We start from the raw sequence: 144,179 nt of genomic DNA on the forward strand, positions 1-144,179 counted from the left end.
AACACGCTGGAGAGATTACATCTCCCAGCTGGCCTGAGAACGCCTCGGGATCCCCCAGAATGAGCTGGAACATGTTGCCGGTGAGAGGGAGGTCTGGGTCAGCCTGCTTGGCCTGCTGCCACCGCGACCCGACCCCGGATAAGCAGAGGAAAATGGATGGATGGACTTGGGAATGTATGGCGAATATGAACAAAACCTATAAAAAGACATATTTAGTTGATTTCAAAACTCAATAACTATGTGTTAGAGCAGCGGTCCCCAACCACCGGACCGGTACCGAGCCGTGGATCATTTGTTACCGGGCCGCACAGAAAGAATAAATATTATATTATTTCCATTTTGTTGATTATCAGTTTTATTTTGAAAAATGACTGGATTCTCTCGCAATTTCATCCGCCTGTTCCTCTTGACACATGTCAAGACGCTTGTCTCGGTCACGTGATACGTTACCTCAAAAATTAAGGCCGCAAGTTAGCGAAAATGAGTAAATAACTTTTGGAGAGCTTCTTTGCAAAGGGGGAAGGGCCCACTAAGGAGACAAAAGAGCCTACAACTTCCAAGAAAATTAAAGCTTCATTTAACAGACCATATCAGGAGTCTAATTAAATATCAGGAGTAATTCTGACTCGCCAAAGCCCACTCTGCAGAATATGTGGCGACAGAGGAAGATCAGCTGCTGGCGGTGGCCTTAAATGTATGTTTAAGACAACAACTCTGCTGGTGTTTTGGATTAAAATCAAGGCTAAATATCACCACAAAAGCACTGAAAACCCTGCTTCCATTTCCAACATCCTCTTTGTGAAGTGGGATTTTCTGCAGTGACAGCAATCAAAACAAAATTACAAAGTAGACACACTTCGGGTGTCATTGTCTCCCATTACCCCCAGATGGGACCGTCTCGTTGCAGAGAAACAAGCTCAGGTCTCCACTGATTCAGCATTATTGTGAGTTGTATTTATTTATGCATTTTATATTTGTTTTCATGCCGATCATATCATTTTGTCGTGTTTTTCCACCACACCTTGAAGGCCAGTCCGTGAAAATATTGTCTTACATGAAAGAACAAACCATTTTTATTGTCATATACATTTTTACACATACATGAAATTTGACTACTGCATTTGACCCATCCCTGTATATAGGGAGCAGTGGGCTGCCATTGATCAGCACCCGGGGAGCACGACACGTGACACGTCCCAGTCGGGGATTGAACCGTTGACCTTCCGGTTCCCAGACGACCCTCTTAACCCAGTGAGCCACGGTCACCTCAAATCGGTCCGTGGTGCAAAAGAGGTTGGGGACCCCTGCTCTACACAACATCTCTGGGTTCTGGTATTCACTCGCATGACTTCTCTTGCCATTGTTATGGCGATGACACCCAGCTGGTCTTGTCATTTCCCCCCTGTGACACTCGAGTGGAGGCACGCATCGCTGCATGCATGGCTGACATCTCGCAGTGGATGGCGAGACACCACCTGAAGCTCAACCTGGACAAAACCGAGCTACTGTTCCTCCCGGGGAAGGGTTGCCCGCACCGAGACCTGTCAATCACCATTGATGATATCGTGGTGACGCCAACGCGGACTGTGAGGAACCTGGGTGTCGTTCTCAGCAAACATTGCATCGGTTACACGCTCCTGCAGATTCCTGCTCTACAACATCAGGAGGATTCGCCCCTTCCTCACTGATGAGACGGCGCAGGTGCAAATCCAGGCTCGTCTCTCTCTCGTTGACGACTGCAACTCACTACTTGCCGGAGCCCCGGCGTCGGCCATCAGACCTTTGGAGCTTGTCCAGAAAGCTGCAGCTCGTCTGGTGTTCAATCGCCACAAGTTCTCCCACACAACTTCCCTTCTCCGTTCTCTACACTGGCTACCTGTAAGAGCTCGCATCCAGTTTAAGACTCTGGTGCTAGCCTACAGGGCAGTGAAGGGAACAGCTCCTTCCTATTTCCAGACCATGGTCAAGCCCTACACCCCCGCCCGACCACTTCGCTCTGCTGCCTCGGGGCGATTGGTTGCCCCATTGGTCAGAGGAAACTCACCTCTTGTTGCAAGTATTGTATTCATATTAGATAAACAAGCATCTCAGATGCTTGTTTATGCACTTATCACTTCTGATGACGAGTCGTTCTCTTGAATACCTATCTTGAGTACACTTATTGTAAGTCGCTTTGGATAAAAGCGTCTAAATGACTAATGTAATATTTTCTTACCGTATTTTGCCGGTTTGCTCGGAATGTATTATCTGAAGGGACAGCGCCCACGAAATGCAACTAGACATTCATACACAATCAGCTGGGGGCCTGGATTGTAAAGTCCCACACATCCCGTATTGCTGCAAGTTTGTCACGCTCTCGTCGGCCCTGCCTTGTTTCTCTGCCATCAAAGCGTATGACACAGAAGAAAACATGGAATGTGTTTAGAGACATGGTGGCTGGAAATATTGCTCTTCCAGTGTCAGCAGCCCAAAGGCTTGCTGTTGCTTCGCCTTTTGATTTGTACACTCATGCCAAAATGAGCAACCCAATGTAGGCCTGCAAGTGGGTCACATCTACCGTACTTTCCGGACTATAAGTCGCACCGGTATATAGGCCCCACCCTCTAATTTTGAGAAGAAAACAGAATATTTACTTATATAAGCCACATCGGACTATAAGCCGAAATGCTACCCGCGGTTAGCATTAGCGATTAGCATTAGAGTATATAATGTCTTTGTATCCACCTTTGTACCGTATATCTTTTCATGCTTCATACAGGCATACCTACCAGTTCATGATGTGGTGTGTTCAAGGACCCAAATGCAGACTCAGGACAGCAGAGTTAAATTGCAAACCAAGATGATTTATTTCTCTCACTCAAAAACACGCACACAAAAACACCCACACAAAAAAAACTCTTGAACAAGTTTTGTAGAACTGTAGAACAAGTTTTGTAGAACTGTGAAAAACTGGACAAAAACGGTAATAAGTCAACTAGGAGGCGTCTCCACGCGCTCCGCACAGGTCCAAGCCGGGAAGTGGCTTACGGTACCGGTAATCCCTCTGATCCGAGCCGGAAAGTGGCTGGATCGACACAGGATCGCTATTGATCGCTGTCACCATCGTCCTCCTGTGCACTAAAACCATTGAAGTCCTCTTCTTCAGTGTCGGAATTAAACAGCCTCAGAATTGCTTCGTTGCACTCAGTCCGTCTTTCGTCTGCACCCTCAGTGTCACTTTGCTCCCGAGGCAAATCCACCCCTGAGCTTGCGCTGTCCTCCTCATTGCGCTGTCCCCCTCATCTCGCAGCAGTCCAGCCTTTCGGAACCCGTTGGTGGTGGTGGATTCTTTCACACTGCTCCACGCTGTTAGGATCCACTGGCAGACTTGAGAAAAAGTTGCTCTTCTCATGCAGCGTGTCTACGTTGCTCGTAGCTCTGAATCGCATTTACGGCTAACTAGCTTGGCCAGTTGCTGCTAGCACAACAGCTATTCAGAGCTATGAGCAACAACAGTTATTGCCTCATTGCTTTTCGTTTGGTAGCCTTGAGAGACCTTAGTCTGTAATGTAAGTATGTCTGCATGAAAAGATGTACGAAGATATATTATATATTCGCCAATGCTAATCGCGGTTAGCATTTCCCCATTGGCGGTAATGTTAAACTGAGCTTAGAAGCTAGCGAGTCGGACATGTACTGTTAAAAGCATCTTTCCGTTCAAACTTTTTTGTTAACAGTCCTAGTGAGAGGTAGGTCAAAGGTACTTCATCCATATTGTAGCGACCCTGTCAGTAACAGCTGGTGCAGAGGGGTTGCTGGTAGTTGCTGGTAGCAACTGTTCTGTGTCGGGAGCTAGTAAATGTTGTGTTAGACCGGAACCGGAAGTTGTGGTTGTTATTGTGGAAAACACACTTTACGGATAATGTTCGAGGGAGTTGCTCGGCAATAAGAGCGACGGTTTCTGTGAATAAACCCCTGTCTCCGACTCGTAAGTGGAACATTACAATATTCATGTTAAATGTGTTGGCGGAGGACGGAAAAATCTGTATATAAATCGCACCCGACTATAAGCCGACGCCTCAAAGCGTGGGGTAAAAAGTATCGGCTTATATTCCGAAAAGTACGGTAAGTCTTTCCAACTGTCCGCATACACGTGCCTGCCCTCTAAATGTGTCATATCCTTTTCGATTGATGGTGTAATAAAGAGCTCAAATGCTGATTGTATGTCTTGCACATGGCTGACATCATATCTGGTGGGGCCTGGAACCATTTTGATGACATTAGCAGCACTAAGTCTACCCTGTTGTTCAAGTGGGGAGACGGACCATGATAACTTTCCATTTTTGGAAGGTAGTGTGTTTGCTGGTGGTTGAGCGACAACAGGAGGATCAACACTGAGGGTCTCATTCTCATCAGAGGAGGATGCCTCATAATCAGGGTCCTCCTCAACATCATGCTCTGTCTCAGACACATATTCCCCGATGTCACTTTCATGGTCAAAGAGATGAGACAACACCTCATTGACAGAAAACCTTTCCTTAGAAGTCATTTCCAGTTGAGAGAGAGCAGAAAGAGAGAGCACACAGAGCACCAAGAGAAATGGTTTAGAAGGCTGCTGTGCAAGTGTTTATATGTTTGCTCCACCCCCATGTTGTGTGAACTATCAATATCTTCACGGGAACCATATTTTCCTGTATTTCCCATATTTCCCCTGAATTTACATTTGAAATATAACTAAATATTTCTAGAGCAGCAGCCTTGTTTACAACAAGGTCACAAGATAAAAATAATGTCTCTTTGGAAACAGATCTAAAATGTGAATAACTTAAGAAACATTCCTGCTTGAAGTTTATAAAGAATTTAGGTAGACGTCTCCTCCTGTCCTCTGAAGTGATTGGCTGGCAGAGGGAGAAGGAGCTGCTTAGTCTCAGCCAGCGGAGAAGTTATTAAACTCAGATAAACAGCGAGACAGTGAGACGACAGACAGACGGCTTCTGTTTCAGCTGGTTTGTAACAATGTGATGTTAGCAGAGCTAGCGTGCTGTGCTCGTGTAAACATAGCGGCGGTGGATGACATACTGCAAACAGAGCAGATTGAGTTATTGATTTTTCATCATGTTCACATGTTTATGCTTGTTGAACAGATGTATTGATACAGTTTTGGATTTTTACTGCGTTTACAGTAACAACAAGCGTTGCTGTGGAAGTTATCTTCACTTCACTGTCTCCACCACGACCACTCTGATCTGATGTTCGCTGAATTGGCTCACTGTGTGTGTGTGTGTGTGTGTGTGTGTGTGTAGTTGGAGAAGCTCAGCCTCGACACAGAGAGCAGAGGAGATGCTCGCTGCAGCGTGATACAAATGATACTTCAGTATTTAATCATTTTGCACTCGTTCCAATTTGAACACTAGGTTTCTGTACAGATACCTAGGTAAGAGGACTTTTTTGGTTCGGTAACAACACATCTGTAATCCAAAACATGGTGTTGAACAACGGAGGTGGAAGTAAATAAAACAAATAATCCGACAATTAAATGAAACCAAACCAAACAGAAAGAGAAAACAAACCAATGAAAAGAGAGGAAACATGCATGAGGACATGATGGTCTCCTGTAGGGGGCACTAGGGACATTTCAGAGCGTGGAAACACACGATGTGCATTTTAGGGTTCTGCACCCCCCCCCCCCCCCCCAACCCGTTTGTGTGGAAACCCATTGGTAACATTCCAACCCACTTGGAAACATTTGTGAAGCAGATATTTTTTAGTATTTTAAATCTAGCATCCTTTATGGCCATGTTTACTACCTCGCTGTCTTCTTCTTCCCTGCCTTTGCTGGCGCCTTGCAGCGTAACGCGGGACGTTCCGGCCACCTGTTGATCAATGGAGTAGTGTGACACTGAGTAGAACTGTGTATCACGTCATCCATGTGCATGCATGTGTGTCCTCGTCCACCTGAGGTAAAGACAGCGTAGACTCAACCACAGCTCCGCGGCGCGACTGAAGGTTTAAAACTCCACACTGAACAGAGCAAGGCAGCTGCAATTAACTGGAGACACAATGCACACGCAATGGCAATGCCTTCATGTGGATTTGTACATATTTCATGTACAGTAAATGGCTTCTCAACGAGATGTTTACATGCATGTGTGTGATTTAACCTCTGTGGAAGCTTGATTGCTCACATTAGTATACGAGTTTGTGTGTGCGTGTGTGTAAACCCTCCTCCAGAGCAGGGATTAACTAAACAGCATCTGGATCCTCACTAATTGGCTCTCCTCTCCACACAACCATGAACAAATAGCACACCTCACCTCCTTGTGTTTATGTGTGAGACACACACACAAAGTGCAGCTTGTGCCAGTAATTGGGGATTACCATGGTAATAAGGTAAGCCATGTTCACTGGGAAAAAATCCACAATTATGGCAGGTAAATAGCGCACAATTGTTAGAGTTGTCTGAATGGTCACTCCTGGCTCTTGCTGCATTTATTGTCATTTCTTCTGTATTTATTTTTACTGCTGATTAACATGGCTGTGCTGCTGCTATTCTCTTCTGGTGAGTAGCATCGCCACTTAACAAAATAATGGGCCCGGTGCCAGTATTATTACACACTAGTTGCTGCAATTAAAAGGCTGTTATCGAGGATGACTCTGTCTGTCCAAACTAAAGCCCAGGATGAAAATCAGTACAGATGGAGATGCATCACATTATAATATCGGCAGTGAAGGACACAGAGCCAGAGATGTGGAGAGCACTGCATGATTTATGTATAGTCTATACAAAAACACTTTTCAATGCAGCCATCTTCACAGCATGCTGCAAATGTGTGCGGGGGAAGAGGGGAACCGCGTAATGCAAGGCTAAATGTAATGTGTGAATAATATTTCCATTATTCACAGGGTCAAGCACATTTAAACATTTGATCTCATTAAAATCCAAAATATGTCTTTTCCACAGCTGCAATGAATTTACATTCCTGAGTTTTGAAGTGACATAATTCAACATCACATTTGTTTAATTGCCCTCGTTTATTAAATGGCAGCATGTTGATGCACTTAAAATAAATCACAGTAAATGGTGGCTGCATGCTTCTGAAACCCTGCAGGCATCATTCAATTGATGTGGACTTGTCTTTAGCAAGCTTCTGATCAAGAAAATAATCTGGTTTTTGAAGGATTTTGTGAAAATGTGGGTAGTATTGACACATATCACCACTTTAATTTGAACAAAGTCCATAGATTTAAATGCATTTATGATTATATGACATCAAAATGTTCATCCTAAAATGGATTTTATAAACATGAAACTGTCTGATACAGCACAATTAAAACCCATAAGGAGCCACAGTGACACAGTTGTCACATACACTTTAAATATCCTGGGATCCTTGATTTTAACTCTTGAAGTCCCTAAATGAGGTCATGTGACAGTGAGTTAATTTGTGTACCAATGACATCACTTCCAAAATGGCTGCCTGGCTGGTCAGCACATTTGTTTTTCGTTGCTAAAGGTAAGTTTCAACACATTTAACAATTCTAATGCTCTGATAACTTGGCCTACATTACATCGAAACTGTTCTAACCATGTTTATCAAACAAATTCATGTCTAAAAAGTTATGAAAATATCATTGTGACAGATATGTCACATCAGGCTTTAAACTTATAATTGTCTCAGAAAAATCAATGTGACATATTTGTCACAATCAGAAAAACAGCAATGAGCTGCTCAATTGATTTAGCTGATTCAGCTGATTTAAAAAAAAAAAAAAAGTTCTTTTGTTGAATTTAAAAGACATTTAAACAAAAAATCATGTCAAATTGATTAAATTACTTGTCAAATGAATTTTGAAAGACAAATGTACATCAGTAAATACAACACACAAACAAACTAGATTTAACCATCCTATGTTGGTCATATTTCAAAGTAATTTCATTTTTTGTTTTGCAGTAGAATGAACGATGCAGTGTTCAGGATGCACTGAAGATCATCCAGGAGAAGATATTTATTTCTTGTAAAACAAATCTGAAAAAGATTTTTGGGTTAAATCTAACCAGAAAAGTTATGATTGTGATGTGTTATGTAAATGCGAATAAAAAGGCAAATCTTTGTTACCAAGCACAAAATAGGCCAGATTTCAAATGAGGAAAACATTTATGTAAACGCCCATTGTGACATATATGTAATATTTCAGATCTTTGGCACTAGGGGGTAGTACTTCGAAAATATTTTCAGAAATGTGTTCCATGTGGTCCATTTAGTCTGTTTTAAATCCCCTACAATTCTGAAGGAAAAATGGGTTTGGGTTATTATGGTTTAAAACGCACATCAACCTGTAGATCAGTCGTCTGGTGGCAACAACCAAGCCACATTCACAGTCCCTTCAACCACCTTTCTCTCCCATTCTGATGCTCGCTTTGAACTTCAGCAGATCTACATGCCTGAATGCTACCACATGATTGGCTGATTAGAAATTTGCGAAATTTGAGAAATGATACAGTTTTTCTAATAGTCTAAACATCTTTAGAATGAAGGAAGAAATACGGCAGGTCCAATACTCACTGGGACGATTGTTGAAATTAATCCAATAGAGAGAGCGTGTTGTTTGATCTTGAAAAAGGTTAAGACTTATAGTATGACTATGTTCCTGTCCAAAACTTCACTATGATGAAAGCCATAAACTAAAAAAACAAACAAACAAACATTCACATAGATATTAGGTATGTAAAAGACATTCGGGGTGATTGGAGCTCACTGATTGTATGGCTGTGTGTAATCAGAGGAGATTGTGATGTTATGGAGTCAGCTTTAGCTACATCAAGTCCTGTCACCAAACAACCCGTCTGTGGCCCATAAAGCTTTTAAAGCTCCCCTATGAACTGATCACCAGCACCCATATCTCATTCCCACTGAGTCCTCCTGACCCAAATAAGTACAGCAATCTATTTGGGTTTGTGTTGCATGTATTCCCCCTTATTGTTCTCTCTGTCTATTTCTTTATTAATCTGTCATCCATGCATGATCCTTTTAGGAAGAGCCTCCTCTGACTCGATTAGATGGGCTTTCATTATGGTAATGGTGGATTAGGCAACGAGGGAGATCAGAGGGGATGTTTCTACCTGATGCTGCTGCCCTCCGCTACAGACAACACAAAAGATGCAAACATTCCATGTATGCATGTGTGTGTTCTGGTTGGCTGAGAGCCTTGTGTGTGTGTGTGTAAATGTCATCACTCGCTAATCTTTGTCGCACATGCTGGGTTTGTGGCACACTTTAAGATGTGCCGAGGTGAGCATGCATGTATTGTTCACGTCCGTTCTGCATGGAAACAAGCTCTTTCATTTAGCTTTGCATTCCGTCAGCTAAGCGCCAGTGAGCTACAGTGAGCTACAGATAGCGACAGTGAGCTACAGATAGCGACAGTGAGCTACATATAGCTACAGTTAGCTACAGTGAGCTACAGTTAGCTACAGTGAGCTACAGATAGCTACAGTGAGCTACAGATAGCTACAGTTAGCTACAGTTAGCTACAGTGAGCTACAGATTGCTACAGTTAGCTACAGTTAGCTACAATCGAGCAAAAAAACAACAACAATACTGTGTGCTGTTATTATTTGTACAGATGGACATGATGCTGTGTCCATACTACCAATACTAAATCAAAAGAAAACATCTAATTAACTACACAGCATTTAATAATAATGTTGACATTTGTATTCATGTTTAACGGATGTCTAAAACAGGCAAGACCCAAAGCATATCCACAAACATCCAGCACTGACGGTTCGCTCGTGTGTGTGTGTGTGTGTGTGTGTGTACGTGAGTGAGTGTGCACCTCTGTGTCTGTCCACCAATGTCTCGTTCTGCTGCAGCAAACTACATAATCCACAATGTCATCTAGCAGTGAGGTTTGCAGATTGTAACCAGTTGAAACAGCTTCTGTGTGCCAAGCGTGTAGAAGAACTATGAAGGCCGATGCAAAAAAACCTAAAAAACACGCATGGCCCCAGAGCTAGTTGCTGTAAGAGCAGCAGTGGTCAAAAACACAATGATTCTTATTTTCAGATGATGATACACAAAAGAAAATGCTTATTCACATTATATTCTATTTCGGGTAATAGATCCGTCTAAATGTAACACATTGTTCCTTTAAGGAGTCTCTCGTGATGTAAAATGACTGCATTGGGTGACCTTCTGTTTGCAGTTGAGCTACATCAGTTGCAGTTATTACACATCCTTTGTACTCATTCAGATCTATAGATCATGGTTACAAATATCAGGTGTAATCGGAGTCCCCACTCGCAGTCTGCCAGCCCACATTGACACTGCTACCACTTGCAGAGCACTGACCAGAGCACATCAGCCCATGCTTCACCCTCTCCCCTCAGATCTGCACAAAACACACTTCAGGAGGACTTTAGTGCCATCCGCCATAACTGCTTTAACTAGCCTGAGCACACTGTAATAAACTTGTGATCTTTTTTTTTTTTAAACGGTCTGGTTGAAAAATAAATCAGCCACACAAAGCACAAAATGGACCATAACAACAACCACCAACAACCATGTATCTTTGTTGTGTATAGTCCACACTCAGTGAACCGTGAGAAAGGCGTGGAACACCACTTCAGAGGGATTTCTGTTGATGTGCAGTATAATCAGCAGCACCCTGGCATGCTGTGTTTATTTGACTTGTCAGTTTGTGTTAGTGAAAGCACATTGTAGGATGTTGAGTCCAGCAGAGGACCAGAGTTGAGAGAGGTGAACATTGGGCTCTGGAAACGGCAGCAATCTGTTTCCGTTAATGCTTACGTGAAAATCTGTTTCCACTTCAAGAAATTGGATGTTATTTTGGTGAAATTATGGAGAGAAAAACAATAATGAGCCTTGAACACAAATCAGGACTCCTAAAAAATACAAATAAAACATAAGCATTATGATTTCGCCCCACAAACTCATTTTGTAATTGAAAACACCACTTGTACTTATTTTGCAGGGTAAAGCATTGCTCCCTGCCACGTCAACAGCACATATGCTTCTGTGTTTGTTAATCTTTTATTTTCCGACCTCTAAGTGGAGTTCATTAATATTCCTAATGGCAGGTCCATTGTCTTGATTGCCTGACCTGGAGCATAAGGGCAGGCCGCTGAAGCGCAGGGAGAGCACGGCCTTTACCGTACAAGTCACAATGCCAGTGAGTACACACTCCGCTGCAATTATCAAAGTGCCCCTCAACCTCCGAATTGAGGAATACATCTTAATTCAGTCCAATGGCAATTCAGTGACAGAGGCTCTAGCTGTGCCAGATTATGGATTAAAGTAATCCCAGAGGACCTGGGAGGGAGGGAGGGAGGGGGACAAGAGGAGGAGATTCAAACATTCATTCAAGCGAGTGTGTCTGGGGGCTGAACTAAACAATCACAAAACAGGCGTTGTACTGATGCTGCTCCTTTCCTGTCAGACACACTAGATTCTTTTTTTTTTTGCTCATTGCCCCCCCCCCCCCCTCAGTTAACGCATGCAAAAGCCACTATATTCATTAGTTTTATTTTATTTTACATATAAAATGTTAATTATAAGATTATAATCCTCCTTTATGTTCCAAACAATACTGCACACGACACCTTCAATGCTGTGACTTGTTACCTGGAAACACGTGTGCTAGTTTGTGTGTAATAACCATGAATCAGGGCTGTAATGTGCCTCTATTTCATTTCATGGTAATATTAGATTAAAGCAAACATCAAGAGGCAGAGTGATTGTCTGGAAACACTTATGCTAGTTTCTGTGTCGTGGCAACAGAATCCTGCTTGTGACCATACGTAATGTTTCCACAGTAAATATGGGACACAGACAACTTGCCTTCACATATGTGTCAAGCCCACTAACAGAAGCAGGGAGTTTTTAAATCGTATCATTGTCCTTCAGTCTGGTTGTCTGTCTAGCTGTCTCTCTGTGGACAGGATTCAGACACATGTCACATTACATCATTGTCCCCTCCTCTCTGTCCAATTTACAATAACATCCCTCCACCTCCTCTCTCCATTCATATCTGTCCATCCAGATTCCTTCACTGTCGGCTCTGTCTCTCTGCCTGTCTTTCCCTTCACTTCAATGCCAGGAGATTCCATATTGACATATATTGAGTTCAATTAGTGGAACTCTTGTGAGGATAAAGACATATTTTAAACCTCCAGTTCTGAATAGTGAAGCCAATGTGGAAGTGCTCTAAACCTGAATTATCTCTAGTGTCCATCAGGGGGCGACTCCTCTGGTTGTATAGAAGTCTATGAGAAAACGACTCTACTTCTCTCTTGATTTATTACCTCAGTAAACATTGTAAACATGAGTTTATGGTCTCAATCTCTAGTTTATTCTTCAATACAGCATGATGTTCATTTAGTAAATTATGGTCCATTTAGAGTCAAACAGACCATAAAGCAGGGGATGCTTTAGGTCGGGGCTACCTTGGTATTGTCTCTACCACAGCATTGCTAGCACGGCATTGTTCAGCGTTTACTTGAACTAAAAGACACTTGACGAGTGCTAGCATTATCTGGAGTGCTAGCATTAGCTGGTATCTTAGCGTTTGCTATGCTAACTGTTTCTGGCCCCACTGGACTCGCTCTTCCCCAGCTTCCCCACCCTCTCGTCTAAAAAACCAAGATGGAGATGGACAAAATGCCAAACTTAAGGCTTGACGACCGGCAGCCACAAACCGAGGGGTGACGTCACAGTGACTATGTCCACTTCCTTTATCTAGACTTTGTCTTTTTCTGAAGGGCACGTAATATTGTTAGAAATTTCCGTTTTTCAGCGTTCCTCAATTGTCTCTCTTGGTTCCAGCAGTCATTCCATCTCCGGCCTCTGAAATGACTTAGAGCCTCATCATCAACATTTAGTCTCTCACACTCTCCCCAGATGTGAGATGTGGCTGCTTGCCAGTCTGTCAAACTGCCTGATGGTAGATGAGACTCACCAAGTCAGAGGTAAGGTTCTTTTGACCAGCGGTGTCACAGAGAGACAGAAAGACTCCAAATATGGAAAACACTGTGAATGGTAGATGTAGCTGGGTCTTTATATCGTGATACAATTCTGTCAGAGTCAGGTTGTTCTTTGCAGGGCACAGCACTTCTGCCTGTTTGATTGGGGGTAAGAAAAAGGTGGTTAAAACAGCAAGATCGCACAGATGAGTGCTGAGGAGCGTAACCTTTCCCATCTGTCCCATCTCTCTCTCTCTCTCACATCTGTGCTCACTCGCCCAGCTGACCAGTGGAAGAGACGTACATGTTTCCATGTTGGTCGCAACCTTTCTTTACCTTCATCTTAGCTCCTGTCATCCTTCATCACCCAACATCAGGCTGCAGCAACATCATCTGAATGTGAGCATTGGGTGACTTTCAGAACATCATTGTTTAAGTTACTACATGGAACTTGTAGCTGATTGTGAACCAGTCTCAGTGTAGTCCTGATCCTCTATATCAGCGGTTCCCAAACTTTTTAGGCCACGCACCCCCTTCTACATCCAGACCGGGTTCACGCACCCCCAATCCCCCCCCCCCCACACACACACACCTTGAAAAAAAAAAAGCAACAAAGCCGCATAAAAATCGGACTAATGAGAGAACAGTTTGCTCGCGTGTGGCGTTTGTTTACAAGATAAAAAACACAAAAAAGTCTTCCTGCACCGTGCCTTCGAAAAGGTAACGGACGTACACCAGACGATTGGCCAGATCTGTAGGCTCGTCTACTTGCAGAGAGTAAAACTCACTCTTCTTCACGCGACCGATTAATGTAGCCAGGATGTCTTCGGACAAAGCATCGATGCGCGCGACAGTGTTGTTGGACGCGGGATCACGTCCAACTTCTTCGCTTCTCTCTCTCCAATCATACATTCCTTTAACATTTTGTTCCCTCTCCACCACCGCCTCTCCTTCTCCCTATTACGCGGTCAGAATACAACCACAACACGCCGCCTGTCTCCGGCAGAAATGCGCTCATACACACACGCACCTCCCCAGCAACGAGGCACATCACCCGGTCACAATACCTCCAGAATGTCCCCCGGGTGAAATCCGGGACTTGGTTTTATGGTTCCGAGTGGCCGGCGCTCACCCGTTGGCGCTGGGACGCGAGGTCTCCAGCCGCCCCCGCCGCGAGGCACCCGATCGTCAGTTCTTCAGCCCTCGGAACAGGCCGCGGGTCAACAACTTGTGGGTGGCGGGGTAGAGGCGAGGCAGATCACAGAAAAATAATAAAGACTAGAGTACAGCAAAGATATGTTGATGAGAAACGTATTTGTACGTCAAACACAAACGTAATCAGGGAGAAAATACGTTCGTGGTAAAACGTAATTGAGAATGCATTTTAGTTTTGGGGGAACGTAATTTTTAGGAGACAGGACTGCACCGCCATTACATTTTTCCTCTCGCGCACCCCCTAGAGGCAGCTTGCGCACCCCCAGGGGTGCGCGCACCCCACTTTGGGAATCCCTGCTCTATATGACCTCCATCAGTAAACGTGACCATAGATGGTCTGTTTCTATATAGTTATTCTCAATGCTCGTCATCGGTGCCACCGGGTCGGATTCTGGTGAAATCAGATGAAATCATGCGGGTTCACCAGAAACTCCTTCAGCTCAGACTCCAGCAGCGATCAGCCCCTTGTGGACAGACCCAGATCTGGCTTAGCTGCCGTCTTCAACCTGCAGTTGGAAGAGAGCTCAGCTCCCGGCAGCAGCGTCGTCTCCTCCGTCTCCTCCTCCTCCTCCTCCTCCTCCAAGAGCAGAGCTTCTCCTCGCTGCTCCTCCAGTCCCCTCTGGGAGACAACACCAACACCACGCTGCTGGAGACCCAGGACGTATTGCTGGACCCGCTGGAGGAAAGGGAGGCACGGGAGAATCAGGACTGAGGAGGACAGACTGTCAGTAAAGGGAGTCTGGCGCTCAGAAAAACTCCCACTTTCGTCCACACGGACCGCCAAAATCAACACAAAATGAAAGTTCGTCCTAGTAGCCTTAATAAACAACATTGTGCTGTTTTTTATGTTTTAATTAATGGTGAAGAGAGTTGTGCCAATTTAGTTCTGTTATATTATTCTGAGGGCTGCACCGTCACATCAAGTCAAGATGTGCCGGGGTTCGGTTCGCAGGCTGGATGGCCCTTCTGTGTGGAGTTTGCATGTTCTCCTCTTGTCAGCGTGGCTTCTGTCCGGGTTCTCCGGCTTCCTCCAAAAGTCCAAAGACATGACGCTTAGGTTAATTGATGACTCCGTGTGAAGGGTGTGAATGGTGGTCTGTTTCTATATGTCAGCCCTGTGATAGTGTGGCGACCGGTTCAGAGTGTACCCTGCCTTTGCCCAATGTCAGCTGGTATCGGCTCCAGCATACACTGATGACAGGGGCTACCATGCAAGGTACCAGCTGCCCATCAGAACTATCTAACATGCATACAACATTCACACTGTAGGCACAGCTATGGGAGCAATTTGGGGTTAACAAACCCATCCTCTGATTGAAGGACGACCCGCTCTTCCACTGAGCCACAGTCGCCCAACTTATCAATTAATAATAAATTATAATTATTACATAATAATGAATCAATCAATAACTCTGGGGAGTTAACTCTGGGCCCAGCTATTCAAAAAAATGTAAATGTAAAAAAAAAGGGGGATACAAAAGATTCAATGCGCCTATCATAACCCTTGTCCACTCTTGTACCGTCTCTGCCTTTTGGGCCTCCTCACCGCTCTCTTTCCTCTCCCTTCATCTCACACTCTCCTGGCAGCTTGACCTGCTGACAGAGCCTCAGGGTTGCTGGTGCAATCTTCCACATGGACAGGCGGGGAAATATTTTGCGAGATCTAATGTTTTGACGGCCATGAATAAATGCATAGAGAATGAATTTGCTTGGGCGATGTGTAAGTGTGTGGAAGTATACCTTATGATGTAGAATACATCAAACTATTCTGTGGAAGTATACCTTATGATGAAGAATACATCAAACTATTCTGGATTTGTGCAATGTAGGCAGCACAACATGTTTTTCTATAACAACACCCTCCTCTCTGCCTGCATTTATTCCATTAACCTCACACACATTTTTAGAATCACAGGAGAACAATTAGCAGTGATGGAGCCACCACCTGACATCATCAATCACTAACTTCATCTGTGACAGTAAGCAGCTGAGTACCAGAGCTCAAAGAGTGTGTGCAGACAAGCATAACACACAGTGCCTCCTCATAACCTCATTTCTCTCCACACAACAGCAGAGCTCTCTGGCAGCAAGTGTTGAATTCAAATGGAGCCCAATGGCAACAATCTTAAAGGGCAAACGAGTGGCAAGCAAGAGAAAACATGAGCAGCAGTTGAAAGGCGTTTAGAAGCTTTGAAGGCTTGGCTGAATTAAAAGGGGATCAGCTCAGTATTGTTCTGTCTGTGAGAGAGAGAGTGTGTGTGTGTGTGTGTGTGTGGGGGGGGGGGGTATGTTGGTCAAGCCGATCCCGGGTCAGCAGGATGGAAGAATAGTCTGTCGGATCAGGATGGAGGGGCTTGACTCGGAGCAGCCTGCACACGAGGTGTCCTGTGAGACCGTAGCGATGCATCCTGTTCTTAGCTGTGGGGGAGTTTAGAATGAAAAGTTGGAGTGAAGCTCCACAGCAGCATAAAAGCCATCAGAGGCAGTCGGAGGAGGTGCACACTGCAGCACAGGGAAGACACGCAGAAAGACAACAGCACCAGGCCTGAAGTAATATTTCAGAATATATCTAATATATGTATGTATTTTCTAGAATTACAAGCAGTGCTGGATTCAGCCATTTGGAAAGGGGGCGCTAGTTAGCCTGGCTTGCTAATGTTAGCAGCTTTTCCCACCATACGATACTGAGCTCCCGGAATCATGTCGTCAATGTAACCAGCTGAGCCAGGCTAGCTGTTTCAAGAATGAATGCTAAAATAAGCTAAGCTAACTAGGGTGCTGCTCAGACCCCAGCAGGGCCTCCACAGACAGAGATCCATATCCGGAGCTCCAGTGGGAAGTAGATTGCTCTGCACCCGGCAGCGTCTCTTCCCCCGGCCAGGAGCTGAGCCTCACTGGGAGCCAACACTAACACCACGACCCTGATATATAGTCCAACATGTATGGCCATATGTCATTTTCTCAAGGGGTTGTATAAGTTAAGTGGGTTACTTATTGTTTTAAAACAATGGAAACTATATGAACCAGTCGATAGATAATGCTTGCAGTAATACATGTTGCAATAGTTGCACACTGACGGTGCCAGCTGGGAGAGAATTGTTATTGTAATGCAAACAAAACAAATGACATAATTCCTTTTACAGTTATATGGACAGAACAAATGCACCTTGAAAATACACGTTATATTACATTGATGAGTCAATACAAATCAAAGCATTGTTTTCTTCAAATTGGCTTTTTAATTGCCTGTTAATGATGAAAAAGTTCATGTAGTTTACTATTGTGGCACATCAGCACTGTGAAGAAAACACTCTATTAAAGCCAGTGTAGATGTGAATGTTTCCGCTGCAGCTTTAACAGTTGATGGAGAACCTTCTCCGTGCTCCTGGTTTCTGTTGAATTAGTAGCTGCTGCAAAGCTGAAAGGTTCCAACGTGAAACGCTGCTCTACAATGCAGAAGTGAGAAGCAGTCCAGCCCTGCGGGCCTCAGTCACGACGCTGAATGAGTTGAATACAACCTTGAGTGAATAATGCCTTCCTCAATGGCACCATGTTCTACTGTACACTGAGGGTCAAGAGGAGAAGGGAACAGCATGGAGAAGAAGTTTTATAACTTTTGTTGTAGTGTAGAGTAAGACAGATTTGAGTGCTGGTGTAGGAACGCGCTTTTATAGTCTTTGAAAAGAAAGAAGACTGAATCTTCATCCATCGCCGTGCAAAATCACACAACTGATCTGTGACTGCTTTCTCGAGGATCTTAGACAGGAAGGACAGGTTAGAGATCGGTCTATAGTCAGCCAACACCTCTGGATTGAGAGTGGGCTTCTTAAGAATAGGTTAATTACAGCTATTTGAAGGACTGCGATACATCCCTGTTAGTAAAGTCACTGAGGTCTACAGGAACACACGGCTCAACAGAGCTGTGACTCTGTCAGCCTGACTACAGTGCTGAAGAGAAACCTGGTTGTTGTTCTTATTACATGACCATTATAAAAGAAAAGGGTTGACCCCCCCCCACTCCCAATCAAGACTTTGTTAAGCAGTCCCCTACTCAGCAGGCCATTAGGATGTTATCTCACCATTCACCATGTTGAACTGAGATAACTGATTGTGTTAAGAGTTGCAGGGCCTCATTGTGCATTATTACAACGGTCCAACTTGTCAACAGCTGATGGTTAGGACGGGGGTGGTTAGACAGAGTAGAGGGTTTTAACCAATTGTAAAATGAAACCACTTGATAATGACCTGGCATTTAATAGTGTCCGTGTTATCTGGATTCGTCTGGCATCTTTAATCTGAGACACTTTACTCAAGAGACAACTTACTTTGACCTAAACACTGTGTTGAATAAGATCAAGAGTGATTGAAATTCTAGTTATTGGTAGCTCAGTCCGCGGGGACTTACTTGGTGACCGTAGGATCAACGTTTCAAGTCCCCCACATGGACCAAGTATGGAGTGTGGACTGGTAGCTGGAGAGGTGCCAGTCCACCACCTTGGTACTGGCATATATATACTTTAGCTTCAATTCATTACTGATGTAAACAATCTGTTAACACAGTTTACTGTCTAGTAATTTCTGAATAATTTTAATTCAGATTATGAGCAAAACAGGAATGTCTTAAAAAGAAATGCCTTGTTTGAACCCAAGCTAGTCTCCATTCACCCAATATTATGAATAGAGATTTCACATTTTGCATATACCTTCTGTGCACTGGCTTTCACTGACAGAATCATCAAGAATTCATTATTTTGCAACTGCACCAAGTAAACACGTATTATCCCATGAATTAGTCCCAAACTAAAGAGTTCTGCAGCTATTAACAGGGTTCATACACATTTTGACCAATGGATTTCCATGACTTTTCCCTGACTTTTCCAGGACTTTAAACCAAATTTCCATGACCAAACATTATGTGAAATCTCGGTGTACACATGAAAAAGTGAGAAAATGTAGTATTTAAACTAACAATGAGAATTCCAAAGCATACAGTCTACCTTAAATGACACAAACGAATGAGAGACAGTGGTTTGATTAAAAGAATAAACATTTATAAATATACTCTGGTTGACAGGCATTCATAACACTGACACATCAATAAGAGCTTTAGTAGGTGGTAGCATCCAGCTCGTGCACATGTTGCTTTCCCTTTTGTAGTGCAAAGTTTTCATTGAACCCTGTTACTGTACGGCTTCATATTAACTTCCACTGTTACTGCAAAGCTGTTGGAATTGTGGCCTATCTTCTATTTGCAATTAACATGCATTCAATCCAGTTCAATTATTTTAATGAAAATGATAATCTACTCTGGCTAAGGTAGTTTATCAAGAGTAAAATAACAGCTGTGATCTATACACACCTCTGCATTAGCAACCGTTAGCAGCAGAAAGTTATTCTGACCACGAAATCATCCTCATTCTACTTTGAGTTAAAACAAACAACCTGCAACCAGATGCGCCGGTGTTCGGGTTTAACGTTAACGACTGACCGCGTGAACTGAACTGGAACACGGGGTGATGTTTCATCACGTTACGTTTTTTCCTTCTAAATCGCAATAATGACGAACGTTAACAGTCGACATAACGTAACTTAAACTTTAGCGGAGGGAAATGAAGACGCTGTACACATCTGAACGCTGATTGGCCAAGACTCGACACATCAAAGATGTTCTATTGCGAAGATCACCACATCACATTGTCTCCTCGTCTCACTCCAATCTGAGAAACGCTGGCTGGCAACTCAGCGCAAATGAACGACATGAAAATATGAATACAACAAATTTCCATGACTTTTCCAGGTTTTCCATGACCGTACAAACCCTGTATTAAATGATTCTGTAAAAATGAAGTCTTACCTGCTGTAAATGTCCCCGCTGCGGGACTAATATAAGATTATCTTATCTTGTAGATTGACTTTACTTGATGTATTGCTATGGGTCTGTCTGCAGTTTGAATGTTGGTCTAGTATGTCTTGGTGGTGAACAACAGTGCATACTTACTGCCTCAGAAATGCCCTCAACATGGAAAGGAGGACAAAAACAGAATAGAGCAGGAAGATGACCTGAGTGAGGTGAAGACAGCTGAGAGACAGAATCATAGTCAGAAATAAATAGATCATGCATGTAGACCAAGAATAGCCGTACAGAATCCACTTCTAGGGCAAACCTGAGTCATCCCAATCTCTGGCTCACATACTGGTGCAGACTCTAGGAACCACAAATAACCCTGCATTCTGGGAACGCAGTGCTCTAAATATAGACAGTAGAGGAAGTGGGGCTACACTTATTTTATTCCTCACAATCATCTCATAATAGTGTGTATGTAAATATATGAAAAATAACCCAATATAAACACACAATTCTGATATTGTGTATGTTTCTGTGTTATGTTTACGTGTGTGTTTGTGTGTGATGTTCGCGCTCACAAAAGTCAAAGTGTGAATTTGCCTGTAAACAATGGACTATTTTAGTCAGGGCTGGGACTCACCACGATTGTCATGGTTTAGGCTTTGCCCCCTGTGTTCCTGTGTCTCTGTGTGTGTGTGTGTGTGTGTGTGTGTGTTTCCCCTGATTACACTCATCCTACGCACCTGCCCAGTCCACCCAGCTGCCTTCTATCTCCTCGTCAACCCACACATACATACTCCCCTGCTTTCCCTGTTCTGGTTGTCAGATGGTCTTTGTTCGTCCCCTGTCTGTTCCAGTGTTGTGTCTCCGTCGTGTCTGCTCGGTGCTCCAGCGTTTGGTACTCGTATTTGCTCCTGGTTTGTACCTTTGCTTTTCTGTGACCTTGCCTTCTTGTATTCTGTTTGGATTTTTGCCCGCTCCCTGTTGGAGTCGCTTTCAGTTTTTTGTTTGACTTTTTAAGTAAAGAACCTTATTTTTCAACGTCACCTCGTCTCCAGTGTCTGTCTGTGCTTGAGTCTCAGATCTGCCCCTCGGACGTGACAACGATAACACAGTACTTAAGTCGCAATTCCATATTATTGCCATCTTCAATATTTTGCAACATGCTGAGTATTGCGATATCAAACATTGCGATGTATAACCTTTTTTCAACTGCAAATTATGCATCTGTATCTTTCAAAATAAAGTTTTCACTCGGTTCATCTCACTTCAGTCTATTTCTAATAGGCCTATGTATCAACTCAAATATTCATGACCATCAATTTCTTTTTACTTTGTTCAAGTCATCCATAGTGGTGATTTGCATAAAAAAACAATTCAAATGAGTTGGAATTAAAAGATTGTATTTTTATTGATAAAACAATCTTAATATTATTAATTAAACTGTTGTATTCTAAGCTGCTTAGAGCTAGTGTTAGGAAGTTAAACAGGTCATCTTTCCCTCTCTAATATCTATTCATGTTGTGAAAACATCTCCTTCAAACTAGTTATTCTAGTTTCTCACCAAAACTACATTTTACAAGATTACATTTGAACACATGATAACGTCATTCAGTTTTGTTCAATTGACATTGTTACTGAATGGATCTTAAACGCACCACAATGGAACCAAATGGAACCTCCAATTCAACTTGTTTTCACACTATGATGTTTAAACTGTAATTAGTCAGCGGTTCACATGACTCCCTGGTCATATTCTATGTACAAAACGCTCCCTTGCTGCTGCAGGTATGAGGCTGGAGTGTTGGTTCCCTCTGAATTATTTACAGCAATACTTCAGAGCCAAGACTGTCTGAAACAAACCGGCACACCAGCGTGTGAGATTCCAACGCACACACAATGTGTCTCAATGCAGGAATCACAACACAATGGATGGTAGTTTTTAACAATCCGTATGGTTATGCTACTGTGATTTATATAACCGCAGTTGATCGGTTAATCCCAGCATTCCTAATTTCAATATTAACAGCGTATATGTTAAAAGGTCGGTACCTTGAGTTTGCCAGGCAGAATATCGCCATACTTTGCTGTATTGATTTTCTCCCGACCCCTAGTTTTAATGTGGTCCGTGTCGCTGATGTGATGCAACACTTGCATTCTCACCTAATTCATTAGTCTCACTGAAAGCATTAGGTAAGCAACCAGGGGCAAAAATGAATAAATAAATGTTAAAAGTTCCAATTACAATGTGGCTAAGGACATATAAACATATTTCCATGCTGTGCTTCATCACGCACTCACTGTCAAACACATACACAGACCCATTCCAACCGCAGCGATCGAGAGGAGCAGACAAAAGGAGGAAATCCGTCCCCTTGGCATCTAATTCTCCTCTTGCACAGATTAGTACCGGTATACTATATATGATATGAATGAAGGCCTGTCTTTCAGCTACAGCTTCACTTCACTAAACCGTAGAAGCAAGCGTCCTTGCCCCTGGTATCGTATGCCACCAAAACTTCTGAACCTGCTTCTGCTGGAGTTTTGTGTAGAAAACAGTGAGATGATAATGACTGACGAGACACTGTTAAACTGTAAAAAAACAACTATATTTTCCAGGAAAGTCAAAGCGCATGGTTCGATTTTTAAGCTGTAAAATTGGGATCAAAAGAAGAAGTGCACATTCTAGAAGGAGTGGACAGACGGTTGTCAAAGGCGGTGCGGCGCAGACCATTCCTTCTGTTCCAACACTTTCACACAAAAAAGTCCGATACACTGCGTAACTGTTCACCAGAGGGAACTCTGATTCACTGAAAGGAAACTCAATCCTGCAGCTGCAGTAGCTTGGTCTGTACAGCAGTGAGCTCAGACTGTCTCGGCGGGCTGGTCTGGGTCAACAGCTTCCTGGTAGTTGGTCCTCTGCCTGCGACAATCAATTTGAACCTTTGAATGAAAAACTGTTGCAACATGTTTATCCGACAGGGCACATATACAATACTGATATAGTGGGGTCAATGAGTTATTATTGTTAATAACTTACAAAAATATTGCGCCTCTTTTTCGAACACAGACAACAGGCGATGCGGCATCAGTCCTTGTCTCTGTAATGGTCTCAGTCTTCAGTCCAAAAGTAAAAAGAATATTGACAAAAAGATAAATGTAATGTTTGTATCTGACGAAATATTATGCTTCAAACCATTAATGCTGATATTTAATTTTTCAAAAACAACTTTGTTCCATATGCTACGGTGTTCTTGCTTCGCCGTGGACTATTACTGCTCCAGGTGGTCGCGTAAAAATAGTTTTTCTAAAAATAGTGCCCTCATAAATATTAAGCCTGGACCCCCAATGTAAATAAATGTTGCTAGTATTCTGTTTGGATATTGTATGTTTGTCTATTCTGTTGCGTTTATGTTCACATGCAGCTTCTTCATCTGAATGCACTTGTGTGCCAACGTGTTCTCCTGTAGTTCCAAGATGTCATGCAATGTGTTCAATCAAGTATTTATTCATGCCAGCTGTTTTTCATTCGTATTGTAACTGTTGAGCATGCACGTGGGTATGGGCGTGCACGTGGATATGGGTGTGCACATGGCCATGTATAGGTGTGCGCACATAAGCAAGTGCTCAAAAGTAACCTAAATGCACAAGTTGAATTGATGAACGTGCACAGAGTATGTGAGTGCATGTGAGTATGAGTGTGCATGTGAGTGTGGGCGTGCACGTGTATGTGAGTGCCTTGTTCCATGAATTGATGTGTGAAAGTGACAAGTGAGTAAACGTGTCTCGATAGATTTGTTTCAAAGCTCATGATTAATTTTAATAAATACCTTAATACATCTATAAATGTGTTTCAGGGTCATGTGACTGAAAATGATGAAATGTATCCCAGTTGATTCTTTAAATTAAGAGGCATTGTCTAATGCTAACTTTTGGTGAATTTAGGAGAATTCTACAAAGTAGTGAAATAAACACCCAAAGGGTAATGTTAAAAGTGTTCTTTCCACTAGTTGTAAGGAAGACATTTTATGAAAGCAAAACCTCCAAGAAATCATTGTCCCATTGTAATTGTAGGTTTGAAGCAGAGTCCTGATGTCAGTCCATTGACAGAACCTCAACAGACACAAGTGATAACAATTCCTTTCACATGTTGCTACAAATTACCTGACAGCATTCCCAACATGGCTGACCCAGGGAAACACAGGGATTTGTGACACCTACAAGATGTCACTGTGCACCCGACGAGAGTCCGGATTGTTTTGGTTGCCTGACCAACACTCTTGAGTTTATCAGAAGGTAAAGCTGTGCTGTGCTGCTTCTCTATCCTGCAGCTTTTTCTCTCTTCCTTCTTCCCTCTGCATACTTGTCCTTTCAACACATATGCACACACATGCACACACACACACACACACACACACACACACACACACACACATAGAAATGAGATGCAAAAAATGGAAGTCCAGGTCATAAATGTTGCATTCCATTGTCTCTTCTGAGATTTGACGCAATGTTTTGTTTGAGTGCTTTTCTGTCGTCTTTTGTTTTCGAGTGGGTGCCTGAGTGCCTCGGGGTTGTCCCTGAGTGTGTGCATGTGTGTGCGTGTACGTGTGTTTCAGAAAGATCTTTGGGTAAAAGGTTGAGTGCAGAATGCCTACTTTACAGAGAAGTAAAACTCTGGCGATGTGCAGTCTTTGGACTCCCTTCCACCTTCATCAGAAGAGCACAAACCCTGCCTCGTATCCGTCTATCTCTCCACATCTCACTGGTTTCCCATCTTTTCTTTGCTTCCCTGTTCTTTATCTTCCTTTCCTTCCCCGCCCTGCGATCCGTGTAGACGGCGAGTACATTACAAAGACCTGTTTGATCTTCTGTGCAGAGCTCTGCCTCGTTCGTGGCTTTGTTTGACGTGCACTGGTCTCTGGATGGGACAGATGGCGTCAGCTCCGGCTTTGGATGAAGGCTCAGAAGCCGGCAGGCGTAGGCATATCTGCAGCCTTCACAAATCCACATTCCATACTTTATTTAAAACCCTGTTTACCTGGAATTAAAGTTGACCACCTACTAACACCTCTAAAGCTCACAGATTTTGATCCAGACTCGCTCAAAAATGAAAAACAAATCTTTTTGTTTTTTGGTTTGGTGCGGGAACTGCAATTGGAACATGTATTCACCACAATAATGCTGTGCAGCCCAGCTTGTAACTGAAAGCCTCAAACAACAAATCGTCATTTTTACGTTACCATATTGAAAGTAGAATACTTGAAGATTGACCTGAAAGTCGTGGTAAAGGTCACAGGTCACAGAAATCATTGAACAATATCATTTTAACACCATGAGCCACATACACAAAATACCGTGAGGCCAAAAGAAGCTCCTAAATAGCTGACAACGGAAAAATGTCGTTTCAGCACTGACAGAATTGACTCAGTTGTCTATTAGAATTATTCAAACCAAAGATGCTCTTTAGACCCTACTTTGTTCAATAGTTCACTGTTTCCCCTTTTCCGCCTACATGGAATGGGTTCTATTCTGGTTTGCACAACTCATTTTGAACCATTTGGAGCGTTTAGACCAAAAACCAATTGGTTCAAACCTCAAAAAGCTGAAGTGTGAACCCGGTTGACATCAGTGGGCGTGTCATATTCATAGTCTTACATGTAATAGTTGTCTACGACTTCATATCATTAATCGTTGGCCGATGCTTGTTTTTGGGATGAAAACAGGTGAAATGAAAGTGATCGGCCATTCGTGATTACAATGGTTCCGCTCAAAACTGGTGGAAACGTGCGCTGGTTCAGTAGTGCTTCTGTGACATTTTAACGGTGATGGTTCAGATAGCTGAAGGACTCCTCCAAACACCAACCTGCCATTCACCTGCGAGGATAGGCGGGATAGGAGATATATGTAACAGCAAACAACTAAATGTAAAGCGTGCTCTATCACCAGCTTGTCCTTTCAACGTGTGTTATGTGTAATACTTGTCAACCTGTTCGCTCTTTGTTTTCGGCGTGCTGGCCGGGCATTCTACTGCACACCAAAAACCTGAAAAGGTCACACTTCTGTTTGATTGGCAGCCTGCATGCAGTTGCTAATGTGCAAGTTGTGTTCGAATTGGTGAATGTTTAGTTTGGGAAGTGATTGTATGCGTATCTGTGATTAGATGCTACATCTGACAAAGTCAGAATGGCTCCATGTCGACCTCTGCCAGCCATCCCCAAACAGACCTCTTTTCAGTACATGACACATTGCATCCTCGATTAATGTGTTAAATGGAACATGTATCAACGGGAATAAATAGACACAACCACATGCAGTTGGAGGAAGTGCTGCAGCTGACGTCGTAATGTGCAGAGCAAGAAGAGTTGGTCTCTAGGTATGTAGATATGCACATTCTCCTGAATTGTAATCACTTTGTTGATTTCATCGAGCGCTATGTCAAAATGTTATTTCATTTATTTGGTTTATGACTGAATACCTCCAAAATAATGGCATTCATCAGTCTCAGCTGTACTTTGTGTTTAATGCTAATTAGCACATTTTCACAAGATAAACTGAGATGACGAGCAAGGCATATATCACCAGCCTAATATTCGTATAAGAAATAGTGATGAAATAATCTCATATTCTGTCAAATGTCAAGCCTGAGGCGGAGCATCATTCCACCAACAGGACACTGTATATTGTTTGGGCTCCAGAGAAAATATAATTACATGCATTCTCACTTGAATCTAATAAAAGACTTAAACCAGAGTACACACAGAGAGTTCAAGCTCGGGGAGAGGGCTGGGGTGAGGGGGGGCAGTCGATATTTCCCCTGGGCCCCTCCCCAGCAGGTGCATCCAGGCCTGGATCCAGACACACACTTGTTTGAAGCATCCATTCAAAGAATTGTTGGTATGTGGTGGTCAATGAAGACGAAGGGGAATGGTGAAATATTAATACAGGCTATTGTATTTGAGCTTGCTGGCAGCAACTGATTGTCTCCTTTTGTGTGTGTGTGCAAGTGGGGTGTATTTATATATCTTACAGCACACACATACAATGGCTTGTTTTTTTGTCATCCAGCAAGGTGCAGCTGGGCTTCCGAGAAGTGCATGGCGCCGCGATATATTTGGTTCAATACGATAGAGTAAACTGATCAGCTTTGAAAGGACGACGGCAGTGTGTGTGTGTGTGTGTGTGTGTGTGTGTGTGTGTGTGTGTGTGAGTGTGTGTGTGTGTGTGCAATCATCAGACATACAAATCTGCCCTGGAGACAGTGTGTAAAGATGTCTATGATAATTCATCCACTATAAATGAATCTCCATTTATAGATTTTAATGAAATCCTAATTGCCAGTTTAATACACTCCCCCTTCTTTTATGGAGACATAAGTAATCTGCAAGGGGACATGGAATTATTTTATTCTGATATTTATTACACCCATTTGAGTCCTTTGCAATAAAGTTCAAAATTAGATCCAGGCTGAAAATGATCTAACAAATGACATAATTTGAATCACCTCATTAGATGGGACAATCTGACAGAGGAGGTATAAACTTCATAATAAGAATGGGAACTGGTCCAGGTATCATTAGATCGTCCGTAATTCATTTCAAAAAGGAAATGCGACCAAAATGAAGACCAAAATAAAAAAACAGTCCAATTCAGTTTTTTTGTAAATTACTTTTCTTTGGTCATTTTTCCTTTTGAATTGAAGAATAAAGTGCACCAGGAGTCCTAAAAGCCCAGAATGTTTTTTAGCACCTCTTCTAAAAGTCAATGGGGTTTTTGAAGAGGTTTTTGGTTCGATGCTAGAAAGCACTCTCTTGGTTTACACAAGCTTAAGAGATTTTAACGTTTTGTTCTACAATACAGAATTGGTCAGTAGATACCCCTCTCATGAATTCTGAAGCTTTTGTGGCTAAAGACTAAATGAAACGTCGACTAGTCCGCCTTTACCTTACCGCCTAGTTGTGTATGCTCATGTACTCGTTTATTTATGGAGATTAAGTTACTGAACAAAATGTGTAAGTATCATAAACTTGTGTTTGCCACAGAGCTTATTTTCTGAAATAGACCAGAGGATAGAATGTCCTTGCATTTTTCATTGTCCTTGGCTCTCAGCTCCAAGATTATCGGTTCCTACTGAAGACATGCATCTTTAAAAAACCCGAACAAATGTGTAGTTTCATTGAAGAAAAGGCTCAGTCCTTTCCTCAAACAGCTGTGCACTGAACCTTTAACAGACATTAGGAAATAAGACATTTGTTGGAACTATTTTCAACTCTGGATTAATCCATTTTTAATGCTCTAATTACTAATTAGGGAACATATTGATGTGATTTTGGACAACAATAGAGCTCTATGACCCAGAGGAAGAAGATATATCAGTTTTTGATACACAACATAGGACATTGACCTGTTTGTCATTATACAAGGTCAAAAGAAAATTGGGATTTATCTTAGTTGTTATGGTGAAAACACACGGGCTGTGAAGTGTGTTGCTCTGGCACTAAGCCTGCAGTGGAGGTAGTCACACAAAGACACAAAATGAATGTCTGTTAAGACCAATGCATACTCTTTTTGTAACTTAGAATTACAAAAGAATAACAAGAATAATGGCCAAACTACTTTCTGCATTTGCAGAATGGACCAGTAAGAATGTACAATAATTCCAGCGAGGACATTGCTGGCATCTTTCTTTCATTCATGTCACACAGCTGCATTCATAGACTTCATTTCCAGCATAGGAGCATAATGATTGTAAAATATACAAGTGTATGTATAAATTAAAGTGGTTTGTATTTCGCTGGTCGTTTCCTGATCTTTTTATGAAACATTTTAAAAAGGGAGAACAATGGTCCTATGACTCATTTACACATCAGTTAATCATCAGTATTCCTTATGAGTTCAGCAGAATTATTACAAAACAAAAAGCAACAATCAGCAGAAAGGTTGGCGGCCTCTGTGGAGGCCGAGGATAGAATTACTCACTGTGTTTATGCTCTTAAAGACAAAACCACGAGAGAGCAAGAGAGCAATGGGGTTTATGGTAAATGTTGTCTCGTTAAGTGTAGATTAGTTTGTATATGGACATCACAGTAGCAAAATAATTGTAACATACATTTATGCACAGAGACCAAATGCACTGTGTTTAGTGTTTGTGGCAAAACACACATTTTTGAAAAATGTGTTTACAGGGTACCAGGCGTGAGAACGATGATGGTTCTCTTTAAGCCATGATTTAATACCTCTAATAAACATGTCCAAACGAAGTTGTGTGTAATGCAATGTACGTAATGCAACATATTGTTAGTTTCTTTGAGGCCTGTGTGTTGACTGTTGATTTTTCCAAAATTTGACAATAGTTTTCATATTTTGCAGTGATATGAGGGATGGAATGCTGATTGTGAGGGTTGTGACCAGGTATGATAGGAGTGAGAATATCATGGCACCCATGTAAAGGTGGGCCGTTCTGAATGGCAGATACTTTCTGTTGAATCTGAGGCAGTTGAGATTTGATTTAACTTGACGATATATGAGCAGCGTTGAGAGGGTTACTGTAAAACATGTATTCTGAGGTAATTTACTTCTATACCAAATATACAAATAAACAAAAAAATATATATATTATTTGGTATGTAAAGCAGAGAAGGGAAACAGTACAGTACAGTTGAAGTTCTGAAAATGCTTCAATCATCGCAGCACTCATTCATCAGTAGCAGTACATGAACATCAACTATATCGAATCAACCCAGTCTGAACTGCATTGAGTTTGCTGGACCAGAAATTTGAAGCAGTTTGCTCATTCCCTATGAAATGTCTTTTCATGCTGGGATGCCTTTTGCTTTTTTGCTAAATAATGGTGACTGTTCCATCCAGTGAGAGCATCTATTTCACTAACATAGGAGGTCATTGTGCAAGACTTGTGTTGTAAAGGGTTGCATGTACGTTGTATGTATGTTCATGGGAGTATATAGTTATTTTGTTCAAAATGTATTTTAAACTTGTCTCATTAATCTGATTACAGATTTTTTTCTTTCTGTAACTGTAACAGAACACAGTTCCCTTTTTTGTATCCTAAGTACATAACACTGTTCCATGTCTTCTGTTAGTCTGCAAGCTTGTAGATGAGGTTATAAATGCAAACTGAACAAGGCGTCCTGGAGAACATCGATTACTTTGAGGACATGTCCAGGCACAAAATGAAAAGGTGATCATGGAAATATTGCAACTAACTTTTAAAAACGAACTGATTTGAGAAGAAACGACTCTTTAATTAAATGTGGTAAACACCAAATTTAGAGCATGTCTATTACCTCCACATAGTTTTCAACATGGCGACAGTTGAGCCGGCAGCTAGGAGCCAAAGGTGCTAACAGTGCTAACAGTGCAAACTACAGCGAAAGGGCTGACACAGCGGCAGCCAGCCAACCAGTGGAGCACGCTAACATGCTCTAACATGCACTAAAATGTCCTAAATGGTACGCAGCCGGCCCAACTATGTGAACAACGCCAGGAAAAGCTGTGATAACAACACACACAGAGGGAGAGATACTTCACTCTCTGCTCAGGTAGACAGTTATATCTTACATAGGCAATAGTGGTTTGATGATGTATTAATGCTGCGATTGTTGTAAAGACACCCATTGAGAGAGATGGTGGTCGACTTCAGGAGGAAGACGACGGCTCCACAACCGCTGAGAGTTCTGGGAGAGGATGTGGACATGGTGGAGGAGTACAAGTACCTGGGTGTCTCCATCGACAGCAGACTGAACTGGAAGACCAACATCAACGCTGTGTACAAGAAGGGGATGAGTCGACTCTTTTTCTTGAGGAAACTTCGATCCTTCAACGTGTGCAGCAAGATGTTGGAGATGTTCTACAGTCTGTTGTGGTCAGTGCACTGTACTCCTGTAGTCTGCTGGGGGAGCAGCATTGGAGCCGGAGACACCAACAGACTTAACAAACTAGTTCAGAAGGCCGGCTCCATCATTGGCTGCAAACAAGACAATCTGGAAGAGGTGGTGGAGAGGAGGACACTGAAGAAACTATTATCCATATTGGATAACCAGGACCACCCTCTGCACCACCTCCTGCAGGGACAGAGGAGCACTTTCTCCAACAGACTGATGCAGCTCCGCTGTCACAAGGACAGATTCAGGAGAACAATCCTGCCCTCTGCTATAAGAGTTTATAATAAATCACCTCTGGCCAGATCATCCTTCACTTAACTACCCACTGCTACGCTGTTGTCATTTGCTGTTGGTTGATCTTTGCACTACTCTTAAGTTTAATACTATTCTATTTTATTGTAGATATTGTGCATTTTTCATCCTTCATTTTTTTATTTTGACACTTCGTTTGCTGCTGTAACAAACACATTTCCCCCTGGGGATGAATAAAGCATCTATCTATCTATATTAAACTCTTTTATCCACCCTCTCCCTCTCTCGCGTCTACTCAATCAGCTGACTGTAAGCGTTCAGTCTTTCAAGTCAGATTTTTGACACCGTCGCTGTAAGCCAATCATATCATTGCTGTCAAAATGTAAAACTCTTCCCTTCTCGGCCTGTGTCAGTGGTCATTGATGCGACCCTCCGCCACCACGTTCACCTCCAGTTCTCATCACATCCAGTGCCGAGGGTTTCTTTCACTGAGCTCGTCAGACGCTTATGCTCCACAAAGCGCTCTAAAGGTGTGTATGATCACAAAGAGAGGACGGAAAGTGTAAGACCGACATGGTGGAGGAGAAACAACGGCTGATCGGGGCAAGGTGAGGAGAATATATTGAGCCGTGAAAGAAAGAAAAGTAGAACAGATAAAGGCTTCTTTCCACTGCTGATCCTGTACAAGACCTTACGTCTTCAGTGTGAGGGTAAATCAATGTGAGGCCTGTTGGGTTCATGGTCTTTACAACTGTATGTACAGGTGAGTACCAGGCCTGTGATCATCTATTCACAACCCAGCAATGTGAAATATATATATCTGACATTTGTCCAAGTACTCCTTTTTTATGGGCTTTAGCTCCGTTGCCTCTCTACAGCCTACTACAGCCCAACAGATGCATGTGTTGCACTATTCTCTCATGTAATACGGAACACATACGTGGATACAACTCAGAATTAGATTGGTGAGAATGACATGACTCTTCTGTTCTGGTTGAATTAGTGCAACACAATCTCACTCCTAATTTGTCAAATACAGCATCTTGGTGCTTGTTCCTATGCTTCAAACTACGGCACTCTACGTACACTTCGAAGTGTCAGTTTCTGCTTGTTACATGCGTACACTTCTTTTTAAAAAACAATAAACGTGTTGGTTAGCTTTAGGAAACAATCGTGGTTTGGGTTAAAATAAAAGTCAGTTTGTTACATTACAACAGCAGTCTTCCAGGAGTAAGCTTTGTGTTTGTTTAACCTATCCAACCACCCGGAACTCCTCCCTACACAGACTCCTTCGACATAGACTCTTTATACGACGTCCCCTGATTTCCTGCTTTACTCCTGCCATACATAAAGTGTCATAGTTTGAAATGTAGGACTACTGACCAAGTTCCTGACAACTTGGGAGTGAGAACCTGCTGATGTGGTGAAATACTACATTGATCAAGACTAGTACAACTGATTGACATGAGTGTTGCGTGTCCATTAACAGCAAACAGCATCATCTGCAGATGAAAACTGAAGCGGCTCAGAAAACAGGGTGGCTTCTTCTTCCCACAGTTGAGTGCTGCAGCGATGACGTATGTTTGTCGGTCAATCAGAAAGTTAGCATTGCCCTGGTTCCCGAGAAAAAAGCCAACGGGATCTTTCTACTGGATTTTGGATTATTGCAAAAAATATACTCTGTGGCAAACAAACCATTATGATACTGACATGTTTTGTTCATCAAGATAATCTTTACAAATGAACACCAATTTTATGATTTTTGAAGCGTGAATGAAATCACCAGAAGTAAAAACGCTTGGATATAGGAAGCTGTGAAGGCGGACTAGTTGTCGTGATGACGTTTAGCGTTCTTCTTTTTTAGACGCTTGTTAGGAACCGCCTTTTTTAAGGCACCAAAAAGCTTCAAAATCCACCAGAGGGGTATTTACCTATTTTATACCGAAGAACAAAACATTAAACTCTCTTCAGCTTGTGTTAACCAGAGACCTTATTTCAGACACCTAACCAAAACACATTTAAAAAAATGGTCAATTATTGATTTTCTTTTGCCCACCCCAGGCTGTTGTAGTCAGCTCCTCTTGCACTCGGTTGTTGATTTCTTTGCCTTGTCAACCCACTATGAGCATGCAAGTCCTGTAGTGTTTAATGCCACCCAGGCTGCTTATTAACCAATACATATTAATGTTTATGTATTAATAAAGATGTATTTGTTAAATATAATGTGTTAGCTAACTTAAAATTGTATTTAATTAAATCCAAGATTTATGTATTTATTTATTTTCCACCTCGTAACTGCAAGAAAGATTTTCTTTGGGTATGATAACCATGTGATAATGGTTGCTCCTCTTCTGCTGCTGTTATTGGTGGTGTACCCCCAGGTTCCATTCAAGGCCCTCTTCTATTTCCACTAGATATGCCTTTACTGTTTCTGTAGAAAAAGAACATGTTCTCTAACTTAGAACACTACATGATTACTTTATTTTTCACCATTACACCGATGGACATATTTAGTTTTATGTTATCTCTGATTTTTCAATCAAATCTGACTTTCTTAGTCTTGCTGAAATCATCTAGCCAGTGAAAAGTTACATTCCTTTTAAACTGTTTATTTTTTTAAATAAGCATTGCGAGGCAACACAACTAGCTCTATTAATAAGTGATAGGTGCCTTTAGTTAAAAGGTTTACATGTATTTATTTTTGTGAAGAGACAGTGCAGCATCCTGTTTTTGTATGTGTGGTATGTGTTCAGTCTACCATGCACACAGCAGGACATATATTTCAGTGTGTTTTCAGTTTTATGTCCAGTCCCTTGTCACCCAGCATGCACCCCCAGGTGCTCTAACCCCAGGCAGCGGACGGACCGCTGGGCGGCGTCTCGTGTTTGCAGCCATTCCCCCACATTGCTGCTCCCTGAACCAGAGACAACACGCTGACCCAGATTCCTGTCTCCTCCGTCTGAGCGGGTCCCACCTGTTTGGATACACACACACACACCCACGCACACACAAACACACAAACATGCATTCACTCAAACACTGTTCCAACAAGAGCAGAATAGCTAAATTATATTTAATGATTCAAGCTCCTGAAAATATTAGGGTTTGCTGCTTCAGCATCTGATACTGACGCACGGAGGCAGCCCTTAGCGTCTGTATACGACACATCACGCTTTCAACTAACAAAGCCTGGGCCACAACATTGCCGCGTCATCGCCCGTGTGACTGTGCCATTGACCTCCTCTCGGGGGACATCTCCTCCCACAGGTATATTTTTTCCCTATCTGCTCCAGAGACCCAAACCATCAAGAAATATTTTAAGACTCCTTGGCTGCATCTTCATCTCCTGCATCTTTTTCTTTTTCAATAAAAAGGACAAATCCCTGCACCCTTGCATTGACTACAGAGGACTGAATGACATCACTGTCAAGAACAGGTACCCTCTTCCCCTTATCGCCTCTGCTTTTGAGCTGCTACAATGTGATACCATGTTCTCCTAAGTCGATCTCTGCAATGCCTACCATTTGGTGAGAATCCGGGAGGGGGACGAGTGGAAGTCTGCCTTCAATACTCCTAGTGGACATTTTTATTTATATTGTATTATTAGTCATGCCATTTGGTCTCACCAATGCCCCTCCAGTCTTCCAGGGGTTAGTCAATGATGTTCTCCGGGATCTGCTCAATGTTTGTGTTTTTGTGTATTTGGATGACATTCTCATCTTCTCCAAGTCTCAACAGGAACATGTGGTACATGTACGCCAAGTCCTCCAAAAGGCTTTTTGAGAAACACCTCTTCGTATAGGCGGACAAGTGCAAGGTCCACACCTCAGAGGTATCTTTCCTGGGCTTCGTCATCAATGCTGGTAATATCCAGATGGACTCTTCCATGACACAAGCAGTTTCCGACTGGCCTGCTCCTTCAACGCTTTCTAGGTTTCGCAAACTTCTATCGGTGGTTCATCCGTAACTACAGTTCCGAGGCTGCGCCCCTTACCTCCCAGCATGTGACCATCCAGTGGTCCTCTGCGGCAGCAGGGGCCTTTGGTGAGTTAAAATCACATTTCACCTCTGCTCCCATTCTCCCATTCCCAGATCCTGCACGCCAGTTTATTGTGGAGGGGGACACCTCGGACACTGGTGTAGGGACGGTCCTTTCTTAGCGGTTGCCGAAAGACCGAAAGGTCCACTCGTGTGCCTTCTTCTCCCAGAAGCTGTGACATTGGGAACCAGGAGCTGTTGGCGGTCAAACTTGCACTGGAGGAGTGGAGACACTGGTTGGAGGGAGCGGAGTTTGTGGTCTAGACCAGTGGTTCTCAACTGGTCTGGCTGCGGGACCCACCATCACCCCGTAATGACAAGCCGCGACCCAAATCGAGGAAAATGTCCAACTTCTCAAAATGATTTAATGAAAAGATGGTGCCGTTTGAACCTGAGCTGAAAGAGTCCTCTGCAGTCGTAGTGTAGGGAGCTCTCTTGTGCAGAGAAATCGTTCCTGTAAGTCCCCGTCCCACACATGTTTCACGTAAACCAGTAAAACTGCTTTGTTTGTGATGTCTGTAGATTCGTGCATTTGTAATACAAAATCACCACTTGCCTAAATCCGAGCTGTAGTCTGTAGTTTGATGTCATCCGACATGTCTTCAATTCACCGACTTATCGTGTCATTTGACAGTTTTCAGTTTATCCGCTGCTGATATTAGCATTAACGGCAACTATTGTTAAGGTGTGTGAATAGAAGGCACTCCGCTGCATAAAAATCCCTTTCAAATCGGAGGCAGGACCGCTCCACTCGGCCTCTGTGTCGTGCTTTTGGCTTCACGTACTTGTAATCCTTACACTTTCTTACATATGAAATTCGGAAAATTATACCACCAAAAGGTTTTCCTCACGCATTTCACAGATAGAAAAATTAAGTAAACAAGGAACTTTGAAAGATTATCCAGCAAAACATTTTTCTTTTTTAAGACTCAACACAGGAGAGAAAAACTATTTAGATATATTTTTTCCTTCACTTTCCTCTCAGGGTTTCTGATAAAAGAAAAACAGAAAAGCACAGATGTGACGCATTGTGCCTAAAACACTGTTTATCCGGTATGCCCATGGAGTAGTTCGACACAGAGTGAAACCGCGCTCCCAGATATATCTAAATATACCCACGGAAAAACAAAAATATTCTATATTCATCAGTGAAAGAGGTAGATGAGTGGGGAAATAATTACCAGAAGCCATAAAAGAGAAGAAAAAATGCCGAAAACTCAAGATAAAGGCTCGGCGGCGAAAGCTATCAACATCGAAGCAGATCAAGCTGGCAATCAAAGTGAAGCAGCTGAAGGCCGGAGGAACCCCAGAACGAGCATAGATCCCCGGTGACATAATTAGTGCGATTAAGGAGCAAAAAACTGATCTCAAGGGGGACAATGACTGCCTGAGACAGGAAATGAATCACATGGGACAAGAAATTAACGGCAAACTTGACAATCTGATGACGGAAATGCAGAGTCTGTCCGACCGAGTTGGAGAAGCGGAGACCCGTGTGGAACAGGTGGAGGGTTGGGCGGTGGAGGCGACCGGAGCGATCTGCACCTGCCTGGAACAGCAAAGAATCCTGCAGCAAAAACTAACGGACTTAGAGTCCCGGTCCAGGAGAAACAACATGCGCCTCTTTGGAGTGGCAGAGGGAGAGGAGGGAAACTCGGGACCACAGTTCATTGTTAAACTCCTCAGAAGCGAGCTGCCATTACCACAAGAATTGGTTTTGAAAATACAGCAGGCTCATCGGTCCGGGGCGCAGAAACCCCGTCCCGAAGCCCCACCGAGACCTATTATTATCAACTTCCAGGAGTTCACAACCAAGGACACGGTACTGAGAGAAACAGAACAGAACTCTATATTTCGACCACGACTATGCGACTGAGATCGTCAAGAAACGCAGGGAATTCAATGGGATAAAGAAAGCGTTAAAGGAAAAGGGGATTCGTTTCCAAACACCATACACGAATATACGGATTCACTGGTATACGGAGACCCGAACATACACTAGAAGCGCAGCTGGAGCTGAAGAGACGCGGTTTTCCCATGGAAGAGCGGGAGACTACCGAAGGAGAGAGCAACCTGGAAACACGGCTTCGTGATCTATTGGGATGGCAGCAGGCATCGGCTCGTCGGGAGAGAGGACCAGCTGCGGCCCAGAGAGCAAGGGATCAACTCCAGGAGTTCCAGAGGGGACGCATCGAGCAAACATGAACAGAGACGCAAGCTGCACGAGCCGGTATGACTGTTACAATTCTGAGACTCTTAACAGGATTATGATAGACTTGCATTTTGGCTTTATATTGAGCACTATGTGTCTGGGAATGACGGGTTCATTTTTTCATGGGTTACGTTGGACTTATAGGATGGTAGAGTTACTGCTTTTTGACTCACTAGCCATCCCTAATGCAGGGCCCTCTCTTAATGAGAGGCATCACCTTCGACCCACCAACGGGGTCACAGTTGAGGAGGAGCAAGAGCCTCCTTTTCGTTTGGAGGTCTGTTTACTTTTGTGTTTCATAGTTGATGTTTTCTTTCGTATTTTGTTTTGGGGGGCAACAATCTCATTTATTATTTGGTATATGTATGATAGGGTCACATAACTTAAGAATTATCTCCTTAAATGTGAATGGTCTGAGTAATCCAGTCAAGAGGAGTAGAGTGCGAGCAAAAATTTAAAAGGATAATATACAAGTCATATTTCTACAAGACACATGTCGAAACAAGAACATAATAAACTGAAAAGGTTTGGGTACTGAAACTCTTATTTCAGCTCTTGTAAAAATAGTCGAAGAAGAGGAGTAGCTACTCTGATTTCGAACTCTCTTAACTTTGAACTGATTCAGGAAAAGGGAGACAAAGAGGGCAGATCTATAATTGTCAAAGGAAGGATCGATAACGTTCTGGTCACATTTGTTAATATATATGCCCCTCCAGAAAGTGATAAATTCTTTAAATTACTATTTGATACAATAGTTTCTGAAAGTGAAGGAATTTTAGTCTGTGCTGGAGATTGGAACACAATTCTAAACTACTCTATAAAAAGTTATTTTATTTTTATTTTTTCTGAGTTTACTTTTCTTTTTTTCACTTTTATGTCTATTTGTTTGTATGTTTTTTTTTGTTGTCATTAACGATGTTTTGTCTCCTTTTGTGTTCAGTGTAACATAAACTGAAAAAAACCCCACTGTTTATCAAACAGACCAACAGGCTGAAATTGCAGTTTGCTTATTTCATATGCATTTGAGGGAGGATCATGTAATTAATGAGAGGAGATATGTTAAGAAAGGTTGATTATGTATTCTTGATTTATCTGCCTCTGAAGACGATGTGTAAACACAATGCAGATGGGAAGTAAAACAGCCACAAGGTTGGAAAAAAAGAAATGTCACTGAAATTATAACTAATCATTCTAAACAAAAATGTATGCTTTGGTTTGTGAACCTCAAACTTGAATTTGGACTTGAGCATATACGATATAACCACCGTACTTCTTTTGCATGTGAAGTTGAACTGTGTAAGTGTTGCAATCATTACATTATTAGTTCTCCTTCACTCGCAGTACCAGGATCAGTGCAGGAGCTGACCTGCTGTCGATCATACGCTGACTTCAACTGAAACAATCTGCAACGTACATTTGTGCAACGTAATTTTTTGGGTAATTTTCTGGCCCTGGATATACTTTGTATTTGCTAAAACCATTGTATCAGCTGGTCAGACCGGACCTTCTCAGCAGACTTCACCCTCCTGACTAAAAGTGCCTTTTGATCACCTCAGAAGACACTGCAAAGGTCAGACCACGCCTTGTCCTTTCCAGTGCTGATAAACTGTTATGCAGGCCTCTGTCTCACGCAGACTGGATTACTGCAATGCACTTTCTCTCGCCTAATCAACAGCAGACTGCAGCTCATTCAAATGCAGAAGCTAACATCCGCAGTCGAACAGGAAAAGTGAACACGTCCCTCCAATACCCTCATTTTAGGTTCTAATTTTGAAATGTTATCGATTGTTCAAGTGTTGCATGGGTCTGGCTCCTGGCTACATCCTGGACCTTTTTAGCCTACATGAGTTGGCACACACACACACACACACTTACACTACGGCTGTTTAAAATCTAGCCTCAGGAAGGGGAGGCTTTGAGCTACAAAAAAAGTCACTGAGCAGTGACTAAATAACACATTTCTGAGCCTTTGCTTTGCCTGATATCCATGAAAAAAACCCAGAAAAAAACATTTTAAAATTGCATGAATGAATGTTCAGATATGCATTAGCCTTGCATTCCCGGCAAAAAACAAAGGTGAATTAAATCATTTAACATCCTCCACGAGCATATTTAATAATGCCAAGCATGTACAATTTAATTGGAAAATGTATCTTGTGAGAGTACAGACTCCAAATGGAATAGGAAAAAAATAAATATGTTTGTTTCTTTAAGTGTTTGATCAAAGCAAGGGGGTTAATTCATGTTTTTCAGTGAGAAGTCCTTGATCTCTGAAGTCATGATGGAAACAACACGCACGTATAAAGAGAGAAAGAAACAGTGTTTGGTACTTTGGGTGGTTTCAGTTAACGAATCGTCATCCAGTGGTTTGTATGGTATCTTACAAAATGTATTTGTCATTTTTCTAGCATTCTGTTACGAACGTCCAGCAACACGAGTGATTAGTGTGCCTGCAGTGCGGAACCTGTTTGGGCAACAAACCCACGTGGTTAGGTTTGGGGAAAAATAGTGGTTTGGGTTAAAAGAAGTATGTTTGTTTAGCAACTCACGTAGTCAAGTACGTAACAAAAGTAAGGTACAATAGGACAAAGGTTGACTTTTGGTTTCGTGGACAGCGGTCTCCTGTTTTAGTTTGAACCCTTCTTCCACCCTGACCTCCTCCTTACGCTGACTTTGTCAAACTTTATACGAGGTCACCTGACTTACTTAGATGCCCTGCATGTCCTGCTCATGCAAACATGGGTTACATACAATTTACATTGCATTACTTTTCATATGAGTACGAACCGTGAATGAGAACAGCCTGTTTCAGCTATTACTAATAGTTGGCAGTGGTATACCGGCTTCAATGTTGTGTCTTCCTCACCAAACAGACCCCTGACCGCCCACTCCGCACGTTGCCCGTTCCAGGAACCCCTCGTGCTGAACTGAATAATTGATCAGTGAGTCTCCCTGCTGTCTCTCCATGCTCTCTCTCTGCTGGCCTCTATGTCTGTCTGCCACTTTGTTTGCTCAGCCTTACTGGACATCTCCCCGACTGCCTCACTTTGTCACCACTCTGAGTCTGACTGTGGAAGGGGAAAGTCCTGTTTATAGTTGTATTGTTTTGCTGTGTTTGTTAAAGTTGACTACAGCAGTTGCAGACCTTTATCAATTTACATATTTTAGAAATATAAATGGAATCAGTGTCTCAGCTTCTAGCCTTTGATTGGGGATTTCCCATAGCGGAGGTTGAGTGGATCTATAAAGACATTTTGATTTGTCATGGTAGAAAAAAACAACACGTGTAGATTAACAATGGCACCAATCGATGCAAATGTCCACGTATATAAACCATAAAACTTTACAAATGTTATTGGATCGATAAAACATATATATTTGATAGTGTTGGTAGGATTTTGTTTCAGTTATACATCCTCTGCTGTGAAGTAAGAAGAATCTGGTTTGTTGTCCCAGAAATGTTAAGTTGCAGATTAAGTGGAAACATTCTTTGTTGTCAAGTGGTGTGTTTGTTAGGTAGCAGAGCAGAGGGATGAATTTAATCTGCAGTCAACACATGACTGATAGCTTTAGCTTGCCTTACAGTTGACCAAATAATACCATTGAAGTGGACAATCGGACAATGATTAACACATTATCCCTCCCAGCACATCACATATGGACACTTTCAGGACCCTTTAGTACCGTTTTTTAATATGCAGGGTAGATCGCTAAACTGCAACACCTAGTTAATGTTACATTACTACATTGTAAGGTTTACGAAAAGTTCACGGTCTTGGGTTGTAAGTTAAGTACGACTCTTATGTGACATCAAAAACACTTTAAAAACTCAAAAAAAAATTGTTTTATTTATTTATTTTTTGCTTTTTTTGGTATTTTGGTCAGACACATATGCAACGCTGATTACCATAATATGTGTGGTATATGTTATAAATGTGCATTACTCTTTCCCACTAGATGTTTCTTTCTGTTCATGTTATTACAACATGTGTCAAGCCATCAGCAGCTCCAGCACACAAAGGCCTCCCACAATAGCAAGTACCGAGGCTCGGGCCATCAGATTTTCAGCCCTATAAGGACTAAGGTGCGAGTGTGTTACATGGACACTTTGACTAATAGCTGTTTGCGTAGGCTCGTGGGATGTCTGAGCACGTCTGTATAAAGTTTGAAGTGTTTGGGACTCTGCATGAGCAGGAGGCACATAGTAGAATAAATATTTAGGTGTAGGTGCAGTTGGTGCCGTGGCATCGTGGAGGCACAGACTGCTGTTGATTATATCAACCCCTACACATTCAAGTTAAAGTGATTGCCCGTCAATGACCACACACACACACACACCCATACACACACTTACTCATAGGCTTGAATTGTGATTAATCAAACTTGGATTCGGCCTTCTTTGCCATGACCCTCAGGACTGGAATTACTGAACACTTTGTTTTTTTCTTTTTTTGCATATGAAGAGCTACAGAGTGATTTGTTAAACTAAAAGAGTGTGAGGAATCACCTGTGTCATCCATTTAATCCAACCGCTGTGTGTCTCCACGGGGCCCCCTACTGACACGCTTTTCGGTGTGTTTTGGAGCTGAGTGCTGTGATTACGGCATGAGCCACAGCCAAAGTGTTTGGCTGCCGAAATGGAATTAGTGACTTGATCGGCCTCATTTCAACAAGCGTACAGTATTAGGCAAAGATTTTGAATTACGACGGCACACACAGTTATTATAGAGGTTAAGTAAATACCAACATGCATTTGTATAAGCCAAATACACTCGTGGCTGATTGTGCTGCACTGAGTGAATCAATTTAAACTTTGCTTACCAGTGTTCATGCAGCGTGCCTGAGGGCAGCTGTATTGTAAGGACATGTCCTTGGAATTGAGGGTTTACACAATGGCACTTTGACTGTAGAAAGCTCAGTTTTTCATTCATTACCTCTGCCGAAGAGGTCATGCTTTCAGTTTGGTTTATTTGTTTGTCCGTTTCTCAGCATGATTACAGAAAAAAGAGCTTGCCAGATTGTCATGAAACTTTGTGGAGCATTGTATCGTGCATGAGCCACTGAAGAACCCATTCAATCTTGGGCTTTCTGTATTACCTTTTAAAACTGGTGTTGGTTGATTTTGTGATCTCTAGCTTTGCAGCAGACTTGGTTATGTTCACAAAGAGTTACGTGATGTAGGCAGGGCCCTAGCTGTCGAAATAGTCCTATTGCTACCCCATCGCAGTACTACATGTTTAACTAACCTCTGATCAAATTGCAAATACGTGCAGCAAAGACATGCAGCAAAGACATGCAGCAAAGACATGCAGCAAAGACATGCAGTAAAGGCATGCAGTAAATACATGCAGTAAAGACATGCAGTAAAGACATGCAGTAAAGATATGCAGTAAAGACCTGCAGTAAAGACCTGCAGTAAAGACATGCAGTAAAGACATGCAGTAAAGACATGCAGCAAAGACATGCAGTAAAGACATGCAGTAAAGACCTGCAGTAAAGACATGCAGTAAAGACATGCAGTAAAGACATGCAGCAAAGACATGCAGTAAAGACATGCAGTAAAGACATGCAGCAAAGACATGCAGTAAAGACATGCAGTAAAGACCTGGGTGTAAATGTGAGAGTGGATGGTTGTCTGTCTCTACAGCCCTGAGATATTCTGCTAGTTTTGTAGTGATCACATCTGTGATGGGTTGATCAATTCACACATTATTGGCTATTTGTATAGATATTGCGTGTATTAAGGGTTTAACAGAAATACAGGTAATTATGTTATTCTTATAAAGGGCAAAAACTTTGTCATGAAGTCTGAAAAAAAATGACACTTCCTGGGAAACTTTCCTCTCAGCTCGCGCTTACATTGATGGATGGTGTTCAGTCAGTCACTGTGTAGCAGCCATGATCTACTGCTAAACAAATCTGTACAGATTGAGAGATGAGGGAGACTAGACACATATGAATGGAGAGAGGGTATTGATATATCATTAATCCCATCTGTGTTTCAACAACTGATGGTGCCTCTCTGGACACCAGCCAATATTTCAACAGAGACTTATTACATTAGGCTACATTATTACTCCTCCTGCAACGCTTCTCCACTCGCCACAGTTTGGACAAACATCATGAGTCAGATCTGGATTGATTTACACTGTAAAAATAATAACAATTGATATTCTCTCTTAACCCTCATCCTGCTAACTGTGGTCCCTGCAGACCCCAGAGGTCTACGCCTTGTCAGATCCGTGTGAAGGACACGGACACAGATGCAGCAGACACACATGTCCTCATGTGCTCTATTTTCCTTTTACACAATAAAGAAATGAATTGCAACTTTTTTTTAAATAATAATAATCCAATCGAGCTAATTATGTTCTGAATATAATGAAGTTAACATTTCTTACAGTAGTTTATTCAGTTGGTATGTTTGATATGTTGGTAAGAGGGTTAAACTGACACAAAAACAGCCATTCAAGATGCTTTCTTTACTTCATATTTACAATCATATTTCAGGTTTATGTGAGATTATTTTATTGCTGTTAGTGTTAGTGGGTCCCATATTATCCAGTTTATGTCAAATGATGGGGAGGGCTGGCTATCATGAATTCCACATGTAACCCATTCAGATGAAACTATACTAAACTAATGTCCCCACTTAACAGCTTAGATCATATTGTAGATTCTCAAATAGCAGATGGGGTCTTTAGGTTGCAGAAATACTCAGGCCTTTATGTAAACATGGTTACATTAGAGACGTGCCTTTTAATCCGTCTGTCTTTCCCTCTTTGTAGGCTCACGACTTTTTTCATATTTTTGTGAGATTCCTTCTTGTTTTCTGATCTGCTCATGTTTTAATTTGAGTTACACACAGATTCCTCCATGTCTACCTGTTAGACACACAAATTCATCAGTACACTAACAGAGTCATGCCACTCTGCGTCTTCTCTCTTACAGAAATACTGTTTTCATTCACTGTTGGGTCTCTTTCACAGCAGCCATTGTGACCAGTCACAGATTTGTGACCAGTCACAGATGGTACTAATAACATCAATGATGGCCATGACAGTGTGACAATATGGAAAGGCCTGGACAGGATCGCTGGACAAATAAATTTAGCCATCATTCTTTTCTTTTTTTATTTACACATGTGCTTTACCTGTTCTAGTGTCAAAAAAAATCCAATCATTTCAGTTGTCTTTTTGGATCAATGTTAAGCTCCAAACAATAAAACTAAATATTGCCTGAGTTATAATTTACATAAAAAGTCTTCCAGCACCTCATTGGGCATAAGTCCTCCCATTCCTGGTCGGTTTTTATTTGGATAATTCATCTGGAAGTGTTGAAATGTACTGATGGTTGCTCACATAAAATACAATATATATTTAGTTATGTCAAAACAACCTCTTGGACCCCAACCAGTCCGGGTTCAAAGTGGGTCACTTGACTGAGACAGCCCTCCTTGCGGTGACGGAGTCACTTCACGCAGCGAGAGCTAACTCTCTCTCCTCTGTCCTGATTCTCCTGGACCTGTCTGCGGTGTTTGACACTGTGAACCACCAGATCCTCCTCTCCACCCTCGAGGGGATGGGCGTCTCAGGCTCTGCACTCTCCCTGTTTGCATCCTACCTGACAGGTCGATCCTACCAGGTGACATGGAGGGGGGCCGTGTCGGAACCACGCATGCTGACTATGGGGGTTCCACAAGGTTCAGTCCTGGGCCCCCTTCTCTTCTCACTCTACACAACATCTCTGGGTTCTGTTATTCGCTCGCATGACTTCTCTTACCATTGTTATGCCGATGACACCCAGCTGGTCTTGTCATTTCCCCCCGGTGACACTCAAGTGGAGGCACGCATCGCTGCGTGCTTGGCTGACATCTCGAAGTGGATGGCGAGACACCACCTGAAGCTCAACCTGGACAAAACCGAGCTACTGTTCCTCCCGGGGAAGGGTTGCCCTCACCGAGACCTGTCCATCACCATTGACAATACCGTGGTGACGCCAACTTGGACTGCGAGAAACCTGGGTGTGACCCTGGACGACCAACTGTCGTTCTCAGCAAACATTGCATCGGTTACACGCTCCTGCAGATTCCTGCTCTACAACATCAGGAGGATTCGCCCCTTCCTCACTGATGAGACGGTGCAGGTGCTAATCCAGGCTCTTGTCATCTCCCGCCTGGACTACTGCAACTCACTACTTGCCGGAGCCCCGGCATCGGCCATCAGACCTCTGGAGCTTGTCCAGAAAGCTGCAGCTCGCCTGGTGTTCAATCGCCCCAAGTTCTCCCACAGAACTTCCCTTCTCCGTTCTCTACACTGGCTACCTGTAAGAGCTCGCATCCAGTTTAAGACTCTGGTGCTAGCCTACAGGGCAGTCAAAGGAACAGCTCCTTCCTATCTCCAGGCCATGGTCAAGCCCTACACCCCCGCCCGACCACTTCGCTCTGCTGCCTCGGGGCGATTGGTTGCCCCGTCGCTCAGAGGTCCCTGCGGCCGATCGACCCGGTCGCGGCTGTTTTCTGTCCTGGCCCCAGAGTGGTGGAATGAACTCCCCACTGACGTCAGGACAGCGGAGTCGCCCATCTTTCGGCGCAGGCTGAAAACTCACCTTTTCAAGAAGGCCTACCCTTAGCCTTCCACTTAGCACTTACTTAGCATCTATTGTATTCATACTAGCTTATTGCACTTATTGTATTCATATTAGTTTGTGGCACTTATTGTATTTGTTTGTTTCTGCACTGTACGTTGGCTCTGGTTTGCACTTATGATTTCTGGTGACTAGTAGATCTCTTGAATACCGATGTTGAATACACTTATTGTGTGTCGCTTTGGATAAAAACGTCTGCTTAATGACTGTAATGTAATGTAATGTAATGTCAACTGGTCCCACAAAACTATATTGAATAAATGGGAAAATACGAGAAGAGTGATTATTACTACTGCTATTACTGTCTTTTGCCTTTTCCAAAACTGTCTTTATGTTGGATTTACTGAGTTTAAGTTGAGTTCACCCAAAAAACGTCAGATCCTGAAGTAAGAAATGTGCAAAACATGCGCAAAAATGTAAAGCTTCATGTTCACTCAACAGTCTGTCATTCATAGCAACAGTCTGTTATTCTTAGCAGCGCTCCGTTATTCATAGCAATAGTGTATTATTCATAGAAACAATCTGTAATATATTTATACCGTCACTTATTCATAAAAACACTTTGTTAGTCATAGAAACATTAGCAAGACGACACAGAAAGACAAACTTGTTTTGAAAACATTAATGACGGACAAATGTTTTGGAGTGGGTATGTAAATAGATTGACATGACGTGAGGTCGTAGTTATTTTTAAATGGCAACAATTTTGGAAAAAAAAATCTGATTGTTTGGAGAGTGTCTGAAGCCAGAAGCAAACAGACACAAATTCACGACAGGTCTCGATTACACTGAAATAAGCATTTTTCAGCAGCCTCAGAACATTATCCCAGGGTGTGTGGTGCTGTTCTCAGAACACGCACGCCACAGCTGTTGTGTCCAAATCTACAAACCACTGATAAAAATATCTAAAATAAAGTTGAAGTTATTAGAATCAACAAATTCATTCAACAGTGAATGTTGGCCATTGTAGAAGGAAAACTCAATGATGATTGATTGGCAACGTACTGAGAAGGAAATGGATTCCTTTGAAACGGTCCGATCAACCAATAGATCAAGAGAAGTACAAAAAGTCTATTTCTAAACTGGAATTGTTTTTATTATAACCTTAAATTGATCTACTTTTTTCTTTCTACCATCGTTTTCAATTAAGATGAGTTCAGCCTTTCCTCCAGTCCTGTCAAATAAACATGGCGAGGAGGTTTTAGTGACTGTTATATCTGCTTCCGTCTGTCACTGCCACCAGTCAGGTCCTCAAATTTGGTCTCAATCATCACCAACACTTAAATGCTGATTATTATTAGACAACCTAGAAAGATATGAATTAAAATGCCTCTGCATAACCCAATGCCAAAAATCGAAGTCAGAAACAACACGTACTCTCTGAAAGCTCCTCAAAGTGCTCCTTTTTTGAAACAGATTAAGGGCCTTATGTCAGATAAAGACCCAAAGCAATAAACAATGTGTCTCCTGAAAGCATCTCGAGAGCCAGACATTGAATTCCTCAATCCCTCCTCTCTCCCCTGTTTAATAAATTAAGGAATAAGCGGGGTTCAGGAAGTCAGATCAGTGAGTGCATTTGATTTGATTATTGCCTTTGCCTCTGATGCTGTATTATTGCTTTGGGATCCCCAGAGGACTCTCTGCACCAAAGGTGGAACTCAGAAACTCGGGTTGGTGAAATTGGGCAGCCTCCAAGAAGCTGTGAGAGCAGACGAGGGCAAGGTGAAGGTAGAGGGAGGAAGATGCAGGGAGGATCATCCTTGGAGGAGTTCAGCCTTAATAAGAGTGTCTGGTTTCGTGGGAGATAGAGGGTGGGAGGCAGGTAGATTGGGTGAGAGAGAAAGAAGACAAATGGGTTGCAAGAGGGGTTTAGTTGGGAAAGCGGAATCAGTAGCAGCAAGAAGAAAATGATATCTGAATATATAATAATCACCAGGACTGTTGTAATGTCATCGAGGAGATACAGCTGCACAGCTATTCTTCACTAGAAGAGGATCATCATCACTGTGAATTTGATACCACAGCACAGTATAAATCCCAATCGATCATAACACGATGTCTCGAGGTAGAGGCCTATTAGTCGTCTTAGTAACTGAAGCCGGTGCATGCTGCTGGGCCGGAGCTGCAGCTTCACACCCACAGGGAGTAAATGCCTGATGAGGAGCTGGAAGCCACCTTAACTCTATCAAGATTGATTGTGTCAGTCATCCTCTTTATCATGCCCGTAAGCAGTGCCACTTTAATACACATACGGTAAGCATCATCAATACCATGTCATGTACAGAACGCTGCATGCAAGGAAAGAATTCACCCAAAATCTTCTGAAACACATTATGGAGAAGAGATGAAAGGATCTTAACAGACAGTTTGTGTAATAATTGTAGTCTTTCCTTCGACTGACCTGTGGATTTGTTTTCCACCACACCGTCGCGTCCCATAATCTCAGCAATGAATGAAGCAATGATCTTATTCACTGTTCTATTTATTGAATTTCACAGTTTACATAACTTACAAAAAGAACACCATTCCCATTCCACAACGAGCAAGCCTTACCTCCTGCTGTCACTTGATGATTGCTTCACTTTATAGAGCAATGCACATGATATTCATGTATATCAATGCAATGCACATGGTATTCATGTATATCAATGTGAAAGACCAAGGCCCTTAGTTAAACTAACCACTATAAAACAAAGCAGAGGCATTATTTCAGAGCCAATCAAAATGGTGTTTGTGGATGAGGCAGGCCTCATCATCTTGTTCTCTAACAACACCACCCAAAGGCTTTCATCTTGAGAAGTTACATCGAAGTAATTATGAATTGCTTGTTGATTTAAAGAGGGCATTACCCATCATGTGGAGCAATGACACACTGGTATTACTCAATAATGACTTGCTTTCATTCTTCAAAGAACTACCTGACATGTTACAATACTGAAGGCAAAGGTATGTTCGCTGTGGAAGCATTGGCAAGTGTGCATCCACTAAAGCAGCTAAACAGTGTGTTCAAAAATAATGATACACTCTTTTTCTCGCTCCAAACGGATTAAGGAAAAACATCAGCGTCTCAGCTAAATGTGGGAAAACGAACACACACACACACACACACACATTTAAAGACACACACAGAGCCCTACACACACAAAGACAAACAGAGGAGAATAAAACGATTTGAAATAGAATTATTTCTGGTCCAGTGCACTAAGTAAAAATCAATTCCCCATTATAGAAATAGGATACAGAAAGGAATTAAAACTTAATGAGGTTTTCCAGCTAGAGTCCACCCACTTTTTAACCCTGCACTTGGCAGTGCTGCGAGGCAGTGTGTCACGGCATGCACATGCCAGATTGCAAACGCTCGCCAGATTGTGTGTGTCGGAATATTCTGCACTCACATACGCCCAAAAGCCTTCTCTCCTGTGCGCGCGAGGACTACAAGATGACAGTAATGCTGCTGCATCCTTCAAAGCTCCTCTTTCCTCACAGGTATTCAAACTCATTTGTCTCCCCCTCACACACACACACACACATACACATACGCCTCACTCTCCCTGTTGGCAGTATAGATCTCCAGTTGATCCACGGTGACAAAAGACAAAGCTTTTCATGTGACAGGCAATTAGATGGCTGTGGAGCCCGCGGAGCCGAGCCACAGCACGGGCTGGGGAAATACTAACAACATCAGTCGTAGCGTTGTGCGGAGATGGAAAGAGTGGAAGGAGAAACAGGAAGAGAAGGTCTACAAACAATCGCCTCTTGGAGTTATTTGTGTCTCCTCCAACACCTTCTGGTTAACCTCATAGCCTTGAAGCACATTATTGGTTTTTGTATTATTAGCTCTCAAAAGAGACACAAACAGTTGGGTCCCACAGCCCAATCAATCAATCCATCCGTCCATCATCCATCTCTTCAGGCATCGGCATTGTAACATACTGCATTTGCACAAACACACACACATCAGAGGTGAAGTAAAAAAGGTCCTACAGGGGCCACTTGATATTTATATCTAAACCTCATATATAAAAGGAATGACACAAGTCACACAAGGGTTACAACAATAAAATCATATGGGGAAGTACAGATATAAAGACACAGTTCAACATTTTGGGAAATATGCTTATTCACTTTCACTTTGTATGTCTTTGCAGAAATAGAGAAATGACGCACACCTACTGGACACGTTTGGTCTCCATTGTTGCAACAAGCAATAATCCGAGAATAGTCCGAAATAATGTCCCACCGAACCAAAAGCCCATTTGTTCAACAGCTCGTTATCCTGAAAACAACAGTCCATAGTTCCGAAGGCCCATGGCTCCTAAAATATACACTCTCCCTGCAAGAAACTGAAACACATGGCTAAATGTCTTGCAGAATGGCATCAGAACTTCCTGGGAGCAAAATATTGTTTCCTACTATGGTAAAGGCATGACCCACCCACCCACCAACCAAGCCAACCCAGCCTTTGAGTCCTAGCCAATCAGAGGCAGAGTAGGGTGGGACATGCCTTTGCCTAGTTTAAAAGTCAGGAAGGTTCAATGACCTCATTCTACATAATAATTAGCCATGCGCTTCTGTTTGTTGCAAGGAGAGGGTTGTTTTTCTGAGCAATGAGCGTGTATTTTTTATGGCTGTCAGAAAAAGGGCTTTCATGGACATTCTTTGGACTGTTGGGGTTTTGGAATGTAACAATGGACAGTTCCCAACACGGTATCCATTTCGCTTAAAACATCCATGACGTAAATACCGAATGCCTGGTTACCAAAATCAAATCAAAATCACACTCAATCTATTCAGTATCTGCAGAGTTTCATACATCCATATTAGATACGCCATCTAGAGAATGACCAAGCAAGTGGTGGTAATATTTGCTGAGCTTGACTAAATCATATATATATATATCACATAAGAGTTGCATGTCAGCCACTTCCCTTTGGAAACCAGTGGACGTACACTTGGCTCTGTGCTGCTCTGGAGGGCTGCTGCTTTTCTATCGGGACTGAGATCTACTGGATATTTGGCAGCTTGACGACACCCTGTCAGCATCCAGTAGGTTTACTATTGGAATACCAAACGGATACAACAGCTTGCCGTTACATTTCTATTTAATGAGCGAGATGGTGAACAAGCTGTGTACAAGTGCTGTGGGAAAGCCCCCTCCGAGCTATCATTCCCTCTCTTATCTTAATGAATCAGTTGATTATCTGCAGTTATGACACCATAACTTCTGTTATCTTAATCCATCAATGCCCAATGGTCCCGCTGTACTCCACACTGTTTACAATTAACACTCTGATATAATCTCATTCAAACTTGTGAGAGCACGAGCCAGGGGAGGTGTGTGTGCAATTCCTGAGCCCTGAACTGCTCCTTTCCCAACAGGGCTTTTTCTCCCCAAGAGAAGAAATGTGCTGCAAAATGGACTTTAGATTTACTGCTATTGATTAAAGGATGGTATACCAAATGGATGTGGCTGTAAACAAATTATTGCAGTGTCGCAAGGAGTTATGGATCCCTGCATAAGAATATTTAAACCCTTAAAGGGTTGGAATGATGATTATGATGAATTGTGCTTTGCTGGATAGATAATCTATTCTTAATTATGATGAAATTGAATATGTTTGCAAGGCATTACATGCTGGCCCTCGGCCAAATAAGATGCTATTAATGGAGGGAGAGCGAATGAAAGGGTTTTCTTTTGTCGGGAAACAGGTTGACAGCCTTTCAAACATTGTTAGACGTGATGGGATGTGATCCACACAGAGAGCAGCCTCTGCCCTCGGCTGATACATGGAAATGCTGAGGATTCATTTTGTACCTGTGGGTAACGGCGTTCCAATTCATTGAGATCATATATTTTTTCGGGGATTATGCACATTAACTATGACCAAGAAAATGCCGATGTCACAACAATATCGTTGGTTGCATCGAGATGGATCTAATATCCCCTTAACACATTAAAAGGCATTTTGGGTGATCAGATGCGGTTCGATGCTAGACCACACGTAAGTACAGCTGTAAATGCAGCCAAAATGCAATCAGCCATACACCCCTGGAGGTGGTGAGGGACGCAGTGTGACCATGTTGTACACAAGTGTAAATGAAGTTGGGTTTTCAATCCACATACAACAACTACATGGACAGAATACTCAAACACATGTGACTGTTCCAAACCAGCGAGAAAGCAGCCTTTAGCCAGTTAGCGAGCTAAGCTACTAGAAAGTAAACACCAAGAAAACTTGATTTATTCATCAAGACACTCGAGTCATGAAGAGTCTAAGTCTAAGTCTAATTTGGTCTGACGAAAGTGTACAAGCGACACTTGGCAATTCCTATCGCAACCCGAATCATTCATGAAGCAATGGTTAAGCAAACGGTGTCGAACGGCTACAGATGGTCCTGGCTGCAATCTCAATGGAAGATGAAACCCAGGTGTAAATGTGATTTTGTTCAATTATATTTAGATACATTCTGGCCAAGAGAAAACCATATTGTGTAACATTAGTGTTATGTTTTTTGTTTTTACCAGCACAGTCCGATTTAGTTATTCTTTTAAATAGAAAAGGTCGTAAAGGATTTACTCATGCATACATTCATCTTAGCTTTTTATTTGATGCCTTACGTATGTAGTTTAATTCAGACGCCAGGAAGCTGTGAAATAAGTGGAGGATGTGTTTGCTGACATAATCTCTGACCTGTAAGAAGAGTTGTTAACTGCTGAACATGCTTATTCAGAACCAGAGAGCTCATTGCATATTGCATGTTGATGTATGAAGCAAGTATAAAAAAACATGCAAGAAAGTTGTAGTGTACATCTGGATGTGTGATCTAATTCAGTGGATGTGCAATTTGAGCACACAAGGTTAGATTTTAAAAAGATTTAAAAAGCGTGTTTCTTTCCGTTTGTGGTGTGTATGTGTGTGTTGGAGTGGTAGCATCTGTGATGACAGCTGTGAGCTATAACAACAACAAACCTGCCTGAGTCTGTCTGGAGAGCTCTCAGACGGATCACCAACTACAAGCCAAAAGCCCCCCACTCCTGGCAAACCACCTGAACGAGTTTGACTGCCGCTTTAAAAGGCAATGGGACAGTCCTCACCCCATCCCTCATGATCCCATCTTTCAGCTCCAGACCACCATGACCCCCCTCCTCCAGCTCAGCAGGGGCCCGCTCCACACAAGCATCCATTCCAGAGGGCCACCCCCACCACAATGATGACTCTCTCTATTCTGGAAAGGGACATTAACAGGCTGTTTAAAAGGCAGAACATGGCCCCCCACTTCATCCACCAGCATCTGGACTCCCCAGGATCCTACTCCAGGATCCTGTTTGTGTACTTCAGCTCTGCCTTTAACACCATCATCTCGTATCTGCTGCATGACAAGCTCTCCCAGCTGCACGTGCCCGACTGCACCTGCAAGTGGATCACAGACTTCCTGTCTGACACTAAAATCAGCTCCATCACCAAGAAGACTCAGCAGAGGATGCACTTCCTGAGGCAGCTGAAGAAATTCAACCTGCCAAAGACAATGATGGTGCACTTCTACACAGCCGTCAGTGAGTCCATCCTCTGCTCCTCCATCAGCGTCTGGTACGTATCATTTGCTCTGCTGAGAGGGTGATTGGCTCTAATCTGCCATTCCTCCAGGACCTGTACACCTCCGGGACCCTGAGGAGGGCAAGAAAGATTGACCCCCCTCAATCAATATTAACATCAGTTTAAAACAAACCACCACAGATAGCCCGCCTCCCAAATCACCCCATTGGACAATGAGAAAAAAATGCAAATGATGTCGGGTTAGAAGAACACACACACACAATAAATAATCATACATAGATTGTTGATGTCACACATGTTGATGTCGGCCGTTTTTCTGCTCTGATTTAAAGTTTTGGTAAGACTTTATAATAACTACACACTATGAAGCATTAGGTAAGTATGAGTAAACACTTAATTCATCATTTATAAAGCATTGTGCATGCATAATGTACATCTAAATACGTTCTTAATCATTTACTAACACTTTATAAATGATCTTATTAATCATCTACAACTCCTTAATAATTGGTTTTTAATATATATAATACTTAATTTACAAATGGGGAATCCATCATTTATAAAGTATGAAAACACAATCATGAAACACACAATAGACGAGCTTATTGATGAAGAAAAAAACATTTATAACTGTTGTTATGAACTGCATACTAATGAGTGCTAATGTAGGAACAATGCTTTATAAATGATGAATTAAGTGTTTACTCATACTTACTTAATGCTTCATAGTGTGTAGTTATTATAAAGTCTTACCAAAGTGTTTGTAACTCGAGGCACACAGAGCGGAATAACCTGAGGTACTCAGCAACGCAAAAGCTCCAGATCCACTCCTGGTGCAAGTCTGGGATTTGAATTCAGCTGTTTTAGAGACAGAAAGAAGCTTTGTGTTAAACCCCCTAGAGGGCAGTCTTTACAATTACATGTGGACCATATGAGTACACAGTGTGCACATGAGTACACTGAAAAAATCTAAACAAAGATATATATATGCAGTATATACTGCTGCTTACCCTGTATTGTGTCTGCAGTGGATGCCTAATCAAATTGTACTTTGCATATTCGGCAATAAGGTCATACTCTAGGTTGTAGCCCAGAATCACCATGTGATCATCAGCATCAGCACTTTAAAGCTGTGAATTGGGCCGAACAAAACTAAATCTAAACACTTTAATCTCAGAATATCAGAGTTTCTTTCTTGTTAATTTTCAGCTTCAATCTTTTCCAATTTCCCCCCCTTCCTGAGATTGGTCATTTTATATTTTATTTTTTTACCTTCAATGGCTCTGATACTCCATCTTAGGTGAAACCTCTCTCAGAACCAATGAATTGTTTCAACTGTTTGCATCACAAGTCTAACATTAAGAATGGAGTAATATGCAATCTCATTTCTGTAGCCTGTGTTCCGCTGGCAGAGAGGACGCAGAGGGAACAATCTCAGAAGTGACAAGCAGTTCCATGTGTGATGGATGGAGAGGTCCTGGAAGACGCAACTACCAAACAACAATACCAACGGAATAAAACACACACCAGAGGTCACCACACTGAGAGAGAGCTGTAGGAATCTTATTTATGCTATTCCGTCAGTTGGGAATATGTGTGTGTGTATGTGTGTGTGTGAATACACACGATATGTGTTCATCCTGAGTGGGTGTCTGTCTGTGTGACAGCTGGGAGTGTGGGTGCTTGTGTGGATGCGTGCGCGTTCTCACAGCATGAAATAATTTGTGATCAACATCAAAGTGAGTCTTTATTTTTGTTTTTATCTGTTGCCTACAGGCCTCTAATTATACATTCATGCCTTCCTGCATTAAGCAGCAACGTTGGGAATTCAATTTTGTCTTTGCACAGCAACACGCCTTTTTCCCATTGAGATGAGAGGATGTGTTTGGGAAATAATAGACTCCATCGTTCCATTCTATGGAAATGAACTCACAACTGTATGAAGAATGACATTCCCTTGATGTGGAGAGATGACACATGAGACAGACCCTGTTCCCCCGAAGGCGACGCCCCTCGCTTGAGGACAGCAACAAAACCAGAACGACAGCAACACGAGCCACTAAACCTGACAACGTCTTTAAGTTAAGTCGCTACGCAAGGGCATATTCACACACACATAGAGCAGGTGCTTTAAATGCAGTCAAATACGACATACAGAAAACAATTACAGGGACATGAGACAAAAGCTGTGTTCAAGATATGAAACATAATTTATCATATTAAGATAAATGGACTTGTACTTTCTAGTCTTCTAGCCACTCAAAGATTGGTGAAATAATTTTCATAATTTCCTGAAAGTACTAACTCTACTGAAATCTACTGAAAGACCTTCAGATTTGTAATACAATGACGTGTTTCCACCTTTACTACAAAGCACACCCTGTATATGGTCATTTTGATGATTGACTCTATATGGAAACATTATTTATTCATTTATATATTTATTTTACCTAAAAAGTGGCAGTGCGTTTTTTCAGCCCTGAGGAGTGTCTGCAGTCTTCATGTAAAGCTGCACACAGCCAGGGATTCATGTTCACTTATTTGCTCAGCAGCCCCTGTGGGGAGTGGATTCCCAAAGTTACTGGCCACTCAGCACTTTCACCAGCCACAATGTTGTTGTTGGGAAATATTGTTTTATTCTGTTTAAGTTGACAATTAACTTGAAGAACTAGATGTACAACCCTTTTAAATGTAAATGACCACTGTAAACACCCAAATCAAGACTACGTAAAATGATCACACAACAGTCATCACTATTCACCTCTTCTTTTGCGAGGCTGAGAAGGGGAAGATAGAGTTAGGACTGAATGTTGCTAGTTACAATACTATTATTAGATTGAGATGCATTATTTTGTCTCTTATTTAAAGCCTATTTAGTGGCTGCTGTCTGCATTGTTGTCCCTCAATACTGGACCAATTTCAAAAATAGTTCTGCCGATTAGTCATTTAGACACAACTCACATGGAAAATAGGGTCCAGGTTAAATAAGAAAACAAAGTTACCTTTTTTACTGAATTCAGGATGCATGAAAACAGTCACAAATACACTCATGCAGCTGCACATACAAACGCTTTCACCAATTGAAAAGCCATTTGAAATCTATTGGCACTGAAGAAAGCATGTACACTTGTGATTCTGGTCCTTCCCTCTCCATCTCCTCAGTAGGTCTTTTGAGAACTGTGAAGATTGGCAGATCATTCTTTCCACACCATGCCATATTCACTGTTTAGACTGTAGATGTTATAATTGTTGAGAAGTTTGAAATCTTCTTGTCTGTTTGGACATAGACATCCCAGCTTACCTTTTAGTGGGTATTTTAGGTTTGATGAAGGAATGGAGGAAGATCATTAGTGTGGATGGAGGGTCTTAGTTTCTCACAGAGATGCTAACAAGTCAACTTTTGAAAGTCCAAGTCAAGTCTCCAGTCACTTGAGGTCGTGTTGAATGTTCTATGCAACATGCTATCTGGTGCTTATAACACTGCATAGCTATATCTGAGGAATGTAAAGCATGAACTGCATCATCCTCCTTTATCTATGAGCATATAGTATCAGTATAGCATTGTTAGGATACTGGAATATCTAACTTTGATACAATATCTTGATATTGATATTTGTATCAAATATATTGTTGCCACCCAAAAATTGAAAAAACATTGTAAGCATAGAATTTTTTAATTTAATTAAAATATGAATAACAACGCCAAATTAATCCTTTGCATTTTGAAGGCAAAATAAAGAAGCCGGAGCTATGAAGAACGGCTCTTGTAGACAATTTTAATCGCACCCAGTTACACCAAAACAGCATGGTGAAGGAGACGGGTCCTGTTAAACTCACGGTCAGAGCCACAAGCCACCTTCGTCCCAGGCCGGTCTCTGCAAACCATCACAGAGAGTTCCCACGAGAGGATCCTCCCACACCAAGCGGCCTTCCTGACCCGCCCAGAATGAAGTGTGTCAATGTTTTCAGTTCATTATGAAATGAGTCTGCCTAGACGGTCTAGGTAATTAATTGGAAACACTAAAGGCTATAACATGACAAGGACAAGCTTCAAATGATTAGTGATGCACTGAGATGTGTTATCACTAGTGGCCCCTACCGGCCGGAGGCCGATCAACAGTCGTGAGTGAGGATTAAGCAGGCAGTCATGGGCAGTATAAAACAGGCAATAACGGGTGTTTTGAGAGTGTGTGAGTTGAGCGTGTGAGTCACCGTTATCACAATAAGTCCTTCAGCATGCAGCCAATACTGCACACCCACTATATTATGCACTTTGCTTCTGCAGAATGAGTGATAAGCTGCAGACAGACAAAATGATGCCCACTCATTCACTAACTCATTCACTCATTCACTAACTCACTTATTCACTCTCTCACTAACTCAATTACGTATTCACTCTCTCACTATTTCATTCGCTTATTCATTATCTCACTACCTCACTAACTCACTCATTAACTCATTCACTCAATCACTTATTCACTCTCTCACTAACTCAATCACTTATTCACTCTCTCACTCACTCATTCACTAACTCACTTATTCACTCTCTCACTAACTCAATCACTTATTCACTCTCTCACTAACTCATTCACTTATTCATTATCTCACTACCTCACTAACTCACTCACTTATTCACTATCTCACTAACTCATTCATTAACTCATTCACTCAATCACTTATTCACTCTCTCACTAACTCAATCACTTATTCACTCTCTCACTAACTCATTCACTTATTCATTATCTCACTACCTCACTAACTTATTCACTATCTCACTAACTCATTCATTAACTCATTCACTCAATCACTTATTGACTCTCTCACTAACTCATTCACTATCTCACTCACTCACTATCTCACTCACTTACTCGGGACAGAGCTCATGATCCTCCTGGCGGAGATTACGATGGATAATAACGAGTACAAGCTCCTTGGACTTCATCGACTGTTATGTGAAACAGTGAATGTGCCAACATCAGACGGGCCCCAGTCCTCAGAAAGTAAAAGAAGCAATGACCTTTCCATGTAAAGGTAATCTCCATCCACAGACTTGTTCAATTATGTGGGAGTTATAAATAGCATTTTTCAAGAAGGAGGTGACATTTTACCAGTATGGCCGAGGATAATTCCAGTCTCTACTAACGTACATTACTGTGTAGCGCAGGAATGGCATCTGGGCCTTGCCAAGAGATTAACATATTTACTGAATGTTTTGTCTTAATAAACAGTTTAGTGTGAGCAGTGCGGAGGGTGAGTCTTCAGGGCCGAGCCTGTTTAGTATGCAGCGCAGCAGTTTTACTTCTCTGCAGCACAAAGGACATCATCATCTCCGGCACTGTAAACACATGTGTTGTAATCTATGTTCGCTGGATATTGTAATACCTTTTATGTCTGAGCAAACAAAATGCCTCTCAATACTTCCCAAACATCACCGAGAGAGTTTACCTTGAAAAGACGCTGCTGGAGGACTGGGTTGCATTCATCTCCACAACAACATTGTATCAGGTTTCTTTGTAATAAAGACAATCTTTGTCATTGCCTCTCTCTTGAGATCTTGTCCTGTTATTAACCGTACTGTCGACATCTTTCCTTCATTGATCTCTTCATATTATACTCAGATCCGTGGTTGTTATATTGAGTTATTTCCTCATCAGATCCGTTCTGGTTATAACGTGTTTTCTTATCATGATCCCAGAATGCCAGATTACCTTCAAATGGAGAAAGGATTGGAGAACAATGAGAAGGAGATCGACAATATTGGCAGCAATGGCAAAATCCAAGGGTGACGCCTAGAGTTACACAAACAAAGGGAGCGTGTGGGGGTGTCTTCAGGTGCTCTCTCAGAAGATTGGAGGTTTTAAAGCATGAGATATTCATCGGCATATTGGGTAAACTCTGACTCTACCTCAGTGCTCTGGGCTTTGGGCTTTTCCACTTGTAAGTCAAAATACAAATGCACAAACATATAGTGATGCGCTGCAAGCTTTACATTGGTAGATGAAATCAGGCGATGCGTTTTCTAAGTCTAGTCTAATTATTTTCCCCCTCTGTTTTTGACTTAAGAGCAGGTGAGAAAAAAAGTCTTTGCCAGAATCTTATTTCAAATAGTTTCATCCGTGAAAACAGGAGATATTTATTTATTAATGTACTCATTTTAGCCACAAGAGGCGTAAGTGCACCACTGGGAATTTTAGTTTACAAGGTTGCTAACTCCTTGTGTATGTATTAGGCAAAGACCTCTGGTTCTGAAAAGGGAAGCCAATGTGGGGTTGTAGTGCCTTAAACCTGTATTCTTTCTAATCCAGCAGGGGGCAAAAATGTGGTGTTACATTCTTTAGGTTAGTCTTGGAAAATAAAGAATTGAATGACTCTACTTCTCTCTTGATTTATTACCTCAGTAAACATTGTGAACATGAGTTTATGGTCTCAATCTCTAGTTTCAAGTCTTCTTCAATACAGCATGATGTTTATTTAGCAAATTATGGTCCATTTAGAGTCAAACAGACCATAAAGCAGGGTATGCTTTAGGGGCGGGCCTACCTTGTGATTGACAGTTTGCTAACACGGCATTGTACAGTCAATTGTCCCTGTTTTGGTCTATCAACTTTAATAATACATTTTATTTAGGAAGCGCTTTTCAAAAAACTCAATGACACAAAGGAGATGATATAGAGAGACATATTTAAAAAAAATACATTACAGGAATATTAAATTAAGCAAATTCGACCAACAGGTGAAATGGTTAGAGATTAAAAGCAGACTTGAAAAGTTGTGTTTTACGGGCTTTTAGGGAGTGAATCTGAGTGGGAAGAGAGTTCCATAGGGTGGGAGCAGCAGCACAAAAGGTCCTGTCACCCCAGGTCCGGCCTTGGTCCGGCCTTGGTCCGGCCTTGGTCCGGCCTTGGTCCGGCCTTGGTCCGGCCTTGGTCCTTGTTGTGGGCGTGAGGAGGTTAGCAGTTGCTGATTTTAGGGTATGTGTAGGAGTAGGGATGGCTATCGTTATGATTTTATCAATATTAGTACTATTATCGATACTGCTTATCGGTTCATTTTGATTATTTTGTAAGAAACAATTACATTTAATTTAAAAAAGAATCAACATGGCTTTATTATTCATATGCAAACGAATAGTCTTTTTTGAACGGCAACAGCAGAAATGTATAACACTCCTGTTAATTTTGGGGTCAATTTGATTGACGTCTAAATAAATGATTGACATTATTTCTTTTGCTTCATATTTTCCTAATTGAATGGGGACAATAGGGTAAACATAAAAGTAACATGGTGATATGTTTTCAATGTCCTGTACACACACTGTAGGCATCGGTGTTATTTGGGGTCAATTTTACCCCAGGCTGTTTTAGCTGTATAAAACATATAAGAAATATCAACATTTTACACACATTTGTTTTGGTTGTTTTGGATGATATTGAGGTCACTATAACATGCAATTTTATAATCTTCAAAAATCTTTAGGGCTCTAACCTAACATAACAATACAAGTAGTAGTGCGAGAACCACTGATAGTTCACACGACATGGGAAGGGGAAATATGGTTCCCGTGAAGATATTGATAGTTCACACAACATGGGGGTGGAGCAAACATATAAACACTTGCACAGCAGCCTTCTAAACCATTTCTCTTGGTGCTCTGTGTGCTCTCTCTTTCTGCTCTCTCTCAACTGGAAATGACTTCTCAGGAAAGGTTTTCTGTCAATGAGGTGTTGACATCGGGGAGAATGTGTCTGAGACAGAGCATGATGTTGAGGAGGACCCTGATTATGAGGCATCCTCCTCTGATGAGAATGAGACCCTCAGTGTTGATCCTCCTGTTGTCGCTCAACCACCAGCAAACACACTACCTTCCAAAAATGGAAAGTTATCATGGTCCGTCTCCCCACTTGAACAACAGGGTAGACTTAGTGCTGCTGATGTCATCAAAATGGTTCCAGGCCCCACCAGATATGATGTCAGCCATGTGCAAGACATACAATCAGCATTTAAGCTCTTTATTACACCATCAATCAAAAGGGATATACTTGAGATGACAAATGTATAGGGGAGGCACGTGTATGGGCACAGTTGACACATAAACGTGGGTAACAATTGTAATCATAATCATTTCCTAGAGTTTTAAATTGCTGGGGTCAAATTGACCCCAAGGATAAAATATGTTCGTACATTTGAAGATAACTCATAATTTCAATGCCAAAAACATGTAAATAAATCAATAGATATATAAAATAAACAATCTTCTAAGCGGGCAAATGGCTAAAAAAAGTTCAAATTAACAGTCTAGAAACTAGAAAAGTATCCTAACAGTTATTTTGCAGAAAAAGCAACATGTCTACTTTCTTTGTCAGAAGTCAGGATCTTTCCTGACTTACAGTTCCGCCTGCTGTCGAGAAAACTCTTTCACTGGGGAAGGAAGAGGCTTGGGCACAAAGGTAGAAGAAGAAACCATTTGAATTGTCATATACATTTTTACACATACACAAAATTTTACTAATGCATTTGACCCATCCCTGTATATAGGCAGCAGTGGGCTGCAATTGATCGGCACCCGGGGAGCCAGGGGTTCAATGTATTGCTCAGGTACACTTCGACACGTGACACGTCCCAGTCGGGGATTGAACCGTTGACCTTCCGGTTCCCAGACGACCCTCTTAACCCAGTGAGCCACGGTCGGTTTTTTTTGTTTTTGTTAGAAGAAGAAACCATTTTTATTGTCATATACATTTTTACACATACAAGAAATTTGACTACATATAGGGGGCTGCAAGCTCCGTCAGCATGGGGAGAGTACCCATCCAAATCCAACTCTACAGAGGGCTGCCTTCTATTTCCACCACCAAATTGCAGGGTCTTCTGACATGGGAATGGAAGGCAGGCCTCTGTCGAGTTGGATTTCTTTATCAACTAGCTCCCTTACGGACAATGTGTTCTGCTGCATGGTTGTCCTCAGCAAACAGCTCCTCCAAGGAACTCCTTGGTTTGTACAGTGGAGTGACTGTCTCCTCCATATCTGTTTCTTTGCCCAGATGGTGTCCTCCAGGTAACGTCCAGAGAGATTTTCTCCAACCTTGTCTTTAATGCTTTGCACAAACACTGTGTCTTCCTCCTACACTGTTATATGGTCTTCAAGTTTCCTGAGGATTGGAAGGATTTGGCCACAGGTGGGAATTTGTTCACTGGAGACACACAGGGTGGATGTGTACATGACACGCATGAGTTGTACAATCTCCTCAGCCTTCACAAAGTCCTCATATTTCAACCGTATAAGTTTCTCCTTTTCCAGCAGCTTCCTCTGTCGTGGGTCCATGAATGCAGCTTGGATCCCTGGGTATTGCTCCATAAATTGTTCAACTATAAGGAAGATGGAATTCCACCTTGTTTTCATGTCAGGGATCAGTATGTACTGGGGACGGCCTGAAACAAACAAAGATATCAGTTCATCCCAGAACACTTATTAACAATATTTAATTAAATTATGGAAAGGAAGTTGAGAATTTCAAACAATTATTTCATAAGTTGAACTGTCATGTCTTACCTAGGGGTGCTGCTTTTCTTTCAGGACTGCTTTAGCGATTGATGACCTCTTTGTCCAGAAGGCCACTGCCCATCTGTCAATGGTACTGATTTGATAGATATTTTGCTCTGCGATGTCAAGCGTTTGGGCAGAGCATCCAATTTTCAGGACATTGAGTTTGGCAGCATTGTCGGCAGTCACTGCTGCAATCTTGCTAACCTCCATACCAAATTCTTCCAAAATGTCTGTGATCTCCTCTGCCACTGCATCTCCTGTTTGTGCCTGGTAAACAAACGGCTTTAGTTATAAGGATTTTCTGTTTCACGCTGCTTTGCTTGAAGTAATGCTCTGTCACCGTGAGGTAGTAGTCCTGACTTAAACTGCTCCACCGATCACTTGTAATGTCTAGCCTTAACACATGTTTCAGCTCTGCAATGGCATTGACCTTTTCAGTATCATACCAAGCAGGAATGAGTGTGTGACCCTTATCGATACTCCAGATTTTTATTCCTCTCTTTTCTTTTCCAGTTTAGAACCAGGAGGCATCCCTATGTAGGAGTGTTCCATTAAAGGCGTGTGAATATGTAGAAGGGGGTCATGGAGAGCTTTGTAGCTGATGAGGTTTAAATGGATGTGTTGTTCTATAGGGAGTCAGTGGGGTGATGTGTTCTTGGGAGTGAGTGCATGAGCATCCAGGTAGCTGAGTTTTTGAAAAGCTGTTGGTGTGTTTGGTGAGGCTGCTCATCTATATTTTGAAGCCCTTAAGGCAGTTGTTGGCGGTGGATTGGGGGGTGTTGGTGATACATTCAGTAGAGGTGTATAATTGGATATCGTCCGCGAAACAGTGAAACTGGAGACCATGCTGACAAATGATGTGGCTAAGGGGGAGGATGTAAAGGATGAAGAGGAGGGTGCCAAGCCCTGAGCTTCAGGTGACACCTTGTTAACCAAGGATGAGGTCAGATTTGTAGATGTTGATGCAAATGAAGAGCTGTCTGTCTAGGAAGTGAGATTTCAACCAAGAGATTCTTTGATACAAAAAGAGGATTCCAGGTGGGTGAGGAGGATGGAGCAGTGGATGGTGTCGAATGCTGCAGTGAGGTCAAGTAGGATGAGTATGTTGAGGAGGCTGCCGACTGAGGGGAGGAGAAGGTCATTCAGGACTTGCTGTGCAGTCTTGTGTTCTGAAACCAGATTGAAACAGTTCATCGTTATGCATAATGATTAGCCATGTGCTTCTGTTTGTTGAAGGGAGAGTGTGTATTTCAGAGGAATGGGTCTTCACAATAAATGGGCGTTGTTTTGTGGGATAACAGGCTGTTAGACAAATGGGACATTTCTGTAATGGCAAGGGTTTCGGAACAATGGGCCATCAGAATAATGGCAAGGGATTCAAAATTGGGACTGCTAATACTGGAGGCATGCTTTTACCCCTAACAGGAATTTTTCTTCATGTTTCATAAAGGCTTTTGCCCTCTCTAACCCTGACCGGAACATACATACTATTGATTGCAGTATAGATAATGTCCCTCTACATCGTCAATTTTTCAAATAGAATTAATCATATGGCCCTAAGCTGGTGGACCCCAAGGAAAACCATTCTTCCAAATTAGCTATGTGTAATTAACACTGGCCACAATTATAACTTGTCGGAAGTTTAGCCTTATATGTACATATCCATTTCGTTAAATTTTCCTTTAATGGGACAAGCACTGAAGTGGATTGTTCCATTTAGTATCAAAAGTGAGCATAGAATAAGTCATCCTTGACAAACATATTATTTAATTATAGCATCAATATAGTATAATATAGAATGTCTGTTCAGAAGGCCATGGGAATAAAATGGACAAGAGTAGTTTCCAGTCATCTACACTCTTCATCTCTCCAATGAGGGCAACAAATGCCACAAACAGATCTTTAAAAAAGAACGTGGTGTGTTTTTCCACAGCACCAACAAGAACTAACATCTTTCCAATTGGATCCCTGACACAAGATCTGATAAGAAGGAGGTGATGGCCATAATGTCTCTTTATTTCAGGGTCTGTGACTACATATACCATAAAACAAAGCCCCAAAGTGCCTTACATTCAGACAACACCAAACACAATTATAAAGCAGGCAAGCGATATAAAAGAGTAATACACCTGAAGTGGTTAAACACAACAATAAAATTAGATAAAAACTGGTAAATAGTTTACAACCACTGTGTCGTTTATACTAGAGGAGTAAATCAAATAAGGAGACCTCTGGTAGAAGGAGAGTCAGCTATACCTTTCCATTTTATTGAGACAACACAAGAACTTACAACACTTCAAAATAAACCAAAACAAAAAGTGAATTTTAAACTCACTAACCGTCCACAGGACAGCAACATTTGAACACCTCATCCATCGTTTTTGCCAACTTATAACAATTCATATTTTCGGCAGCATTTAGCAACAATATACCACATGAGTTTTGGTATTTATTAATGCTCTATACCTCAGATGCCAACATAAAAAAACATATCTTTACAATATTTAATCACGAATACAGTATGGTTAAGCTTACAACAGTTAAGTTGGAAATACGGAAATAAGGAAATACAACAGTTAAGTTACAGTTAGCTACAATGCTTGGTTATAGTTTGGGAGGGATTCACATTGTGGTTAAAAAGAGCTAGAATTATTTGAAACTGATTTGTTTGACAGAAAACAAACTCACACTTCAAATATAAGTCAGACGCACGAGACACATCTTCCACCAAAGTGACTTTTTGGTGGAAGACTTTTTGGTCTTCCACCAAAGTGACTTTTTGGGGAACTTTGCATTTGCCACTAAATGAAGCGTCGCGTTAGTTAAGTGTAACTGTATTTCCATTTGTTGCAATAAATGGTTAAAAATCTATGATGAGAGTTCAGTGTGGAACATTTTAATGTTTTGCAGCTGGTAAATGAACAGATTAAAATGGATTTATCTTGAATTAATGGACAGCAACAGCACAGCAAATCTCACAAACTTAAACACTGTTTTGGTTCTTGCCTCAGTTGAATTTAACCAAAACATTAAATCTCTAAGCAACTCCCTCTTCTTTTGTCCAGCTTCAGGGAGAGCGTGGAATTTATAGATTATATTTAAGGTTTATTTTGTCCAACATCTAGTGGCGGATATTATTGATCTTTTGATTTTAGTGGATTCTATGTTAAATATCTACTCTGTCCCAAATGTAGCTCAAGCGCAAGTTCAGTCAGGAAGACACTCACTAGTAATCTCTGTCTTTCCTCTCCTTGTAACTACTCTATCAGCTGATTGGGGGCATGCACTTTTAAGTAACCAACCAGATTCTGCACACCGGTTCCTCAAGCCAATCATATCGTTGCTGTCAAACTTCAAATAGTGTTCTCCTCTCTGCTACTGTCAGTTGTCATTTCAGCTAAGCAGTTGTGACCCGCTAGTCGCCTCCAGTCAGCAGCACAGTCAGGCTCCTGATTCATCATCAGATGGCAACAACTCCTTTTCATCACCACCACCAGTGTCTGGACTCCAGGGGGGATTAGGCCTGTTGGACCTCTGTATCCCTACCCTCCGTGATAGTACTTCAGGATGGAGTCCAATCGCCAAAGACTTTGCACTTTTCATATTTGACGCTTGTATAATAAATCATTGTTAAATTATGAAACAAGTCTCTCCTGATTGAAATGTAGTTAGTTGTCACCCAATTATTACCCAGAGACAATCATTAGGATGATTTGGACACATGTTATCAAAGTGTCAATCATATGTCTTGGTGAGCAGCAGATGCAATGGACTATGAGGTGTTTGAAGGCTGACAGGGACCTCATTCTGTTCAGGACTAAGCACTTACCTAAATCAATAGGCTATTTCATTTACCGGTACATGAACTTCTGGCTGCAAAAGAGCTGAACAGAACCGTACTGTATACCTTACTTTGTAACACTTAGTTTACAGGTTGCAATTCATTTTATTGTATTTTTTTAAACACCTCACTGTACATTGCATTTGTTAGATTGATGGCAAATTAATTCATTAACAGAATGTGCATCAGACAATGTAGAAAAAGGCATTCAGGCATTGCACTCACACTTAATAAAATGCTGAAATGAGATCATGAGTTGAGATCATAAGTTGTGGTAAGGTTTTATTTCGGTTCATGTTTCTTCTATATTTTATTTTGGTAAAAATATTTTTAGAGACTATTTGAACTGCAAAGAGAGAAAAAAATGTTCAGATCAAGAGCCTGTCCGACTAAAAAAGGGAAAACAGCTATTTACAATTTGGGTCTTGTTTTTGTGGTTTAGTACCATTCACTACCCCCCATTTACTTTAACCAGACACCTTCCAGGTTTAGTGTTATGTTTTCCAGTTGCACATGGATTGAACGTTGATTAGTGACAGCTATTATGACCAACTGCCTGTGACGTTTGCTTTTTCAAACGGTAAATGCAAACCTTAAAGATGAGATTCGACTAAATGCATTGTCCCATATGTCTATTACTACTACTAGTCTATTGTGGAAATGTTTGTGTAAAAATGGCATTTCTCACTCTTCTATTCTTCAAATGTGTTAGAAATATGTTAACGTGTAGCAATACTGTTGTCATACTGATACAACAAGATCAGATATTGTGTTCAGTACATGGCAACAGAAGCTGATTCAAATTTGATCAAAGCTTGCACTTACGCCCCTTTGGCTCCAAGCTCAAGTGTTGTTAGCACGCACTACCCACAATGCTTTGTTCAGTGCCAAAAGGGCATCAGCTCACTGGACCAAAACCCCACTTTTACTGGTATGCCTTTTGGTTTTCTTTTAATTAAAACCTATGGCTCATCATTTCAGTTGTGCACATTTGGCACTGAAAAGCTCTCACTGAGAGCTTTCATTTCATATATAATACTCATATTAGCCCAACATGGCCCCTTTGGCTCAGAGCCCCTCGTTAGAGATCCTTTATGATACTGCTTTCTTGACAGTTCACAACCAGCAGATGGATTTAAGTTTAGTAATAAAGAAGCTTGATTTTAGTGACCACACCATGTTTTCAGATCTCAGCAATTGATTTAGTGAGTAAAATATTTCCCATTACTGGTAGAAATCAAGAAAATCATAAAAAAAACAATCAAGTTTTAAAGTTACAAGCTGAAAGATCTCACTTTCTTTCTCTTATGGTAAAGCATTTTTTTGATCTCACTTCCCAGAGATCCAAACTGTTTTTTTTTCCTGGTAATGTTGCCGCAGACACCTGGGCAGCGGTCGAAAAGTCCATAAATGACGTCCTAACGTCTATTCGGCACTTTTCCTTGACCTCGATGGAAAACTTCATGGGGTCAAGGAAAAATGTGGAGGAGAATTCACGAGGAATTAGGAAAAGACAACCGTGGTGTTTAGGGAATCCACTACACTTTCACTAAGCTACGTAGTTGTGATGTGACGGCAGATGTTACTGACGGAGGTCTACCATGACAGAGGACTACAAACAGTGCAATTCAAACATAACCCCATGAAAAATATAATACTGTTGCATGCAGGCTATATTAAGAGCTCCTTCTGCAACAGACTGCTTCCTTCGTGGTGTGAAGCAGAGAAACCGGAGCTCCTTCCTTCCTACTGATGTCACACTCAACAATCAACATGCTTCAGCAGAAAATTATGATTCTCTCATGTACAATATCAATGAAAGTGTTCAATATCAATATTTCCTTCGTGCAATAATGTAGCTTCAATGGTTCGGTTATATTTTTAATAATCTATCGTATGCCGAGCATGTTTTGTTTTTCACTGATGGTTCTTGTTATTGAGAATGTGTTTGTTGTTTTTTGTTCACTTATTTGTTTCATATTCAATGGAAATAAATACATATAAAATGAAACGAAATGGTTGTCACTGTCTGTTCAAATTCATGAACATGAATGCCATTAGTTTATGACATTATGAAATTAATTGTTAAACCTGCAAGATAGGCATATTGGTTGTTTTATATAGAGGGCCGAATGGTGCGTCACTTTAATATTGCCACAGCAAGGAATTATGAGGGGACTTGATGTTCTTTCCTATGCTACAGGAGCTAATAAAGGACGCATTAGAGCACCGTTCCTCAGCATTTAGACAATTCAAATAGTTCTTATCATGGCGGCCACTGAGATACTTCCAGGTTATTTTACTCAGTTAGGAACCTTCCTCAGCAAAAAGGACTATTCGACCGCAGACCCAGTTGGTAATAGTGCAATGCTATGTTAATGTGGTCATGACCAATGGCCATGGGCTCAATCAACATTGTTTTACAATAGTGATTTATCAGACATTTATTTTTAGACACATATTCAAGATGATTACTTTAAGTACAAAATGCGTCAAGTCTGAAAAAGAGCCTCTTTAATGAAAGAGTAATGATGTTCGGAAAACAATGCAGCTTCTTCTGCATGCACTGTACCGTATATGATAATGTTGTCCAACATTCTTCTCAGGCAGTGTGGCTCTACAGTCCCCACCCCCACTCTGTACCCTAACAAGCAGGAGCTAATACCATGTAAAGCTCTCCGTCTTGACCCTGGACACAACAGACACACTTATAATTGGCAGACCTTGATGAATGCATGACTACACTCTGCCTCCAGAGGAGCTCAGTAGATCTATCAAAACTCAAAATGTTCTTCCAGCCTTGTGCAACCATGTGGGGCTCGCACTCAGGCTGACTGAGGGAGTTGGAGAGGATTGTAGGTGTATGTTGCAGCATGTTGCAGCCCTGAGTGGCAGTAGCTAGAAACAGAATTAGATCAGAATTCACTCAGAAGTTCCACTATGAGTCTGGGATTCAACAAAAAAAAGGGTCATTGACAACAGACAAAGAAAATAACCGTGTTTCACTCGTTTACATGTTCCTGATGGACTTAACTCAGCACCACAAAATATTTGACAAAGTCTCAACTCAAAGTCCTACCATCATTGTAACCAGTGGCGGGCCGTGCATTTTATACCTGGGCCTTCACTGCTGTCCTGCAGCTGAAACATCATGCCATTCGGACTTACAAATTGTCGAGAAGAGTTGAGCTCACAAAGAAAGCCGCCTTGGATACTCAGACACGTTCAGGGGAAAGTCAGGATGTAAAAGCACGAAGCATATACTCAGAAATCAATAGTTAAAGTATAATCGAAAGATAAGGTTTATGATCATTATATAACGAATGTTTAATGCATAGAGTGATTTAACAAATGTAAAAACTGATTATAATAATGTTCTGTGTACTGGAGCTGAGATGTGGAAAAAGTGTTTGTCATGGTGTGTCAGCAGACCGAGAAAGTCAGGAACAGACCTTCGCTCCTAACAACTCCAAAATAACCTTTTCATCGCACCTTTGGAAATCCAGCTCCAACCGAGCCGTCTCGGCATCTAAAACCAATGAGTATAATCTAAGAAGAAAATTAAAGTAACGAATCAAGTGTAGTAACATTTTATGTGAGCTGTAGCTTAACCCTTGCTAACTAACTAAATATAACCTGCAATAAATATCTAATCTGCATTTAAAGTAAATTTCTCAAGTGCATTTATTTGCTCAAGTAGTAAAAGTTCCTCGTGGCAGTAAAAAGTTAAAACCATTGTATGTCTAACAACTGAGTTCTGTAAGGTTATCCTAGAGACCGAATCCACTTAACAATCCCTTATGGTTTTAGAAGTAATCCTAGCCGTTAAAACCTAACCTGGCATTTACCAAGAGCACGGATCCAGAAGAGGGAAGCTGCCATAACCGACGTGACTGGTAGGAGCGCCCGGGGTGAGGCTGGCCCCTCAGCCGAGCGCACTCAGACCGGAGGAAGCAGGGTAGACGTCGGGAGTAACGGCAGTTGAAGAGCCAGGCGAGTTCCCTCGCAAGAACACCAGCTCGACAATCTTTGAATAGAGAGCTGAGTCAGTAAGTAGCCCCGTATCGGGCCAGAAGTACCCCAGGATCTAACAAAATGCACCAGCCGTTTTCCAGGCTTTGGTGAACGACGTGCTCAGGGATTTTCTCAACCGGTTTGTGTTTGTCTACATCGACGACATTCTGATTTACTCCTTAAACCTAAAGGAACATTGCCACCATGTCCGTCAGGTCCTTCAGCGCTTACTGGAGAACCAACTCTTCATCAAAGCCGAGAAATGTGAATTCCATGTCACCTCCGTACAGTTTCTTGGTTTCATCATTGAGGAGGGTCAGATTCGGAAGGACCCAGAAAAGGTTAAGGCGGTCACCGAATGGCCGGTCCCCTCTAACCGGAAGAAGCTCCAGCAGTTCCTAGGATTTGCAAACTTCTACCGCCGGTTCATTCGGAACTACAGTCAGACGGCGTCAACCCTAACCAGACTCACCTCCTCTAAGGTGGTTTTTTCCTGGTCCCCCGATGCTGACCGGGCGTTTAATGCCCTCAAGGAGTGATTCACATCAGCCCCCATCCTAGTAGAGTCGGATGAAAGCCGCCAGTTCGTGGTCGAGGTGGACGCCTCCGACACCGGAGTAGGAGCAGTATTATCGCAACGCTCAACCACTGACTCTAAGCTCCGTCCGTGTGTTTTTTTCTCTCGCCGCCTTTCCCCGGCCGAGCAGAACTATGATGTGGGCAACCGGGAGTTACTGGCCGTCAAGCTGGCTCTGGAGGAATGGAGACATTGGTTGAACAGCCATATCAAGACAATTACAAAATCAGCCTACTATCACCTGAAGAATATATCAAGGATTAGAGGACTTATGTCTCAACAGGATTTGGAAAAACTTGTCCACGCATTTATCTTCAGCAGACTGGACTACTGTAACGGTGTGTTTACAGGTCTCTGTAAAAAGTCCGTCAGAAAGCTGCAGCTGATTCAGAACGCTGCAGCTCGAGTCCTCACTAAGACCAGGAGGGTGGATCACATCACTCCAGTTCTGAGGTCTTTGCACTGGCTTCCTGTCCAACAAAGAATTTACTTTAAAATCCTGCTGTTGGTTTACAAAGCACTGAATGGTTTAGGGCCAAAATACATCTCTGATCTGCTGCTACCTTATGAACCATCCCGACCCCTCAGGTCGTCTGGGACCGGTCTACTTTCTGTTCCCAGAGTCAGAACTAAACATGGAGAAGCAGCGTTCAGTTTTTCTGCTCCACATATCTGGAACAAAGTCCCAGAAAGCTGCAGGTCTGCTGAGACCCTCAGCTCATTTAAATCAAGATTGAAGACTTTTCTGTTTGCTGCTGCCTTTAATTGAACCACATTCAATTCATATATTAATCAATTTCCTGCATTTTACTACTGCATTTTATTTCTTGCACTGTTTTTTAATGTTTTAATGAATGTTCTTAATTGTTTTTAAATCTCCTTTTCTTTTGCCTTATGTTTTGATGCTTTTAATGGTTTTATGTGAAGCACTTTGAATTACCTTGTTGTTGAAATGTGCTATACAAATAAACTTGCCTTGCCTTGGAGGGGTCAGTCGACCCGTTAATTGTGTGGACCGACCACCGAAATCTCGAATACATCCATTCAGCCCGGCGACTGAACTCCCGCCAAGCCCGTTGGGCTGTTCTTTGCCCGTTTCAACTTCACCATCACCTACCGCCCAGGAAGTAACAACATCAAGCCCGACGCCCTCTCTCTGCAGTTTTCCCCAGACGAGGTTGACCCAGCTCTGGACACGATTGTTCCACCTGCCTGTGTCCTAGGGGTTCTCACCTGGGCGATAGAGTCTGCAGTGCGGGAGGCTCAGCAGACCCAGCCAGACCCAGGAGGTGGTCCTCCTGGGCGCCTGTTCGTTCCCCTTTCCAGCCGTTCCCGGGTCCTACAATGGGCTCATGACTCCCGACTCTCCGGCCACCCTGGGATAAGACGTACAATCAACTGGCTCCGGCGCTCCTTCTGGTGGCCATCCTTGGACAATGACACCCGAGCGTACGTCCTAGCCTGTACCACCTGTGCGTGCAACAAGGCCTCACACAGACCCCCAGTTGGACTATTACGACCTCTGCCTGTTCCCCACAGGCCTTGGTCGCATATGGCATTGGACTTCGTCACCGGATTTCCTCCCTCCGAGAACAACACGGTCATCCTTACCATCGTGGACCGGTTTTCCAAGGCAGCTCACTTTATTCCCCTTCCCAAGCTCCCATCGGCCCACGAGACCGCAGACTTGTTGGTTCAACATGTCTTTAGACTCCACGGCATCCCTATGGATATTGTTTCTGATCGGGGTCCTCAGTTCTCCTCCCAAGTTTGGAAGGCGTTCTGCCGCAGCCTCGGTGCCACTGCTAGCCTCTCCTCCGGCTTTCACCCCCCGACCAATGGGCAGACCCAGGTGTGAACCAGGAGCTAGACGCCATGCTCCGGTGTGTAGCGGCGGCAAATCCATCTTCCTGGAGTCGTCACTTGGCCTGGATAGAGTACGCACACAACAGCCATACCTCCACGGCAACAGGTCTCTCCCCCTTCGAGGCCTCCATTGGCTACCAACCTCCCCTTCTACCCAGCCAAGAGGTCGAGATTTCCGTCCCGTCAGTCCAAATCAACCATCGGCGATGCAGAAGAGTCTGGAGAGAGAGTCGTCCCGCCCTACTTCGTTCTTCCGAACAAAACAAGCGTCTGGCTGATCGCCGCCGCACACCCGCCCCCACCTATCTTCCCGGCCAACAGTTCTGGCTTTCCACCAAGGACATACCCCTACGCACTGAATCCAAGAAGCTCTCTCCCAGATTCATTGGCCCGTTCCCCATTGTCTCCGTTATCAACCCGGTCACGGTCAAGCTCAAGCTCCCGCAATCCACGAGGATCCACCCTGTTTTCCATGTGTCTCTTCTCAAACCCGTTCACTCCAGTCCTCTGAACCCTCCGGCCGAACCCCCTCCACCCCCCGACTCATCGAAGGCGGTCCGGTTTACACAGTCGACCGTCTCCTGGATGTCCGCCGACAAGGTAGGGGTTACCAATACCTCGTTGATTGGGTGGGGTATGGTGTGGAGGAACGATGCTGGGTTTCTCGCTCCCGGATTATGGATCCAGAGCTACTCCACACATACCATCGCCAGCACCCCGATAAGCCTGGCGGTTCGCCGGGAGGCTCCCGTTGAGGGGGGGGGGGGGTACTGTGAGGATTTGTGTCTAACTCTGCTGTATTTCTCTCAGTAGGGTCCTCCTACGAGTCCCGCCCACTGCCTTGCCTCTCTCTGTAGGCACAGTGTGCCTCATCTCCTGTGATCGCCTCCAGCTGACATAAATACTCCTGTCACTCTCATTCCAGTTGTCAGTCCGTCCGTTTACCTACCTGGTATTCCGACCCGTGAGTAGTCCATTTGTTCACTCTCTGAAGATCCGCTACTAACGATGCATTTCGTTTTTTCAACTTGCCTGCCGTACAGTGTCGAGCCTCGGGTTTTCACCTGTACAAAGAAGCCTTCCAGTTAGTTCCTCGGAGATCAACTGTGTAGTCTTGGCGTTCCTGTGTCGAGCCTTGGGTGTCACACAGACGATCCAGCCTGCCTGCCAGCCGCGGACGCGGACCGGCCACTTCCTGGCTAAGATCCGAGCGGAGCGCGAGGACGCACCTCCGTACTGACGTTTGACAGTTTTCCTGTCGGCTTCGTCTGCCGCTCAGCAGGATTAGCCACTTTCCGGCTTGGAACCGTGCGGAGGCGTGGAGACTCCTCCTATTGACTTTGTCCATTTCCTGTCTTTTCCCTTGACTGATTATCGTGGTTTTGAAATAGAACTCTGCTGTCTGAGTCTGCATTCGGGTCCATGAACACACCACATCATAACAAAGACAAATGCAGTTGACTTACCAAATGCTGATCTCTTAAAGGCAAACTCTATCCTCCTTTCTCTCTTGACAAAGAGTTTAATCCCACGGTTAAATTGTACATAAAATTACAATAGAACAGCTGGTTCCAAAATTACGATTTTGGTGACCTCGCCTGACCTCTCTGTACTACAACCTCTCTAATTTTGTTCTGCTTCACTTTATCAAAGTCATAATTTGCAGAGACTGTTCACATATTGTGCTATGATTTGGGAGAGGTTTTAGACTTGCAGCTGCATCGTTCCAAAGAAAAAATAATAATAAAAGTGCTTTTTTCAGGCGAACCTGAAACCTTTCAATTTGAGCTGTGTGCCATCTTCATTTACTCCTAACCAGTAACATATACTGATATTTACACATCTGAACGAATCTCAAAAGTGTTCCCTTTATTATAACATCACAATTATTAAAATATGACTTGTAGTTGCAGAAATACACTCTTTTTAGTATGGGTATGCAACTTTTGAGCAGAGGCCTAACAATAGGGCTGGAGTTAAAAAGATAGCACATTGTGTTATCTGTGGAAATTTGATAATGTCAAAAAAATGACCTAAACTAAAATAGATAAGCCATTAGAAAACACTATGAGAACATAAAAGCAATATATATAGTATGATATACTCTGCCACAGATGCAATGACATGGAACAACAACTAGCGTGTTGTGCAGCTGCAGGAAGAGGCATTGTGCAAATTGAATAAGAAAGAAAATAAGATGTATTCATCATGTTCATCGTGAAGTGATCTTACTTCAAGGTTCAAGCATCAAGGTCTTCATCAGCGGAATCAGAGTGGTGAGCAGGGGCGGACTGGCCATCGGGGATACCGGGGGAATCCCCGGTAGGCCGACGGGGTTTGGGCCGGTCTCTGACATCGCCGGCCCCGACTATATTATATGCTTCACAGAACACGTTCAATTGACTCTAATACCGAAAGTCAATAATCAGTGAAAACTGTATCAACAGTATAGACTGACATTATACTACTCCTCGCGATCTGAGACGCCATAGCACGGCTGGACACTACGGTGCTTTTAAAAACTTTTCTCCATAACCGCGGTCTGCGCCGTGCGCTCGTGCCGGGCGACGGTCGGGGCGGGGCCGCGCAGGTGCGAATGGCCGCTGTAGACCGGCGAAATACAGGGGCGGCTCGACTGTCACGGCGTCCATGAATCGAGAAGGACTTCTTACTGGAACTGAAACGATGTACTGGGATTAAATTCTTTGTCAACAAAGAATTTGGTAAGTGACAAACTGCGTTTGTTTTTTTTACATCTGCAGTAACGTTTTTATGAATAATATTTGATGGCTCGTGCTCTTGTGTGGTGGAATGCGTGGATCCGCTGCAGGTCTGCTGGATTGATGTGCTTTGTTGTCATATGAATATATGTGACTGGTTCTTATGACTTTGTGGCTGTCCTTGTGTTAATTACGTTGATTTGACCATGCGTTGTCAGTTATTGACGTAGCGTCCCGTCACGGATTCATGTATCTGCAGCTTGCGTCACTCGCTCAGAGACAAGCCGTTTTGAGTGCGAGCTAGCAGCATGGCACCGGTACCAAAACGTAAATCCTTTAAAGGTGGAGCTGAAAAGCTCAGGGAGAAAAAGAAGAGATATCTGGAGGAAGGTGCATCAAAATATTTAAAAATCTCTGACTTATTTGGGAAACCACCGACTGGTGACAGTGTTATGATGGTAAGTTGTGGCATTGACTTGGCCAATGTTAGCTTGCTTTTCACAGATGAGGTAGTGTTCGGCTACAAGCTAGCCTAGCTAACGTTAGCTAGATAAATGATAAATGTCCAAAATTGAGACCGTTATGATCTGGTCAAATAAGCAAGCTGGCGCTGTTCGCATCATCGAGATTATTTAATTTAACATGTTAGCCGTAGTTACTTGCTTACAATCGATGAGCAAGCTATCCATGGTGGTAGTTGTAAAGAGGGCAATCTTATCATTTCTAATAATTTATGTCAAATAATGTTTAAGTTAACCAGCTCTCAACAGCACCTGGAGGCTTTTATGTTGATGGCTACTCAGACAGATGTTTTGCAGATGCTGGACAGTGAGAAAATCATAGAAGGTGTTGCAGAAAAGAGTGAGCTGCTGCAAAAACTACTCGTGTAGTGAGGTAATAATAACACATGAGTATACTGATATTGTTTTTTATTACTATGTGACTATAATGCACCTGGGCTGGCAGAGTTAGTTTAGGTTCCGTTACTTAACTTATTGTTTTGTTATGCACCTTCAACACCCCTACACACACACACACACACACAATCGCACACCCAGCATGCAACACTACTGATACCACTGATGTTCACACCCCATCGTATGTTCTGTTCATTTCAATATAGTTCAAACTAATTCTACCCTCTGATTCCAGTTTCTTTATTGTGTGGTCTTTCTCTGCTGACATTCATTCCTTAAGGCTCTGTAGTTATACGTATAACCATCTGATACTAGCCCAAAGTTCAGCATATTCCTCGAGCAAACTACTACCTTGGAGTATTATTTTATTCAATGTGTCCATCCAGGCAAATTGGTGGATCCAAATGTTATAAAAAAAAACATATATGATGTAATTTCTTTGTAATCATCGAAAATAATGTTAAGTGTATGGGTATTTTTCCAAGTAGGCCACTGACATCGATACGTGCGATGCATTAAGTGGGCCGGTCTGACAGTAAACTCCCGGGCCACTTTTTTCCCCCAGTCCGCCCCTGGTGGTGAGGTGCAGCTGAAAGCTCTGGGGAAAGAGTTAACATTCATTTGTCAAATGTCTTGTTTCAAGGTCAAGAGTGAACTTCTATGCTGAAGATTATTTTAAATTGCCTTTCTTTTACAGTGTGAAGGTGTTTCATTCTAGGTGACGATGGCGGTAAAGTCTAGTCCATTTCAAATCTGTCACTCTGTCCGTCAAGTTGACCTGAGCTAGTGAGGTGAAAGGGAAAAAGCAGGACTTCATCCAAGAGAACTTTTCCAGCACGCAGAGCGCTGACCAATGACAGGAAGAAATATATGATTAAAGCTGAGAAAACTGATGATGCATCCTGCCAGTGAATCAACCATGAATCATTGCAGAATAATAGATTTAAAAATATTGTTTTTGTCAAACAGCTGTTCCCGGGTGCAGAAAGTCAGGGTCTAGAGGAAGTGGAGATGGTGTACTGATTCGTAGCAGTGCCAGTGGCTGTCTACTTGGAATTGGAGTTTGTGTGTGGGTGTGTGTGCGTGAGAGAGAGAGGCAGGGGTCTTGATGGATGGATGGATGGCAGGGTGACAGTGAACAGATGGAGGCTCTGATGGATTGCAGCGACATTAAACGTGAAAGAGGAGCAGGGCCCTCGGTCAGAATGCAGGAGACGCAGCAGCTCTGCACGCCTCGTCATTCTCCCATTTCAACTCTGCCGCTTTATTGGCATGACTGTTTATCAGAGGCGCTGTGAGAAAGCAGAGCCCTGAATGTCAACTGTCAAAACAACAAGCTTGTTCATTCACACCGCCTTCCTCTGTCCATGACACTTCTCTCAGTTTTATTCTCCTCTTTCTGTCTAATTTTCTTTTTCCCACTCCGGCTTCGAGACACACATTCTGAATAGGCCTTCAAGATGATTTGTTTTTTTTTGGTCATTTATATATTTTGTACATGATGGTACAGAACTAATGGGCATTTGAGAGTCCTTCAAACTCAACATACTTCCCTTGAAAAATGACGTATTCTAGAATTTTACAAATTGCCTTTAAAAGATGACATATATATGACCGTCTCTTGACCTACCAGCCCTGCTTAGGTTTTGATTGTTTATGCCCAACAGCTCCATGGGATAGTCTGGATTTGTTGAGGTGGGTTTGTAAGAGGTCCATCTATTACCAGCACTGGAGCAAAGACGTGTCCTGCTGTGGACCTATTTTATTATTTTAGACACCTCTATCACCTATCACCATCAGTTTAAGGGTACCCTATATTTAGAATATTTTCCCCGCTTTATCTAGTCGTTATCTACGCTTTCTTCAAAGCCACAAGACTACATGAACAAAAACAGGAAGTTTATGTCACAGAACACGGGAGTGGTTGGTGTATCGCTGCCTCCATTGGTGAGTTTCTATTGTTGCGTGTTGAAGGGTTAATCCCAACTCACCAACGTCGCACAATATCAGACCTGGTGAGCCTGATATTGTGTGACTTTGGACTGTGGATTATCTTAATAACCAGGCTATGATTTCTAGAAAGAGACATTGCTGTTACATTTTTCTAATGTATTTTTTTGGATCCAAGGAATGGAGGGGCCCGTGAAATGGCTTAAAACTCTGTATCGTGATATTGAGTTTCATTTTGTTGTTAACACGCCTTGAGGCTGTTGCAAAAATCACTTTAGAAATTGTGCTTGAAAATAATGAATATGGAAGGAAATGAGAGCCGGAGGAAGACCTTGACACTCATTTATCTGTGTGTGCATGTGTTTGTGTGTCCTCTTGCCATCTGTTGACAGAGATGCTATGTGTCATACTGATCACCTGCCTCATAATCACCTCATTAGTCAGTTCCTCAGCGTCTAACGCAACAAACACATGCACACACACACACACACACATGCTAACGTACCAGAGAGAAGAGAATAATGAATCTACAGATATGTTTATGAGCGGCTTCAGTTGTATATCATTATTTTCTAAATGTCATTGGCTATACGAAGCATCAGTCATCAGAACGATCAGTTGAAATTGGCTCAAGCTTTACACGAAAGAAGAGGGGCAGGCACTTTCCTTCAACACGGACTCTCGCTGGCTATTGTAGGCTGTGGACAGGACATGGAAGCTCCTATTGGGACAAATGAGGTGTCAATCTAAAGGTCAGAGTGCAGCCGCCATTTTGAGACACAGAGACCATCAATGTTTACATGCGAACTGAAGTTACGTTGAAAAATACAGAACTAATTCGGCATATCTGCCGGCTAATTTGAATTGATGCTCCGTGGGTATTTATGGATGTAATAATGTGTTTTGGACAAAATATTTTACTGGATTGGATCGTCTGGACCTTTGGCAATGTAACAAGACCATTTTTGTCTGAATATTATCGATGTATGGATTACTCTGAAGCTTCATCGGTGATGTCCGTACCGACAGCGCTGCTGCTGCCAGAACTTCTTCAATACCTAACCTTTCACTATGGTCAGAATGTTTCATTTCATTTCAATATACATGACATTCATATTTATTTTAGAAAGAAAAAGGTTTAGAAGAACGTGTGTGCTCATGTGTAAATAATTATAATCCACAATTATAAACCTTTACTCTATTCATTTATGGAACCGTGCAAGTTACTGCATTTTCCACCATTCTGCCCTGCAGATATTTCAGAATAAAAGCCTTTTGTTAACAAATTAAGGGATTTCCAAATTGTGAAGTCAGATGAACCTCACCAACCCTGACCTCAAAATCCAAGATAGCTGCACCGCACATCAACACTAATAAGGTGTTATGCTTATTTGTGTCTGATCTGATCAGTCTTACACACAGCACTGTCCAACTTCTATCTGTCAACATTTTGCTGGTTGAATGTGCAAATCACCAGCCTAACGCATTGTTATCAACTGGTATTGCTAACAATGGCTAACCTGGTTCAAATCGCATTATGTTCTTCACCTAGCGGAACTAGAAGGCAGTCAACTCGGATGTGAAGTCATCCACAAGTTTGACTTCTGATTTCCGAGGTAAATTGAATGCAGCATCGGTCTCAAACTTGTGATGTCATCAAGAAGTCTAGAGCTGCTCCATGTCAATGAATAGGAAGCTGATTTGTATGACACACAGAAAAGGTGTTTTCTTTTAATACCCAAATGAGGTTTAATCTACTGTAGTGTTGCCTGTTGTGATACAGAAAGTGTACCATATACAGAACGTTCCCCTGGTGATCTCAGTCTAATCTAGAACATCTCTCCCAGTTCATTATGTATGGAGCAGTTCTACACTTTATAATTGATGACATTGTACATTTTACTTTTAACACTAGCTTTTGGATTTGGGGAGTTGTTCATGTTTACGAATATTTTTGGTGCTGTATTGAACCATTGGAACATAACATGGAAGAATTAAATGGGCGTTTTCCCCTTTAAGGAGACTGATTCCACGATCTTACAAGTACTTTGTTGGAGGCCTTCTCTTTCAGGTAGCAATTTGCAATTATGCTAGGTTGAGCTTGTTTCCTCTCCCAGGTGCAACATTTGGTGTAAAAGGTATTGCAACTACCCCAGGATGGTGCAAATTGACAGTTGTTCTTAGCCCAGTGGAAATCATTAAGGGGATAACAAGAAGAGGAGATAAGATAATCACAATAGGTCAAGGTACCCCTTGTATATTGAACTGTATTGTGGACTCGGTCACTGGTTTTGGCCCATTGCCTCTGACATCTTGCATGTTCGGGTACCAAGAGCTGTTGCCCAATTAGCGGTGGTGGTTTGATGAAGGGACTGGTCCTTTCACCTTTTACCCTGTTGCTTTCAAAAAGTCCAATAAGTCCACAGTCTTGGCTATGTTCAAGCTACATCCCTGACACAACCTGTGATCCTTCTTCTGTATGTAGCAGAAGATTTACAAATGGAACGGAGGCTCCAGTTTTGCTGCAGGCACACACTACACCTTAGTGCCTTGGTCACCGACTGTAGTTTCCTGTAGTTGCCTGTGATCTGTCACCGTGACTGTAGCTGTCCTTGTAGAATTGAAATCTACATACAGCACAGTGATACATGCTGAGGTATGCCTGGCACTTAACCAATCCTGGTGGCTGACGTTTAAGCACATGCACATCTAATTTTATCCAGAAGCCATGCAGACAAAATGAAATTTCCATACAATTTGTAAGGGAACATTTTCTCCTCGCACATTGATGTATTAAACTGCTTATTGAGTTTGAGACACTTTTTGGGCCGCTGAAAGGAAAGAATGCATTGTTACCATAAACACACAGATGACATTACCACTGAGGGCGAAGCAGAGAGTAAGGACAAATATAGGAGAGAAAATAGATATTGAAATATCTCAGGACCCTGAACCCTCTGTGTAATGAGGCATTTTCTCTTTTAATACCCGACAGCGTCATCATGACCTCTGCACATTCAATCTATGTCAGTTAAACTTCCTGAGAAGAAACACATGAACACAAACCATTTAATTAAATACATGCTCAAATCTAATTCAGCCAGTTTGCTTGGCAGAGAGGACAGAAGTCAATATTTGTTCAGCGGTTTGGCAAAGATGTCTCCATTTCATTTGCCTTCCTTTTGGCCACATGACAGCGCTGAAGATGAAATGGGAAGGTGAAAAACTGCCGTCAGTGACTTGATCACAGTATTGACCACAGGATCGTGGATTCTGAACTGTTTCCTCATTTTCGCTCTCAGCAATCCTCTCACCCTAAGCAACTCCTGACACTTCTGCTCAGCCTAATGAGAGAAGGGAGGATTAAGAGAGGCGAGTCGAGGGATGGACAGAGAGGTGAGGTTGGGTCGAGGCAGATGGAGACAGTGTCTGCAGCTTGACAATTAATAGATGGCCATTGTAGACTCTTTAAAAAGGACTCCTCCATGCTTGGATTGCAAAAGTCAGCTTTCCTCGACTGAAGGTAGACTCTCATTAGACCAGACTTGAGGCTTACTACAAACACCAACCAACACACTACTGGGAATTGTGCTGCATTCTAATGGATAGAGTAAATACCATGGCAATTAAAGGTGCAAAACATAATGTATTTTCAGGGTAACGATTCAGTGGCCAACTGCTAACACATAAATACTTTGTTTATTCAACCAAAGCTCTTTTTTTATTGCAATCTTGGAAACATGCATTATTAATTAAATGTCATAAGGGAAATACACAGTCAAATATATACAACATATAAAACAAATTGAAGGTAACTGGATGTCATGGATCTGAGTCATGGTCAGGAGTCAGGACCATAGATTCTAAACCTCATTCAGATAAAAGATCAGTGAGTCAGGCAGACTAGACTAATAAACCAAACAACCCTTCCGCCCGTGCACTCTCTCTGCTAATAGAATCAGAATCAGAAACGGTTTACTGTCTTTAGAGTGTTGAGCTCGAGGTTGTTCAGACCGCACCAGGTCACCAGATGGTCAGTCTCCCTCCTGTAGGCAGACTCATCCCCACCAGAGATGAGTCCAATGAGGGTGGTGTCATCCGCGAACTCCAGGAGCTTGACGGACTGGTGACTGGAGGTGCAGCTGTTGGTGTACAGGGAGAAGAGCAGAGGGGAAAGAACGCAGCCTTGGGGGGAACCGGTGCTGATGGTCCGATTTTATTGGTTGCAATTCGACAACACGTATAATAGTTTAAAATAATGTTATGCAGTATGTGAAAGCTGTGAAACCATTCAGGATTTTTTCAGTTGTTTTCAACAAACTGTCCAACTTTTTGTAAAACCTTTTAAACCGTTTTTACAAAAAGGTTTTAATGCTGAGTCTATTGTGTATGTAAGATGGTTAGTAATACTACCGTACTTTTCGGACTATAAGCCGCTACTTTTTACCCCACGCTTTGAGGCGTCGGCTTATAGTCCGGTGCGCTTTATATACTGATTTTTCCGTAGCTTTTCTCCGCCACAACAACCGCAACTTCCGGTTCCGGTCTAACACAACATTTACTAGCTCCCGACACAGAACAGTTGCTACCAGCAACCCCTCTGCTACCAGCTGTTACTGACAGGGTTGCTACAATATGGATGAAGTACCTTTGACCTACCTCTCACTAGGACTGTTAACAAAAAAGGTTGAACGGCAAGATGCTTTTAACAGTACATGTCCGACTCGCTAGCTTCTAAGCTAATTTTAACATTACGGCCAATGGGGAAATGCTAACCGCGATTAGCATTAGCGAATATATAATATATCTTTGTACATCTTTTCATGCAGTCATACTTGCATTACAGACTAAGGTCTCTCACGGCTACCAAACGAAAAGCAATGAGGCAATAACTGTTGTTGCTCATAGCTCTGAATAGCTGTTGTGCTAGCAGCAACTGGCCAAGCTAGTTAGCCGTAAATGCTATTCAGAGCTATGAGCAGAGAAGATCAGCTTTTTCTCAAGTCTGCCAGTGGATCCTAACAGCCCGGAACAGTGTGAAAGAATCCATCATCACCAACGGGTTCTGAAAGGCTGGGATACTATGAGATTAAGGGGACAGCGCAATGAGGAGGACAACACAAGCTCAAGGGCGGATTTGCCCCGGTTCATGATGTGGTGTGTTCAAGGACCCAAATGCAGCCCAGAGTGGGCCTTCACATCCGTTGGTCCGAATACACGAAGTGAATGGCTCAGGCTAAAAAGCGGTTGTTTTCATTAAAACAAGGGTGCTGCTAACAATAGCACAAGACAGGGGCGCAGTGCTGATAATAGCAGCGTCAGACTCTGCATTTATGCGATGCCGGCCCACTGCGATTGGCCTTGTAATTAAAGGCCCTGCGAATGGTAACGCTCCCTTCTGCTACACTGACATGAAGTTACCACAGTGGTCATATTAATCTAATTATGTGATTAATTATTTAAGCTCATGTCCAGTTCTGTCGTGCTATGTGCACTGCCACATGAAAGTTTAAACCTATTTTTTAAAAGCTTCATCCATATCTACGCTTCCAGCACTGTAGTGATTGTGAAGAGCTGTGGTGCTAATTCCAAGGCTATATAGAGGCAGAGCTGTTGCCCAATAGCAACACAAAGCAGGAAACATGATCATTGAAATGTTGAATTATTGCCACAGCGGTTTGGGTGACTTTTGTTAGATTACAGATATTTCCAATGAGACTTTCTTGAGAAACAAATCAAATGAAAATACTTATTCTGTCCCGAATCATTTAGTTATCAACAAATGCATTAATTTGTCAACACAGAATATGAGTTAGCTGATTCAGAAATAGAAGGAGTAGTTTTTCTAAGACATGGTAGTCCTGAAGCTCTGGTCACCAATGTCAAAACCTTCTATGATGTCTCTCCCCGTTTTTATTTTGTTGTGTCAGGACATCTTGATATGGATTATTACCTATTCTCACAGAAAATTGTCTTTTCAAAAACTACATACAGAACAGAGAAATAATCTTGACTCCATTTACTAACTTTTTTTCAGATTTTTCAACCAGATCTCGTTGTGCAGTCTGTGGGTGGAGCAACAGGAGTGACGACTCACTGAGGCTGAGCAGGTGGCACGTCATGAACAGGGCAAAACATAAGGACGATTGGCACGAACAGGTAAAAGGCAGGAACAGGATCAGGCATGAACAGGATCAGGCAGAAACAGGATCAGGCAGAACAGGATCAGGCAGAACAGGATCAGGCAGGAACAGGATCAGGGAAAACAGGATCAGGCAGGAACAGGATCAGGCAGAACAGGATCAGGCAGGAACAGGATCAGGCAGAACAGGATCAGGCATGAACAGGAACAGGATTCGATGAAGAGAGTCATGGGCTGTGATATGAACACCAGCTATAATATGGCCGCAGTAACATACTTTAGTCACTGAAGGACAGCTAAGCTGCCGACCACTTCATCTGCTGATGAAAACTATGAGATTTACACTTAAAAGCTAGTCAGCATAAGGACTGCCTAGAGTCACTGATCGATCTTTGGGTTTTTATAATGCAAATAACTGACTTTTTCTAAATGTGTGTTTGTGATGTTGTCTGAAACCTAAAAGGTACAAATTAAAACACTGAGCATTAATTCCTCTGACCACCACCACTGTCATATAGACCACACTATTATATTACACATAGTTATTATCAAATAAGGCTGTTGAACGTTATTACCTTCGAAGGTCACTTTTTAATCACATTTTTTCCATTGTGCATTGTGTTTACTAGCAATTCATGCACATGGCAAAAGGCCAGGAGGAAATACATTTGAACAAATAGTTAAATTAAACAAAAACAAAATACATCAAAACAACCATGCAGCATGCCAACAACATTGTCCATCACTCGTGTCAACCATAACTTCAGGATCAGATATCAAAATGATATATTGGAAGAGTTCTATACACAGCAATATTTATGTTAAGATCTAGATTTGCACGGATGAAGTAGCATCCTGTTTGAAGAGAGTACCTGTCTTCTTAAAAGATAATGAGCTTCAGCAATGAACAGAGTAAAAAAAAAAAAACCCTGTGTGAGGTTAGGGAGGGCAAATCACCAGCCAAGTTCTTATTCTGACAAATATTTGGTCCATTTTGTCCATCTTGCTATGTATGCGTCTTTCCTTAATCTCAGTAGGAAAGTCAGTCTTTCCATATCGTGAATTTCTTTCATGATTTCAATCCAATTTTCGACTGAAGGTGGGTCGGTTTGTCGCCACTTATGAGTAATAGCTTTTTTTGCTGCTACCGTTAATATTTTCAGGAGGTATCTGTCATTTCCTGTTATTCCTTCTGGTAGATCACCCAAATAAAGTGACTTGCATGTGAATAAGATCTGCTGCCTAAGAATATGCTGCATAATTGTCCAAGCATTTTGCCAGAATGTTTGTATCTTGGAGCAGCACCAGAAGATATGGTGGAGGTTTGCACAACCCTCCCCACAATTTCTCCAGCATGTATGGTTTATTGAGACTAAGTATGTCTTCATTTTAGGGGTAATAAAGAAACAAACAAGGTTCTTCCAGCTAAATTCACGCCAATACATTGAACAGGAAGTACTGAACACGGTTTCACACATATTCTCCCATTGCTGACTGGATATTTGATCCTCTAGTTCTTTCTCCCATCTCTCCTTGATATATATGTTGTGGTAGTTCCTCTGCCCTTTGTGATTCCCTGGTAAAGTTTTGAAATGACTGATTTGGAGCTGCCAATGTATGCCCGTACTATTCATTTTATTATTTCATTCGGTTCCATATTTACCTCATGTCTCTTCATTTCTTTTGAAAAGTACTGCCGTAACTGTAAATATCTGAAGAAATCATAATTTTCTAAATTGTATTTTTCCTTCAATATCTGGAAGCTGTGTAATGTGTTTTTCTCCATTATTGTACAGAAAGCAGTAATACCTTGTTTGGTCCAGTACCTGAATCTAGAATCTATACTATTTGGTGTAAATTCTGTGTCATATGCAAGCCATCTAAGTTTTCTTAACTGGGTCCACAAATTTAGTTGCTTTACAACGTCAAACCAGGTGTGCAGGGTGAATGAGACAATGGAGTTCAGATGGGCGCGATAAGTTCACATTAATTTGTGGTCTGCGATCATTGCTTGTACTGGGATACCTTTGCATTCATTTTCCATCTCCTTCCACTTAGCCTCGTAACCATTATCACACCAAAGAACTATTATTTTTAATTGGGCGGAATGGAAATACTCTCTAAGGTTAGGGAGAGACATACCACCGTGCTATATTTAACCCTTGGTTTCCTTCCGTTCCAAATGAATCTGGAGATCTGTCTGTCCCAGTCCTGGAATTGTCTGGCTGAGATTTTAACTGGTAGTGACATAAATAAATACAGTAGTCTAGGTAAAATGGACATCTTTATAATATCAATTCTCGCACTTAAGTTCAACAGCGGTGTTGACCAATTACTCAGATCTTCTTTCATTTTTTTGTTTACAATTTAATCGGTTTTTTTATACAGATCACTAGTACAGTGAGTTAACCAAATTCTGAGGTATTTAATTGCTTTTTGTGACCAGTTAATGGGGATCTTTTGCTTTATAAAAGGTGAAGGATTGTAATTAAATGGTAATATTTTAGTTCTTTGCATATTTAATTTGTATCCTGAATATGTACCGAATTTATCAAGGAGTTCCAAAAGGTTGGGAAGGCAGATATCTGGGTCACGGATGTATAGTAATACATCATCAGCGTACAACGCTATCTTATGTTCCTTATTTTTTATCAGAATTCCTTTTATATCGCAGCTTTCTCTTATTGCTTGTGCCAAGGGTTCCATGTAGAGTGCGAAAAGAGTTGGAGAGAGGGGGCACCCCTGACGAGTGGATCTTTCCAATTTTATGCGGTCAGTAAGACCTCCATTTATTTTGATTCTCGCTGTCGGGGCAGAATATAGAGCTTTAATACTGTTAATTGACTTTTCGGCGAAACCAAATTGTTCTAAAACCAAAAACAAATATTCCCAGCGCACGCAATCAAACGCTTTTTCAGCGTCTAGGCTAACTAGCATAGCATTTGATTTATTGTTAGAAATGTATCTTAGAAAGTCTTAAAAAGTCAGTGTAGTTCAAAACTGGATTACAAAACTTCGGAAAGTAAGCCCGCAATCGAAACGGCACCACGGTTAGCTTCTCGGCTAAAAGACTCTCGCATGCAGCCTCTCAGAGCTATTAAGTGTGTACCACATACTTCAACCGTAAGCCTACAACATCGTAGGCTACAAGGTATTTATTAGTGTAGTTGTATGCATTTCTTGTATTTGTCCTTAATAGAACTCAAGCCAAGACTATTTTTCCAAACTACTATTTTCCAAGGTTAAAAATAACTGTCATGCTCGCACATAGTATATACTGTAGTCTACACACCGACCAACCTTTGTTGGTAAACTTAATGTTACAATCCTCAAGACCCATGACCAGCAGTATTTAGCAAATACATGTGTTTGCATCCTGTAATGGTTCATCCATAGGCTACAGTAGTTAGCATTTGTTTTGGTGGAGTCCATCTTTCCTATTTGTGATTCAAACTGCGATCCCCTGTATGGGAGGTGCAGGAAACTGTTCATAATGTACATGAAGCAGGAGAGAAAAAAACAATCCATACTTCTGCATTTCACATAATGCTGCAGACATTCATTTGTGATGAGTTGAGCATTACCATGTGTAGTGGTTGAATTTTGATAAGCAGCTTCTCTGATTATGCTCAACTCTTTATTTCTTACTGTTAACTTAGTAACTTTAGCTATCTGACTAAAGGTGAGACAGTACCTCAGTACGAACACCCGCAGACTACAGGAGATTGGATTAGCTTCACTCCACGTAGGTTTATTTGCATCACAAACAGTACAAGAAAACCAGAGTTGTCCCAGGATCAACTAACTTTACAATACAGTACACATCACTTTATACCCTTCCGTTGGTCTGGCTGATTGAACTGTTCCTGGAGACCCCGGGGCTCTTGCTTCCCTGCACCTAGGTTCTTACACTTACGCAGCTCCAGGTGTCTGATTAATCACCCAACCGTCTTCCTCTGATTCACCTCGCAGGTCATGGTGACCAGCATACGTCTTTTACCCGTTAGAAGTCCTGCGCGTGCCCACATCTGCTCCTAGATCGCTGCCTAATCCCTTGGGTATCCTCCCTGACATCACCCATACTTCTGTGCACCCTACGCTGACTAGCCTATTCCCAAGTGAACAGTGAAATGACTGGGACAGAGCTCAGATGGCAACAAAACAGATTCAATTAAATTATACCCAACATTTTGGGCATGGTTAAAGGCTCCAAACCTCTGGTTCCTGTTTCCTGGATAAGCCATTTTTAGTCATCCATCACCGCCCCTTTTTAAGATTGTATTTCCTCGTCCGCTCTAAAACCGTCATCAGTGGAGACTCTACTGTTGTCTTGACGGCTGCCCTTTCTTAACGCGTGGTTCAGCCTCCTGTGGCACACTCTCTGTGCACACAATCAAGCTGTTGTCTCTACGAAGCATCAACCTTTTCTTTACCTGTGATTCAAATGATACAATGATTCATAAGTGTGTATGTAAAGTTACATTTACTACACAATTACATTATCCGACCACTCCCCCGCCCCCTTGTCACTCACACTGGAAAATGCTAAGACCTCCTGCAGGTCTTCTGGTCCATGTGAACACAGTTGGTTCTTTAGTCCCACCTAAAATAAGTGAAAAAACCTAACGAATGCTGTACTGTAATCAGATACTGCAGTGCACATTTCCTGGATGTTAGCCTTTTCTTAAGCCAACTGTCTGCTGGATATTGCTGCTCAAATCACTGATGCAGTTATGAGAAGTACATCAGGAAAGGTGACATTTAAATATTTCTGGTAATACTGTGGGGAAAAAAATCTTTTGTTATTGTGCTACTTCCACTGAACTTTTTTTTCTAAACTTTGATAAATTCACAAAAATATATGTGAATGAAAACTGAGCTGCTGACAGCCAGCTTATTCCTCCTCCCTCTGCTTTTGTCTTTTTCCCTGACACTTAACACATTATGTCCTCGAGCTGTTCTGCTCTTCCTCTCTTGGCCACTCTATCTCCGGGGAAACAGACAAACAGAACAAGAAAAGTCTTTCCTTCAGCGGTGCCACAGCAACAATCACACAGACACACACACACACATTACAGGCTGCCACACTTTTTTAGCAAATGAGAACAAAGAGCCAATACATTTGAAAGTGTCTGTCATTGAAAACTGTTTTAAATTGCCTGTTGAATAATATGGGAGCAAACCCAAATTATTCAAAACTGCTGAGACAGGGAACCATTACATCAGATGAGGTTTTCAGATGAGTTTTCTTGTTTTTGTCATGAGTAATGCGCTTAATGTACATTGTCTATGCTCCCTAAGTACAGCTTGATCCTTGTTCTATCAGTGAGTGGGTAGAATACATTAACAAGTGGCCCAATATTTGTATATACATGTACTTAGTGGAAATACCTAGCTTGTAGGATTTCACCAGAGGGACATTACGAGCTACAAGTCAGCAGATGATCCAACTCGTATCTGTGTTCATGTACAGACCCCATGTATCAAACACCATGACAGAGATTTAGAGGTTTGACTTTATTCACTTTTTAAATGGACACTGGTAGTCAACACGTTTGATAGCTTGCAGCTATAGATGCCGCCGGTGTTTCGGTTTAACCAGTGACCATTAACTGTTGACCTTCAGCCAGATGCGTCGTGGATGCTCGTAGTGACAGCAGCTGTTGAAGACACCAACAGAACATGTAGGTGTCCTCGTAAAAGCCTTCAATTAGATTTAAATACACACTCATCTGTGTTTATTTTCCACCAACCATTAAGTTACTCCGAGCAACCACAGACGTATGCGGTTGAAAGTGACCAGTTAACATAGTCACTGAATAAAATGAAACACCTGTTGTTCTGAAATGAGCGTGTGACTGTCTGACTTGTGCGACTCTGCTGGCTGTGTTCCTGCTCAGGGTTTCCTGGTGGGAGGAGTCACCTGCACCAATCATCCAATCATCTCCAGGAAGGCAATAAAAAACAGCCTTCTGGGAGTCTATCGCTCTCTCTCTCAGCAGGGCCTGCTGCACCAGCCTCATCCTTTGTTCATTATGCAGAAGTTGTGCAGCTAAATAAACTCTTTTTGGGTTAGATCTCTGTGTGGCCTCCCTTTTTGTTGCCGGCCTTGAGCCAGGTGGTAACACTTGGAATATGGATTCTGACAGCCAAATATTAGAACAAATATCATGTATCGAATCATGAGGTGCCCACAGATTCCCACCCCTATGTGAGACGGCAGCCAAGTTAAATGGTGCAGGCCACATAAAGATGATCCTATTTTTGAACCTGTATTCATGCTTTGTTCACACTTTTGTTAACTGATCATTGTGTACTTTGTCACTTTTACGTCATGTCATATAAAGAAACGCCCCCAGGACAGAGACCTGGATTCAGTCCACAGTCGCCGGGCTTCTTGACCCTGTTTGGCATGCTGTTGATGGTGGGAAGACAGATGGGGATCAATTGGATTCATTATTAGTTGGGCTGTGCTTTTGTGTGAAGGTGGTGATCTGGAGGGACAGCCTGAACTTCAATCCATAACACCCTTCAACTGGAGAATCAGGAATGTCCTTATCTCCCTCTGGCCGCATTGTGAACAGATCGTAATATGCAAATGAGGTCTGTGGAGCTGGTGTACTTGTCAACTAATATGAGGTTTCCCAGGTCAAGGAAAGCAACGTAGGATACTCTCCAGGGACCACTATGATGTTCAAGGCAATAGTCACTTGACCGACAGTCACAGACCCGAGGTCTGGCTAGCTAGGCTAACGTTACTCCACGTGACTTACACATGACACCACGGGTTAACTGCAGTCCCACAGTGGAGTTCTACAATGGAGGTTATGAATGTATTATTCAATGACCTATTTCACTCATTGATATCACCATAGCGATAATTATTTCACACATGCACTGAAACTCTGAACCTATCTAAACTTTACCAGCACGAGCTGTATGTGTGAATGCAAATCAGTAGGATGCTCATTGTCCAGCAAGCGAGTTGGCATGTTGATGACGTGTCCATGCAACTGGAGCAAAACTGGAAGCACACAAACATCCGAAGGGGGAAGAAGAAGGGTCTTTAAGCAAAAACACCCACAAAACTGTTTGACTGGAGCAACAACTAGATTTGGGAAGTTCTCTCGGCGAGGCGCAACACCAACATCATCAAACAAGTTCAAGGAACAGCAACGGACTTCGTTGTTTATGATCAAATTACAAATCGGCTTCATGTTCTGCCTCCTGGTGCCACCCCGCGCCTAACCACATGGAGTATTTCCAGTTGGTGAGAATGCTTCTGACATGAAGTGTGTGAAAAGGAAATATATGAAAACTGCTCTAGATTGCTGAGTTGTACATGACCAGGCACATTGTTTTTAATTAAGTTCCCCTCAGAAGTTGTGTCTACCTTCTTCCATTTACATATAGGGTGACAGTGGGATACACATGTTGGGGTCTGACCATATGGCTTCAACATGTGCTGTGGACAAAGAGAATCAGGCCTTTCCTTTTTCAAGCAAAGGTTTCATCCTGATTTGTAGTTTGATGAGAGCAAACCTCCTCTGAAGGAATTTCACAATAGGGTGTGAATTTCCCCCCCCCAAAAAACGATGGTTCCTGAAGTCACCTGAATGCACCGCTGCAATCTCATTGGCCGAAGGCCAAGAGACCCAAGGACCCCTGTGGTTCAACCACTGTCCAACAAAACTGCCTGCAGATCACACCTCCTTGCTTTTTCCCTTCGACCTCCGTCGAACAGGGAGCACACAACGCTCTCTTCGCCCGGACCTTCGTCCTGGACACATGAAGACACATCGGCCTCTCCTCCCCCCTCCAGCACGACGGAGGCCACGAGGAAGCTGCGGCCTTCACCCCTCCTCAAACCCTGTCAGGTCACAAAGCCATTTCGCTGGTCGAAACAGCCGTGTTTTCTTTTTCTGACTTAAGGCCCCTTACTCCGCTGGGACGAATCCGCATCCACGATTCCTTCCCGCTTTTTCTTTTGTGCACACATACCGGCAGGAGGAAAGACGACTAAGCCTCAATCCTCCACCGATGATTCCCGGTAAGACGCACGGACCACGTCGTCTAAAACCGAAGTAAAATCATCCTCCCTGCAGCGAGGATAGATCACGTCTGCGTGTCGCTCCATAGCGAGCCCACACCACGACAGCCCGACGCCAGCTGCAAAGCCGCGCCGACCAGAAAGCTCCCCCTGCTCCCCCTTCCTGACGAGGAAAAAGGACCACTTTGCCACGAACACACTCCAACGTTGCAACGAAGCATCGACAAGTAAGGTTCATGGTATCTGGGCATAGCTTAGCTTAAATTAACGTAAGTTTAATTCAGGCCATTCATTTATATGTTGATATTCCCGTGTTTTTGTGTGTTTAAGTTACTGTCGCGTGATATCGAGGTATTGCGCAACTCCTCGCGGACCACAAGATCCGCTCTATGGTACATTCCCGTATTCTGTTTGTGTTAAGACGCTGTCGCATTATACGGAGGTATTTACGCAATCGTTACGGACCAGAGAAGCTGCGTTGCATTGTGTATTAACTGCTATGACTGTTTGCTTGGGATTTATTTTCATTTGTTTTATTACACCTCGTGTGGTATTCTCTCCTCATTAAATCAGCTCTGTGAGTGAAGTGTGGAATCTCGGCTATCGTACATAACTGCTGGCAGTTCTACAGACAGCGGCACTTTGTGTACGATACGGCCAGCGATCCCCATTCTCACTACAACGCGGACCGCACGCAGAAGTTTGATTCATGACCCCCACCTTTTTCCTTTTCTTCCTCTCACGTAACACGCACACACAGCTCCTATCTCTGCCCCTGGGGGAAACCCCGTTCAAACGATCACCTCACAACACATGCTGCATCGGCACACGTGATTACATACAGCAGTCTCGCCGCCATTTTGTCCGAGTCACTCGACTCCGCCATCTGGTGGTAGTTTAGCTGTAGTATCTTAAGGCCCCTCCCCTTTTGGCCCGCGTCACTCGACGCCGCCATCTTTGTAGTCTTTAGCTGTAGCTTTAAGACTCCCCTTCCTTTTCACCCACAGACCCAAAACACATGCACACACACACACACACACACACTGATATACACCCTCACCCATTTTATTCTTTTCATTAGGTATTAGGCATATAAAATTGTACGATAGTGTTTATTGGTTGCAATATTAATTGATTTGATCATTTACTATTTTGATTTAATAAACTCTGTTATAATTTAAGGAGCAGTCGTCTGTGATTACTTGTGCATATGTATTTCATGAAATTGTATGTAGTAGTCTGTGCTCGAATTCAACCCTTTACTGTCACTGAATGTGTAGTCGCACCCGACTATTGACATTACGAGTGGCCACTAATTATGAGACTTAGTTTTATCGTTTGGTTATTGGTCCCTGTTCGCAGGGTGGTGCCCCGTTGTTATTAATAATCATTAATAATTGTTACATACATTAATAATTCTATTGATGTCAAGAATTCAGTTTCTTAAATGCTGATAACCCAAACACGCTCCTTTACGTTCCCAACACACATGTACTTATTAAATTGGTGTAGCATCCAGGTAATCTCTACGTGTTTCATTACTGAATGGGAGACATTCTTTCATTCACTGATAGAGCTGGGGTTACGGTGAGAGGTGGTCTCCAGTCGAGATATCTTTACTGTCAACAGTCGCTACTGGCGTCAGAAACTTATGGAGAGAACACAAGCAGCCCAAGCTCACAACAATCCCTATGTAAAAGCTCAGTAGCTGCTGCAGGCCCACATTTCTTCTTTTTGAGGAGGCACGCAACATTAGCAACAGTCAGCCGATAGCGTAGCTGCAGGTTTAGGCTCCAAAGTTATGGTGTTGCCCCGAGGCAACTAGAAATCCCCTGTGTACTGCAAGACAGTAATTAGAGCCAGTGGAGAACATTGCTGTCGCTAGTGCTAGCTTTGCTACCACCTTTGGTCCTGATGCCCCACATGAAGGACATCTGGACCCAGATTAGATATCCTCATGCGACACTTAGTTGACTCTTAAAAAAAGATTTTCCAAATTTTGTTTGTGTGTTTTCCAACAAATGTCCAGCAACACGTGTCAATTTCCACTCGTTACACACATACAATCTTTTCAAAATAAACTTCCGTCTTCACAGGAAACAAATTGGTTAAGTTCAGGCAACAAAATGCTACAACAGTACAGAAGTTATGTGACAAAGAAGTCAATGCTTGGGTTAAATAACTACAGAAGTGGTGTTACTTAGAGGAAAAATACATCAAAATGTATTTGGTTTCAAGAGAAAACCTTGAATTTGTTGCTGAAAAGCAGCTCAGAACCGATTGATGATTGAATGGGTGATTGAATGGATGCTGGATACAGAGATGGATGACTGAGACAGATGGAATGGACAACTGTAAACCGTAATAGTCTGACTCTTAGTATGCACTCATATATTTCCTTGTCATGTTACAAAAATAACATGGCCACACACTCGCATTATCATCTCTCCTCTGTCTCAGTCCACTGCTCTCCTGGTAGACCTCTTTACCAGGCCACTTTTCAAAAATCCAATACATTACAACTAACTCTTTGCTTTATATTGTAATGTGTGATACAATTCTGTGGAATACTCCGATTCAGCCGTGTAACTTTTATCCATTTCTGTCACATTTGATTACTTTGCCTATAAAATCCATAATCTGGGTACTCAGACAAACGATTTAGTACAATTTGCTAGCTGAAACAAGCATCATTATAGGATGCAGCTAAACTCTATTGATCCCTGTGGGGACATTGGGTTGTTATACAAGTAGATACAGGATACAGCTAAAATTGCAATCCACTCCACGTAAGAATAAGGCACAATGTACCATAGGACCTGAGGCTCGCAGCTTCACAAATCAGACAATGATTTCCTAACTAATGCTTCTTCCCCTGTGAAACCGTTATGGGAGAGGGATCTGTGAGAAGAGGTTGAACAACATAAATGGTACAAAAACATTGGCATATTTTGGCAGATATGAAAACGCAGCACTGGTTAACTCGTGTATTACCCAGCCACTACAGAACGAAAGGCACTGATGTGAAATGTAACAGGAAGTGGCAGTTATCCCTCCGTGGCATGAATTTTTACTTTGAGGGGACAAATTATTCACCCCTTTTTGGGATCTTGGAGAGGTCCCTGAATATACTGTATATTTACCACAAAATGTGTCACCACTGCACCCCCCAACCAGTTTGGGACGAGGTTACTGAAACATAAAGGTTTTCTATAGTATATATGATAAGTGGAGTAAGGACAACAAGCAATGTATGCACAAATGGTTCAAACCAATCACAATTAGAAAACATAAGACAAAGTACCACAAATTACCAACACCTCGAATATAAAATCTATAAATAGAAACACGTAAACCAATATCCTAATGACTGTGTGTGTGTGTGTGGCACATCTGGAAAGACACTTGTGTGGACCACCAACTTCTGCTCCATCTTCGTCTTTACCTTCATCCACAGACTGAAGAGGTCATATACCCTTCTTCATCCAGTGACATGCATGCAAACAAACACACACACGTTACTCTGTTGACTGACCCCTGACCTTCTGATTGTCTCCTGATACAGAGATCCACTTATCCTGTCTCTTCAAGCTCACTGTCCTCATCATCAGAAGGAACAACTTTAACTGCCCGATCCTGTTCCCTCTGCCCAAAAACTGTTCCTACGTCCCTTTCAGTGATTATCAGCACATAATAAAGGAAAATCATTGACTCATGGTCCTAATTATGTATACGAGCACATCTCCACCCTTTAGCCTGACGTTGCCTGAACAAAAGTGGTCTAACTGCACGCTGTTGCCCTGAGGCAACACACAAATAACACTATTTTAGTAAATAAATAACAACAAAATAAGTCTTCAAAGAGTCAAACATCCTTCTTTACATACTTATGCAAATGCATACATTTTTATATAAAGTTATTTTATTTTTTGAAAAGACTGCTCCGCTCCCAAACAAAGGGCAACACCCACTTCGACCCTCATTTCAGTGTCTCCTGATAGTATTTTCTTTTCATTTAAAATTTGAATTGGGAGATGTGAGGTTAAACAATAGAGTTTTTAGCTTGAGTGGCTGTGTCAGTCCGTTTAGAAACAAACACAATATTATGTTAGTCACGTTGTAATAGTGCTTATTACTAATGTGATACAAGCTGTGAGGTCGTTGGTACAGGTTGCTGATGTACGCTTTTTCATCACACAGATCTTCAAGAAATCCCTGGAACTATGTGAGGTCCCCTCCTGCTTCAAACGCTCCTCTATCATCCCGGTCCCCAAGAAACCCTTCATCACTGGATTAGATGACTACAGGCCCGTCGCCCTGACGTCTGTGGTCATGAAATCCTTTGAAAGACTGGTGTTGACCCACCTGGAGGACATCACAGGACCCCTGCAGGCAAACAGGTCAGTGGATGATGCAGTTGACATGGGACTAAACTACATCCTGCAACACCCTGACACTGCTGGGACATATGCAAGAATCCTGTTGGTGGACTTCAGCATGGCATTCAACACCATCATCCCCGACATCCTCCGCTCCAAACTCACCCAGCTCACCGTCCCAGCCAAAACGATCGGACACAAGAACAGTTTCTTTCCACAGGCCATTTGATGTTGGTCATTGGTGCTTTGACCATATATATATAGATATATATATATATTAGTGCTGGGCAAGTTAACGTGTTATTATCGTGTTAACGCATTCATTAATTAACGCCGACAATTATTTTATTGCGCGTTAACGCATTTTTTTATTTTGAAAGTCCGTTGCTCACTGGCAGCGGTGGAGGAATGGAGACTACTGGACATCGCTGCGGTAAAGTCAGCAGACACTCATATCTCCGTGGTCAGCAGACACTTACACTTTAGTGCACCTATATGCTCAAATTCATGGTAAACACATTTAAACGGCACAGATCGGGAGCGAGCGAAGGACTTTGAAAGTTAGCGGAAAGATTAACGTGAGACAATATCCGTTTTCTTCAGACGAACATCCGATTTTCAGAATAAGATGCCAACAAAGTATGAATTATATTCACATTAAGTATAAAACATGCTACCTGCATCTCGTGAGTTAAAGGGAAAATGCACCTAAATTGTGCGTAAAGTGTCTTTATTCTTTGATAGCTGGGTAACCATCATCACCTCGGAGTTACAGCATTATATTCAATTCAATTCAATTCAATTTATTTTTGTATAGCCCAAAATCACAAATTACAAATTTGCCTCAGAGGGCTTTACAATATGTACACATTTGACATCCTCTTGTCCCATTTTGAGAATTATGAAGTTTATTCTTTTAAGTGCTGTTGCCACCATGACCAAGGACATGGAGCTGTGTTGAACATGATTGGGTGGGCTGTGATCCATCCAGGAGCAACAATGTTCAACATAATATATTGTACATAAGTATACTTTTTCATCTACTATGAACTTATCATCATAATTCTCCGAAAAGCAATATGACACTATGAAGGAGTTGTAACAGTGCGTTTATAAGTATGCTCATTCCGACTAGAGGATGTAGAGGGCCAATGCATAATATTATGTTCAGCAACAAATATCCACTTGATGCATCAGGTCAGTGTTTTGAGAAAGGACACCTGCCTTGTAAACTCCTGTGGGCCTGATTTGAACACAATAGGCAAAGGTTTTGCTCAAGCTGAATCTGCAATTGGGCGACTGCTACCATCATAACTCCATCTGATCATCCACAAAATGACTCAAATATCAAAACATGATCAATACTAAAGCAGCAACCCAGTCATTACTGGAAACTGAAAAATGCCCTGTTCATCTTCAAAAGACAATTCTATTAGAATGTAAAGAAGTTACATTGTATTAGAATGTAGCTTCTTCACATTGTATTAGAATGTAAAGAAGTTACATTGTATTAGAATGTAAAGAAGTTACATTGTATTAGAATGTATGTTCTTCACATTGTATTAGAATGTAAAGAAGCTACAGTGTATAGAATGATTCTATTGAAGTTATTCCTTTTTTAAATGTTTTAGACGAGTCACTAATCACTTTAAAAGAGTGATTATCGCTGATTTAACTTACAGACATGAGATTGATCTTCTCATCTCACTCTCTTTATACAAGGATATCATCCCCATATATTGATGAACAGTAGAGCTGCATTCACATGCTCTGACACTTTATTCCTGTTGCACATCAGTGGAACGTTTCATATACAGTCACACACTGAGCACAGATGGTGAAGAGATAGAACTGCTGCTGTGTAAAGGGAATACTGCTGTTAAAAAGCACCATATTTGTTTAAAGTGTCTGCAAACCAAATGTTATTGCACTTTTGTTCATAGAGCAGTACTTTTAAAATATAAGTACGCAATACACTACTTTTGAATTAATTATTGAACTTTGCGCATAACAATGCGATTAAAAAAAGGTTGTTCCAGGTTCAACAAGCTCCGGGTGATATTAACATTGGTGGATACAGGTAAGCAGAGGGGAGCTTCTTAGGGCCAACAAGCTAACACATCCACTGTTCTCTGCCTGGCAACAGCAGACAAAAAATGTAAAACAATGAAACATCTAGCAGGTCAAAGCGGATTTCTTTTTCTCATTAGTTGATGAAAGTCAGTGGCCAGATGTACCTGGTGGATGTGTGAGCGGGCAATTACTTGCTAATAATCATAACAACTTAGAAGAGAATATACGATTACTTTTTGGTCCATTAACAAGCTGTAAACAAGCAGCATACAGCTCTCTCGTTAACGCGTTTCTGTCCAACACTGATGAATGAAGCTGAAATATGTTGTAGCAAGAGCTCCAGAATATTAAAAATCAAGCATGATTGAAAATTATATCACAACACTGCAGCAACCGTTCTCAAGCAACCCAAGCATTTATCACTTCCAACAAAGGAATGAATGGAAATGAGCAGAACACCACAGCTTGTATGCAGGATACATACATCCTGGAGCGGAGAATGAGGAACAGCATGGAGGATGAATGGAGGGAGAGAGCAAAATGGGAAAAAAGAGATGGAGTGAATGTAGGCGAACACAAAGAAGTAATTCACAAATTAAGAAAAATTACAATTTGAGATGAACAGGTGGTTTGGTGCGCGTCAGCAGTGATGCAAGCGTTGTACTGGACTGTGGTGGTGAATAGGGAGCTGAGCCAGGGGGTAGAGCACCACATTAACAAGTCAATCTACGTTACAACCCTCACCTATGGTTGTGAGCTCTGAAATGAGCTTCCTTCATTGGTTGTCAGGGCTTAGCCTTAAATATAGGGGGAGGGGCTCAGACATCCGGTAGGAGGTCTGAGCCCGGTAGGTTGCATCGAAAGGGTCCAGCTGAGGTGATTCAACATCTGATCAGGATCCTCCTGGACTCAGAGGTTTCGGTAAGAGGCCCGGGGTCTACCCAGAACACACTGGAGGGATTACATTTCTCGTCTGGCCTGGAAATAGTGTCGCCGGAGGTGTTCTGGGCCTAGTAAAATAACTTCAGTTTTGTCTGAGTTTAACATCAAGAAGTTGCAGGTCATCCAGGTTTTTATGTCCTTAAGACACGCTTGCAGTTTAGCAAGCTGGTTGGTTTCGTCTGGTTTGATCGATATATATAATTGAGTATCATCTGCATAACAATGAAAGGTTATAGAGTGTTTTCTGATAATATTGCCTAAAGGAAGCATATATAAGGTGAACAAGATTGGTCCAAGCACAGAACCTTGTGGAACTCCATAACTGACGTTGGTCTTCATCGAGGCTTCATCATTTACATAAACAAACTGAGATCGATCCAATAAATAGGATCCAAACCAGTTCAGTGCGGTTCCTTTGATGCCAATATAATGTTCCAGTCTCTGCAACAGGATGCAGTGGTCTACAGTGTCGAACGCAGCACTAAGGTCTAACAGGACAAGAACAGAGACGAGTCCTTTGTCTGATGCGATTAGAAGGTCATTAGTTATTTTTTCCAGAGCTGTCTCTGTGCTATGATGCTTTCTAAATCCTGACTGAAAATCCTCAAATCAACTATTGTTACACAGAAAGTCACACAACTGATTTGAAACTGCTTTCTCAAGGATCTTAGAGAGGAAGGGAAGGTTAGAGATCGGTCTATAGTTGGCCAACACCTCTGGATCCAGAGTGGGCTTCTTAAGAAGAGGTTTAATCACAGCTACTTTAAAGGACTGTGGTACATGACCTGTTACTAAAGACAGGTTGATGATATCTAATAAAGTTGTGCTCATTAATGGTAGCACTTCTTTAAGCAGCCTAGTCGGTATCGGGTCTAAGAGACAGGTGGAAGGTTTAGACGTAAAAATTGTTGAAGTCAGTTTGTCAAGGTCAATGGGAGTAAAGCCATCTGTTATGAATGAAGATCGAGTGAACAGACTGAGATCGAGGCGTTTAGCTCAATTCAAGCAATAACATTTATTTGTGACAGAAGTATTATGTCCAGCAGTTAAACGTGCACGGACCCCTAGCAAAAGGCAAAGAGTGCCAAAAGTGAAACCTAAGAGCGCTTATACAGAGTAAGCAGGCGTGTCATCTGGTTCTCCTTGTGGAGCCATTGGTCAAAATCAAAGCAGAGGCGGATTTGTTTCTAGCATTCAAATAGCCTGATGGAGCACTGGGCAACGTCACCCACAATGGCTCACGTCCGGAACCCGCCTTCTCTGGAACGTCAGTGTGTGTGAAATGTTGATGTACAGCATATTGTTAACACTTAAGGTGCTGAGGAAAAGGGTGCAGTTCTAAACTATTTCGAAGTCTGTGTGAATAGATAAAAAGAGCTCTTCTCCTACTCTAAGATGGCAGTTTCTGCCCTAATCTGGTGGTTTAAGCAAGCGTTACTTTCAGGGCCACTGTATCTGTTTCTATCGTACGAACGGGTGACGGAATGCCCCATTCGGCGTTTTTGACCTACTTACAGTGACCTCACAACTCCGCAATATAAGCTTTACAAGTATAGCGCATATTATTTAACAGTGAATGAATATATTTTATTTACACATCTAAACATATATCAGGGTTTACAGCTGTTTCTAAGGTTACTCTATTTGTGGAAAGATCGGTCGAGGGCAGGAGATTATTAATTTTCTCTCTAATAATTATAATTTTATCATTAAAGAAGTTCATGAAGTCATTGCTACTGAGGTCTATAGGGATACTCGGCACAACAGAGCTGTGACTCTCTGTCAGCCTGGCTACAGTGCTGAAGAGGAACCTGGGGTTGTTCTTATTTTTCTCTATTAACGATGAGTAATACGCTGCTCTGGCATTACGGAGGGCCTTCTTATATGTCTTAAGACTGTCTCGCCAGAGTAACCGAGATTCTTCCAAGTTAGTGGAACGCCATGTTCTTTCAAGTTTTCGCGATGTTTGCTTTAATTTGCGGGTTTCAGGGTTATACCATGGAGCGAATCTCCTTTGTTTTACCAACTTCTTTTTTAAAGGAGCAATAGAGTAGTGTCATTCTCAGTGAGCTTGTAGCACTGTCGACAAGATGATCAATATGGGTCAGACTAAAGTTAGCACAGGAGTCCTCTGTCACATCGAAGCATGGTATCGAGTTAAATACAGACAGAATCACTTCTTTAAATTAAGCTACGGCACCATCAGATAGACATCTAGTGTAGTAACTCTTGCTTAACGGTGTACACTCCGTTAGTAAGAATTCAAAGGTTATTAGATAATGGTCCGATAGAAGAGGGTTCTGTGGATAGACTATTAAATCTTCCATGTTAATGCCATAAGTCAGAACCAGGTCGAGAGTGTGGTTAAAACAGTGAGTGGGTTTCTGTACATTCTGACAGAAACCAATCGAATTTAATAATGAAATAAATGCAGTACTGAGGCTATTGTTCTCGACATCCACATGGATATTAAAGTCACCTACAATAATTACTTTATCTGTTTTAAGGACTAGACTTGATAAAAACTGAAAAAATTCCGATATAAATTCCGAATACGGACCTGGGGCCCGGTACACTATAACAAATATAACTGGCTGTATTGTTTTCCAGGTTGGGTGTGAAAGACTAAGAACCAAGCTTTCAAATGAGTTGTAGTCTAGTTTAGGTTTAGGGGTTAATAATAGGCTAGAGTCAAAGATGGCTGCTACTCCACCTCCTCGGCCGGCGCCTCGAGGAATGTGAGTATTGATATGACTTGGAGGAGTCGATTCATTTAGGCTGACATATTCATCATTACTCAGCCAGGTTTCAGTAAGACAAAATAAATCAATATGATTATCTGATATTAGCTCATTTACTAGTAGAGCTTTAGATGACAAAGATCTGATATTTAAGAGTCCACATTTAATTATCCTATTATGTTGTACTGTTGCCGTAGTTTTAACTTGGATTAAGTTATTTTGTTTCACTCCTCGATCGTTTATTTTTGATTTAATTAATTTAAGTGGCCGTGGGGCAGACACAGTCTCTATGTGGTTTTGCGTAAGTAACTGCTCTAATGGAAGCTCAGAGGAGTGTGTAAGACTGCAACTCTGCTTCCTGGTCTGATCTCTGGGTTGTCATGCACCAGGTCCATACAGAAACTGGGTCAGATTTGCAGAGATGAGATCTGCTCCATCCAAAGTGGGATGAATGCCGTCCCTCCTAAGCAAACCAGGTTTTCCCCAGAAAGTGTCCCAGTTATCTACGAAGCCCACATTGTTTGCTGGGCACCACCAAGACAGCCAGCGGTGAAACGATGACATGCGGCTAAACATTTCATCATTGGTCAGATTCGGGAGGGGGCCAGAGAAAACTACGGAGTCCGACATGGCTTTTGCGTATGGACACAGATTCCACATTTACTTTAGTGATCTCAGAGAGCCGTAGCCGGCTGTCATTCCCGCCGACGTGAATAACAATCTTACTGTATTTACGGTTATCTTTAGCCAGTACTTTCAGGTAGGACTCAATGTCGCCTGCTCTGGCCCCGGGTATACATGTAACTGTAGCCTCTGGTTTAGCTAACTTCACGTTTCTCAGAATAGAGCTACCTATGACCAGAACTCTGCTGGGTGCAGAAGACCCGTTTGTAACGCGAGGTGGCTGCTGGCGAGTCGAGTGCTTCGCCCCAGGTTTGAGCCTCCCGGGAGCAGTCACCCGGCCCCCCGGCTGCTCGGGGGCTGCAGGGAGACGGTTAGCGGGAGCCACGTCTGTTTGGGTCTCATCGGCTACGCCCGCAGTCACCAGCGTCTTAGCTTCCATGGTGCGGAGCCGTACTTCTATCTCGCTAAGCCTTGCATCTAACCGTTGAGTTAACGTTACCTCCGTCTGCGCCAACGAGTAGGGGTGAATGGTAGAGGAAGGCCGGGAAGGAGTATTCTCCGTCAGGACTGCAAAATGGTTGGAGGTGGTTAACGGAAACTCCCCAGTTGGTTTTCTCAGGACGCCGAGGCGTACCACCTCCGTCCAGGATGGTTTCGGAGTGGAGCTATGGGTTGGGTCTATAGCAGGTCCTCTCAGCTCGTGGTCGGAGGACCGACTACACTCCCCGTCCGCAGGGCCGGGTAGCCAGGGAATAGTGTCCGCAGTATCCGAGACCAGTTGAGATTGCATAGAGATATGCTTTGCCTGGGCCGCTGCTACGGATACGAATCCGTCGATCAGCTGTTCCCTTTTCCGGACTTCAGACTCCAGGCGGAGAAAATCGTCCCTTAACTGTGAGTATGCGAGTTTGCAGTCTCCACACAGACCTGGCCAAGTGGCCATGTTGGAAGTGCCTGCTTCCGGTTTATCTGAAATGAGAGGGAAAAGGTGATAGCTCTGCTCAGAAGTTCTCACAAAAACAAACAAACAAATGTATGTAAGTAGGCGAGTGAAAGGCGTGGAGGTGTGTGTGATCCGATGGCCTCCACGCTGTCTCAGCTGCAGTTCACACCACACTACAGGTCGCTGCTGCTCTGTGCTCTGTCGCTGCTGCTCTGTGCTCTGTCGCTGCTGCTCTGTGCTCTGTCGCTGCTGCTCTGTGCTCTGTCGCTGCTGCTCTGTGCTCTGTCGCTGCTGCTCTGTGCTCTGTCGCTGCTGCTCTGTGCTCTGGCCGTTACCTGGAAATGTGTTTCCATCCTGGGAGAGGGATCCCTCCTCTATTGCTCTCCCACAGGTTTCTTCCGCTTTCCTCCCCATTAAAGGGGTTTTTGGGGAGTTTTTCCTGTTCCGATGTGAGGGTCCCGGGACAAGAGGATGTCAAACGTGTACATATTGTAAAGCCCTCTGAGGCAAATTCGTAATTTGTGATTTTGGGCTATACAAAAATTAATTGAATTGAATTTAATTGAATTGAAATACCTCGGAAACAACTGAAATAGTTGGTCTATTAATCAACTGGTTTATCAACAGACAACTCATTGGCAACTTTTTTAATAAATAATAAGCCACATCCTGTCTTTGTATTCTCTCATGTTTCCCAAAATGTCGGACTGTTCCTTTAACATTTGCCATTAGCAAATTATATCCATCATAGCTTAGAAACTTTAACTAAGCATAGCAATGCTTTGGATTTTCTCACATGTGGAAACTGCATGCATGAGGTTGTATTAAGAGCAACATTCTGTATCTGAAGAATTATGTTGGTAATATTATTTTTGCTAATCTTTAAAATATAAAAGACGTGCAAAAGTGTAAGGAATGGATTCAAATATTCCCCTATTACCTTATACCTAGAGTAGTAACTTATGCCTCATTAACGCTGCACGGCTCGGCTTGACTCAACTCTACTCATCTCACTTACCAGGTCCTTTCTCTAATTCGTTTTAAACTGCAGATAGTACCCCTTCAGTGTAACGGGGATTCTGACCTGATTGCTGTAGATGCCTTGAGATCATCTTCAAATCAACACTTGTGAAATCGTTTCATCAGCAACCAACAGAGGACAGTCTGCGCTTCGTAAACTGTACGCTGTTTACATAGAACGAGTGGTAATGTACGTAGTGTACTGCCGTAGTGTGCACTGTACAGCACAGTGTATAGTCTATTGCATTGTGTATAGTGTAGTGTACAGTGTATGGCATTGTGTACAGAGTACGGAGCAGTGTACAAAGTGTTCGGTGTAGTGTACATAGTGAATAGCTTAGGTAGCATAGTATACGATGCACATAGTGTACAGAATACAGTTTGGCGTATATAGTGTAAAGTGAACATAGTGCACAGTGTGGTGTACAAAGTGTTTGCTGTAGTGTACTTTGTGTATATTGTAATGTACATATTGTGCTGTGTAGTGTACATTGTGTAAACCATAGTGGACATAATATATGCCGTAGTGTAACTGGCAGACCGCGGTCCGGATCCGGACCTGGACACCGTTGTATCCGGACCCAGGACCTAAAACCGATAGATAATTGAGAATTATTAAATTTTAACGGAGCTCTTCTATTTTAACCAGCGCAACTTTTTCAGCCTTTACGGCACTTGTTCAGCGGCGCATTAAACACACCGACCAATGTGTTGTAAATCACATCACGTGATGCAGCTCAACCAATTAAATATCAGTATTCTGACCCATGTTTCCTTACGCGAGTGAGATGTACACACACCGTGACACACGGGGGAGAGACGAGGACACAGAAAGAAGAGCTGGAAGATTGCGTGAGTCAGAGAAGTCATGTCACATCATGTTCTTCAAAGAGAGAAAGGTGGAGAGAGAGACCAGAGTCTTTAGAATGAACAGACTCTTATATGTTAATTCTTCCCACGGACAGTTTAAAACCTGTAGGTCTCACATGTTCAGAGACAGTGACGATTATTAAAAGCGGTAATATGAAGCGACACTGAGACAAAGCACAACTCTTTTGAGCTGACGTACCCCCTCAAATCGAAATTAATTCACAGAAAATAAACCCAAAAGCCCAATATGACCAGAATCCTAACACATCAGTTCACTGTCCAATGATGTTAACAGAGAGGATAGAGCTGAAACAAGAGGTTTAATAACCACAGGTAAAGATCATGCACACACATTTATCTCATTAGAAGATGAGAAAAATATAATATCATATTCAATTTCAATTTCAATATTTTCATTTCAATATCAATATTTTTCATTGACATCACTTCACACCTGAATGAAGTGAATTCAAGGGGTGATGGTGGGTCCTGCAGCGAGACCAGTTGAGAACCACTGTGTTAATGGATCTCATCCTCATAATCTGGCATTTAATATAGAATCTGCAGCTAAACTGAATGAACTGATTACTTTCTACCTGTAAATACGATCTCTATCTAATCACAACCTGTATTATAAAGCTTTGTTAGTTCATGGTATTGACACACTCGTTGATGACAGGCTATAACTGTGAGCAGTGATACAGGCCGCTTTGATGTTTCTCATTTCCGTTACACTAATGTAGACTTTATCTCCGCTACAGCCACTCTGACCTTTGAACATCCTCTTTCAGGGATGGTGCACATTTGGAAATGGATGACTTGGCCCGGTTTCCTCCACAATTGCCGACATTTCAATCAGGACTCACTTTGATGATTCTTTTCTTGATATATTTGTTTTATTCATTCAGTCTTTGAAATGTGTTTGAAATGAACATCCCTCTTTGTTACAGTGATCTAATTGCTCTGCCGTATTGTCTATTGTTACAGGCAATTGTCTAATCCATTCACAGCTAAACACTTTTGTGAGTAGCCAAGCCTTGATGAGGACGAGAATGATTGAAAGACACGCACACACACACACACACATTTCCTTTCATCAGTCTTTCACATAAACACAAAGAAAAGTTAAGTTAAAACATGCATGTGTGCACACACACACACACACACAATTATTGTAATTTATGTTGCCCTTTGTATTAGTCGTTTCAGTAACGTCTCATGTTGAGTCGATTCAATTAAAGCCACAAAAAAGTATAATTTTCTACTTTGTCTCTGTTAACGTAGTACATCAAGGACACACACACACGACACACACACTCACGGACACACCTGCAATGTAGGAAAGAAACCTGTCAGACAAAACACAGACAAAAAATAGTCCACCTTTTCACTTCTGCATAACATAAGACATGTCCCCTTCTATCAGTCAACTGACGGCCCGCCAAAGCTTCCCATCTGGGCCGCAGAATATAAATTAATTCACTGTGACCGCTGCAGGTTTAGCCTGTTGAGCTCTCAAACTGCGTCTTTTTGGAGAAAGTCAAAAGCTTATTGGATAAGAGTGTCTGTGCTGTCTTCCTAGACTTAAACAAGGCATTTGATAATGTCAACCACCAGGTTATTTTATCTAAATTAACTTATTTTCATTTTACTGAAGGAGCTATTCTGTGGAGGAAATCATATATATGCAATGGAAAGCAATGTCACACATCAATATTCAAATGTATGCAGATGATGCAAGTGTAAACACACAAACAAGGGGTCTGTTCACAATGGTGTAGGCAAAAAACCTTCAATATTTAAGGAACTTCAAATTGTATGCAACAATTCTGGGCCTTGGACAAATGTAGTTGATGACCCCTCCCTCACAATCACTGTTCTTCAATGCGTCTTTATCCTGAGGGGAACATGGATTTTTCTACCAAATTTCACAGCAATCACAAAGTGGCTGAGACACAAACATGTGAACCTGCTGGTGGCGCTAGAAGACAAGTCAATGGACAAAAAGTCTTCTGGGAAACACAAATGTCTGACCAACTGACCAACTAACATTGCACACTATACAGCAACCCTGCTAGCATGACTGAAAAGACTGCAGCGCATCAAATGATTTACAGCCTTTCAAGTTGAAATGGAAAATTACATTAAGCCAAATACGTAGACGCAACCTAGCATAGATGTAAATTGGTAATAGGGTAACAATTTGAACATGATTTAAATTCTACTGGACTGTAGATCAAAGTCCAGAAGTAGCATTTCCCCACAACAAAGCTCATGATCCATGATAGCACTGCGTTGTAGCTGTCATGGATCAGGACAATACTTAGTGAATGGACTAAGTATGAAAACAAACATGATCTCACACCTAGCATTCATTGGCAAACATACACAGAGACATATTTTAAAAGTGTAAACATCATCCCACTGATGAAACATACAATATACACGCACAATATCTGTCTAAAAATGTTAGCCAGTTTGAGTACTGCATGTAGTATGAATATGAATACCAATAATGCACAATTAAAGGCTACAAATTAATTAGTGTGCTACTGTTTTCTATATGTCTATGAAGTGTGTTGTCCTTGATCTGAAAGACACCGAATTCAACTGCTCAATGTTGGAGGATGTGTAGAGATGACAGTGGTGGGCCGTCAGGGCCAGCAAGGCCTTCTCTGCTGGCCTAGAAGGAATCACAAAGTTATAGCTATTTATCATTTAAGAATTGTTCACAAATACACTACATGTATTCTAAATATTTTTCCCCATTAGCTCATTTTCTCATTGCACAGCTGCTGTCTTCCTCTGTTGCTCTGCTTCCAGCCTGCAGCGCTGCTTCCAGCACAGCTTGTTTGAAGGAGAGCTTTGATTTTGTCAGTATTTCTTTTTGGAAACACATTAGGAGATATTTTATAAAACACCTTCCACCTTGTCCATAGTACTACTGTAACGGTGTATTTACAGGTCTCTGTAACAAGTCAATCAGAAATCTGCAGCTGATTCAGAACGCTGCAGCTCGAGTCCTCACTAAGACCAGGAGGGTGGACCACATCACTCCAGTTCTGAGGTCTTTGCACTGGCTTCCTGTCCAACAAAGAATTGACTTTAAAATCCTGCTGTTGGTTTACAAAGCACTGAATGGTTTAGGGCCAAAATACATCACTGATCTGCTGCTATCTTATGAACCATCCCGACCCCTCAGGTCGTCTGGGACCGGTCTACTATCTGTTCCCAGAGTCAGAACTAAACATGGAGAAGCAGCGTTCAGTTTTTCTGCTCCATATATCTGGAACAAAGTCCCAGAAAGCTGCAGGCCTGCTGAGACCCTCAGCTCATTTAAATCAAGATTGAAGACTTTTCTGTTTGCTGCTGCCTTTAATTGAACCACATTCAAGGATATTAATCAATTTCTGCATTTTACTACTGTATTTAATTTCTTACACTGCTTTTTAGTGTTTAAATGACTGTTTTTAACGTTTCGATCAATGTTCCTAACTGTTTTTAAATGTCCTTTTCTTTTGCCTTATGTGTTGATGCTTTTAATGGATTTATGTGAAGCCCTTTGAATTGCCTTGTTGTTGAAATGTGCTATACAAATAAACCTGCCTTGTGCAGCAGGATCCTTTCTTTAAAATCAAGGCTGAAAAAGGTTGATGTTTGCCGCTGCCTTTCAGCGGTTATTATTCATCAGTTATTATTGTGTCTCATACCAGTCTTATCCGGCCTTAGACTGCTTTTCTTTTCTTTTCTTTGGACTCTTAAATGAATGAATATATAATACAATGATTCAACATGAATATATGCAGCATGTACAACTTACCTATTTTATTGTTGGCTTCGTACGTCTGGTGTTAAGACCTCCTCTTTCAGTGTTGACGTCGACTCAAATGCTGTCTGTAGGTCGAGGAGTTCCAGTCAATGCGCTGGCTAAACTAGTAGCTGCTGCTGCACAGACTGTGAACTTCCCCATCGCAGCAAAGTGAATCGAAGTCTAAATCTAGCTAAATCTTAAACTTAAACCTTAGATGCTGATAGGGTAAAATGAGAGTCAACATGGGGATAGTGACACACTCATGGATGTGCTCGAGTAAATTCTGATTAGGTTGGAAAATCAGAAATCACTAAGATAATGGCTAACTGTTTCATCAAATCAATATCCTTCTTGAATATCTTTCTTGACCTAAGAAACATTAAAAAAGAAAAAAACTTTAAATGACCCCTGCAAGGAACTTTCATTTTGTATTGATTTTGGCAGTCCCTGGCTCAGCGGTAGAGCAGGGTCGTCCTTCAATCTGAGGATATAGGCGGTTAGATACTTAACTTCAAACTGCTCCTCAAGGCTGGTCCTCTGGTGTATGAATGCTAGTTAGCCCTGATGGGCAGGGGGCACCTGGCAGAGTAGCTCCTGTCATCAGTATATGAATGTGTGAATGATGCCATGTAGTGTTAAAGACAGAAGACTAGAAAAGCGCTATACAGTCCATTTACCATTTCCCAAAATGTGTAGTGTCTTCTTTCCCGTGCCTCCCTTCCCTCCGGCGGGCCCAGCAACATGCCCCGGGGCTACAGCAGCGTGGTGTCGGTGTTGGCTTGGTACCAGCGAGGTGCTCCTGGCTCTCCCCACAGTAACTAGAAGAAATGGGTAAGATTTCTTCTTCCACTACTGGTCAATCAATAACACACAATGAATTGTTTTAGCTTTTCAGAAATGCAATTGGGATTAGGGTTAATTGTACTCTGCATTTGATGTCTGTCGATAAATAATCCAAGTTATTCACCAGTGTTGTGCTGCACAGGATTTTCTGAGCTGAGTGTAAAATCATTTGTCACAATGTGCGTAACATCAGAGTGGAGTTAACATTAAACACAATCAGATAGAACGTCAGATGAAGAATGAGTCAGCAGCTCTGCGCACTGATGACGCCATGTCAAGCACATACACACACACACACACACACTAACCCAAAATATCACATACACACACATATGGCTTATTATCACATGATCATATACATAGTTGTTGCAAAGCAGACCTGCACATGATGTTGTCGCTGCTGTCAGAGCTGTCTCATTTGTAAAGCAAATGGTCTTCAAAGAAGCTGATGAGCAGTGTGATGAACGACATTGTCCCACAAAATTGCTGAGTGATAAAATATGCCAGAAGCAGATAAGGTGTGTGGAAGTGTCATCGCATCTGTGCTAAGAGGAGACAAATGAACCTTGATAGTTTATAACCAAAGCCAATAAAGATTTTTATCATTAAGTAGACTTGTTTTTCTACTGCCATATTTCTGAAATGTATATATTCATGAACAGCGCACATGCTCATCAGTGTTTATGTGCTTGATCAGAATTACAGCAGTTATTGGCTCTTTCATACCAGCCGGTGGGACCATCTTCCTTTCCTAAGACGGCTATGATGCAGGCTGATTGATTACACTTTAATCCAGCATTAATCAGGAGCAGACTGCTTGTCTTAAGGAACACATTAACCTAATGCAACACTGTGATGTGATTGAGTATGTACGCACATACAATTATTAAGTGAGTGAGCCCGAAGGCCTTATGAAGTCTGCCCAACTGAGAACAAGTGCAGACCAAGTGACGAGAACCATTCATAGACTGCATCCAAGTCAGGCGGCAATAAAACCAACGCAGAAGTGCATTTGCATTCTCTCTGCTGACCAGCAGGGGCCGACTCCCACGGCTGCAAAAATAATTCTGGTTGTATAGAAGTCGATGAGAAAATGACTCTACTTCTCACTTGATGTATTACCTCAGTAAACATTAAAACGGTAAACCAAATTATTATACATTATGGAGAATATAGGATCAGGACAAAATGTCAGCAAAAAAAAAAGAATGCTAATTTTCCAGCAAAAACGTTCTTTCAACATAAGGCTAATTGAACATTCAGTAAGTCCCTAAGAGTTTTAGCGTCGAACTGCAAATTACATCAAGCTCAACTGCAGCATCAGACTAGTGGATGTGACGGTGTATAGATCCATACTCTGCACCAGTAATTACAATAAAAGGAGACTGGAAACGGGAGAGGAACAGCTAGCCTGGCTCTGTTCAACATTCAATACAGTAATACACCTCGAAAGCTTACTGATGAACATGGTGTATCTTGTTGTTTTTTTACATGTAATTACAAACAGAAATGTTAAAATTACAATTACAGGTTTTGTGGAGTTTTGAGCGGGAATTATTTATTGGTGAAATAATAAACTCGTTTTTTAAACCTCCTTACGACCTTTGAAAGAGACCCGCCTTTGTCCATTCCACATGGCATGCACCTTATCGCATTGATCCACCACAACCAGTCATGTGATAATGTGATGATAAACAAAAATCAGGGTCGAACTTTTGAGTTTGGCTGACAGAAATACATCATCCCTGCAGCACTCAATCTGTTAACTGGGCCACTAAAAAAAGATGAGCCCGTATCTCAGCAATTATCTTGCTTTGAATGGGAGCCACTTTTGCAAAATGACAGCAGGCCAGAGGTTAGTTAATAATCAGAACAGACATTCTTGGCTTGAGACCTTCAGTTGGCACTTTCTTTTTTTAATAAACAATCACTATTGAATTGACTTTGCCCCGGTTATCATTCAGGACTCTACCATTACGTGTTACTAGCTCTTACCATGTTTACGCTAGCATTCACTTTGTAACAGAGAGCAACACTCAGGGAGGGAAAGGTTGGCAATGTCTTAATCACACAATAGACATGTGTCCAACATTAGGCTAGTAAAAAGGAGATGCTGACAGCACCAAAACTGAGAAGACTGAACTAAACTCAGCATAACTGAGTGAGCATACAATGGTTGACTGTTTGATACTGGAACATTTCACGAACTGACACTTCCAAAAGTGACAGTCGAGGGATACGTAGAGCGGCACAGTTTGCCTCGGGCCACTCACCAAGTTGGTTTGGATATAGACCTAAACAGACATGGAGAAGCATTTGTTTCTTTGTATTGTACTTTAAATTGGGTGATTGCATAGGTGCAGATGTTCACATGTTTACCAGTGCATGTTACCATAATGTTGTAGCCTGCTTGCACAGCTCCTCCACTATTGTTTGTTTCTGTTAAAAATGATGAAGCTGCTCTCTCTGATAACGGAAAGTGTTTTAGAGACATATTACAGTTTGCTATTCTTTTCAAAACTGTCTCCTGTGAGTCCCCCAAGTTTAGGGAGGAGGCAAGCTAAGTCGCTGGAGTTTAAGTTTACATCAGCACAAGGAACATCATAGAACAAAGACAATGGAGGGACATCTTTGTAAGCAGGGACAGACAGAATCACTTTAATGCAGAAGAACTGGGTGGATAGTCAAGTTGATCGTCAAGAAATAGTCCCAGCACGTAAATCCAATCCTTAAAACCACATAATGTTGTTTCTACCTTTCTCTTCGTGAACAGATTAAACAACAAGTTACATAATGTAAGAAGGTGAGCTTAAGATGTTTATAGGCGTCATTTTCACTTTAGACAGGGACGGCTGTGGCTCAGAAGTTCGATCAGCGGTTCGGTCCCCGGCACGTCAAGTCGATGTGTCCTTGGGCGAGACACCCCAAAATGCTCCCGCAGGCTGTGCCTTCGCTGTATGTGGTTAGTTAGTCCTGTTGGGCAGGCGGCACCTTGCACGGTGGCCCCTGCCATCAGTGAATGGCATGTGGTGTAAAGCACTTTGAGTGGTCGGAAGATTAGAAAGGTGCTATGCAAGTACAAGTCCATGTTACTTCCCCCCTGCCTCCCTTCTAGTCTTTATGCTAAGCTAGGATAACCATTACCTGCTTAACACACCCGAGACTGACATCCATCTTGTCATCTCAATCTTAGAAAGACAGAATAGGCCTATTTCCCAAAATGCCAAACCATTACTTTAAACAGAGCCATCAACTGTTGTCCAACACATGCCCTGTCCCGTCCGGTGACTGATTGAAGGAAATTGCTAAGTGGAATCAGATGACCAGTCAAAATGAGCCAGCTGCAATCGAACACACATCCTCTGCATACTGCAGCTCACAGAGGAAGATGTCTTTTTTCCTTGTATGGCCTTTTCCCCTTTATACAAATCCTAATATATACTGTACGTCCAAATCTCGTAGATGGGGAAAACAAAGCACTGCAGTGCATTAATGTACTATTAACACAAACACAGAAGAACAGAGAGGGAAGAAAATCCATGGTGGTTGGAGCGGGGAGCGTGGTACACGTGGGCCATGTTAATGAAGGAGCATTCATTAGCTCAGTGATGGACACTGGCGCAACTGTCCTTTCCCATGGAAGGAAGACTCCAACACAAGGTCTTAAGTGAAGAGAGGAGATGGAAAAGGGGGAGGAGGAGGAGGCATGAAGTACAACTGAACATGTAAGTATTATCTTTCAATAATCAGAGACACACGTCAGGAGGGGAGCTGCCTGGCACACAACCCCGATCGGTGTCTCCTTGGAGTCATCACACACTGGCACAAAGGGAAACTGCTTTAAATATGCAGTTGGTGCATGTAGGAAAGGAGCCCTCAGAGAAGAAGAAGAGAAGAGGGCTTAAGATTAAGGTAGGTCAGTGGAGAAGTAGAGTATAAGGAAACATCCCTCCTAATCAATCCCATCCAAGCCTTTCACCATTATGGTGGCCATTTGTTCTGTTGCAATTTATAGACATAGATATCAGTTGCATATAGTTTGTTAGCTAGCTAGCTAGCTTTGTAGGACCACAATTTATGATCCCACCTACAAAACTCTGATTGGCTGACTGTTATTCTGTTACTAAACAAAAAAGCTGTGGGCGTTTATCCAACACCTTTTGCCCTCCCAACACGTCACATGTAGATGCTTGATCCCGTTCCCTTGTTGTCACTTTTTAATGCACTGGGTACCCTTTAGCGACAGTTTTCAATGTGCAGGGAAGTCCAAAAGATTTGAACCCGAGGATAACGTTTCGTTATGTACATGACATAAGTTAAGTGTGTGACGGACGTGATGTACTTTAAGTATGTTACGTTACTTGGTTAGGTTTTGGATGAGAGCAAGGCTTGGCTTTAATATAACATAATATATAATGCAAACTTTGTTACTCATATATGTTTTTTCAAGAGCAATCTAACTAATAGACACCATCAAGTAATGTTGAGGGGAAAGTAGAATCCAGCCTTTTTCAGAGCTAGACCCATACTAGAAGTCATGACCTACCGGCCTCTGAGGCGCCGGTTTCTCATTTTGAATCCATCTCTTGGGAGATCCTCAACTTGATAAGTGCTATACTATCGTGCAGGACGTGCCAATAAACTAAGTGTTTCAGGAGCCTTATCCTAACAACACATGTTACGCAGGATGTGAAGTCAAAAGTCAAAGTCATGTGCTTTGTACGTCCAATCATCCCCCTGACCTCCTTCATAAATCGCTTTGTGCAGTCTCAGGACATCCTACTTGCAAAAAACAGGTTGCAAGAGGCGTCAAAGAAAATGAGTAAATGACGAAGTAAGCGTATTTTGTATGAGATAGTTTTTGCAATGGAATAGACACTCAATGGCTGATGGAATATCTCCACAATGTATCTAAACTGTAGCTTCCTTCAACACAGGTCAGTGCCATTCATACTCATTCTACATTCCCGCACCACACTCTTTATTAAAGTCAAGCCAACATTCGTCACAATTCCCTTTTTCCAATATCTGTCTCCGTCTCGCAGAGCTTTAATAACATTTGGAGATATATGCTGGCCCAGGAGAGGGACGAGTGCTAAGGCAATACCGGTAGATACTTTCAGAATTGGAATTGAGATGTATTATTCACTGCCGTTGCTATAGGTTTTAAGATATCGCAGTAAATCTTAATATCAACTTGCCTCAACTTCATTACCTGCTGCTTTCAGATGTGATTTCTTCTGGCATCGTGTGTGAAAAGATTTGTCCTTAAGCACGAGCTGCTCCTAAAATGGAGTGCTTCACTTGGACTTTAGTTTGAATGGTGCATCTCATCTTGAGGCCTCAAGCGTCTCAATTTACAGACAAAGAACATTCTCAAAAAAATGTTGAGTGAAGTGTAATTTCTGCAGACAACTATCCAACCTGTTGTGTGTCACAATCTTAGGTGGTTGTTGTAATTAAACCTCTACTTTGCACAGTCTGTGAGTGGGAGTGGGTAATTATAATATGTATTTCAAGGCTTTGAGCTATTATATGAGAGTTACTGAAGATGATGTTAAGCACATAAGATAGAGCTGCTGCCCTTGCTTTGGTTAATCCATGCCCTCATTGTCATAATTTTGTGCAAACTAATTGAGTGAATTAATTAACAGGCCTGAAAGTTAATGAAATGTGTACACACTTGTTAAATATTTCCATTTTGCAGCGATAGCCAGTTACTAAAGCTCTCATTCACATTTAAACAATTCCAGTCGTGTCCCCTTTGAAAGTCAGCTTATTAGACATGCACACATGAAGCTGTACATCAGCCAACAGAGCTAGCAGCTAATATTGGTGGAGCGGAGTAGTGGCAAGCCAGGGCCAGCTAACAGAGTCTGGAGCTGATTGGACATTACTAGAGCTCAGCTCCTGGTAATCCAACATCAGCTAATAGGGCCAGCAGTTAGTCTGGCTCCCTGCTAGCTCATGAAATGAATCAGGCTACCATTTGTTTGCACAGCATGAAGTCTGCCATTCTATTGGTTTGTCACCAGCTACATTCAATTTAATCCTCTTGATTTATACCATCACTGTTCAGGTGTTCCAGATGTTACTAAATGAAATCAAATGATATGTTTGAATTAGTCATACATTTGGAATCTAAATAAATAAATAAAATCAATTAGACAGAAGTTGTGTGTTGTAACCCAGCCTGGGCCGACCATCTGGCAGTTCTGGGAAATACCAGCTGTGACTCAGCCGGGCCGTCACCGGCAGGAAGTCATCCTTTAATAATAACAGGCTTATAAATTTACATCCATCACCATACCTATCATCATACCAGGCCTGCCGTTGTCAATGAAGCAGCATGCCAGCAACAAGCCATATGTGAAGTAGTGCAGAATGATAATGTGCTGGATACCTCGTGGCAACTGTGGCTCAGACTCAGAGGTAGAGCGAACGTCCAATCAGAAGATCGACCGTTCGATCCCCGGCTCCTTCAGTCCATGGCTATGTGTCCTTGCAAGACACTTAACAGCAAAATGCTTCTGTTTGAATGGTGATGTAGCCCCTGTCATCAGTGTATGAATGGGGGTGAATGGGTGAATGACATGTGGAGTTAAAGCCCTTTGAGTGGTCGGAAGACTAGAAAGGCGTTATACAAGTACAGTCCATTTATCATACCTTTTGGCATTATTCCATGTTTCACTTTTATTCTCTCGTGCATCAAAGGTCCAAAGTTTTCTACATTTTCAGGACCTCCATCAAGACAAAGGGGCCAGGTGCCCTGGGCCCCTGATTCCCAGAGGTCCAGAGGGCCCCAGGTTGTCTGTGTGGCAATTGTTTGGTGGTAATTTGGTTGACTCGCGCAGTGCCTGTTAAAAACATACCCGTTCAGAACAGGCTGAATGTTTAGTGTTCTGGAGAATTGCTCATACAAACAACTGCTGGTCTTCAGCGACACACCTGCCATGACATACAGTGGTTATGTTCCACCCCCTGAAAAAGGGGGATAAATAATCATGAGAGTGACGTGATGCTTTTTCATCAGCAAGAACTTTACTGCAATGAGGAAAAGATGGCGGTTTCCCCTGAGGTATGTGGGTGGAGACCAAAGCAATCAATCTCAGACTCAAGATCAAGACCACAATGGCCAAATTCCAATGTCCCCCCTTACGGACTCACGGACTTTGAGGCACGCTCCCGCGAAGTCCGTGAGGGTTTAGGGATGTCCCACTGTCAAATCGTCAAGTGTTTGAGAGCTCTCTGGCAGACATTTTGAGCCGTTTATGAACCCTTTCCGTAAGTCAGCATAGTATGCTGACTTAGCCTAAGGGAATTACCCACAAATCATTGCAATGTGACGTTAAACACGGGGTAACCAGTGGACGCATGAGACGTAAAAAAAAGGTAAACAAAGAGAACGGCTCACGTGTGTTCAGCCTGTCATAATCAATTTACTCAGAAACATTAAGGGTTAAAGATGGAACAAAAAATAAACATGAAATCAGAAGATATTTATTTATTTATTCATCAAATATTTGATTTTGTCATTGAAGCTGTTTTGACAAAAACGAGTCAATAGATTATATGAAGTTAGATCTCATCTTGTGAGGAAAGAGCCTGAAAGATGTTCAAATCAAGGAGTACAAAGTATAAAATAAATACACACAATTATACATAATATTTTTTGTCGTTTTCATGGTAACATGATATGTTGCAGCAAAGTGCTGTCCCGTTCCTATTTACACCATCTCAAGCCCTCACAGTCTCTCACACTCAACCACTTAGCTGGTGACGTCAGTAAGTCCTTGATAGTACATATCGTAAAAAATAATTTCAGTTATAAGGCTCCAGAAATGTTACGGAATAATATCAATGCTGTTCCAGCAAATATTAACAAAATAACTTTACAATACTAATGATTCAATATGTGTTGCACAAAAGTATTAATGTTACAATATAGCCTGTTAGAATAAAGCAACAATGTTGAAATGTAACAATGTTTGACTCTGGCACAGCTTCTTTGTTGTCCTCGTTGGCGTATCACGGTCCCTCTTCTCTACCGTTACATTAAGCTCCGACTGCCGACTCTTCACGACGCATTGGGAATCTCAAAACCTGACAAGTAATCATCACCATATACGGCAGTGGTTCTCAAACTGTGGGGCGCGCCCCTCTAGTGGGACGCGGTGGTATTACAGGTGGGGCGCAGGGGGAAATGCAGATTTTAATTTTTTTTATTATTTTTTTTAAGTAATTAATAAATACATGACGAAATGTATGGAAGCCTGTTTCCGCCACTGTGAGGAAAAATACAGATCCTGTAAGTCATTATAATGAGATTCTATCTCAAAATAATGACTTAGCATCTCATAATAATGACTTACTATCTCATAATAATGTTGTTTATTTTATTTGATATGGACATCACAGTAGCATTAGAATTGTAACATACATTTATGCACAAAGCCCAGATGCACTGTGTTAAGTGTTTGAAGCGAAATGCTGTCCACAGGAGGCTTTTTGCCAAATTGTAGTTCCTTTTTGCACAGACCTTTTTGTCTGATGGAGTAATCTGGTTTACTTAAAAGTGATTGCAATTTTCTTTATTCTATTATTTGAAAAACCACAGACGGAGGAGTCACAAAATGTCACTTCAATAAAAGTTCAACATAGACCATTTTGTTACAATTTTGCTGTGGCGGTGGGGCATGAACATTTTTCTTCCTCCAAAGTGGGGCGCGACAGAAAAAGTTTGAGAACCACTGATATAGGGCATGCCTTCTCAATATCGCTCGGCCTCGTAGGCTAGAACACAAAGTATGTTTTCATGGCAACACACCGCCTGTCGACTGAAATGAGATTCAGGCAGATACGCTGTTCTCTAGGGGACCTCCAGGACAATGAGAGCCTGTTTAAAGCCTGTAGAATGTAGACTGTTTACAGCTCAACATTACATCATTAGTAGGCTATCAAACTCTTAAAAATGAATTCCCAAAAATGTAACAGTTGGAGTCCAAAGGACTATTAATTCACCAAGACAAATCTCAACTAAAAGTTTCTGTTGCTGGCAGTCTGCCTCGTAATTGGGTAAATGCTTTTAAAAAACATCAATCATGAAAATATTTCACTTCAAATGTGAGTACATTATTATGAGAGCTAGCCTGTACCCTCCTTCTCCATAAAACTTCCCATTCAATTGTAGGGCCGTTCTCTCTTCATTAATAATGATCAGATACTAGTGCAGGATGGAGTGGAGGGGGGGGGGGATTACTCGGTTCTCCTTCAAAAACACTGACCCCCCTGAGGACCACCCAGTTCATTACAGAGTTCTGCTGCAGGTGCATGAGTCATCTTTCACTCCACCGGGCACTCAAAGTAGTGCCTGATGCAGTGCATTTGTAATGACAATAATAGACCTTGGCTCTACCAAACAGCATGATAGACTAAAGCTGAAACTACTTTGTTGAAACTGAAAGTGTTTTTCTGAGGCGCTCATGGGTTCAGGTTAGTGCATGTTTGGAGAGGTCAGTCAGGGCCAGGCAGCAACCTCAAGTTATGAAAAGAGAAGTGCCTGACCACTCCCACTCTAGCATAACTGTCCTCTTCCTGACACATTTTAGCATTCTGTTAATATAAAAGATCATGTCACATCTACAGATATTCAATGTCATAAAACTAAAGTCTAGCTTCTTACCTTTTATAACTGAATACCATTTCAAATTTTTTACTTGAGCTTTTTCTTTACCAGAGCCGGCAAAAGGCAGCTAGCGCTGTTGTATTAGCCGTGTGCTAACCTTAGCCTGTTCCAGACTGCTCACACGCCCTCATCTCCTCGCTGTAAACACTGGCAGCTGCTGGTTGTTCAGGGGGAGGAAGTTGTTCCCGGGTCGCCCAAATCAGTTGTGGAAGAAGTACTCAGAACTTTTATTCAAGTATAAATAGAAATACCACAGAGTGAAAATACATTCTAAATCCTACTGAGTAAAAGTACTAAAGTATTACAATCAATTATACTTCAGGTATCAAAAGTACTCATTGTGCAAAATGGCCCATGTCAAAATAATGTGTATTGTATGAATTGATTATAATTATTGATGCATTACTGTATACCAGTACGCTGGTTACTGTGGTGGGAAAATGATTTAACAGTATAGAGTAAGTCCTATGATACTGAAATAAGGAACATTGAGAAAATAAATGTTGTCTTTTGAGGATTTATTCTCTGCGCATGAGTTTGCTTGATGTGACGACCTACCCATTATTTCATTCAACATCCACCATTCTTTGAATCGTTCATTTTACTGTAAGGAAATACTTTCTTTCTACTTCTTTTCACTTTGATTACCTGATTTCAGCCACTTATTTTGCCTCAATTCGTTGCGTTGTGTTTTTAAATCTCTATTGTTCCAAACTTGCAATCTGAATATATCATATAAATCAACTCTTGACACATCTCACATTTTGACCAGTTTGTGTTTGTCACCGCCTCCATAAAAGATCCTGTCAGTTTCACAAAGTGAGTCAGAGGATCTCATCCCCGCACTAAGCGGCCTATGGCAGCAACCCACGAGTATGTGTTTGGTTTGTAGCAGGTTAACCTTTATCCACAGTGCCTCTATGTCACACATTAAATCACTTCATATTGTTCATGGGATGTTCTTCTGGACATACAGAGCTACTCCTCCCCCAAAGTTATTGTAGTCTTACCTGAACAATGTTAATCCATCAACTGCTAATTCTGTTCCTCAATCGAGGAGTTTAGATGTGTTTGAGATATTGCAAGTATATGGATATATTTTGGCTGCATGACACAACTTGTCTGGGATATTAAGAGAGCCAATATTAAAACAACTCAAAGCTGTCAGATGGCAAGAGTAGTGCTCAATGACCCAACTCACCCACAAGATTGATTTCTTACTCACAAAAGAGCACAGCTCTGATTCACCCGTCATCTATCTCAGTGGGCATCACTAAAATAAAAGATAAACCAGATATACAATTCTTAGCTGTGTGTAGTATCAGTGAGAGGCACTAGACGGTGCATTGTCCAAATCACACACTGTATGTTCAAAGAGCTAGCCTGGTTCTTCACTTAAAGTAAAACTGGCCACACCACAAACAGACACGACACGTACATGTAACAATACAGATTTGACATTTAAGAGTCGGTGCACGGAGAGTGTAAATGACAAGGAACAGAAGAGAAATCATACAACAAAGGAAGCCAGGACCATAAAAGAATGTGTCTGATTTTGACTCATGGCACTGTTAATAAGTTCCAATGGGACTCGACCTTAACTCACCAAATGTAATTATCTTAAATGGAGAAACCGGCAAGAGGAATTGGACAGTGTAATGAAAAAGAGGCCAGATTTAGGGAGTAATTAGCAGTGAAAGCTGCGACATTACTAATACGGAGCAATCATTTCCGAAGATGTAGCCTGGGATGTGTGAGGCAGAAGCTGCTTTTGATAAGGTCAACAGTGACAGCATTGTCAGGCTTTTTAAGGCTTTCTAATTAGGAGAAGGCTACAGCTGATGCAGGAGATGGGCTGGTCACTTTAGGAAATACATAAATGGGGAATTTACTGGACCCTGCAAACTAAACTCACCGTGAAGAATGTTTAGAAAGTCCATGGTCGTCTTTTGTTCCAGCTCTCTCTATATCTTCTCGGTTTCCACTTGGTGCAGAGAGACCTGGGTCTTTGCATTGTGCTCAGAGGAAATGAAAACAAATGAAAAGTCTGTCTGGTGCTAATACACCAGCTTATGGACATTCAGGTCAAGGTAAAGGGTTATAATGCAAAAGAAAAGATATTTCTGCAAAGGCGTCTCACAGTTGGGTCATTGCATACACCTAACAATGTGCGAACATACAGTTGAACTGCCAAACAAGCTAAAAAAGACCAGTTAAGTTGAGCCAAAGAATCACCACGTCCAGATGTTTAACATTTAAAGTCCACTGTATTCAAACCTTTCAATCACCAAACACATTATTACAGGATCAGATGTGAGCTCACAATCATGTCTCCGAAGCCTATTGATCAATATGTTTTTTAAAACCTTCAACTACATTTTTCATCTTCAGTTGCCCCCTTTGTTTTGTCCCCTTCAGATTAAAGCTGAACAACTATATTTAAAATGTAATGTACAGTCAGATTCACCACTTTATCACAGTCTGGTAAATGATGAATTAATGGGAAACTGATTAAAAGTACTTATTGTGTGAATTTATTGACACTTTTCCCTGCTCTGACTTTTGCTTAAAGATAACTATGCACAATCCACATATCGTTTATATGCATTCATATCTCTGCACCCACTGGATTAAAATGGATGCTCTGCCTTCAATGGATCTGTTGTCATGGTACCCTATAATCTTGCTGCATCTCTGTTTCAATATGATTGTCTTTCGGATTTCAGTACGTTCATATTGCTGCTCCACAAGCCCCTCCACCTTAACACCTATCTTTTCTTCATCTGCCAAAAACTGATGCTGGAGGCCACTGACCACTGACCAGACTGACCAATATCACCAATCTGTACACCTTTCACATTGTCACTTTGTATTTGTTAATATCAAAATGTTTAAAGTTGACTGATTCATATTGTGTAAACCTGCTACTGTTGAAGGAAATCATCATTATAACTTTGAATTGAACGTTGAATTGAACTTGAATTGAACTGAACACATTTGGGCTCGCAAGCAACAGTTATATAACGTGTTATGTAACACACATTCTGGTTCATAAACAACATTCTCAGGAGGTGATTAGGGCGCCAGACAAACTGTAATAAATCTCTCCTATTCGTACCAAATTGCCAAAAGGTTGAGTTGACCAGAACATCAACATAAGAACATGCCCTAATTAAGAGACCAGATGTGCCTTGTTTTCCGATTCAACGGACTGGTTTGATTGGTGGAACGTAGTTTAAGGGGCGCGAATTTTGACTCTAAAAGTGATCTGTGAACAGTAATATATTTTAATCTGTTTCGATGTGCCAAACTCGTTGATGTTGACGAATATGCATTAAAACGATTCCCGCTGGTTGCAACTCCAGTTCGCCGTCTCTTCTCGTCATTTTGCAACAACACTACCAAGGAGTTGAGTTAACTTTAGGAATGTAAGCTGGTGGTAGCTAAACTGTTTGTTCTAAAAAACGAATCAAAAGCTTAAAATAAACGAATCACAAAGCTAATAAATCAACCAGTAAGCACGACTGTTTGAAACACTGATGTCAAGTTGTTGGAGGAGGTATTTAGAGGTGAGCAACAATAACTATTTGCATACTTGTGTGCAGTCTGAAATGTGTGAGTGTGTCCCAGCATTCCCCTCTTTACAGAGAGAGTCAAAATGCAACAGGCATCATGGCCTTTTCTCATGATGTCAGCTGACATCCTGTAATGACCACCACCACCGCCTCACACAGGCTGCTTCTCTCTAATGAGCCTGCATGCTCATACGCATGCACGGAACACATCAACATACACATGTGCACAGAGACAGAGACGCTGGGGGGAGAATGACTTTGACCATTTAAGAAGCTTCTCCTCCAGTCCACTTTATTCTGGCTCCCAGGTGGCCAGCAGAGGATACAAAGTGAATGGCTAATACTCAGGAGGACATGGTGATCGACTTATTTAACAAGGAAGCTGCTTAATAACACATTCACAGCAGCAGCCTGGGGGCCGACAGCAGGTGTGTGTGAGTGTGTGTAGGTGTGTGTGTGTGTGCCAAGCAAATGTTATGCCTTGTAGAAATGTGAGTGCCCCCTCTGGGAAAATGTTTGATTTGGTAAATTAGGATGTTGTTGGTCGAACAAAAACATACACTGCATATTTCACATCTTACATTTATCAAAACACGTTATCTGATTATAAGGCAAGAAACCTCTCTGCGGGTGTGTCGTTCACAAATCTCGAGAACCGTTCATCTGATCTATTTCTCACTTGGCAGATGTTTTTGGCGTCCAAGCAAAGTGGTGTGTTGAATTTGGAAATGGAACACATTCAGTGTTAGAACTTCTGGAGGCCGAGCAAACGGCCCGAAACCAAACGGTCCGAAACCAAACGGCCCGAAACCAAACGGTCCGAAACCAAACGGTCCGAAACCAAACGGCCCGAAACCAAACGTCCGAAACCAAACGGTCCGACACCAAACGGTCCGAAACCAAACGGGCATGCGCTGTGTTGTTTCTGTTACGTCTCACTGGTCAGTCATGCTCTGTGCTGCACAGCAGCTGTAGTTGTGTTTCCAATGTAATTTAGGATAATGACTGAACTCAAACTCTGGAATTTGTATTGTTAAATTAGACTTAGATTGTGTTGCCATATTTACATATTCACCAAAACAGAAATGTTTCGGGATTAACACGATTTGACCAAAACTACTAGCATACAATTTCTTTCTTTTTTTGTCAAAAGACCTCATGAACATGAGTATTAGAGCCACTGTTAGGGGGGGGGGGGGGGGGGGGGGGAGGAGAGGTTGAACATTTTAGGAAAAGGTTGTCTGATTTACATATTGTAGTCCTGATCATATGAGACATACAATCCAATCCATCTATTCTAATCCTAGCATGTGACATTTTGTTCTCAAAGCAACCTGTTATCTCGTACCATTATGACTTTATTCTCATAACAGTATGACTGTTTTTGAAAAATGACATTCCCTCTTAATGACGAAATATCTCAACTTCATTTAAAATTCTCTGATTTGCTGTCGTACATCCTTGATTTTTAAAAGTGTATTTATACTGTATTTACTCTCAACCGTGTCATTCTGAGATGTGTAACATATGGTATGAATCTGGCAGTGGAATTTGACATGTTGTTTCTTGTCCTACCTGCCACATGGTATTGTAAGCACTACTGTACGCTTTGGTTTCTTAAAGCGTTTGCAGGCCTCGTGTTGGCTTCTGATCTGCTTCTATTTACTGCAGAGACGACCTCGCCTCCAGTCCAGGTCCTTTCAAATGAAAAACACTCTCTGCCTCTGCTCTGTTCCACCTACTCTCTGTCTCTGTGCCTAATGTCCCTCCAACTTACCATCCATAGCTGTCTGGCAACCACTGTGATATTGCGGCACTTTTATTTCATTTCTATGCTTGGTGGCATACTGAAGGTACCAGAGATCACCTGTCAATCGGTCACAACACCTCAAAGAGGAAATGTGACCGTCACAGAGGAAAGTTCCCGGCGAGTGCCAGCCAGCAGTGAGGAGATGTCTCCCACACCGTCCCTGACCCGCAAAGTCATCTTCTGACCACCCGTTGACAAGCGTAAACATATCTCTGCTTCCTTAAGATTCGCTTGAATTTGTTTGACATTTTTTCAGTGATAATGTTGGGGAAGCTCATCGTTTCCACGCCCTTTGAATGCAACACCGATGTATGTTGACCATCATCAAGTCACATGGCCAGCTTTTCCTCAGAAGTCCTCGTGGAATTGATTCACTGCACACAGGCATTATCAGTTTCATATATTGTGAAAGGAAAAAAGCATCACGTCATCACATTTAGTTCATAAAGTCTGAGGAATTTTGAATGATGTCCAATTAGTTTTTCTTTTTTCTTTATATATTTTCTTTATGAACTACCCCAAGACAGTTTGCTTTCCGTTCGTCAATGGACGTCCTCCGCTGATTCTTCTGTATCACTTGCTAGATGGCAGCAGGTGAACAGGGTTCAGTCTCTTAATATCCTTTGAGCTCTTTGCAGGCTCCTCTTCTTACCAATATCACTCATGCTCAGTAGATGGTACCAATGATTCGCAGGAACTTAGAAGGGTTCACTTGCTCCACCTGAGCACCACTGATGTGTGACTTCACCTCTTTTGTTCAACAATCAGGCCCTTGGTTTTACTGACGTTGAGCAGCAGCTTGTTCTCTGAGTCTCATTGTCTCCTCGTTGTTTGTAACCCGGCCGATGACTCGAGTGGCATCTGCAAACTTCACAGAGTTCTCTTCATGTTTGGGGTAGTACAGCGTGAACGGGAGGGGGTGGAGCAACACCGGTGTTCAACACCAGAGTGGAGGAGCTGTGGCTGTTAATCCAAAGTACCTGGTGTCTGTTTGTGAGGAAGTCTAATAACAAGTTGCAGATTGAAGTAGTTTACTACAGAAAACTTGAATAATTCAAATAATATCAATTCCTCATGGTAACGCTATATTAAGATGTAGATTGGCAGTAGAAATGTATTACTGCCAACCCAGTCAATGATGTTTAGAGGGAAACATCATGAATCACAAATATGTTTAGAATATATCAACATTCAGTTAATTAAAAGTGCAGCAAGATGCAAAGTTTGAAGGTTTACCACGTGTCTTAAAACGGCTCAATAATGAATGCAGTTTAGTTGTATGGGAACGGCATTCTTATGAGACGGGGTTATCCTGAAAGTATGAGCCATTCAGTCTGGCACTCTGCAGTGTGCAGTTGATGAATACTGGCAAGTGTGGAGAGTAACGACAATGATCAAGACCTTGGTGATGAAGACGCATTTCTTCATGAATGGGACCTGAAGATAGAGTTCATCAGAAATCATTGAACATAAACCAGATTGAGTAAATTCCCAGCAGTCATAATGTGAAAGGAAATGAGCCATTCAGCCACTTCAAATCACTCCAAACACACTACATTAAGAAAACACATCTTTCATTCCATGTAGAAATGTCTGTTTGGATGCTGACAATTGTTTCAATCAATGGAGCAGTGATGCTTGTGAAATGACATTTTGATTACACCGTAACGTAATGGGGACATTTTCATAAGTGCTGTCGTTCATTTAAAAAATTTTAAATGGCAGAAAATAGGAGCGGCATGGATAACGCTCAAAGAGAAAGGTACAATGAGTGAGAGCTGTGCCGTTTCATTCATCAACACGTGGAAAACAAAGAGCTCATCAGTGGGACTGAGGCCATGTGCTGAGTGAATATGTCTGCACCTTCATCAGAAGCTCAAAACTCACAGCAACTTTAATGATAGAAGTTCATGATGCTCAAGATGTCCTCTCATCTGAGGTACCACATGTAGTTCTACTGCACATGTATATTCACTCAAAGTCAATCAGATATAGGGATCAGAGCAAAGTCCTGAAATGTGAAAACAGAAGGACGAACAGAGATGTTAGCAGGGCCAGAGAACAGAGAGCGAGAAGAGTATATTCATGAGTCGGGAGCTGGAGTCAGGCTGTTGCTTATCTTAGATTGGCAAGCGTGGAGGTCGGGGAACAAAATGCTCACTAATTAACACCTCGTATCCTGTTTGCGTGGAGCTGTTCGAGACCCCGATCAACACTTGGATATTTTTGTTGTGTAATGTGAGAGGATTCGCTTAGAGTGACAAACACACAGATGATTAGAAACAACGCTGCGCTCCCCTACCAGCTCTTGCAAGCCAACCGTTTCGGTTCAGTGACTGCTGTTTGCATTATGCTGCTGTTTTGAGTGTAGGAGCAACACCGTACACTACATGATCCAGCTTTGTTCTTTAGAAAACCAGAACAATATCACAACGAGTAACGATCAGAACAACAGGAGATAATCCGATGTTGAAGTTGTTTTAGTGTGCCGTCATCACCTGGGCCTGGAGCGTGCACTGCACCAAGACTTCTCTGAGATCTTGTGGATCATGAGCAGCTGCAGTCTGCTCCTGAGGTGTGAACTACATTTTGTTGGAAGGCTCTCTCATTTGTTCAATGGGACACTTTGAGAATGCCACATGCTCTGGTATAAGTGTGAAGCTCTGATGTGGCATGTAGGTGTTACTTGTCTGTGATTTATTTTTCAAATGATTGCATGGACTTGATCAGTTCTGACAGACGGTGGTGTTATGTGGTGTCTTTGGGGGTTAGGGTGGGAGAGTTTGTGCTCAGCTTTTTTTAGGCTGAGAGAGAGAGAGAGAGAGAGAGAGAGAGAGAGAGTGGTATTATCTTTGCTATTGATTACATTTACGATAAGATAATGCAGGCAAAGGAAAATGCAATATGATCCGTCTTGCTTCCACAGTCACAGTGCAGCAGTGCACATGTTAGGTCTGAGCCACAGCTGGACAGGGGTTTGACGGACAGAGAGGCCGATTCTACCACACAGCATGTTTGTATCCAGAAGAAAACATTTATAGAATTCAACTGCATCACAAAATCTATACGGCCATTTCATTTGTTGTTTTGAACATCCTGCAGATGTGTGCACATAAACCAGGTTACAAAATACATGTGATGATAATTGAGCTGGCAGAAACTATGGGCTTCTAACAGAATCATAACCAACAAACACAGGAAGAAAATGATGCATGTGCAAAAGGAAAATGTTGTTTAAAGTAATCTCTTTACAGACTTTGTCCCGATTTCAAGAGAGTAAGACACAACCAAGTCATCCACACACCTTGATGTGTTACCAAACTGACACCCCATAATAATCTAATTCAGGCCTCACTAGACGGATGAAGTGACTGGTAACCTTTGTTGTTGGAAAGTCAATCAAAGAACCGCAAAGACACAGCAAACAACGACACAGATGCTAAAGGTCCTGCAACATGAGCCATGGCTGAGAAGTCCACAGCAGGAAACACGATGGCACAGAGAGCATCCTGCTGCTGTATGTGAGGCTCATTGTTGGACTGGTACTCCTGTTCCTGTGCTCTGTTCTACAGTACATAGCTGTTTTCTCAGCTATGTTAATGGAGCCAATGATTTTGGTCTCATCACCCCAACTTGCTGGTTTGTCAGGCAGCTGAGAATCTCCAGAGAGAGGACAATAAATATGTGTGGAAGTGGTTGAAAGCGTCGGATCAGCACTGGAACTTCACCAGGGTCACTGTTCACTGCTGACACATCACCACGGTCCTTCACACGTGAAATGTGTGTGTGTGTGTGTGTGTGTGTGTCTACACCGGACCGACCGGACCAAAACAGCTCTGAAATCAAACAGAAAGGTTCAGCACCCTCCTCCCTCCTCCCCCATGTCCCACCTCTCCGAGCATTTATTTCTTCTCAGCTCCATGGCTTTGTTCTTTTACTCAATTATTTTTTCTTCTCCACTCATCCCCTCCCCCTCTTGTCTTCCCTTTCATTTTCTTTTCTCACCTCTCCTCCTTTCATTTTCCATCCATTCCTCTTTTCACTTCATCTTATTTCATCTCCTTCTCTTATCTCCTTTCCTTTTTGCATTATTCACATCAATGTATTGTCCAGCAGTTAAACGTGCACGGACCTAAAAAGTTCACTCTGTAGGAGTGAATGAAAAGCTAAAAGGCGCTTAGACAGAGTGCGCATGCGTTCATATATTAGGTCCTCCTTTTGGAGCCTATTGGTCAAAGCAATAGTAGGAGGCGGATTTGTTTCTAGCATTCAAATGGCCTGATGGAGCACTGAGCATCTCCGCCCACACTGGCTCACGTCCGGGATCCGCCTTCTCTGGAACGTCAGTGTGTGAGATGTTGATTCAGCAGCATATTGTTATGTTCGGCCAACTAGATAAGCTAGGCGCTAGATATGCAAGGGCGCCTCTTTCTATCTCTAAGATGGAGCAGGCAGTTGAGACTGGTTCTCTGTAAGACTATGTGACATTTAACTGGGGCAAAAGCTATCCTTCAGAGTTCTAGTAATTTCCACTTTGTTCAGGCGAGTGCGAGAGTGCCCCACCTGGCGTTTTTGACCTTCTTGTACTAGAACTCACATATCCGCGTATAAGCTGTGTAGCTCCTCTTTTCTTCTGTTACCTTCTCCTCACCCTTCCTTTCTTATCTTCCCCTCTCTTCAGCCCATCCTTCTCTCCATTCTTACCTTCTTGCCTCCTGTTCATTTCTTCTTTTTTTCTCCTCTGCCCTCTCCACACAATCCTCTCCTTCACACTCCTCTCATCCCTCATTTCTCTTCCTATCCAAATGTATCCTCCCATCTGTCTTTTTCTCCCCTTGTCTAACTTCCTTTTCCATCTTTCCATATCATCCTTGATACATTTTGTTTTTCCATCTTCTCACTCCTTCATTTTGACACTCCTCTCTATTCTTGCTGTCTGTATCCCTTCATCCCTTTTCCTTTTGCCCTCTCCTTTCAGTCTGCCTCTCACTCATGAGTCCTCTTCTTCGTCACCTCTTCTCATGTTGCTCTTGCCAATTCTTTTATTTTCTCTTGTCAACAATTCCCTCTCCTCTCCTCTTTCTGTGTCCTCCTCTCGTTTGTGTTTCCTCTCTATTCTTTTCATTCCTATGCTCTCCTCTTGTCTCTCTTTTCCTTGCCTTTTAACCTCGCCCCTCCCCCGCCATGTCATGTCATTCTCTCCTCCCCTCTCCTCTCCACTGTCCTCTCCTTCCTCCGCCATCTTCTCTCCTCCACTCCTTGTTTCATGTCCTCTCACTTGTGTGGCTCTAGCTCAGTGCAGCTGAGAGGGTTGGTAGTCTGATCCCCTGGCTCCCAATGAAGCGCCTCAACATGCAGACACTGAACCCCAAGTAGCTCCCTGAGTGCTTTGACAGCGGGTTAAATGTATGTAATATCTATGTAGGTAACATCACCGCTCTCTTCTCTCCTGCTCCTTCTCTCTGCAGAGAGGGAGTCACTCATCTGCATCAGGGCCTCCATCCACCCCTCCGGGGCCCCATCCTTCACGCTCAGCAGATCTAACATGTGTAGTGTTCATGAAGCTAGTGATGTCTCGGAGGTTTTTACACCACAGACTGCTCTCTATCCACCTTAGTCCTCTCCTTTCCTTGTCCTTTGTTTGTGCTTCACATCCTCTGTTCTCCGTGCATGTGAGTGTGTTTCCACCCTCTGTATGAGCTTTACGGTGCGCAACTTCAAAATGCCCTTTACCTTTCAATAAAATCGAATTAAAACTGCATTATTTTTGTCAAGGCTTCTCTAACATGATGGATTAAATGCAGCTCGTTTGATGACATATGTACTGTAGTTTGATCAATGTCGCTCTGGATGTGGGAATCCCACAGCGCTCATTGATTCTAATGAGATATTTTGAGTACTTTTCCACTTTGTATCAATCCCATGATGCTTCAGCTCTTTGGAACAGAAACAGTGCAGCTGCAATCCATAACAACAATAATAATGAGCCAAACAAGTCAGGCCCTTTCACCCTGAAGGATGTCCGTACTCAAGCGTTTCCGTCAGTTACAGTGACTGTTATTCAGCCGCTTCTGCAGAAACACTGACCGTTAGTTCATTTTCTGGCATGGACTCTTGTGACTGAAAAGCGCTTCGAACACAAATACAAAGAGGTAACGCTGCACAGACTGTTCTTAAGTCTGTCTTAATACTGTCTAATACAATACTTATATGTCATATGTACATCAAAAAGCTAGCGGGACAACACTGTAAGAGCTGGGGGACAGATCCACAGTCCCAGCTCTGTGCAAAAGTAGATTCTAAAGTGAAAAGCAAAGCAACCTGAAGCTTCAGATGTCTGAATTAGACAAATCAAGTGGGTATGTTTTAAAGTTAGGCCTCATACAACATCCCCCATCTCCTCCCGTCCTGTAATCATGGGTGGATCATGAAACAATGGGCCCCTGGACACAGACATGCAACAGGCCCCAGCCCCTCTCCCACACACTGCTTTATACTTGTTCAGCCTCTTCGTGCTGTTGCTTTGTGTGTCTTTGTTGTCCTTACGCTCTGTGATTTTTGTATATCTTTGTTGTTGTTTTGTGTCACTTTGTAATTTTAGTTTGAAAGCGGTGGCTGTGGCTCAGTGGGTAGAGCAGCTTGTCCTGCATCCACAAGGTTGTTGGATTGATTCCCTGACTCTTTTTTCTCAGTGGTTGTTTTGCCCTGTTTGTCATTTGGCATCTCTCTCGTTGTTTTGTGTCTCTTTCACAGACATCTTTTCATCCAAATGGAAGATTGACAGTTCAAGTCCCATCTTCCCAAATCCCCATGTTGATGTGTCCTTGGGCAAGATACTGAATCTCATCGGTGTGCAGTGTGCATTCGTTTGGATCCTGATGGGCCGGTGGCACCTTGTATGAATGTGTGTGTGAAAGGGTGAATGCTGACATGTAGTGTACAGCTCTTCAAGTGGTCGGAAGACTTGAAAGACACTGTAGACATGCAAGTACATACTTACATACATTTACTCTGTTTATATTTGTTGTTGCTTTGTGTCTCTTTGTTGTTGTTTTGTGTATCTCTGTTGTTTTGTGTTTCTTTGTTGTTGTTTCGTGTTTCTTTGTATATATTTGCGTCTCTTTGTTGTTGCTTTATGTCTATTTGCTGTTGTTTTGTGTATCTTTGTTGTTGTTTTGTGTGTCTTTGTTGTTGCTTTGTGTGTCTTTGTTGTTGATTTGTGTGTCTTTGTTGCTTTGTGTGTCTTTGTTGATTTGTGTATCTTTGTATAGATTTCTGTCTGTTTGTGGTCATTCTGTTTCCCTTTGTGTTGTTTTTTTGTGGTCATTTTGAGGAGAGGAAATAAGCATCATATAATAAGTATTATGGTCAATTAAATACAAACGATGCAGAGAGGGCAAAGTGGCACTTTAGGTATCACATTAACCATGATTTCTCTTTTTCATCTGCTGGTTGTTTGTTCTTTATTTTTCCTTTGGTTTAATTTTGCAAATATTGTTTTACTTTATCTTTGCTAATTTGAAATTCATGTTTTATGTGTTATGTGAAACACTCCACTGTTTAAGAAGGGTGCTAAAACAGAAGAAGCTGATTTTATTGTAAACTTCTCTTGACTATTTGACTATTTGCAGTGCTTTTTTTTTCCCTTTTCTTCTTACTGTGTTTATTGTATCCTTAATTCACCAGAACATCAAGGCAAATTGCTTGTGTTTGAAAACCTTCTCTGCAATAAACGCTGTTTAACATTAGACATTTATATTTCCATTATTGCTGTTGAACAGATTATTGTTATGAAAGGCTCTAATCATGATGGAGAAAACCCATTAAGCACGTGTATAAGCCATTGGAGTGAGTTTCCTACTGAATGTCATGCATCAACACATATAATATAGCACAATATTTCCAGCATTTGATAATGTTTCACTGACTAATGTGTTAATTGAGCAATACATTCCCTAATACTTGACTTGAAATAACATTTTTGACATATTGGACGCTACACACACCAAAGTTATTTGTGGTACCTTCATTGAGACCCCCGTACTTAACTTACCATAAGTAACTTAAGTTATGATACAAACGTTCTTATTTAAACCCAAACCATGATCTTTTTCACCACCTATGTGCTCGTATGAGTTTGGAGCACTTGTTGGTTTGATTCATTGCTAATTTATTTGGGCTTATGCTCCACTGATGTACAATATTAACTTGAAATCAAAACCTGGTGTAAATTATTTGTATGTCAAATCCTATTGTAGTTCTAGCTTTAGTTCAGGTTACATTCTTCTAACACTGTTCATATTCCTGGATTGTGTTTGACAAACGGAGTAACGCAGCGAACCTTGTCAGGCTGGTGGATCATCAGGGGCCACAATTCATTCTTTCCCAGCTAGCAGCTTCCTCCGGCTCTGAGAGTTGAGGGTACAGATTGTTCTTAATTCATTTGTAGTCCTACAGTCGGACAGCTGAACAGGCTGACTAGCTGGCTGCTCGGACTAGTTGGCTAGCAGAATGTGTGACTGTCAGATGGCTGCAGTGACCACACACAGCAGCTCTGTCTTCCTGCTGGATTCAGCCAGCTGCTCCATCACCATCTCCCCCCACAGCTCTGTCTCTCTCTGTGGCCTTCATCAGCATCAAGCACTCCACCCTTCCCCTCTCTGTCATCACTCACTTTTCATTGAAATGCTTCACTTCAGTTTACTTTTTCAATGCACTCTTCAACAGGAACTGTCACTCTCAATACATGAAACACACACACACACAAAAAAAAGGAACACTGTGTGACAAAGTAAGCAAATGCCACTTAGTTGCTTTCGGAGCCGGTTGTATCAGCAGATAGCCTACAGCTCTGTAAGAGTGTTGCTCTAGTGCAGCAGTTCCCAAACGTTTAGGCCACGCACCCCCTTCTACATCCCGACCGGGTTCACGCACCCCCAATCCCCCCCCCCCCCCCCCCCCCACACCTTAAAAAAAAAAAAAGCAACAGAGCCTGCATTAAAATCTGACCAATGAGAGAACAGTTTGCTCGCACGTGGCGTTTGCTGACAAGATAAAAAACACAAAAACTCTTCCTGCACCGTGCCTTCGAAAAGGTAACGGACGTCCAGCAGAAGATTGGCCAGATTGGCCACATCTGTAGACTCGTCTACATGCAGAGAGTAAAACTCACTCTTCTTCACGCAACCGACCAATGTAGCCAGGATGTCTTCGGACAAAGCATCGATGCGCGCGACAGTGTTGTTGGACGCGGGATCACGTCCAACTTTTTCGCTTCTCTCTCTCCAATCATACATTCCACCATCTCTTTAACATCTTGTTCCCTCTCCACCACCGCCTCTCCTCCCTATTACGCGGTCAGAATACTACCACAACACGCCGCCTGTCTCCGGCAGAAATGCGCTCATCCACGCACGGGAACAACACTGAGTTGTAATATATACCTCCATAACACCCCGCCACTCTCGGCTCATACCTCCCCAGCAACGAGGCACATCACCCGGCCACAATACCTCCAGAATGTCCCCCGGGTGAAATCCGGGACTTGGTTTTATGGTTCGAGTGGCGGGCGCTCACTCGTTGGCGCTGGGACGCGAGGTCTCTGGCCGCCCCCGCCGTGAGGCACCCGATCGTCAGGTCTTCAGCCCTCGGAACAGGCCGCGGGTCAATAACTTGTGGGTGGCGGGGTAGAGGCGAGGCAGATCACAGAAAAATAATAAAGACTAGAGTACAGCAAAGATATGTTGATGAGAAACGTATTTGTACGTCAAACACAAACGTAATCAGGGAGAAAATACGTTTATGGTCAAACGTAATTAAGAATGCATTTTAGTTTTGGGGGAACGTAATTTTTAGGAGACAGGACTGCACCATGAGACCACCATTACATTTTTCCTCTCGCACACCACACTTTGGGAATTCCTGCTCTAGTGGTCCCAGTACACTGACATATAGAGCAGTGGGGATCGAGCCGCTGATCTTCTGGTCGAGGGACGATGTGCTCTACCTTCTGAGCCACAGTCACCACAAGACACGTCACCACCACCGCTTTGGCTTCAGCGTTTCTACGGCAGTGACAAACCCGAGAGGCCTCTTAGAGCACGGTGAGTATCGATCAGCTGATATTACACAAAAACTTTTTGAAGCTCGCTCCTAATTCACAGGTCATTGTTCGAGCGGCTGAAAGAGTGAGACAAACCGTGTCGGATGGACTGGTAAGCAGTACAGGAAGATGTGTGTGTGTGTGTGTGTGTGTGTGTGGGCTGGGGAGTGGCAGTCATGAGGGAATCAGGGCCAACAAGAAGAGGACAGAGAGAGAAAGAAAGGAGAGGATGAGAAATCTGTGTTTTTATTCAGCTTCTCTGCCTTCATGTCGGGCTAAGCAATCTGCTGCTGCTACCCTCCACATCCATCATTGTTAGAGCTCCCCTCTCTCTCAGGAGCAGGGCAGAGGCTGTATATCTCCTGTGCTTACAGGTACCACCGTTTCTCACAGCCCTGCCAGGAGCACTGGAACCTGACTGAAAGCGAGGAAAAAGTCCACCCTAACACACTGCGTAGTATTATGAGGCGTCAGCAGGCTAAGAAGGAAATCTGTTTGGAAAAGAACAACGCAACTGAACATGAATTTGGTAAAACTCTGCAGAGCGTGTGTCCCATATGTTAGGTTTGGAGAAAGCAGCAGCTTATTAATGGTGTTCCACAGTCTGTATACTGGAAGTAAGAATGCCACACACAGGACGTTGTCTGCTGTCACTTGTACTCCTCATTCCTATCTACGTGTTTACTCATGTACCTGAATCAATCAAATAACACAATCTATTTGAGCGCCACCTTCAAAGCAATAAGAAAATAATCTTACCCGACTCAGAGAAAAGCTCCCTTTGCCAATTAGCATGCACAGTGAATCCATGCACAGTGTTAGGCTGTGTGATCTGATCATGAGGTTGTAAAGAAGTCCAATTTCTGTATTATTCTGTCTTAGGCCCCGATCACACCGAGGCCAATCGCAACAGACGTGAACGCTTCAGGAACGCCCCGTGGCACAGCGAGTAGTGCAAAACAGCTGATGAGCCGGCGGAGTGGGGGTGCGTGGGCAACCAGGTAAATAAGGGGAGGGGGGGGAATGATTCAGTGCAGACATTGAATGTGGAGGATGGCAAAATTATAGAGTTCATTGTCATTAACCTTTATAGCCCTAGCCCTGCTCGAAAATTGCATTCCCATACTCAAGAGAGTCCCCAGCTCTAACTACAAGGTCTATTTTAATCATTTTGATGCCAGAATACAGGTAACACTTGTGAGATGTGTTCAATTATGTAATTATTGTGTATATGTTACTGGTTAATAACTGATACACTTATGGCACCTCAAACTGAAAAAGTTTCATGTTCGCCCGAAAAAAAGCATCTGTTTGAAAAAAGCATTTGTTTTTGAAATAATGCCTAATGAACCCTAAAATCACTCCACAGTCATAGCACAACAGGTTTGTGGTCTGTCCAAGCTCATTTTACTTAGCAGGCCAGCATAAAATGAGGTCTGAGTACAGAATTGCAAACAAAATTCAGATTTTCGGAACCAGATTTTGCGCTGCTCTATTCTAATTTGATATACTATATAACTACATATTAACTATATATTCACTTTCTTTATCACTAAGAGTGTTCAATACATCGTAATAAAGCAGTTTGCAATAATGTTTAGTCATGTTCAGTTATTTCCAGATGTCATATGTCGCATCCTTGAAAAAAAACTGCTCTGACTCAGTGTCTATGTGGGATTTTTAAGGCCTGTGATTGGTGGATTTAGTCGTATGACACGTTGTTAGGTTGGTAATAGTCTAACTATGATTTTTGCTTACCCATTACATATAATTTAACTAACATTCAAACACACACAATTCCTTATCTGTAGCATGTGAAATGAATGTGTGTGTTGATCAAACTATCAAACATCTTGCATCACTCTGTACCATGCTGCCTAAATAAAGCTGCTGTGGCTTGAGCTAAACAGAGGCCAAGAAGAGAGGGACAGCACTGCTGACCGTTTCGTTCCAAAGATCTGAGTCCCTCACAAAACGTCACATGAGTAGGCTGAACAACTTAGACCTCAACTCTAAAGACTGTGGAGATGGTTGTGGATTTCAGAAAGAGCCCCATCGTTGGCTGACATCTGCCATCCCCCCAGGACCCGTACGCCGCCAGGACCCGTACGCCTCCAGGACCCGTACGCCCCCAGGACCCGTACGCCGCCAGGACCCGTACTCGCCGCCAGGACCCGTACGCCCCCAGGACCCGTACGCCCCCAGGACCCGTACGCCGCCAGGACCCGTACGCCCCCAGGACCCGTACGCCGCCAGGACCCGTACGCCCCCAGGACCCGTACGCCCCCAGGACCCGTACGCCCCCAGGACCCGTACGCCCCCAGGACCCGTACGCCCCCAGGACCCGTACGCCGCCAGGACCCGTACGCCCCCAGGACCCGTACGCCGCCAGGACCCGTACGCCCCCAGGACCCGTACGCCCCCAGGACCCGTACGCCTCCAGGACCCGTACGCCCCCAGGACCCGTACGCCGCCAGGACCCGTACGCCTCAAGGACCCGTACGCCGCCAGGACCCGTACGCCCCCAGGACCCGTACGCCTCAAGGACCCGTACGCCGCCAGGACCCGTACGCCCCCAGGACCCGTACGCCTCAAGGACCCGTACGCCGCCAGGACCCGTACGCCCCCAGGACCCGTACGCCCTGTGGAGGAAAAACTCCTCACGAGGAGCGTGTAGCAGGCCAGCACACGTGGTCTGATAGCTATTCAGACACACGGCGCTAAAAACGTTACCGAAACTGGTTTACCGTCAGAAAGGATTTTAATCCTGCTGTTGCAATTACAGTTATGCAATGGTGTACATTAATCTCATGAAATATTACACAATTAACCCACTTTGGAAAAAACTCTTCCCAGTCCCAGGAGAACACGTCTTCCCCAGGACCGCTACCTAACAGAAGAGAAAAACGCTTTGCTATATCCCTCCCTCATATTCGTTCGCGACTCCTCCCCTTTCGTCTATCTCAATTTTTATTGGCTACCTACGCTCACACCTCAGTAAACGCCTGTCTTCACATCTCGCTCTACCTGCAACAAACACATTCAAATCCTGTCAGTTATGACTTACTCCCTTCTATAATCCTACAGCACTTTATGTTTATCTTAATTATGCATCCCCAAAACCCTTATGATTATGACTAATTCTGAATCTTAATTATGAATTATTAAACACTATTATATCTACTAACCACCCCGGTTTTTGCTCAAATTTCTTACAATTCCCCCCTAACCCACAGTTCACTGTGAGTTAGTTACTCAAATGTAGTTAGTTACTCAAATGTAGTTAGTTACTCAAATGTAGTTAGTTACTCAAATGTAGTTAGTTACTCAAATGTCGTTAGTTACTCAAATGTCCCTGGAGACCTCCCCCCTACTCAATCCAGGGAGAGGCTCCCTATCTATCTAAACAGAGGCAAACAATTCATGCATACAGATATCATTTCAAGTATTTCTGTTCAGTCCGTTTCAAAATTCAGTCCGTAAAAAGGAAGACAAAAAAGGGAAAAATTAAATCCGTAAAAAGGGAAAGATAGAATCCGTAAAAAAGGAAAAGATCGAATGCGTTGAAAATCACTGCCTTCCATGTCTTGGGGCTGGCAGGATCAGGATACAGCCTGTAGGCTAGAGAACACATACTGAGAAGCCTTGACTGTTCTTTTACACTTGACAAAATTACATTTCTTAATCTTTACACCCTAAAATCCCATTATAACCCATTAAACAAAAATAAAATCTCAAATTACTCATCCAGAACAATCAGTCTATTTCCCAAATTTCCAATATCTCACCGGATGTGTTAGAAGTCCATCTGGGCCTTTATCAGGTCCTTCAGGATCTCCGAGAGGATGGTCAGGAACCGCTTGTGAAGTTCCGCTATGGCACCGCTGGTGGCCTCATCTAGACTGTGGCCATCAGAAGCTCCAATTCTCCCTCATCCTCGACACATAACTGGTTGCCCTGGACTGGTGTCTGGCTCATCGTTGAAGCAATAAACCCCTGTAGAAGTCCACGGATGCAAGGGAACCCACATCCACAGACGACTAGGAGGCCTACGATGACAACACACAGAGTAATTACGATTGACAAAAATGTATGTTTCCACTTGCCAAACATACTCTCCAACCAGTCGGTGAATGGATTAGTGGCACCAGAGTTCTCCGCTAGCTCTTGGCTGAGTGCTGTCAGTCCCTCCAGAGCCCTGGTCACCGATCCATCAGGAGCTGTGTTATTTGGAATGAAAGTACAGCAAGCAGTCCCAAACATCTGACAAACGCCACCTTTCTCTGCTAATATCATATCTAATGCCATTCTGTTCTGCAAGGTCATTAAACTAGTCTTCGCCAGCTGTGCATGCAGTCCTGATATGGCATCTCTGGTGAAGTTTACAAAACGCTGTTGGTTATAGTAAATGTAGTTGATCCAATCGACATTTTTATTAATCGTTACCCACCAGAAAAATGCAGATTCAAAACCGGCAGCTATTTGATTTCTGGCTTTGAATTCATTCGGCACCCCCCTTGGCACTCCTATGCCATCTATGTATACTTGGTCATCGAAGGCTCCCTTCGGGCTACCAGCATCTCTTTTGGATCTTCTGTTAGCATGTGGGCGTGGAGAGATGAGTTCTCTATAAGTTGCATCATTGACAGGCAAGATATAGAATGGTAATATAAGTTGCACCAACGCACATCTACCTGTCCAATCTTTAGGCAGGATTGGATATATGGTTCTTCCTCCACACCACCACCATAAATCAGCTCTGGGTGTTGTCTGTCGTAACACACTGTTATATAAATAGTCGCTAGCATTGTGACTGTTGCTACAATTTGCTTCAATAATACTGCCTACATTGGGCCCCATAGCTGTATCTGAGACTATACAATCAAATGGACCCTCTGAAACCTTGAACAGAGGTGGGGTATTATATTCTACAGGTGGGTAATCCCAGTGCAGCCCCTGACAAGTGTGATGGAGGGGCAAAGTGTCATCAGTAAACAGAGTTAAAATACAACTAAATTCAGGGCTTAGGGGTCTAAACCTTGAAGGAACTGGTGTTGCTAGGGGTCTAGGTCCTGAACACACAATACAATCTGTACTTCTCTGACTTGAAGCCGTATATTGTACCCACCGGAGCCATAAATTCCCATCTGCCATTCCAGTTTCCACCCCCGGTACCTCATTCTCTGCATCAGTCGTATGTCGAACCTGGTCATCCATGATCTTTTTGGCAGGCTTAACAATAATCCTAATAAGCCCTTGTGGAGCAGGACTATCAGTAGTTGCCTTTCCCTGTACTACGTAAAGTCCTCCGTCAGTCAATTTTGGGTCTGTTAAGGTAAGTCTTAAAGGATTACATCTACCCACCCCCTTTCTACACATGTGATAAGAAGCTGGGGCATTTAACATCTTTAGTCGGTCTTTAAGACCTGGGTTGGGGTCTTTTCCTAAACCCTCGCCACCTGTGTTCATCGTTGCCCATCCCCAATCTTCACACTCACAGTTATAATACGATAACAGCTTACCATACTTATTTGTGGCGGGTCCACACTCGTCAGTTATGATGCACAAGGTTTTGGTCATCCACCCGTAGGTGTGTTCATACCTGGGACAGGAAACTACTTCACAGAAGTCGAACTGGACCGTTGATGTTGTACCTTCTTTGAACGTAAGAGTGAGAGTTACATTTTCATAGGTGAGTGTCGTCAGAGAAGCCTCTCTACGTGGTCTGAGATCGGTTTGATTAGTTACTGAGGCTAAATTTCGAATCCTGATGTAGTCATGCATGTGTTCTGGTTCCTGTCTGTGGTTAATTCCCCATACTAAGAGGGAAACTACTGAAATCAGGACGAAAGTAATTACAGACTTCCATAACCTACTGAAGCTAGAGTCTCCCAATGGAAGGCCTCGCTTAAACTGTGGGGGAAACGTCATTGTCAGTACTGTCTAAACCCTCTTTTGAGGTGTCTTTAACTTCAAATTTTGCCTGTCTGATGTTCAATCCTGTCTCTGCGAGTGTCTCACTCGTTACCTTCGCTGCTGCACAGTGAGTGAGGTGGTGCCAAGTAGCTCCAGTTTTACCTTTCACCTTTACTGCATGTGAGGTTGCCAATACTACCTCCCATGGACCGGTCCACCTTGGTTCACTCCACTTGCGCTTGTGGACTTTTATCCACACCAGACTGCCTGGTGACACGACAGGAGGCGGCTTCCTTTCGTCAGCTGCTGCTTCTGCGTTTGTCACCTGAGAAAACAAAACTCGGCTCATGTTAGTTAGCGCTCTTGTGTATTCCTCAATTTCTAAAGTTAGCAAGTCTAGGCTAGGACCATGACTGCTGGTCCGTGGTGGGCCAGACATAGGTCTTCCTGTGAGTAGCTCATGTGGTGTTAAGTGTGTACTATTGTGTTCTGTATTTCTCATGGACATTAGTGCCAAAGGCAAGGCGTCTGGCCATTTGATAGATGTGGTGTGACAGATTTTAGCAATTTTCCTTTTTAAAGTTTGATTAGCTCTCTCCACTATTCCCTGAGATACTGGATGATAAACTGATCCAAACCTATGTTGGATTCCTAGACACTTTTCTACCGCTGCTAAGTGTACATTAGCAAAATGAGAGCCATTGTCTGAATGTATAACTCTCGGGAGACCATATCTCGGAACAAGTTCATTCCTGAGCCACTTTACCACTGTTGCACCATCTTCATTTCGGCAGGGTATTGCTTCAACCCATCGGGAAAACCGATCTACCATTACCAACATGTATCGCAACCCTCTCACTCTGTTGTCTGCACCCATGTCTGTATAATCAATACAAATTTCCTGGAAAGGAGCTTGTGGTACAGGATAGCTCCCCATTGGGCACTTATACACTGGTTTGTTATTATACCCATTACAAGTTGCACAGTTTGTTACAAAGTTTTCTACCATCTCTTTAGAATATGGATGCCACCAATGTTTCTCCAACGCTGCACATGTTCGCTTTTTCGACTCGTGAGATGGACCATGTGCTTCAATAATTAGTAAGTGTACCAGCTCGGCAGGAGCTACCATTCGTCCATCATGGGACCTCCACAATCCTTCCCTGCACGATGCTCCATGAGCTAACCACTGGGAATGCTCATAAGCACCAGCTTTTTTCTGCAACAAAACAAGGTCACCTTCATCCGGGGCTTGCTGTGGCTCGTTTACACTTATTACCAACATTTGTGTTTCATTACCAATGTACCCTCCAGCTCTCTTAGCTGCAAGGTCAGCTGCGTCGTTACCCCTTGCTTCTTGATCGTCCTCCCTCGAGTGACCCCTGCACTTTATCACAGAAATTTGTGCTGGCAGCATTACAGCATCCAACAGATTCTTCAGCGCCTCATGGTGTTTGACTGGGGCTCCTGAACTCGTCAAAAACCCTCTTCTCAGCCATTGCGGTCCATCCAAGTGTACTGCACCATGAGCGTATGCAGAATCCGTGTAGATGTTTACTCTTCTGTCCTTGGCCAAAGTAAGGGCTCGAGTTAGCCCT

The sequence above is a fragment of the Melanostigma gelatinosum genome (assembly GCF_949748355.1).
Source record: "Melanostigma gelatinosum genome assembly, chromosome: 5".
In the NCBI taxonomy this organism is placed as follows: domain Eukaryota; kingdom Metazoa; phylum Chordata; class Actinopteri; order Perciformes; family Zoarcidae; genus Melanostigma; species Melanostigma gelatinosum.